We start from the raw sequence: 144,179 nt of genomic DNA on the forward strand, positions 1-144,179 counted from the left end.
TCACTTATGCTAGGTATACAATATGATGTGATTTTCAACCCATATTACAAAACTGTAGTTATAAATGATTGCAATCAATCCTTGATATCCCTAACAAGCATTCATTGTACTTTCCACTGGATTTTAATTTTAATAAAATGGTTCACCAATTGACAAAAAAAGCCCTGTGTAAGCTTATTTTGTAAGCTGACATTTTGCCCTCAGATCTGCCCTAAATACCATCATAATTACAATAAATGTCATTCATTTTTTAAACTGTTTAAAGGTTCTTTACCATAGATTGTCTAATAAACTGAAACTATCACAGTGTATGGCCAGCTTTCTTCTGCACAGTACAAACAAAAGTATCTGTGCTACAGTGTAAAACAGGGGTCGGCAAACCCCGGCCTTTAGGCCAAATACGGCCCAGCTGGTAGTTCGTTCCGGCCTGATGCCCCCTGGCCGATCCGGCCTAATGCCGGCCCGGCAACCCACAGCTCTGGAGCCGTGGGTTGCCGGACAAACCGGAGCTGTCAAACCGGAGTCGGAGCTGTCGGAGCTCTGGTGACGCCTCCTTGCTGTTGCTCCCCTATTTACCACGGCAGGCGTTAATATTCCACCGGCATGGTAAATAGGTAAGGCTCCCTGAGGGGAAATCCCTCTCATCTGCATGGATTTCACTTCATGGGGTGTTTCCTGGTGATGAGACGAGCCATTAGGGCGGGGCTCAGAGTCCGATCTAGTGTACTCTGTCCACCCCTGAAATGGCCTACTGGTCATAAATGTTTGCCGACCACTGGTGTAGAATAACACAGAACTGTGTGTGAAGTTCTCCAACACACAGCCTCAACTGGTAAATCTGACATTAATGCATTACATTATATTAAAAAAATAAGCACAAGTAACATGTTTAAGAAAAATGCTTTCCTTCATAAAGGAAAGTAGACCCACATCTAGCAATCATTGCTATGTCACACTGCCTACTGTCAAGGGTTAAGATCTTTGGAAAAATGCGTTCATGTCTTAACAATATCTCCATTAATTAACTGCAATTGATCCATTGATGGCATGGAAAACTCCCGACATCCCATGCTTAGTGTGTGCCCATTGTGTCTGGACTGATACATTGAGCAGAACCTTATGCAAATATAATCACAGAATCTCAATTACTTATTCTGTCACTGATCCTCATCGGACTTGGGGATCTTAGTCCATGTTAGTACGGATCCCTCCATCCAATACCTCTGTCCCTGAACCTTCTGGTTCTCATGCTGTGTGTTTCTCTATCTGCACCATGGTGTGATCCCTGCACTCCTCCTGTTTGTTAAACATATCAAAAGTCCCACTTTACCCTCCCACACTGACAGTTCTTCTACAAGTGCTAATTCAGTGTTTGCTAACCATGATTCCATGGAACCCTGGGGTATCACCGGAGGTTGTTAGAGGTTCCTTTAGCAATGAGCAGTTTGTGTATCTCAGGTCACTGACACCAATTATCTTGATGGTTATCTGTAAAGATGGCATTTTTCCCAATGGCCAGCCTATTGGCCACCATGATAATGTACTAAAAAATAGAAATAAAATGTGATCTTTTATGCTGCACAATGCAATCAAACCTATAGACTTTTTTGTTTAATCGAATTGTACTCAAAAAAACCCACACCAATGGATTGGATATGGGTTTTTCAAGTGAGATGCACTGAATTAGAATTAGTTCTACATCTGCAACAGAAATGATCTTGAGTACAAGAAACAAAACCTTTCCTTGTTGCGTTGCTCCCTCTGCTGACTGTTCTCAATGAAACAAATGTGAATATTCATTACAGCCAGCATTCTGTACATCGCACCCACAGGGCCATGTTCTGTAACCATTGTTTGCACTGCACCCATGGGCACCCAGCAGCTCTACATAATGGAGTAATATACCAGGCAATGGAGCTGATTTACTAAAGGAATTCAGACTTCTCATTTACCAATGATCACCTTGCAAGGGACATTTCGCTTACTGAATGCTGTGAAAATTTGCTTTTCAGTATATCGTATGCAGGGAAATCTAAAGGGAAACAAGATATTTCCTCGCATTTGATAAATGGCTGTCATCCGAGCTTGAGATCAAATACCAAGCTAAGTGAAATATCCCATGGCAAAAGCTCACCCACACCAACAAGATTTTACTTCCATTTAAATACATGACATGTGTTTTATACCTGCTTAGATTTTCAATATTATATTCATCTATACCCAATCCTTTAAGATTTTGGCCCTGCAGCCTATTGGTTCCACCAGCCGCTTGTCCTGTTGGAGCAGTCTGCAGTCCCCATGTAATTCTATGGTTAGTTGGAACTGCATGCTCCAGCAAAGCAATTCTACAAAACCTAAGACTGTGAAATTCAGGCTGATAATAATGTTTTTCTCGTCACACCTGGATCTCTTATAGCCGCAGGTAGACAATATTTGTAGTCTACTGACATCACAGCCTTCAGGTGGCCAGACATTAAAATAGTCCAGGCTAAGGATTTAATTAAATGCAACATTGTGATATAAAGCCTGCAGGGCCAAGAGAATATTGGCTGATATTTCTGTATTCTGCTTTAACACATCTTCTTGTAATGAGTATATTTATATTTACAGCTTGATTTATGGAAATAAAACATTCTGAGACTCACACACTGTGACCCTTCCTTAATTTCTTCAGAATTCTGTAGGGCGAGTTGGATCTGTGGATTCTTCTGGAAGAATGTTTAAATGATTGTCCTTATTTCACTCCTAATATGTAGAGGTTCACTCATAAAAATAGTTATTTTGTTTTGTGTGATTGAATCTACGATTGTGCATTTGTTTCAGAGTATTTTTTTGTTCCATGCTAACTTTGCTGTTGGGTGGACGTGCAACTTCAAATGTTTGTTCTAATGTGAATTGGTGAACCAAATGTTCTTTGGTAAAATATCTTCAGCAATAAACACTTAGAAAAATGGTGGTTAGTCTATTTGATGTTTGGTGGTAAATTTTTCAAAACAATTTTGACCAGATTTATGTGACAAGTAAGAGACTGTAATTATTCAAACATTGGACTTTCTTATGCTGAGTTCTGTGCTTGCTTGCATGTAGGCATGCATTGGGTGTACATGTGTGTATGGCATCCTGGACACATGAATTCACACACCTTGGCAGTTTTATTACTGACTGTGTACAAGCTCCAAATGTTCACACTACAAGCATGGAAGAATAAAAAAAAATGGGAGTTCCATTATTTTTACAAAGATTTCCTTTCAGTTTCTGTTGCGTCTTCTGAACAGTTAGTTACAAGAAAGCATTTCAAGGTAACAAAGGCAGTAAAAACACAAGAAGTTTACATTTCTAAATGTGTGATGTAGATCAGTGTTTCTCAACGAGGAATTCTTTCTATTGACCACCATACTAATGTACTGTGAGCTATGGATATAGTAATTCTAGAAGGGGTTCCCTGAAAGATATTTTAAGGGGTTCTACCATGTTAAAAAGATTGAGAAACACTGATGTAGACCCTTCCTATTTCCCATCCAACAGTGCAGTCCTCTCAGTCAACGTAAGTGGTCCATGGTGGCATCTAAACCATTGAATCAACGGCCCACCGACCTCGGGACAACACTGCCAAGGGACCTAGACTGCAGATTTATGTGAGTAAATTCTGCCTGGCATGCTAAAAAAAAGGGAAACATACAGGATGGGTTATAGCGAGGTGGGAGGGAAGGTAATATTTACCCAAAGATGGACTTTAAAGACTTTTCCAAACCTTTCCAAATTCCAAACAATCTAAAACTAAAAAAACAACAAACTTCCTGGAATAAAATATAGAACACCAACTGATATGATTATTAGTATTGTTTATTATCATTTACAACAAAGGTGCTTAAAAAATGGGCAGGCCAAACATCCCTAAAACATGAAAAGAGGTTTATATGAAATATAAACAAAATTATCCATGGATATTCATTCTCAGGGGAATCTCTGCACAATATTCGGGTGCATTGCTTGGTTTTGGGGGCCAAAAAGAGAATAAAAAACTTCTGAAGCTTTTTAATAAATGTATTACAATCCAGTATATATTTGGAAGCACCCAGAGGCAATGTTTTTACAATTTTTTAATACACTACATACATGAGTATTTTTATTTATCAGTAATTACACGTATACATTGTCATATTCATTGAGTATACAAAACAATCTCCGGATAAAATTGAGTTGTTACAAGTACACAGGCCTAAGGAGCGTAGACCGGACCTTTGACCCTGGAGGGAGTGAAGAGGTTAAAAGGGACAGTAGTATCACGTGGTAATATGATAATCCGGGATCTCTCACAGAGGAGGGTTGGCAGCTCAGAGAGAACAAGGCACAATGGCTAATAACAGCAAGAAGACCGTTCTCATAACAGGGTGCTCATCGGGCATCGGACTCAAGATTGCTGTCCAGCTGGCCAAGGACCCCCAGCAGCGGTACCATGGTGAGAAGTCCTGTACCACTATGGAGGAATGCTACATGAAGTGGTTGAGGTTAGGTGGAGTATTAAGAGGTGAAATTCTGAGTACAAGTTATAGATGGAGAATCTGGAGGCATTGGGCACATTAAGAACAACAACAAAATCATGTGCACACTGCCACAATGCATAGTGCCAAGAGATTTCCGTTTATTGTTTCCAGATTGGGGGAAGTTACCTGTAATCGGTTGCATAAATAGGTTGCACTTGTCCTAAAATGTAGGAACGGTTATATAGCAGGTGATCAGAGGTTACAGGTGGGAAAAAGGAGTTTAAAAGAGGTAAAAATAGCTCATCGGAGAGGTTGTGTTACGTCATGTATGTTTATGTATGTCCTTGTGTGTGTCTATGTATGTATGCGTGTGTACTGTGCACGTGTGTGTCACTTCTCAAAAGTTTTAACAAAAGTTTGGCATAAGTTCTATATCGGGAAGATCACAAGTGAACGGACAGAAGTAATATTTTGCATTCTATTTATGCAATGTGTGCAGGTTAATGGTTGTTTTTTGTTGATTGCCCTTTGAGCGCTGGCAGATTTTGCTTACATTGCATTTGTCCTGCAGACTACACAATTGTATTGATGATATTTTAGAAATCAATTTCTTACAAGTATTACATTTAATATATAATAACATCCTTGGCTTCTATCAATTGTTGGCCATTGTGTTTACACCTAGAATGTTACAATGGTCAAATCTTTGTTCAAAACTCCTCTTGTTGGGGGAGCGGTGTATACGTCAGATATTCGCTAGCACAACTGTTCACTTTGGACAACCGTTATTCTTTTTTTTTTGAAAGAGAACACAGCAAGGTGCTACTTGCTTGTCCTCCGCTCCCTAAAGAACAGAATAATGCTGTGTGTACATCACTTATCACTGGAAAATGATCATGACAATCATCAGGTCATCATGTTTTTATATTATGGTAATGATGATTGGTTTATTTCTTTTATTCTCAGTCATTCCTGCCTTCCTTAGTTGTTGAACCAATGTACTACAGATACATTCATCAGCGCAATAACATCAGATGAGTGTACCTGAAGGACGAATGTATATATATATATATACGTTGGATGAGGCATCGGAAATACTGCAATTCTTTTTTAATGAATCAGCATTCAATTCTATATAGGGGAACACAAGGGCCCCAGTTTTAGGCAACTTTGTTCTTTCTCTACTGGACACCTAAGAACTTGAGAAAGGACAGGTAAGCCCTAAGCTGTTCTTGTGTTGCTCTGTGCCAGCAATCTGTCCATAGAAGAACCCTTGGATCTACTAACAACTATGGAGTGTAACAGCCAGGTGATGAATAAAAATGACACGGACTAAATACGTGGATGCAAAGGCAAATGTACCAAAACTGTACAAGAAAATATTGACCTGTTTGGTCAGTTTAAAAGTGTACTTGCCTTACAATGAAATATTATATTATTATATAGCACCGATACATTACATAGCATAGGGTCTATAGCAATGGTTCTTAACCAGGGTTTTATGCAACTAGGGGTTCCTTCCCAAAACTGTTCTTATTCTTGTGTTGCTCTGTGCTAGATTGAACATTAATTATTTAAAAAAGCATTTGAAGCATTTCAAATGTCTCATCTATCTATCTGTCTATCTATCCATATATCTTACTTATTGTAAAGATTGTAATACTGCTTGATTGATTAAAGCTCTTCAAGTCTAGACAGGATAGACTTTCATCAGTAAACCTGGGTGAAATGGATCTGGTCCAGGATTCAAAACATTTGCTAGCAAAGAGCAAATGACTTTGAAGAAAATGATTCCAGGTTTGCTGGATCACCCAGGTTCACTAATGAAAGTCTATCCTCTCCAGCCTTGGAGAGCTTTCATAAATCAGGCCCCTAGTGGCAAAGGCAAGTAGAAAAAGAATTAGAAACATTCCCGGCATATGGATGATTTATGTACCAAGTAACCATAGTTTAAATTTCCTTTACAATGATGGTAACTATCTTGTCTTCATACCTCCCAACTTTTGCAGCCAATTTTTAACTCAAAGTATGTAGGCAAATGCACACCCATGCAAACCTTTAATAAAAAATAAAAATGATTGGTTAAACCAGTATTTCTTGACCATTGTGGAAGCCCTTGAAATAACTTTCAAGTCTTCAGGGAAATCCTTCTATAATTACATATCCATAGCTCACAGTACTTTGGTGTGGTGGGCAATCGGAAGAAGGCTTCTTACATTGTCAACCAGTGGAAAGAGTGCCATTCCTACAAATAACCAAAAAGATAATTGGTGTCAGTGGTAAATGATTTGGGAGGCACAATTTTCTCACAGCTCAAGGATTAACATTATTATTATTAATAAACAGGATTTATATAGCGCCAACATATTACGCAGCGCTGTACATTAAATAGGGATCTGTCATTTCTGCATGCATGGAAGGGGCCATTTTTACCGCCAGATCCATGGTGGACTTTTAAGAAGATGATGATCCTCTTCTCTCATTGGGCCTGATTTATGAAAGCTCTCCAATACTGGAGAGGATACACTTTCATCAGTAAAGGTGGGTGATCCAGCAAACCTGGAATGGATTGCTTCAAAGTAATTTGCTAGCAAAAGTTTTGAATCCTGGACCAGATCCATTACAGGTTTCCTGAATCACCCAGTTCACAAATGAAAGTGTATTCTCTCCAGTTTTGGAGAGCTTTAATAAATCTGGCCAATTGGTTGATGTCACTCCTGCATGTGAGCAGGAGTTACAGTATCTCCGGTGGCTGGTTCTGTAATACCTCCTGGTATGTTTTTTTTCAATTGAGGTCCACTTTAGGACCACATACTTCTAGGAGATGTATAAATATATTCAGATGCTCCAACTTTTTAGTGCCCTACATAAACATAAATGGTATTGATAGGCGCTCTGGTACCATGAAACTACACAACGGATACAAATACTTTAGTTCTGCTATAGTAAAAAGGATCCTTTTTTATTTAGTGAAAACTTTTTTGTGTGTACAAAATTGAGAAACAGACATTATTTGAAAATCCTTCAATTTTCATGTGCTCAGACAACTGCGTTACTATCATACTATGCACTTTAAAATCTGTCTATAGAAGAACCCTCAGATTTACTAACAACTAAAAAGTGCAACAGCCAGGAGATCAATAAAAATGAAATGGACTATGAATGAATAGACTATTGGACTTATAACATTGATACATTTAATGGAGGACCCACAAAAACTGTACAAATTTTGACCCGTTACACCAGTTAAAAAGTGGACTTGCCATACAATGAAATAATATATTATATAGCAACATATTACACAACATAGGGTTTCTCAACCAGGATTCTATGGAGACCTAGGGTTCATCCAGAAGTTGCTAGGGGGTTACTTAAACAATGACTAACTCTCAGGTCAGTTTGACCTTTTTGTCTATCTGAGAGGCTGGGATTCTTTCCCATTTCAGCAATGTAAGAGGAATTCTTCCCAGTGATCACCACACTATCATACTGTAAGTTGTGGATAAAGGTTTTATAAAAGGGATTCCCTAAAGGCCTAGAAGTTTTTTCAAAGCTTTTACCATGTTAAAAAGTTTGAGAAACTCTCCTCTATAGTAACTCCACGTTCCCTCAATGGAGCTCACAGTCTAATTTCCTTACTATAGCGGTAGTCTAATATCTACAACACATTCATCATGAATGGAGCAGCTGTAAACATTTCCATCTTAGTGCATAGCACTACATACTGCCTTATAGCACTGCTGCCTAATATAGTATAATAGAGGAAACAACACACACATCTCCAGTGTTTCCCATAACTATGAGCGTTTTCAGATGTTGCTTATAAAATAGCCAGACATTGACCTATTGCTCTGAGTAAATCTCCTTATCCATAAGAAGCTTTCCTTCTTACGATGATGAAGCTTCTTACTGACGCTTTGAGTGGTGCTGAATAGAACAGATTCTGCAAGTGATGCACAGTTCATTGCCGAGCACGTCATTACCTGTGCTGTAACAAGGACTGGGGGGCTTGGGTTCCCATATGTGTGCAATTTAACAGAATCCAAATTACTGACTATGTATATCCATGCAAAGATCACATGCAATTGCAAACACATGTTCATTGTCACATTGGGGTTAATATTTCTAAAAATAGGAAAACTTGGCCAGCTATTTGAAAAATGATAAATTGGCTGTGATAAAGTGATAGATTGGCTGTCCAGAGCTCAGGAAAGCTAAAACACCCATTCACATGACATTAAATGTTTAACAAATGTAAAAAGAATAGGAAGAAAGTCCAGAATCATTGATAAAGTAAATGGTTTGATGCTAGAAAGCAGATTTGGAGTTGGAAAAGGTAACACTTGGTAAATTAATGCATTTCCAGAACTTTAATGCTGGGTCACTGGGAAAGAGGGTCAGGGTGGCTTTGGAGAAGTGAGTATAAAATCTTGTCTCCTGCAAATCTTATTTTCTAGGATTTTTGACAGGAACTCTTTAATAAAAATGTGGCATGGTGTCTAAGTGACTGGCGCACCTTCTTTGCATTTCTCAGCACTGACCTTAAAGCTAAAGTTAAAAATGCCTATATTTTGCCTTCGCTTATTCCTTCTTTCTCCGCCATTAACATGTAAATACATTTTTAAATAAAACATTCCGACCTTTATTACCTACTTTATTTTAGATCAAGTGGCATCACAACTTGGTCTGTGTTGCCTATATATTGAGAGCAGATTTTGGGAGGTAGGAGGGTTTGGAAGGGTGCCATGTATATCTTTATGTGCAAATTGCAAAATGCCTGAGCTTTTTCATGCCGGTAATGCCCAGCCATGATGCTGATCTTCCATGATTGAAGCATCGTATGAAATCCAGATACTGCCAGGCTGGGGAGATAAGGACTAGAATCTTAAGCCAGGAAATTTTGCAGGCTTTGTTTGTCTTGCTATAGCCTTCAATGCACATTGGGCCTGATTTATCAAAGCTCCCCAAGGTTGGAGAGGATACACTTTCATTGGTGAAGCTGGGTGATCCAGCAAACCTGGAATGGATATTGTCTAGAATTGAAAACATTTGCTAAGAAATAGCAAAATACTTTTAAGAAATGTATTCCAGGTTTCCTAGATCACCCAGCTTTACTGATGAAAGTGTATATTCTCAAACCTTGGAGATCTTTAATAAGTCAGACCCATTCAGAGAAGTTTACAGTGACCAGGAAGTAATCTTCTACAAACACATTGCTAGGTTTCAACATATTGTCCCAATGATGTATAAAAATGTGACACATACATTCAATTTCTTTGCTGGAAAGGGAACTATGTAAGGTTCTGGAATCTATATCCTTGGCATTATGTGGATGGTCAGCTATATGGAAAATGCTACAAAAACAGAAATGTAGTAGGGATTTCAGACTGTAAGCTCCTCAGGTGCAGGGTTTGGTATGAATAGTACATAAAGTGTTTTAGTTTCCTCTTTATTTCCTGACATGGATTTGGATTGTTTGTGGTCTTTCTATAGTCTTTGCCACCATGAGGGATTTGCGGAAGAGTGGTAAGCTGGAGGAAGAAGCTGGAGAGCGTCTCAATAAAACACTGGAGATCAGACAGCTGGATGTGACCAAGGAAGACTCGGTCAAGGCATGTCTGGCTGCTTTACCTGGTCAGACAGTCGACATCCTGGGTAAGAAATATGCTGTGTTTCTTATGAGGAAGGCAGTAAATATTCCCAATTATGGGACTACAGGGGAGTTTTACCAAGACCAAAAAAGTTCTGTAAGGATTTCAGGTAGAATCCATTGGAAAACCCATTTGAGATACCTTGCATTAATATTATTTAGATGTGTGGTGTGACAATATTTCTTTGTTTGATCAGGTTGAAGCTTTCCACTACAGTATTGCCCATGTAGGAGAAGTGCTTTGGCAAAGGGTCACCCCACCCCCTATACCCACCCCACCAGTGCTCCATGCCAATCCATGCTCCTCCAAAGCTGGCTACAATGCCGAGAGTTTCCTAGTATGGAGGAGCATTGACCACGGCTACTGGGACATTACTTGGGTCTATAACCAATCCATATACCCAAACACCATCACATAGTCAAAGTAGTCACTGTTCTTCCCAGTCACTCTCACTGGTGGGGTTAGTACTGGAAGTGACTGAAGAAAGAATGGTGAAACAATAAGCAGTAAGTCAAATATAAGAATACTAGAGGAGAAACATGTTTGGACAAGGTAACAACATCTTTTTAAAACGGTATTTGTAATAATTATGACTGTGCCCAGGACTAGTGGGACTGATGACTGGTAAAGATTCAGTGATAGTCCGCTGCTCTCACAATCCCCACCATGTCACTGGGAAGGGTAAACTTGGCATACAGATTATTTTATTAAAAAATGTACAATAGAACGTAATCACTATCTTGACTGCAATACGACTTTAGAAGTCTGAATGTGAAAATCACCAACTTTGCAGCAGCAAATTTGCACTTTTTTGCATTTTGAAATGGATGATGAAATCAATTCATAAATATTCTTACAGGTTCTATAATTAGACTTATTTAGAAAATGTGTGAATCATCACTTATAGATAGACACCCATATGTTTGTTGTAAAATTAGTTATTTTCTTCTTTATCTGATTACAGTGAACAACGCTGGTGTTGGACACATTGGTCCCCTTGAAAGCCAATCCATGGATGATATGAGGAAGATCTTTGAGACAAACTTTTTTGGGGTTGTTCACTTGGTTAGAGAAGTCCTTCCATCCATGAAGAAACGTGGAAGTGGCCATATTGTGGTGATCAGCAGTGTTATGGGGCTACAAGGTGGGACATAGACATAGATATTGTAAGAAACCAAACCAAACAGTAAATCCTTCAAGAGGCAACTCACATTTTATTGGGATCTGTCCTAGTTCAAAACACGACTGTAAAAAAGCTTTGGTGGAAGAACCATTAATATAATACATACTAATTCAAGGACAGTGACTCGGTAGATTGGCACAGCTTTATTGCCATATAACTATTGTAACTATGTAGTATCAGCTGGGAAATGGCTGTTTTCATCTAAGCTTTAAAAGGAATCTATGTTCTTTAGGCTGCCATATTGGATTGTCTCATTTTGTTGTGCTTTGTGCTTACTGATTCTGTTTTGCTGAGAATTTTCAGCAAACCAGGTTTCAGTTTGTTAAAGATAGGTTAATAAAATATTGTTTCATTCTATTTACGGGCCCTTGGATTGGAATGGGTTGAAGACAATAATAATCTCCACACAACTTCTGATTTAAAGGGCCTGATTGATTAAAGCTCTCCAAGACTGAAGAAGATCATGGGAGTACCTGGAATGGATCTGGTCCAAGACTGAAACCATATACCTGTTGATTTTTGAGAAATCTATTCTAGGGTTGTTAGCTCACTTAGGTTCTTCCATGATAGTCTGTCTTCTCCAGAACTTTTATAAATCAGTCCCATTGTGTACAGCCAAATATTTTTTAATAGTTTTGGACCAAAACTATTAGACAGTTTGGACAGTTTATTTTTACTGTTTTTGTTTTTGTTCTGTCTCAGAGGCTCAACAAGAATTAGAATGAAATATTTTCAAAGTAGGAGAAATTCTTTTCTTATTCATATGAACTTTTATTCAGACCAAGAACTGTCAAGCCCTCTTATTCTTACAGAACCAAAAGTGGTTAAAGAGACTTTTCATTGGCCTTTTTCGAACATCTCTGTTTGATTCTTGTCTTCATGTTTAGCATGTCTGATTCTTCTGTCATCTTCTTCCAAAAACTAGAATGGCAACATTTTCCAAATGCCTGCTAGGCATTTGAAGTAATTGCATTGGATACGACAAAGTACAAAGAAATAATGTATTTCAGCTTCCCATACCCCTCCTTTTCCTGTGAAAAGCAATGGTGATGCTAGCTTTTTTAGCAATATTTAGGCATGTCGCATGCCTACATACATCAATCAACCACAATAATAAAACTTTTTATTGCAACTGAAGGCCTAGTGCTGATTTTGGGTGGCTGAAAACCATACAGCAGCTTTACTATTGATGTGAACAAGCCCTAACAAAGTTGTCACCAGATCAAGTAAACCCTTTGGAATATTTTTTGTTTATATCTATTCTGGTGACAATTGGACAGTTTTGGATTTTCCATTACTTCTGGTTTGGTGACAATTATAATGGGTACAAATAAAAGGGTGAATCCACCTAGCATACACACTGAGAGCAAGAAAAACGTTACTAAAGTTCTAATCATACTCCACAAATTCAAAGGTGTGTAGGGATAAGAAAGCTTAGATTCCAAGTACATGATGGTTTTTGACTTTTTTATTTTCTCTATGAACTTTCTTTTTGCAACTAAATCTTTTTTTATTTTATAGGTATCGTATTCAATGATGTCTATGCTGCCTCAAAATTTGCAATTGAGGGATTCTGTGAAAGTCTGGCTGTTCAGCTCTTGAAGTTTAACATCTTGTAAGTTAACAAAACTATATTGTAATTCATAAAAATTAGGAATACTAAAAGGGAGTTGTCACGTTTTCTTGCAAACCCCTTTAAAAAGCCTATGTACGTCCATCTAATACATGCTTTGTGTATGCAGCATTTCTTTAATAGAGCCGGGCCCAGTCAACACAGAGTTTGAGATGAAGCTGATGGAGGAAGTATCCAGGTCTGAATTTCCTGGAGCTGACCCTGAAACCATAAGATACTTTAAAGAGATCTACTTACCCGCTGCTCAGGAGATCTTTGCCACTATGGGGCAGACACCAGATGCTGTAGCAAAGGTTAGTAATAGCTTTCATAGATTCTTGGTACAACAACAAAAACAGGAATTTTAGGATATATGACAAAAATCTATAACTAATACTGGAAAATACCAGCAAAATGTAATAAACATCCATATTAAAACATAAGCAACAATAATGATATGGTCTCAAAACAATTTTTCCTAACTCGACTCATTTCACAGACATAAAAGTTTGCTTTTTCGGGAGTTAGATTTGAGACCTATAGAAAAGTAACAAGAACATATAACAAATAACAATCCAAATTATAGGATTGTTATTTGTTGTATGTTCTTGTTACTTTTATGTTTGTGAAACGCGTTAAGTATATATATATATATATATATATATATATATATATATATATATGACCCTTAACTCACCAACAGAATTGAATGAGGGGTGGTGGGTTTTTATTAATATTAGTAGGTCAAGATACCACATCCCAAATGACTATGTTGGAAGATAAGAACCAAAAGTAGGAGTTCGGGATAGAAAAAGCTGGATTTTTAAGGTACCAGAAAATTAGGGTATATTAAAACATCAAAGTTTATTAATATAGATTTAAATGCATGCATACATGTTTAAAGTAAGGTAAAAAAACACAGCAGATGCCAAGAAGGATTGCCTTCAAACACAAGCAAAAATGGGTCTATAGACAAAATTGGATTATCAAGTCTATCATATAAGTCTTTCAATAGAATATATGAGTTTTCGGTTCACCAGATCTCACACGGAACAGCTACAGATACATTACTCAACGCGTTTTGCAAAACTGGTCTGCTTCTTCAGGAGTGTCCTTTTGGTTCTTAACTACCCATATGTACATTAGCACCTAATATGTTTTACTGTTATGTTTAGTTCTTTTTTTTCATGTATGCTATTTCGAAACCTTGTTATATACATTTGTAAACCTCAATAAAGAGAGGAATATGTGTGAAAAGGAATCAGCATGCCACTAGATCAATTTAAAGAGGAAAATACAATTAATTCTCCAATACCTCCCCCTATCTTCCTTCTACAACAGTGCCCTGTTTCCCATTTCTTTTCCCATAGTAAATTGACTTTTAATTCTAAAATGTCCAGATTTTACCAACAAGGTTCAACCCTTCTAGATCTTAATAGGAATTATCATTAAGGGTCAGCTCCAGCTTTATCAAAAGCTTAGTATACGGAACCTGGCCATATTTGCTTATCACTCTCATAGAGATACAAGCAAGGGTTTCCAAATGAAAGTAAACACAACAGCATGCTTGCTAGATCATGGAGAAAAATGTAGAGTTGATCAGTGACTAATAAGGGTATCTTAGGTTAGATTAAATGTTTACTTGAAAAGGGAAGGTTCCAAGGGTTGCAGAATACTGAACAGCATGTGTAAAGAAATTCCAGAGAAGGGGAGAGGCTCAAGAGAATTGTATATTTATCAGACTGTCATGAGCAGCATGTCTACATAATCAGTAGACACTCCTAGCGTCGGCTTTGGAATATATTAGCTAACATAAAAATAATATTATAACCTAAAAAACAAATCATAAAAAATAATAAAATAAAAAACATCAAAATAATAGCTGACAATAACTGACTCTTTCTTTCCCTTTTAGTCTGCTGAATTGTGAAATCCACTGATATAAAAATTATTGTGTGATCTTTTGAGATTAATGTGTTTGGATAATTCCATCCTTATTTGTGTATAGAATATCGTCAAAGTAAACTTGATAGATTATATAAGAGCCCTTATGTCCTGTGATGGTTCTCTAATGGTCATTTTGTGTTTTATCCAGGCCACAGTGAAGGTGATAGGAATGACACAACCAGTGTTCCGCCATCAGACTAATGCTCTCTATACTCCACTCACTGCAATGAAATATGCCGATAACACCGGGAATCTGTCCGTCAGGACCTACTACAATCTACTCTTCAATTATGGCTCCCTCTTCCATTTTAGCCTGAACTTCCTAAAATGTATCACCTGCAACTGCTTCCGCCGGAGGGTAATGCCAGTCTAATGCCCCGGACCACCAATGGTGGGATAGCTTGGAGTTAAGGGGCTTTGTATTATTTTTATCTTCTTAATATTTGCACAATTGTTTCCAGTGTTGGATTTTTACCAACAAAATTTCTAGTTCTAAAGTTATTGACACCGTAACTGGTATGTTTTTTTTTCTGATAAATATTTGGCACTAAAGCTTATTGCACTTACAGAAGAAAATCTAATGCATTAAATAATTTAAATGAAGAAAAACATAATAGCTGGTTATATCTGATACCTGTTCTTAATTGTTTAGCATTTAAATACTGACTTTCTGTTAGAGTCAGAACTCTGCCACACCCTTCAATTTCTCACTCCCTAATGACTAGGGGTATAGTGGAGCGGGCACACTGATGGGAACGCTGTGGCCTCACTTTTTTCAGGAACACGTGTGCCCACTCTTATTTTGCAAAAAATTCTTTGGTGGTCCGCAGCTCCAAAAGGAAGGACCTCGTTGGGGGGGGGGGGGTGCATCAGCCAGAGCCGCGGACCATGTCTCCCGTATGGAATTGCAGGCTCAGGGCGGTGAGCTGTCTCTCTGAAGGCTCAGACCTGCCATGGGAGATTGGGCCGGTTCTGGTATCATGACGTCACGCTGGGGGTAGTTTCTTCCCCTTTGAGTGACACATAGGCAGGGGTGTAGCAGAGCGGGCCATGGATAGTACCTTTCCCCCTCTTCTTTTTTTACAACTAGACCCCTGCTATTAATTGGCCCATGGTCAGATGACAGAACAGAGAACTGCCCTTTCCTAATAGACTAAGCCAGATATGAAGGAGCCACATAATCAAATTACCAAATCAGAATATTTTTGCACTTTTATAATAATCCTGATAATATAAATGTTTTTTCTCAGAATATCATTTATATTATATGTCAGCCAATATGTGCATGCTTATCTGAAGTCATGCGGAAATAACAATCCCTTAACTGCTATGCATTAAAATTCCTGTAATTCTGTAACATCAAACTGAATTTACTTATAAGCATAGCTGTATTGATATAAATTACAACAGTGACACCTGCAGTCTGTGTGCTGGTATTACAGCTAACAACCAATCACTGGTTTGTAAATGCTTTTAAATAATAAATACCCCAATCAGATAGAAAACCCTTGGTAATATTTTTAAGGCCCTGTTAACACATTTAATGCATGTGTTTAAATGCATGGTGTTTGTCCATACACGTTGATATGCATTGGCCAAACAAGCATTAATACACTTTTGTCAATAGTTGAAATAACTATTTATTTTACAGGGCATAAAAGTCCAAGTCACATGTGTTCCAAGTGCACGTAACAACTGCAACTTTCACAAAATGCAAAAAATTATTGCAGTACATTTGAAAAAACAACACACCAGGGGGTTCTATTTATGAATCAATGAATCTGACGTTCCCCCAAACATTCCCTGGTGGGAATCAGTTAGTGCCCTTGACACACATAGACCTAGAAGATTCCCACCAGGGAATGTTTTAGGGAATGTCCGATATTATAAATAGAACCCAAGGTGCATTAAGGCGTATTGTAATTCAAATCAAGCATAAAAGTATATCGAAACAAAAAGTATAGAAGTGCAGAATTCAAACTTTTAGACATTTTACAAAAACTTTTGGGGAACCCTGCAAAATAATAGGAGGGGGTAACTGATGGGGGAGCAGGTGAGTGCAGGAACAAAAAAATCCCCAAAAGTTGATCTGGATTGGACCGAGCTAGAACAAATTCATATTTCTGGGCCATTTACATCGAACAATCAGTCAATGTCTAAATTAAAGTCTAAATTAAAATGTTTATTTAAATTATGGTAATTTGTTTTAATCAGTCAATGCCATGAAAGTCTAAATTAATTTTGGATTTTTGTGCATTTATAAAGCAGTGAATCTGACATTCCCCAAAACTTACCGTGGTGGAGAATCAATTACTACCATTGAAACACATAGAAGATTCTGCACCAAGGAATTTCAGATTCACTGCATTATAAATAGACCCCAAATAGACATTTGGCTTCACTGTACCTAATGTGTGTGTATTAGAGTATTATGTTCCTCCTGTCCGGGGGGGGGGGGGGCACATTAAGCATTAATATTAAATATTTTTGAATGTCAGTATTTTATGTATGAGCACAGAAGATTCATTTTAAAATGTTTATTTAAATTATGGTAATTTGTTTTAATGCATCCCATTAAACGAATAGTTATTATATCTACAAAATATATTACATCAATTCTAGTCTGCTGGATAACCAAACTGTTGGTTTGAGGATGAATAGAAATGTCCTTTTTAGTGATTTGGGATTCACCACCAGCCCAAAATCCTCAATGCTGTGAGCATGCAGCAAAGACAGTGAAAATGCATAGTTGGAAAGCAGAGGTTTCTCTGCGGTGGACCCCCCCCCCCCCCCCACAATGTGCTGAGTCACCAGAGTTCTACAATCACCAAATCTATCAATGTTTGCTGATTTGAGAATTTTAGCAGAACCTCAGTGATGGGCGTGTTGATCAGCTGCAGAGAGGCTGCTGTTGCCCCCACACAGGTTTTTTTGGCTGGTGGTTGAGCCCAGTTCACTAGACATTTTTTTGTATCCTCAATCCAATATCTTAGTTTTTAGGCTATCTTCAGATTGCTTCCTTGCGCCCCTGTTATGCTTCCTAGGGTGGGATGTTACATGCCAGCACAGCGTCCCACCAACCCATAGAGAAGGAATGGGAGGCAGTGAGTAGTTCAGTACCCCCGCTACTGCCTGATGTATAACAGGAAAATGATGATTCTATAGGAAGCAGCTACCAAGATGCCAGCTGTTGGGTGCCACACGGAACTACCTGCTCCCACCGCACATCTGAGTCTTAGATTACAGATTTTCTTTATCAGTCATTGTAAAAAGTATTAAAGTATTTTTATTTGTTTATATTTTGCTGTTAGATGTTTATTTTTGCCTATTAATGTGTATTTATTAAATAATAATAAAATTTGAATGTTCTCACTGAAGGTCTGGCAAGGTATTTGTGTTGGGTTTGCATTCTAAAAGCAATTTAACTGATAGAAGGGAACATAAAACTCACAGATATATATACTGCTTAGAGAGATGAGACCATGGGGGGTGGGCGGTCTATTACCTATTGTGGGTGAATGGGGGGTCCTTGGGTTCCAATGTTCTGCCATCTTTGTAGCTCAGGTCACGTCGCATGTCAATGGATTATGTTCATCATCATCAAAAAAAAAAAAAAAAGAATTTCAAACGCACTCATTGGTTTTTAATGATAAAAGAAAAGTTTAGAGATTCCTTCACATTCCCTAAGATTTGCGGGTGCTGGCTAAACCACCCTCCCCCCCCCCCCCCCCGCTTCCTATAAAACTGGATGGGAGAGGTTTGGAACTATTTTGTGGGTGGATTCCTGAAAGTGACAAGTCGCTTCTGGCCATGTGGTTGCTTTTCCTCTTCCGAAAAAAGATTTGAATTATTAATATTGTTAATAAACAGGATTTATAAAGCGTCAACATATTATGCAATAGGGATGAGCGAACAAGATCTTTAAGTTCGATTTCGCGGCTTTTTTCCGTTTACCATGTAAGCGAGAATGGCCTTGTGATTCAGCGTGAGGTCATGTTAGCAGGTGTACTGAACTCATATGACCTCTCAATGGAGAATCTACAGTTCAGTAGTTCAGTAGTACGCCTGTGGTCACAGCTGATTGGAGACACGTGCCTCCAATCAGCTGTGACCACAGGCGTACTACTGAACTCACATGACTTCTCAATGGAGAATCTACATTGAGAGGTCATAGGAGTTCAGCTGTGACCGTCCAGGTTCCTATTGTCCTTGGGCTGTTATTTCTATTGATAAGTACAGCCCTGGGACCGTGGGAACCTGGACCGTGGATTTGCGAAACCGGTTCGCCGAAATTTCGCAGACCCATCGGAAGTTCTAGGAAAATTTTGCGAGACTGTCAGAGGCATTCTCGCTCATTCCTATTACGCAGCGCTGTACATTAAATAGGGAAAGATCTGCATTTCAACCATAAAGGAAACACATAGAAATATATTACCCTGCAGTGTTGTTGCCGCTCCCCGCTGCATAGCACCAGTTTATCTTGGAGCGGATGACTCGGTTTTCCACTATGAAAGAGGCCTAACACTCCCTAAGCACCTGTCTAAACAAACTAAGCAAGGAATAAAGACAGGATAAAAAAAAGACACATCGATAAGAAAAACATTAAAATGTATTATAAAAAAGAAAAAAAAATGGCGTACCATAACAACATATTTACTAAATGAATCATCAAAAAAAAAAAAAATAGAAAATTGTAAAAATAAATTGGCATCATGTGAAATCAGATCCCTGTTCACCTCGCCCAATCATGTGATGACGCTTTGATATTTGAATATTGAATTAAAATTCCCAATTCTCTAAGAAATCAGAATCTCTTCGACAAGGAGCTTTCTTCTGCCTGCCGGTAATCTTCTTAGTAGATTAATTTCAGAAGACTTTGACGCTAGGATGAATTAAAGTCCAGCTCTAAAAAAAAGGACATTTTGTCTCAAAATAGGATAGGTATGTATAAATAGTTGTGTCTTGCAGCATTTTGTGTATTCCTTCCAGTGTGATACTTTGCCTCTGTGTAGCTTCCTGTAATAAAGACCAGTCAGTGCTGCCTTCTCTCCGTGTGCAGAGTGACCGGTCTTGTACCTGCCCCCAAGGTAGCTTGTAGTGGGTGGGTCTTACAGGCTCCTCCCACAACCTGCACAGATTATGCCCAGTGTATTGCCATGTCCCTGCTACTTTTACAAGAAGCCATTTATAGCACATAATGTGGATTTTTTTAAATCCCATGTAAAGAATTTTTTTAATGAAGCTTTCTGCATTTATCTGAAACTCTTTTTTGTGCATGTGTTGGATTTTCCTCATTCAGTTGGCCATAACTGCTAAAAGACCAGGTTGGCACTGACGAGGGAGCTTGCACATTGCTGACGCACAGGAAATTTACCAATTTTTGTAGCTGATTTCTTCATGGGTTGCATAATGGAGTTACATGGTGTTTCCGACACTTCAGATCTTGGCATCTTGGTGTTTTCTTTAATGCACCAAATTGGGCATGCAGCATTTCTACTGATGGGATATTAAACCAGTATACAGTACCTGGAGTTTATTATAATCAATCACAGGGAATGATTGTAAAGGATCATCATTAGGATCTTCATATTGATTGGAAACACGGCTGGGGGAAAACTTCCCAATGTACGCCTAGCATGAGCCAATGTGGCTGACAGATACAGATATGGATGTCGGACTTTTCTGATCAGCTCAGTGATTGGTGAACCTGGAAACCAGACAGTGGCACATTCACAAGGCCAGCAATGGCTCCCCACTTCCCATCCATTTACCTTAACACCACCATGTTTTTAAGAGCCACTGTGGAGGACTCAAAAAATGTTCCAGGCTGTCCTCATTGGAGATAAGTGGTTGAATATTCCATGGGTGTGCATTGTACCTTCCCCCACGTACTAGATTGTAAGCTCTTCGGGGCAGGGTCCTCTCCTCCTGTATCACTGTCTGTATTCGTCTGTCATTTGCAATCCCTATTTAATGTAGAGCGCTGCGTAATATGTTGGGGCTATATAAATCCTGTTTAATAATAATAATAATAATTGTAGGAAACAAATATACATTTTTAGGGGTAATAGGCGAACCGTCATCCAAAAATGCCATAGGCAAAACTTTTTGGCTTTGCTACATTTCATGCAGCTCCAAGGGCAACATTAAAGTGGAACTGAAGTTCCACCTTTAAAGAGGAGCTAAACTCAAAAGTGCCTAAAACAAATAAAATCCACTTACCTCCAACCCCGCAGGGCAGTCCGATCCATCCGGAGGTTTCTTCCATAGGGTCCTGCATCGTCCCGGCATCCATGTCCAAGCCAGCGCTCCGGTGGCGCCATCTTCTCCTCTTCTTCCTGGTTCTTCATCCCAAGTCATCCGTCCCAGGCGCGAGATCCAGTGATTTAGGTTGGGAAAATAATGCCGATGTCACTGTGCATGCGTAAGATCGGCAAATTTTCATGAAAGGGCTCCTTCTGCGCATGCCCAAGATTCTCAGGCATGCGTAGAAGGAGCACCCAAGAGCCTCCTGGGATGAGTAGGTATCCCGGAAGGCTTTGCGCTCCTATTCATTCTCTATCGCCTAGATGATCGAGAATAAGGGACAGTGGTGTTTTGCACTTAATAAAAAAAACTAAAGAAACAGAATTTTTACCCTACATAAAAAAGTTCTCTACCCTTTTATGTAAAGTGAAATTTCTGAGTTTAGGTACGCTTTAAGTTTGTATGATCAGGCAGGTTGTTATCGCAAAAAGGGACAGGTGATGTCTCCTCTGCAATAATGCAACGTACCTACCTTATTGTGTGCCAGAATCTACCAAAAAGTTGCAGCATTCCTGCCTTCCTTACGTGTGCTGGCATGACCTACAAATATGTCATCCCACCACGGCCACATGGCCGAAGATCATCCGATAGCCGAAGACTAGAAGGACGATGGTGTCGCCTGGTGCTGGCAGCGACTTGGCCGGGTTTAGTTTCACTTTAAAAATAGCCAATAGAACACACTTGGAGAATACCAGAAAGCCAAAAAAAAAGTGTCATTGCCTAATTGTATCTGGCCCCTAAACAACGGATCCCAGGCACTGCAGCAAATTGGATCATGACCATATTTGGTCATTTAGCGCCGGTTGACATTGTCAGTTGCCGGGTCATGGTGATTGACGCTGGTGCGCGTACACATTATCTTAGTGCATAGCGCTGTGTAACAATGCATGTTCTGATGTATGGAGACACAAAACACAAGAAAAGGTGCTTCAATGGGAGGTAAAAAAGCATACGCATATATTGATCTCATTGGGCTCTTATTGTTGCAGAATGAATGCACCGCTCACACGTGCAATATTTATCGTTGTAAAATAAATGAATAACAACAGATCAGCAATTATTTTGAAGGATCGTATTGTGCACAATTCTGTCCATGCTGTGATGATACGATCGTTCAAATATAATCCACCAATATTGTACACACGCTAGATGTGATGGTTTGAACGATGCAGGAGGTGACATGTACAGGAGAAAGTGTTTTACAGATCAATCCACCATCACTGAACGACCGTACACACAATAGATAGCAAACGATTGTTGCCCAATCAAATTATTATTATTATTATCAAACAGGATTTATATAGCGCCAACATATTACGCAGCGCTGTACAATAAATAAGGGTTGCAAATGACAGACGGGACGGTCGTTCGTTCATCATTCATCGGCGACGTGTTGCACTTTTTTTGTTAGGGATTATCGGACGATCGGTTGTTAGTTGTTTATTGTTTATACGATAATTATTGCACATGTGTACGCAGCCTTAGTCTCTGTTCTTCTTTTTGTTGCTTGCTGATCTAATAAAGGAAAGTTTTGAAGCCAAGGATCAGAATGACAAAAGAAGCAAAAAAGGAAAAGAATATTGGGAATGGCAGCAGTCACAATTCTTGCTGTGTTTCTGTCTTTATTCTTGGAATAATGATGATTTGGGAGGGTGGATGAGTCCCAGCCATGCACGGTGCCAGCAGCCGCCTCCCCTCCTCCCCTCCTCCTCTGGCGGGCGGACCCGGAACAGTCAGGCAGACGGTGATCAGCGGGCCGGGAGATCAGACATGCAGGGGAACCTAACGGAGGAGCTGGAGGTCAGTGTGCGCCCGGGGTGTGCAGCGCTGCGCTATCTCTGTGCGTTCCTCTGCGTTATATCTGCACTCTGCGTTATCTCTTCGTTCTGCGTTATATCTGCGATGTCTCTGCGTCTTATCTGCGCCCACTGAGTTATCCCTGCGTTATCTCTTCACTGTGCGTTATATCTACACTATCTCTGCATTATCTCTCTGCGCCCTGCGTTATCTCTGCGCTTTGTGTTATATCTGCGCGCACTGCGTTATCTCAGCGCTATCTCTGCCCTACCTGTCATCACTCTGTGTTATCTTTGTGCGCTGTGTGTTATCTCTTCGCTCTGCGTTATATCTGCCCTGTCTCTGCATTATCCTCTGCTTTATCTCTGCGCGCTCTGCGTTACCTCTGCACTATGGCTGCGTTATCTCTACGCGCTCTGCGTTATCTCTGCACTATGTCTGCGTTATCTCTACGCGCTCTGCGTTATCTCTGCACTATGTCTGCGTTATCTCTGTGCGCTCCTCTGCGTTATATCTGCACTCTGCGTTATCTCTTCGTTCTGCGTTATATCTGCGATGTCTCTGCGTTTTATCTGCGCCCACTGAGTTATCCCTGCGTTATCTCTGCACTGTGCGTTATATCTGCACTATCTCTGCATTATCTCTCTGCGCTCTGCGTTATCTCTGCGCTTTGTGTTATATCTGCGCGCACTGCATTATCTCAGCGCTATCTCTGCCCTACCTGTCATCACTCTGTGTTATCTTTGTGCGCTGTGTGTTATCTCTTCACTCTGCGTTATATCTGCCCTGTCTCTGCATTATCTTCTGCATTATCCTCTGCTTTATCTCTGCGCGCTCTGCGTTATCTCTGCACTATGTCTGCGTTATCTCTGCGCGCTCTGCGTTATCTCTGCGTTATCTCTGCACTATGTCTCCGTTATCTCTGCGCGCTCTGCATTATCTCTGCGTTATCTCTGCACTATGTCTGCATTATCTCTGTGCGCTCTGCGTTATCTCTGCACTATGTCTGCATTATCTCTGCCCGCTCTGTGTTATCACTCCACTATGTCTGCGTTATCTCTGCACTATGTCTGCATTATCTCTGCCCGCTCTGTGTTATCACTCCACTATGTCTGCGTTATCTCTGCACTATGTCTGCATTATCTCTGCCCGCTCTGTGTTATCACTCCACTATGTCTGCGTTATCTCTGCACTATGTCTGCGTTATCTCTGCGCGCTCTGCGTTATCTCTGCACTATGTCTGCATTATCTCTGCGTGCTCTGCCTTGCGCAGCTATGAGCATTGGTATGTGGGCTGTAGCCCAGCAGGTGTTGGTGAACCATAAGTCACAGCCTTTCTTGGGCATGGTGCTGCCACATCTCGGTTTTGGTAACCAGAACTGACACCAGATGTTGCTTGTGAAAGTTCTGGTAGGTCCTAAAGGTGCCTGTTGGCCGTCCATTTGCAATTGCCACCCATGGTGGTTTTTGTACAAGCCTAGGGGCTCATTCACACTTCCCTGTGCCAGGAAACACTGCCTCTTGGGTAGACGCTACATTTCCTAGATTGTAAGCTCTTTGGGGCAGGGTCCTTTCCTCCTCCTGTGTCACTGTCTGTATCTGTCAGTCATTTGCAACCCCTATTTAATGTACAGCGCTGCGTCATATGTTGGCGCTATATAAATCCTGTTTATTAATAATAATGTACATGTGGCAGCACCATATGGAATGGGGGGGGGGGGGGGCTGAAGTGAGCGGCACTGCCAGGCGAGCTGCTGGAGGAGATCTGTGCAAAAATGCGCTATAAAGAGGCAGGTGCGAACCTACCTTAAGTGCGGGTTAGTATTGGGGGCAAAACAGCCATCGCCCATATTTTTTTCAACAGCTGGCATACAGAGGGGTGGAGATACAATGGCCACTGATCAGTCGGTTAGGAAGACGCAATCTAATTTCTGTATGAGACGTTTGGTGGATGTGTAACATTCAGCGTCCGGTTTCTGCAAAAATCATAAAATGTATTATAGATGTGCTAACCAATCAGAAGTCTCGGATCTGCAGGGGGTTGGAGGGATTGATGACCATATATGATAATAGACAGGTAAGTGCGCCGGGCACCATGGCGGTATGAATTATATCTACTGATAGGTGCGGACGCGAGCACCCAAAGGTGTTCTTACATGTATAGATATATGACCAGTCAGGAGGAGAGAGATTGCAGACGTCATTGATTATGATATTGATGAGTAATACTTCTAATCAGAGATAATTGAACCCCCCCAGCGCTCTAATTCCGTCCAAATTTCCATATAAAAAGCGTTACATGAACCAACGTCACCGGGAAACCCCAGAGATCGTCTCTGCATTGCACGGCTGAAGATCGAAGAAGACGGACATATCCCCAGGACCTGCAAGGACCAGCAGGACAACGGGGGACAGCGACGGAGCAAGGTAAGTAGGTTTTTTTTAGGTTAAAGCTACCCCCAGTGTGATTTTGGATTACCGCTGTTTGCAGGTAAAATCTACCCCAAGTCACACTCGGGATTACCACTAGGGGGGTTAAAGTCAAACTTCTGAAATGGAAAACGGAAACGGAAACGGAAAACTTACCTGAAATGAAAAAACATTTAGAAATAAATTCCCCATTATCTTCTTGCAGTGCAGGGTGAGGATATATCTCCAGAGTCCTATGGAACGCAGAGCAGCTAAAATCTCTGAAAATCCTTTTGATTTTGCCTGCTCTGCGATTCCTTATCTCTGCACGCTCTGCGTTATCTCTGCACTATCTCTGCATTATCCCTGTGCTATCTCTGCATTATCTCTGCACGCTCTGCCTTAACTCTGCACTATCTCTGCATTATCCCTATGCTATCTTTGCATTATTTTTGCATTATCCCTGTCCTATCTTTGCATTATCTCTGCATTATCCCTGTGCTATCTTTGCTTATCTCTGCACACTCTGCGTTATCTCTGAGCTCTGCGTTATCTCTGTGCTATCTGTACATTATCTCTGTGCGCTCTGAATTATCTCTGCGCACTCTACGTTATCTCTGCGCACTCTGCGTTATCTCTGAGATTCCTTAAGAATTGCTCTGGATTAGATTGTAAGCTCTTCGGGGCAGGGTCCTCTCCTCCTCCTGTGTCCGTCATTTGCAACCCCCCATTTAATGTACAGCACTGCATAATATGTTGGCGCTATATAAATCCTATATAATAACATTAAATTGGTTCTGACGTCATCCTCACCTAGGTGCCGCAAGTGAAAGATACTTTTCATGTTTTTTTTTATCTGCTTTTTAGGCTGTCCCAGCTTCTCCCAGTTAAGTGAATGGGTGCAGCTGGGAAATATTTTTTTTCTTGGACACAGCTCAGTATTCTTCACAGAAATTTTTTAAGCCAGGTGGGTAGAAGCTGTAGATGGGTGGCAGCCCCTGTATTGTGACCTAGCTCTTCAGTAATCACCTAAAAATACCGGGCGGTTAATGAAAAGTGCCGGGTGGTGCACCCAGCTGAAAGAGCCTGGGGAGAACTCTACAGCTGCAGTGGGAAAATGTGTTGCCTGCAGTGCGCTTTAACTTTCCTGACCATTCAGCAGCAGAAGGGGCCTTACAATGAGATGCTGCATTACACAATAGTGTCTCTCTCTCTGAAGATCCCATTATGGGCCCAATTTACTAAAGCTCTTCAAGACTGGAGAAGATCGACTATCACAGGAGAACCTTAGGGCTCCAGTAACCCTGTAATGCATCCAGTCTGTGACAACATTTGCCAAATGATTTTTAGAAATCCATTCCAGGTTTGCTGGATCACCCAGATTCCCCCATTTATCTTCTCCAGGCTTGGAGAGCTATAAATCAGTATAGTATGATGCTTTCCTATGAAACCTGGAAATGTGTTCTGTGTAGCGGGCATGATGTGGGCACTCCCTATTGGCAGGGTGAGGGGAATCCCCTTCTTTGTTGTTATCAGAACACTGGTATTCCCAGTGGGAGATTTCCCCTCCTGTACCTGTTCCAGTTGTGGCTACAGACAGCATTACAAATGTGATATTAGGGCCCTGATTTATTAAAGCTCTCCAAGTCTGGAGAGAATACGCTTTCATCATTGAAGCTGGGTGATCCAGATAACAAATAGCAAATGACTTTTATGAAATCCATTCCAGGTTTCCTGGATCACCCAGCTTCACTGATGAACGTGTCATCTCCAGTCTTGGAAAGCTTTAATAAATCAGGTCCTAGGAGAGAGGGGGAAAGTCCAACTCTCCCACCGCCCAAGCCAAAACTTTTCATACACTTACAATACCCCTTACTAACTATCGCCCTCTTTCTTCCAGATCTGGTACTGAGCATGGCAGGATATAGATAGAAATCAGACTAGTACAATATAAACAAATTGTTATATGATCCACATGTGAATATTTAGCTAGAAAATGGCACAGGGGCTCTGCAAATGTTTATAAATTGGTCCCATGTGACATAGTTACTATTGACTTCCCTACACCTTACCATCATTGTTCTTTGCTGCGTCCTATTGCATAGGTTGGTGTACACAAGGATCTGTTTCTGTTTCCTGTAAGCTGAATGTTGTCATAGAATGAGTCATTATTTTTTAATCCATGCATTACACCGCCTTTTATTGCCTTCCAGCCAAATTCATTAGGCAATATTTATAAAGTGAATCCCAATTATTACACAATATTTATATAGCACCGACATATTACGCAGTGCTGTACAAAGTCCATAGTCATGTCAAGGGAAACCAATTAACAAAACTGCATGTTTTTGGGAGGAAACCGGAGTACCCAGAGGAAACCCACACAGACACGGGGAGAACCTGCAAACTCCTTGCAGATTGTGTCCTGGCCGAGATTTGAAACTGGGACCTAGTGCTGCAAACGTCAGAGTGCTAACCACTTAGCCGCCATTCCATCCAATTGATCAATTTGATAATTTGAAGCCATTTTTTTGGGGAGGATAAAGTCTGGTACCTGTGTCATATTTGTGTTGCTTATTATCATTTTAGAATTTCATTAACAAAAAATGTATTTCTTCTCGATCTGAATCCAGTAGGTCCAGTGCCGTCCAAGCTTCCTTGTTCTTGTTTCCTTTTATCTGGACAATGGGCACGGCCATCTTCTTCCTTCTTCTTCTGGCTTCTTCCAATCACACGATAGGAAACCAAAACAAAAAAATGTTATCATGCACCTGATTTTATGGTTGGAGTCAGCAGAGCTTCATCGTATTTATTAAGAGTGAAATGTAGGCAGATAATTACATTGCTATTTGAGCAGCTTACATTCTATTAGTAAATCAATCCTATCTATAGGCAAATCCAAAACTATTCTGTGCTCTCTTGGCCAAGCATGTGTAGAGCTAAGATTGGAGGCACAGGCCCCAGAAAAATTTTTAAGCTGGGCGGATAGATGAGCAAGTAGTGGTCCTGTATTGTGACCCAACTGATAACAGTCGGGATGTTACTGAAAAGTGCCGGGTGGTGCGCCCAGCTGAAAGGGGCTGGGCAGAACCCTTTCTTATGATTCCTTTCTTGCAGGCTGCTTTTTAATATGCATTTATTTTTTTAAGAATTTTAATCTATTTCTTAAGATCACAAGATCACATAAGTGGACGAACTGCATGTGACATCATTTGTCCCAACCTCAATATATTTTTGCACTGACTCTGCAGACAAAGGCTATGTACACACGTGCAATAATTGTCGTTGGAAAAGATCTTTCACGATCCTTTCCAATGACTAATGACTGCATGATGCATGAACGAGTTCTGTACATACAGCACCGTTCTGCTCTATTGAGAGGGGAGGAGAAGAACGACGGAGCGGCACCCTGCTGCGCGCTCTCCCCTTCATTTCCATTACGATCGTTTATCGTCCGTGGATCCGCCAGGACGGTCGTTCGGACGATGGACGACGAGCACTATACACACGCTAGATTCTCGTCCGATATCCTGAGCCGATTGTCATACGTGTACCATTGCACTTGTGTCCCTAGCCTTAGTGCTCTGCAATCCCGGATGATGTCTAACATCATTTACACTATTTTAGATGAGCCCAGGGTGTCATACACCAGCCACTTCACTACTGCAAATCAAACATGGCTATAAGGGGAAAACAATAGTAGAATGTTGCCCTTGTAGGTGACTTTCCAGCAGCCTGTGTCTTTTACCCTCCTTCAATTCCAAAACTGCAGCCGCCATCGCTGTTATCAGACTGTCAGGGAATATTACCATGGCATGTGGTGGGAATGCAAGAATTTGACGCTTTTGGGAATGTTGAATGTTGAGGACACTAATTAATTCTGCTGTACTGAAATGAACATTTGCAATATTTTATTCAAATTGTATTTTTTTACTCTAATTTTAGCATTAGTTCATTTTTAAATACTATGGCTGCAGTCAAAATTATTTTCGGTGGTTGCAGGACTGTACAGTGTATCACATTGACCTTTGTACCATCATTAGATCTATATCTGATGGGCTCTTTAAAGCTACGTACACACGTCAGATTTTTATCGCCCGATAATCGGCATCGGCCAATTATCGGGCGAAAATCTGCCGTGTGTACAGTCGGTGTCGTCCATCGTCCGGACGACCGACCTGCCGGATCCACGGACGATGGACGACAGCCGATCCTAAAGGGAAGGGGTGAGCGCGCAGCAGGGTGCTGCTCCGTCGCTCTCCCCCTCCCCTCTCCATAGAGCATGAACGGTGCTGTATGTACAGCACCGTTCATGCATCGTGCACTCCCTTGTCGTTGGAAAGGATCGTGAAAGATCCTTTCCAACGACAAAAATTGCAAGTGTGTACGCAGCTTTAAGCAAACCTGTGCTTTGCATACACACAACAAAGAAAATGGTTCATTTGACCTGCTCATAGCCCCCACTATATCTCTACCTTTGTTTACACTCACCTGAACAGTGCAAAGTGCAGAATGGAGTATGCCAAGTATTGCCAAATATAGAGTAGAACAGAAGTTCCTCAAACTTTTTACCATCAAAACAACTTTCAGGTCTTCGGGGAATCCCCTGCTGTAATGACTATATCCACAGCTCACTGTACATTGACGTGCCTGTCAGTAGAAAGAATGCCTCTTATATTGCTGGCCAGTGGGAAGAATGTCACCCTGCAGATAGCCAAAAAGATCATTGGTGTTAATTCAACTGAGCTGGGAGGCACAAATTGTTCATTGCTCAAGGACCCCTAGTAACCTCTGGGGGAACCCTAGGGTTACATGGGACCCAGGTTAAGAAACACTGGAGTGGAAGGTGACTCTTGTTGGGCCATTTGGCAATAAGGGATCTCAATTGGCTTTATTTGTGTAAAAACTGGCACTTTATAAATTCCTTTTGTGGTTTCTTGACAAGTTTATTAGTATATAGTATTTATAGTGGAAAATGGAGCACTCATATATACCTGCAGATCAGTAGTTTTGGCACTGTGTGGGCAGGCTGCAGTCATTCCGTTCTGTATATTCTCTGCATTAGGCCACATTGCTTCTGGTTTCTCTAAGCAGCCCACGTGCACATCTGCTGTCGACAATCAACATTTCCTGGCCACAACATTTCTCCTTCCTCAAGTCTACAGACTGAACTTCTTCTGTTTCAGATAGGCAAATTTGTTGGAATGTTCGGTAAGCATAAAAAATTTCACTCACATGACTTCGACATTCACCCTTTATCCCTCATTTTGGAGAAACTTCCTTCTTTCTTAACCAAATGTCCATTTTTCTAAAAAAAAAAAAAAACAGATCTGAAAATACATGTTGCTTAAAGTTTCTGTTGGATATGCTCAATTTTGGAATAGGGGAGGAAGATTTCCCACCAATTCAATGCCATTAGATACAACAGAAAGTTAGAAGTCTCTTCAAAGTCAGGGAAAACTGGAAAATAGTGGCTATAATGTGTTTGCTTGGTCCTCATTTCCCAATTTAAATTTGGGAAATAAGTGAAATTCACCTAATGAACTGATGCCCCAGAACACGTCATCATTAGAAGATCTCCCCTAATTTTTTCAGGGGACATTTGTTAAAATTTGCATTTCTCCTTCCTTTGTGGCCATTTTTATTTTGTATAAAGTAGGGAAGGGACTGCAGTAAGGTTTTCTTTTTGTTATTTAGGTCCTATTTCGAAGATATTAATTCCTGCCCCATATATGCAATAGGAAGTGAGATGAAATCAAAGTGCAAGAAATCCCCTCTGACCCTACACCAATCTATACAATACTGGGAAAAAGAAACAAATTGGTTTCAGATCATTTTAAAGTGTAACCCAGATTTTTCAAACACTAAAAGGACTAAAAAATCAAATTGCGTTGAGTGCTAAATGACTATATTTCTGCCAAAGAAGGTCACAAACACTTGTCTTGGGTGGCAAATCTCAACTTTTTTTAACATGGGGGACCCTTGAAATAACTTCCTGATCTTCAGGGAACCCCTTCTATAATTATTATATCCACAGACCACAGTATATTAGTGTGGTGGTCAGTGGGAAGAATGCCTCTTACATTGTTGGCCATTGGGAAGAATGTCACTCTTACAGATAGCCAAAAAGATCATTGGTGTCAGTTAAACTGATATGAAAGGCACAAATTGCTCATTGCTCAAGGAACCCCCAGCAACCTCTGGAGGAACCCTGGTTGAGAAAAACTGACCCAGCACGTGTACTGTGGGGTGCACAGCTCCGACCCGGAGCTTTATACTTTGCTAAATCCCAAATCAGTGCATGGTGTTCAGACTGTGTTGACTGTGTTTATGGTGATCTTGCAGTGTCCTTGTCTGAATGTAAACAGCTCTTCTCTGGCACAGACAGAGCAAAGTTCTAAAGAAAGCCAGACTGGAGCCAAAGCAAACATTGAATGTTGACTGACTCCTTATAGTACGTTTAATTAACTGTTTCATATCATCTTTCATGCAATATGTCACAATAAATGTAAAATGTTCTTTTATGCAATTCTTCCTAAAGATATTTCCAGCTAATTGAAAGCAGACAAAGATAAGCTGACCATAGGATTGGCAGTAGGTGCATGACCAGGCAAATGATTCATGAAACGATTTCCCATCAAGATAGTCAGTGTTCTCCCCAGCCCCTGCACGCTTAGCTGTACCCGGGCAGAGTTGGGTCACAGTACGGGGCCGCCACCTGCCTAAGATTTCTTCCCACCTGGCTAAAAAAAATTCTTGGTTGAACACTGGTATTTATCATCCATCTATTGCTAGGTCAATAGGTGGTAGGTACCATCACAATAATGATTTCTGTCTGGGGTTGATGCTGGAATTGTGCTGTAAAAAGGAAACTTGGACTCATTTCTATCCATGCAAATCCTCCATGATTTGACACACGGCACTTTCCTTTGCCATATGATCGACATTCCGCTCTACTCCATCGTCTGTATGCCATTTCTCCTCCATCCTTTGGCACTCTCTTCACCACATGGTGGACATACTACTCTTCTCCATCACCTGATTCTTTGCCTAATCAATGCCGACCCCCAGCTCAGACTTCCAATAGCAGACAAACCTTCTTACGCTAACTTCCATCATTTACAAAGCGCAGGGAATGGCAAAGAATAATTCTTACATTGCTTGCAATTGGGAACAGATAGCCAAATAGATCATTGGTGTCATTTAAATTGACCTGAGAAGCACAAAATGTTCATTGCTTAAGGAACCCTAATTGGCAAACAGTAATCTATACTGTTACCTGTCATAATAATCAAACAATATACATTTCTGTCTCTAATTCTACCTGTGATTTCACCCCAGGTCTTGCCACACAATCACCGATGAGTTTATTTGTATCCATGCATGCTTTGTACATTGGGCTTGTTCTGCGCTGTTTGTATATAAACACAAAGCATAACTCCAAAATGGTTTTCTACGAACAAGCCTCTCCTTTAAACCACCAGCTTGGCTGAGTTCCTTGTACTGAACCTGTAGCAATAAAAAATTTAGACTGCTTGAATTTGTTGGCTCGGTTACCCATAAGGATATAGCAGTAGTAATATGCGGAACAGGATTTGTAGCTTCATTTGATGCATGCTTTGCATTGAGTAATAGTGGCTTCTATGGTCACACAATCTCCTGTGGAGGGGAACTTGACCTAATTACTTTGTAGCTATGGGTAGGGTTTGGTCGACTAATTGTCTTCTACTGCTTCATATTGATGGAAATATTTCCCTACAGTTATCTCAATCTTGCATGAATACTGTTTTAAAATATATGTTGACTCTACAATGAAGGGCACATAGTAAATGTCTTGAATGGATCGGCATTGTTTAGGCATTACGTACTTGCTATTAGAACATGTTGGAATATCATGGCTCCTACTTTATTGGTCCAGCTAATGATGGGATAAGTTTTGAGCTTTTTTTTTTTTCTAGATCCCATCATAAGCACCAAGGTGCATTCCTTACCACTTAGCATTCATTTTATTTGTTCTTACAGCTTGAAAAGAGCGTCCGGCGACTGAGAGAGAAGTTTTATGGCAAAATCCCAATAGAGACCGCGGTCCATCTCATGAGAAAATTTGCGAACAATCATGAACAAGTGTGTACATATATCATCCTGTGCAAGGATGAACTTAATGGTAGGTACCATCACATGGTTGATGCTGGTATTGTGCAGTACAAAATAAACTTGGGCTCATTGCTATCTATGGAAATCATCCATGATTCAACACATGGCACTTTCATTCACCATATGATGGACATTCCACTCTCCTTCATCACTTGTTGCATGCTGCTTCTCCTCCATCATTTGACACATGGCACTCTCTTGGCCACACGTTGAACATACCACTCCGCTCCACCACCTGACTTTTGTCAATTCTCCTCCATCACTTAACGGACAACACTTTGCCCATTGTGTGGCCCATTGCTTTCCTTCATCACCTAATGTATGCCATTTCTCCTCTATCACTTGAAATATGGTACTCTCTTCACCACATGGTGGACATACCGCTCTCCCCGTCTCCTGATGTTTGCCACTTCCCCTCCATCACTTGACACACACCACTGTCCTCATTCACGTGTATTCCATCGCTCTCCTCCATTACCTAATACACATGGCTCTCCTCTGTCACCTTGCATACATCTCTCTTCTCCATCTCAAGGCAAACCACCACCATTGTCCTCCATCATATTTCACACACCATTGTCAGCTGCAGCTTCGCACATACTATTGTCCTCCAACATATTCTTCACTTCGTTGACAGCTGTAGCTACACACGTACCGTTCTATCAATCATAGGCTACACACCACTGTCTCTTCATACATACCATTATACTTTATTATAATCTACATAGTGTTGTCTGCTGTAGTTTCAAACATACCATTGTCCTCCATCATATTTTCCATTCCGCCTCTTTTGCTTCACACATATTATTGTCCTCTATCATATACATATCTACACACCATTGTCCATTGTAGCTTCACACATACCATTGTCTTTCACCATTGTCCATTGTATACCATTTTTTTTCTTCTACTGCTACACACTACGTCTTTCAACACCTGTGGTTGTCATCTGTCACCTCACATACTCAATTGTCTTCTGTCATTTTTACATATATAGCTGCCTCCTGTTACCAAAGTACATTGTATACAACCCTGTTCTCCAGCACAGTCTTCTGTTACCAGATTACTATCCTACTCGTTATTAAATCATTTACCACCACACTAGTTTTAGTTTTTTGAGGTTTGTTAGTGCATATTTCTTCCATAATGCTTGTCTGCTGTATCCTTACATTTGTATGCTTGAATTCCAGATATTGATCCAGATGACAAAAACAGTCTGAAAAAAGACAAAGTTGCAATGGTAAGCTAACATTCCTCTTAATCAGCAATGACACTTTGCACAGTGCGGCTCACATAGCCTTATAGGATAACTATGGAACACAAATGTGTATTTTGTCTGGCTTTTTAGTTCTGCTTTAGTGGTATTTCCCCATTTTCATGGGCTTGGAGTATCAAAAGCATAATGAAAGATGAGTTCTGTTTCTGTAGTCACTGCAATACTGCACTGTGTTCTATGTGTGCTTGTGTTGGAAATTCATCATTAAAATGTTTCTCTGACTGCATGTAGCCATTTGTGTGTTTAAGCAGACAGAAAATGAATATAAAGCTCCTATAACATATATATATAAGAATATAATATAATAATAATATATAATATATTTTTCTGAGGTTAGATCAGCTCAAAACAAGATCGGGTTAAAGCAGTGGACATCAAATCACACCCAGCTGGCACTCAAAAAGTAAGGTATAAGCCTTTAGCTTGTATTTATTTCGGGAAGCAAAACAAATTCACAGTATTGGGCGGTGTCTCCAAAATATAATCTGCCAATCTTACATTGCATACATCAGTCTCCAAGAGGCATTGCTCCTTTAATGACCATTTGGTACTATTTTAATTTTATAGTTTAACCACATCCATCTAGATGAAAGAGCCAACACCAGACCAGTTCCCCCATCTTGTGACTTCCCTGATTTCCCAGCACACAACACAGATTTTCTGCCCGACCCATACCTGTCCTCGGGCTACACCTCAGCACACCAACAACACTCTTGTATTATGATCAGCAAGGTGCAGCAGAGCCACATTACATTCCTGGAAGTGATGGAGTGTTTGGCCCTGCCAGTCCCTCTAAGCTGTGTACACACATTATGTCGCTGGAAACAATCTTTTGTAAGTATTTCCAGCGACAAAAGAGTGACAGATGAATGAACAAGCTCTGTTCAGTTCTATGGAGAGGGAGAATGAGTGAGCAAAACCCTTCTGTGTTCTTCTCCATTGACTTGTAGATTGGTTGTTCGCTGTCAGTCATTCATGGATCCGTCTGGACGAATCCATGAACAACTCTTGGCTTCCATTGTAGACGTCACAATCTCACCCAAGATAAGCCCGACTTTTCTGTCCAGTGAGAATCATCTCACATTTGTACATAGCCATGGACACTCCAGACATGCATACCAGATAAAGAGCCGTAAATATCCAGAAATGCAACCTCTTGCAGACATATTCAGGTCCTTTAACCGTCTTCAAGGTGAAATGGAGGGATATGCTGCAGAATACTCTCTAAACTTGGCTTCTCACACCAGATTTCACTCCATAAGATGGCAATTTAGCTTCCCCCCTTACTGGGGGACTGGGATTCACACCCTCTAATTGTCCTTATCACCAACATCCCAACCAAAACATCCCAATCATTAACACCTACCAAAATTTTAAGTTGCCACTGGAGTAGGCATATAGAATAAATCTTCCAGTATGTGACAGCTATCTAGAAAACAATTGGAAAGGTATCTTCTTACATTACCAGAGTCCTCCCCAACCCCTTTTAGCTGGGTGCATCACCCGGCATTTTCAGTAACAACTCGGCCATCTTTTGGTGTATACTGAAATGTTGGGTCACAATACAGAGGCCACCACCTGCCTACAGGTTCATCCCACCCGGCGTAAAAAACAGTTTGGGGCAGAACACCTTTTATTGTAAGTCTACAGAAAATAAAATAAAGAGATACCATGTATGGCAAAGATACCCATTGACAGCGGATTTACCCCTTTTGGTTTTTGATATATTGTAATCCTTAGATCTTATCAGATCCAGACGTTATCCCTGGCTTGGTCACCCTTTTGTGGCTTTTTTCATTTTTTTTTAGTTTGATCCTTTATTTGCTGTAAGCATAGCTTATAATAAGGTGAGTGTCTACACTTCCATCTCTCTAGACAACAGGATAGAAGGTGCTAGGGAGGACTTTTATAAGATTCCAGTAGTAAATGGGGAAGATTGAGTTGTATTGCGTGTCCATTCTTCATCACATGACCATTATTGTTTCTCTGACCCACATGGGTAACCATGTTGTAGACTCGGGGTAAGTGTTCACAGGCATTGTTTTCTTCATTTTGAAAGCACCTCGTCTCCAAACCTCGTCCATGATTGAAAAAATGTACTAAATATGACAAACATGAATACAGCGGTATATACTGTCCACGGTTTTGTAGGCCACTAATCCGCAATAGTTTATTGGTTTAAAGAGAGTTCTCTATATGGACCATTTATATATTTATACAGGGTGATCATATCACCCCTTATACGTCGCTTCTCAAGAGAGAATAGATTCAGTTCAGCTAATCTCTCCCCATAGCTGAGCTCCTCCATTCCTTTTATTAGTTTAGTTACCCTTCTCTGCACTCTCTCCAATTCCACAATGGCCTTTTTGTGTAAATAATAACTAGCATTATATAACAACAGTTCCTCCAGAATTCTCTCTGTAAGGTTTATATTAGAGGTTGTTCCTCTACCATTCCAGGGTCCCCCCCAAAGGCTGAGTGAGAAGAAGCTGCAGGCAGCCCCTGTATTGTGATCTAATGTTTTAATAACTACCCAAAAACCGCCGCGTGATTACTGAACATTTCTGGGTGGTGCGCCAAGCTAAAAGAGACTGGGGAGAACAATGCATTCTAACCTAAGGGCCATTGTTGTTCTTTATTTAATTTTTGGTTGCAGAATATTTTTTGGAAGTTTTTTCTGTATGTTTTGTAATCCTGGTAAAAATACCAATGAAAACCTAAATGAAAAAAAAAAAAGCATCTGATACACAGGTCATCAAAGTCCCATTGACTTTACTTGGGCAATGCTAATGGCAGCAGGTTTTGAACTACTGGCAAAGCACATGAAATGCAGCCTTTTCCTGTCAAATGCTATTTGCTATTCAAATATATTGTGATTAAATAGCAAAATGCAGCATGTGTGAAGAACACCTGGAAAGCCTAAAGCAGGAAGAGAAACACAAGCAGTAGACGTTGGTGTATCGTGTTCAGTATTTGTGTTTTTTACATTGTATTAGTTTAAGTTTGAACATGGGGTTGACTACTGTATATACAAATTATAGTAATTAGTTGCTGTTTGGTTATAGTTCTGTGAAAAGATCATTGGCAATCTGCTGTCCTTCAAACACTTTAAACTGCTTTACAAGTTGCTTTCAGCTGCTTGCTAATGCAATTAGAAAACCTTCCAATCCCGGTTAACAATTCATTGGCAGACAACTCAAAGATACTGCATAACATTTCTACAAAAAAAAATTTAATTAAAATAATTAACGTAACTGCTCTGCTATTATTTGGTAATAGAAGTAAACTGAAGCGGCACTGCTATATAAATCACCCTTCTGATCAGAACCTTGGATATACAAAATACAACTTTTACATAAACCAAGTAGATTCTTCTTTTTTAGGAGATGTACAAGTAGATTATTAGAAGTGGATCCCTATGCTATTGGAGTTTCCCGTCTTATCTGACCCCCTTGCCACAACATAGGAAAGAAATTTAGAAATTCATATCTTAAATAAGGGGTTCTCACAGTGTTTGGTTACATGATTTTAGCGGAAAAGACAAAGCCACCCAATCTGGTTCTCTACTTTGGCTAATGTCCTTTGATTATTGTGTTGCCATGTGCTCACCTGCCTGGCTTTGGAGATGGACCGGTTGCATGAGGATAGCTATTTTGTCCATTTTTACCGCATTGCAATCTCTATTGTTTAATCTAGCGTTATTTAACCACAGCTCCTCCAGAAGATCCTGGGGGTTCCTTGAGCAATGGGCAATTTGGTCTTCATTAAATGACACCAATGACTTTTTTGGCTATCAACAAGGGTGACTTTTCTCCCAGTGATCACCACACTAATGTACTGTGAGCTAGTAATTATAGTAGACGTTCCCGAAGACCTGAAATTGGTCAACCAGGGGTGTCCAAACTTTTTGCAAAGAGGGCCAGATTTGGTGAGATGAAAATGTGTGGGGACCATTTAGCAGTACTTAGGGTTAACGTGGGCGTGGTCTGCGCGGGTCCGGCACAGCACACGCCCACCAGGGTAACGTGAGAAAATTCCCTGCGCATGGGGTCCGGTGTCAGTGTGGGTTCCCTGGAGAGCAATTTCTTGGAATAAGAGTGGGCGTGGTCTGTGCGGGTCCTGCACAGCACACGCCCACTATATTTACGTAGGGGATTCCCTGTGCACACATGGGGTCTCCCGTCCTGCCGATTATGCCTGCCGAGTAGCAGGCCGATAATTGCAAAGCTGTTGATCAGCTCTAATGAAATATAAAATAGCTTTTCTGTACGCATGTATTTTATACTTTGTGGGCTGCATATTATTTATTTTATGACAGAGGCCGCGGGCCGGGGGAAATCTGAGCGCGGGCCGCAATTAGCCCCCAAGCCAGACTTTGAACATGCCTGGTCTAAGCCATAGTCAATTTGTAGTTGGCATTAGGACAGCTTGCGTGAAGGAAATAGTTCAGTGTGGTCATCATTTGTTGGGTGGTTACTGAAAAATGCCAGGTGGTGCGCCCAGCTAAAAGGTGTTAGGGGAAACATTGCAGTTTGACTGTTGGACATTATTGTTATTGAGCAGATTGATCAAACTAAAGTAGATTTGTTTATAACCAGCATTAGGCCAGTCACGATATAGCAAGATCTCTGGTTAAGGTGTGGTTGGCTAGAAGTCCTCAGAAACACATGCTATGAATATTGATTACCCTTTTTATTATATACAGACCCAGAGCTCAGTGGATCACAGGGTTGACTTTATTACCTTTTTAATACAGCACATTACCAGTTTCCATATATAGGTCTTTCAGATTGATATTCATTTCTCTGGTTGTCTCTTGTAATAATAAAACAACACATCTCTTTTGCAGAATGTCATCAATAAACTGAAGAAGGACAAAGACACGCCAAAGGTAATTGTGCAGATGTGTTATATTTATAGAAACGGATTGTTTCTGTGGGCTAACCGCTATGCTGTGTACTGCATGAATCATGTTCAGCTGGGTATAAGTAAGAAATAAATAAAGGGAAATACACATTATGGGCTGTATTTATAAAACATTGAATCAGATATTCATGTGTGTCAATGGCAGTAATTGATTCCCACTAAGGACTGTTTTCCCTTTTTTATATATTGAGCCCCCTATATGTCATGTGTGATTCTTTTTTTGCAAAAACTAGCCATCATGCAGATCCTCCAGATTAAAGTGTATTTGTAAAGTGTATCAACATACTGATGACTCCTGGAAACGAACAGGGCTTCCCTGCTTGTTCGTGTGCAGGATGGAGGCTTGATGGGGGAAGGTGGGTGGTTCGCATTACTTGCAGAAGAAATCTTTTGCTGTTCTGCAATCTCTTGTAACTCTTTAATGACCAAGACAAACTCTTCAATTGCTTCTTTTTGCATATCAAAGCACAGCTTGATGCAGAAGTTAATGAATGCCTAGGCTCCATAAAGTTTTTTTTTTTTAGCTTTGTTTGTGATTAATTCACAGTGAGGATTTTATACAGTAACTGACACCATGATGCCTAATAATATGTTGAGACAAACATCTGTCCTAATTGCATTTTTTAAAATAATGTACCTGGTCCGACTTACATACAAATTCAACCTAAGAACAAACCTACAGTCCCTATCGTATGTACTATCTGTATAGATATACTATCGATATACTATCGTATGGACTATCTGTATAGATAAAACATTTCTTCCTTCAGCTTACTGGTAGTATGCCGTATAAAGCAACACACATGTCCTTTCATGTATTGATAAAGCTAGCAATACAACTAAGCATTGATTTTGACCTATTGACCATTCATTTATTTCCTGTTTTCCTTATTTGGACAGAATGCCAATCCAAATTTGATTAGTCAAGACATTTTTCCCATTGGTAAACAATCATATTGAAATCAAAACTACTTTTTGTGGTGTAATCAATATTTTTATTAGCTATAATGATAAACCCATCATAATTTCTTGTAAAGTGAAACCCGCTCATATCCTGAGAGGCAAGGAGGTGATGTTTGCATGAAGTTGACATCATCAGTGATCATTTGGACATGCAGATGTTATATATATACATATATATATATATATATATATATAATATATTTATTATTATTATTATTATTATTATTACTATTAATAAACAGGATTTATATAGCGCCAACATATTACACAGCGCTGTACATTAAAAAGTGATAGACAGATACAGACAGTGACACAGGAGAGGACCCTGCCCTGAAGGGCTTACAACCTATGAGGTGGGGAAAGTATCACACAATAGGAGGGGAGATGTGGAGTGATCGGTAGTAGTGAGGGTTTTAAGATACAGAAGAAAGAAGATGGGTAGGCAAGTGTGAAAAAATGGGTTCTGAGTGCTCTTTTAAATGAGCAGAAAGTAGGAACAAGCCGAATAGGACGAGGAAGACCATTCCAGAGAGTTGGGGCAGCTCTAGAGAAGTCTTGTATTCGTGCGTGTGATGAGGTTATGAGTGAGGAAATCATTAGTAGGTCATTGGAGCAGCGGGGAGAGTAACTATGGGTTTAGTTTTTTACCAAGTCAGAAATGTAAGTGGGACAAGAACTGTGTAGGGATTTGAAGGCAAAGCACAGGAGTTTGAATTTGATTTTAAGGTGAAATGGAAGCAAATGGAGAGAACTACAAAGAGATACAGCGGAAGAGGAGCGGAGCGAAGGATGGATGAGTCTGGCTGCAGCATTCATAATAGATTGTAGAGGAGAGAGTCGGGTTAGTGGAATACCAGAGAGGAGGAGGTTACAGTAGTCCAGACGAGAGATGATAAGAGCATGTACAAGGAGTTTGGTGGTCTCAGGGGACAGGTAGGGGCGGATTTTGGAAGGTGACAGCAAGACAACGTGCCTGAGGGGAGGGCCGAATAACAGTGTTGTTAACAGTTAGATATATGTCGGGGGGATTTGGAATGTTAGGGGGAGAAGATGATGAATTGCTTAGGTTTATGATGTGTATTTGCACAACCCTGGAAACAAATCATGACAACCTCCCCATATAACTTGGTTGGTCTGGGTCAGATTACATGTTTCCCTTTTTTTTAAATACATCTTGTATATAAAGCCTACAATATTGTCATTGTCATAGCTATTTTTTTGTCTACCATTTATTAAAATATTACTATTTAGCATTTTTTCTTTCACCTTCATATTGACCTTTCTTTAGGCTATACTATAGCTTTATAATAGTTTAAACAGATATCTGGCAGGTTTTGCGCTCTTGAGAGTCAGAAGACACACGACACCTGAAAATCTGTCCTAGCTTATCTTTTTTTTGTGCGGCTGGTGTGTTTCCAAGTAGTATAACGGTCTAGTAATAAGATCTATGTGTCTCTTTTTTTACAGGACCTGAGTACAGATAAGGACATCCAGGTATGATTTATACATTTTCCAAAAAAACAGATATGAATTAAAGGGAATCTCTACCTAATATGAACATTGTCACAGGGAGGAACCCACTGTGTCCATTATTTTGTACATTGTTCAGTCAAGATAAGTATTTAGATAAGTGAACATATATCATTAAAACTGTCACTTTGATTACAATGAAAATAAAAGTGACCCAGAACCAATTTAGTATACATAAAGCCTCCATGATCGCACTCTAATGATTTGTTTTTATTAGGTTTGGATTTTTTGCTGTTTTTATATTCCTTGAAGTGCGTTGTATGCAGACAGACCCAAGACAGCACTCCAATGGAAACCTAGACAGCACTTAAATCCCCCATGCTAATCACAGACTATGTTTTTTATTCTATGAATTTTGTCGCAGTCATGTAAAGGCTGAGCTCACTTTGTAAGGGAAAAGTATAGAATTGCTTACAGTGATAGAAGTTAAAGTGTAATCATGGGCATAATATAATGCAGTCTACCACTAGCATTTACTCAGCAATTTTTGTTTTTCTATTTCACCCACTTGCTTTAACAGAGTGACATTTTTGGATCTACTGTAAAATCATACTTTAGAACCAAAAATGTTGGTTCTCCTGTTTGCAGCATTGTCAACCCGTGGACAGGGTAGTCTTAGATCAGCATTTCTTAACTTTTTTGCCCCTGAGGAACCCTGAAAATAGTGGAAGGGACAACAGGGAAGAATACTTGCAATGGGAGTCAGAATGTCCCCTTATTTCTACAAAGCTTATTGGTCTCATCCTCCTCGCTTTGCCAAGTGGTGATGAACCCCGAGCTACATAGACGCCATTAGATAGGAGATCAATCAGCCAAGAACCCCTAACAATCCGTGGAGGAACCATAGGGTTCTATTGAACCTTAGTTGAGAATGATCGTGTTGGAAGTACATGAAGTTTTCAATAGACCTAATAGTCAAAAACAAACAGTCCAACTCCCACTACCACTTTTTGAACAGGTAAAAGTGAAGACACATGAATTCATTAAGGTTCTCCAAGACTGGAGAAGGTAGACTATTATGAAAGTTGTCCTGTGATAGTCGATCTTCTATCTATAGATAGTCAATCTAGTTGTTGAGAGCTTTGATAAATCAGGCCCATTGCATTAATTATCATAATCTAAATAACAAAAAGTCTGGTTTGTAGAGTCGAAATGGTAAATACACTCCAACATTTACCACCATTTCAAATCCATGAAAATAAATCAAATGCTCAGACCAATAATAAAAACCTTGAGAAGTATGCTGGTGTTTGTCTCTGATATCTGCGTGTGATGTGTGTGCTGTCATCATGACCAAATGAAAAGAGCTCTCTAAGCCCCCCAATAATGAGGTTTGTAATAGATCACCAAATTATTCAATAATTGCACTTTAAGAAAAATCTTCTACAAGTAGATTAAACTGCTAAGAGGTCAAGCACTGACCGGCTCAGCAAATTCAGGGCAAGAGCTAATTGTTTAATGATAAGGGAACTCTAAGCCAAGAACAGCAAATTATTGTTGTGGAATGTGCAGGTAACTTACAATTGATTAAAGTACATACATCTACAATTAGAAATACATTACACCAATAACAGCTGCATGGGAGGTGTGCAAGGAAAACCCATTTGCTGTCAAAAAAGAACATTAAAACAATTCTAAAGTTTCCTTTAAAGAAGTAAAGGCCAAGCCTTGTGGAATAAAAATCTATGGACTGATGGGTCAATGACAGAGCTGTTTGTACACATTACCAATAGACATATTTGGCACAAATTAGACAAAAATAAAAATACTAAAGACAGTCTTTTAAAATAGAACCCCATACTAGCCTTGGAGCATTGTGATAGAATTGTTATGAATTTTTGTTGTTTAGCTTCTTCAGGGTTTGGGCAGCCTGCAATTATGAAGTCAACTATGAATTCTGCATTAGAAAAAAATGTATGCCTAAATCAGACCTATCATCACAGTTTTTATGTTATATAAAAGGGTAAATAAGTAATTAAAACATTTTTTTTACCACTTTAAGGGGAAACCCCTCCCCTTCTGTCTTACTGAATGGGATACCCGCTGCTCCTTCTGCGCATGCCCGATCTCGGGGAGCTTTCTTCTACTGAAAAAAAAAATGCTAATCACGCATGCGCAGTGAGATCTGCATTTTTTTTAACATTTTCTGGAAGCATGTCACCCAATCTCACACTGCACATATGATGTAGGAAGAGGAAACCGGAAGTAGAGGAAGAAGATGGTGGTGCCCACTGTGCAGTCCATGCCAGGAAGACGTAGGAAGACAGGACAGCGTGGGACCAACTGGACTAGGATCATGTGGGGATCACAAAGACTTTCCGATAGTTATGCTTTAATTAGAATGTGATGCCATTTATTTAAAAGTAACTGAAGCTGAAATGTATATTTTAACACAATAATGTTCTCAAGCATGTTAACAAATCCACCTAGGAATAGATAAAGAAATGGAAGGTTATAGAATGGCCTAGCCAAAGCACTGATTTTAATGTTGTAGGGGATATTAAATTGGCAGTTTATTCAGGGCAATCCAAAAACATATTTAAATAACATATATAATTCTAGGAATTTTTGATGAAAAAAATGTGAGCCACGGGGGTAAAGTTATGCAAAATGTCTACTAGATCCTAGTTCTGGTAATTGGGGCAAGGGTATACACCATTACACCTATTCATGTTTTCATATACTAAAGGACTGGAAAGGCAAATTTTCGTAGTGTTGTTAATTTTTATACACTACCTTTACTTGTAGGCACTGTATTTCACATGCACATTCCTTTGGTACAAATATGCAATCATAGATTAACTTTGACCACAAGATGAGGATACAAACTTAGCTGGGTTTTGTTTTTAGCTGGTCACTGTCAAAGTGTGACATAAAATAAGAGTCCATCAGTAGTAGTAACATGGTGCCAGTCCTAAAGTCTAAGCTCGAGAAAAAGTTATTCATGCAGTAGGTCGGTGTTGAAATCACAACAATTCTGTCTATGTGCGCCTTGAATTTTTACCATTATTGGTGATCATTGTAAAGTGTGAGCTTTTGGTTTTATAAGTTGGACAAAAACAATTATTGACAATATTGGTGTTATATAGTTTTAGAGCAGAAGTTTCAAATCTTTGAGAACATTGAAAATAAATACAGATATTCTGAGAAGACACAATAAGAAAGAAAGAAAAAGAAAAGGGTTCTAAAGAGATTGGTATATTTTACTTTCCAGAGATTGTTTAATGGTCACATATGGTTGAGCTAGCTTCTATTGTAAACCAAGAAGGCTGTATTTGCTAACACTTTCTTGCAATCTTGAGGGCACCTTAACTACACATTAAACACCTCAGTTTAATTGATGGTCTGTAAAATGTCAATGTTTATTAAACTCAGTACCCAGAACCCAGAGACAAACAAGTGATGTTCAGTGTAGATACAGACCTTTGGGCCCTGATGCAGAATTTGCATTCCCTTCTCCCCATTCCACCGAAACTTTTGCATCATAGAGCCCCTCTAATTTAGAAACCCCCAACTTCAAATATGAACTCCTTTACAACAGACTCCACATTGACATTAGAGACTCCAACTTGAAAAATTGTCCCATATTTTTTTAAGAGACCCCCTTCCACTCTCTTAAAGCGTAAGTAAACCCCCCAAAAAACAAAAACAAACCTTCAATCATGCAGTCCATTCATTCCATCGGGAGGTTTCTTCTAATGGGTCCTGCGTCATCCCAGTATCGGACTTCGGCTCGACATCTTCTCCTCTCTTCTTCTCCGTTCTCCTCCCATGTCACTCGATCTCGCACTGCGCAGGCGTGAGATTGGGTGACATAGATTGGGAAAAAACTTTCCAATCTCACTGCGCATGCGTGATGAAAAGGGCTCACCTAGGGCATGGGCAGAAGGAGCAGCCAAGAGCCTCCTGGGATGCGTGACATGGTATCCTGGGAGGCTCTGCGCTCCCATTTATTCTTAATCACCTAGGCAATCAAGAATTAAAGTGGCAGTACTGCATCTTTTTCTTTTTTAAAAAAGGTGTTGCATTTAAAAAAAAACACAAATTTTTTACCCTTTTTATGAATTAAAAATTCTGAGTTTAGGTACGCTTTAACATCAGGGTCCCAGTTGTACATCAACAACACCCCTCTTTTTTATTAGGAGCACCCTTTACATCTGAATCCTAAATTTCCTATTAGGAGCCCCCCAGACCTCAGCATCTAACCTAGCGTTTCTTAACCAGGGTTCCTCCTGAGGTTGCTCGGGCTTCCATGAGCAATGAGCAATTTGTGCTACTTGGGTCAGTTTAGGTGAAACCTTTATCTTTTTTTGCTATCTGTAAGGATGATATTATTCCCCCTGACCAGCAATATAGGAGGTATTTTTCCAACTGACCAACACACTAAAGTACTGTGAGTTGTGAATATGTTAATTATAGCAAGGGTTCCCCACAGGCTGAAAATTATTTTGAAAGATTCCTCCATGGTAAAGCTATGTACACACTTCCAATGGTTCTCGCCCGATAATCAGCTTGGGGCCGATATCAGAGGAGAATCTGAAGTGTGTACAGCGCGCCTCTTTCATTGCCCAAACAACCGTCCTGGCGGATCCACGGGTGATGAACGAGGAACAATCGTAATGCAAGTGAAGGGGGGAATTGTGCAGCGGGGTGTCTCCTCTCCATAGAGCATAACGGTGCTGTATGTACAGCATCATTCATGCATTGTTGAGTGCTTAATCGTTGGAAAGGATCATGCAAGACTATAATTGCAAGTGTGTATGCGACTTAAGAAGGTTGAAAAAGTCTGCTCTAACCTGTTTAATGGTAATTCACCAACTGCTCACTGTTGTAAACAAAGCTGCCAAAAGAGATCTTCCGCTACTGCAGTGGTCCTGAAATGGGCCCCTACAAACCTTCTGAAGTAAGGGGCCCAATCTCAATTGTGATCTCTGCAACTGCTATACCATATGTAATGCTGGTCTAGAAAGTAATATCAAAACACTAACACAAGCACTTATTATGATGTATCATTATCTACACTATTACTCTGACTTTTGAAATTAAGTCTTGTGCAGACTTACAGTGGAAAAATCATTCTCATTTTTAGGACCTGGCTGAGAAGTTGAAGCATCTTCCTCTGACGGAGAAAAACCTAAAAATGTTCAACAATGCTACTGAAAACTGCATCCCCTCCAATGATCGCCAATTCTCCTGCAAGGAATGTGACAAGATGTGGTGGCGGAGGGTTCCACAGAGGAAAGAGGTTGGTACTGGGAAGAAAAGTGAAGCAGCGATGGCTTGTTATAGACTTAGTGTCAGTATACTCCCAAAAGATGGTAAGGAATATATGGAGCATATTTAATTTATTGCATATGAATGTGTATTTTGATTCTTATCCCATAGTTATAAAGCAGCTGTAAAGAGGATAAGTTGGTACTTGAATTTATTAAAATGCTCAAAGCCTTGAGGATTTTTCCTCAAGTGCAGTCATTGTTACCACAATATTTACTCCCCACTTACACACATAGGTGCAAGCATGGTGGAGCAATTCCTCCTCAAAAACCACAACAAAACCTTCAAATCCTGCACCTGCTGTTTGTTTACATTTGAGTATTGACATTCTGCCATGTCACTCTAGTGAAGTCACTGTGGACTGGCAGCGAGGTTGCTGTGAGCTTACAACTTCCTCACACCCATGAACTTTGCCTGTGGTTGGGATACATGTAGCATCTCATCCATGTTAACCCATAAATTATGAATGAAGGCATTAATGAGTGATTCAGTACTGCCCAATATTGCCCGATGCAAAATGTTTGGCCAGGGGGGGTTCTGATTTTGGTTAAAACACAGTGGGTCAGTGGGTTTATCAAAACTCTCCAAGACTGGAGAATATAGACTATAGACTATGAACCCAGGTGAACCAGCAAACCTGGAATGGATCTGCCCCAGAATTGAAAACATTTGCCAACTAATAGCAAACAATTGCCAAATAATAGCAAACATTTTAAGAACTGTATTCTAGATTTGATGGATCACCCAGGTTCCCCCATGATAGTCTATCTTCTCCAGTCTCCAGGAGAGCTTTAATAAATTAGTCCCAATGTCTGCAGCCAAAGGCAGGGTTACGGACACCTGGAAAAATACAGCACAGAGGATACTAGGGACCTGGTTTGTCATGGGTTTATGAGTAAATTGGGTGTTCAGATTACATAGAGGGAGGTGTATGTGGGATAGAGGTGGTGGTGGGGGCTAGGGTGAATTACCTCTCTGATCATCAGCTGTAAGGCTATGTAAGATTTTGAACATCCAGTGCATACATTGTATTTCGTTCCAAAAGTTCCACTTTTAAGTTCGCATGAGAAAGGGAAAGGTGATGTCCTATCTGCAGTAATGTATGTTACCTGCTTGACTGCCCCGGGTTTCTGGTGTCAAAGTACACAGCTCATATTCCAGTGGTTGCTCTTAGTTTTGCATAACACTTTGTTTGCATAGAATCTTGCACTTGACAGTTGGAAAAATAGCAATCCAACACTGGATAGAATTTTCCACTGAGATTGGGATGATGTCATTCTTTTTAAATTGTGTTCAGTAGATCAGATTTTGGCAGAATGTAGACAAAGTTCCATCACTTTGCTCTTTTTCCCCCCTCTAGGTGTCAAGGTGTCACAGTTGTCGGAAGAAATATGACCCAGTGCCTTATAATGAGATGTGGGGAATTGCTGAATTCCACTGCCGGGCCTGCAACCGGCAATTCAAGTAAAGCCTGATCTTTAGTCTTCCTTCTGTTTTCACCTTCCATTGTTTAAATATTTGTAATATTTATAAGCTTCCTCTTTTATTATTTATTCTCTGTATTTATCTTGGGATGCAAGAAGTTATTATTCTACAGTAGGGAGGATTATAAAAACATTGAATATAGCAGCCTAGCCAAACTTTTGCTCCAATTGTTAATTAGGATATAGAATGCAATATAAAAACTAGCTGGTTGACATTTTTTTTCTCAAACATTTTATATTCTTGGGAATAACCTCTACGGCAGTGTTTTTTAACATGGGGGAACCCTTGAAATGACTTTCAGGCCTTTAGGGAACTCTTGCTATGATTACCATATCCACAGCTCACACTACATTTATGTGGTAATGGCCAGTAGGAAGAATGCCTTTTACATTGGTGGCCATTGGAAAAAAAAGTCAACCTTACATATGGCCAAAAAGATCATTGGTGTCAGTGGTACCTGTCCTGAGAAGCACAATTTGCTAATTGCTCAAAGAACCTCCAGCAACATAAGGAGGAACCTCAGGGTTCCACAAAACCCTGGTTGAGAAACACTGCTCTAAGTATAAGAAGATGTGTTGCTTAAAAAAATCCCAAATAAAGAGGTTGCTTTAAAGCAAATGATCACATTTGGGTTAACTTCTCTCTTTCTTTGCTAGTAAATAAAACTACTTTAAAGTAGTCACTATAAAGTGACCTATAGGGGCTTATGTACATTGTGGCCAAACACTGCCATGTAGCACTAGTGGCCCGTAGCAGTTACCTACCACTTCCACAGCAAAAGTGGTGACCGATTTAAGGTAATCACAGTACAACTATCAATCCCTTTCACGGATGTGGATTTATAAGCATGATAAAATAAAATGGAGAACAAAAGTAGCATGATTTTATTTGTTCACCAGTTTTGATAAATAGGCTGTCAAGGTTACACTTGGGCCCTTTAGGTGTGTCTGCATCTTATAAGTAGTTTGTGGAAAACATACAGGATTAATTATATTTGTATTTATTTCTACTGTTACCATTGTCCATTTAATGGTCACAGGACAAATAGAAGGAAAATGCAGAAAAGGAGACATAAACCATTGAAAGAGTAAAAAAAAAAAAGTTTTGATTGCACATAAACTTTAATATCTTGTTTTGCTCTTTTAGGGGATTTGCCCAGATGGGCTGCGCATGCCCCTGTTACATGTGTGGTACAACTGTCCTGCCGATTCGCATACTTCCCCCACGCCGGGACAAAGGCCCACGGACTCGCAACCCTCACAGCTGCTTTGCAGAAGACTGTTACAATCGTAGAGGTAAACGATGGTTGGGATTATAGGTTCATAATTTAGGAGTTGCATGCAAAGTAGGCAAAAGAACAGGTTTTCTTTTTAGCAGTCAGTGTAAGCATTGCCACCAATGTGGCCTTGGTATACCTGGTACTGTTGGGAATGGGGTACCCCAAGATACTCCCTAAGACTCCATTTCCACATTAATTATTACATATACAGGCGTTGTGCTTAGTAATGCAGCACATTGGTTGTGTATAATGCTACCCGGTAGTATTAGGCATTTTCTTGTGCATTTAATATTATCTGATGAACTATTGAATATACTGAAAATCTGTAAATGATATAAAAGAATTTGTTCCAAAATTTCCACTTTAAGGTTTCCATGATCAGGCAGGTCATTGTTTTTATTTAATATTTTCCTTTTCTGTTTCCCTGCAGAGCCACACATTCCAGGAATGCATTGTGTCCATCCCAGAAGCAGAGAGAAAAACCACCAACCCAAAGTGCTATTTGCCAGCACCCAACATGTGAGCTCAGGATCGACTGTGGCTACCTGCTTAAGCCAAGGCAGCCTCACCCAATGTGATCTAGAAGACCTTATCCTGGATGATATCAAAGAGACAGATGAAGAGGAGAGCAATGACGAAAGTTAAATACCTACAGTGGTAACCCAGGGTCCATATGGATTGTCCATATGCACTAGGCCATAGTGACTGATTGGCCATTTTGTTGTGTTTATGTGACATTTTTTGACTATCAAAGGTTAGCTACAGCGGGAGCTATCAACTGAGTTTTGCATAGATTAGCAGCCCACCAGATGGTAATAGTGCCTGGAATTAGGTGGGAAAAAATCCCCAAGATCCCCTCCTCTTAGGTCTAAATGCTGGATACTATATTAGATTGCATGGATAATGCAACAGGATGCCATCAAGACCATGGCTTGGCATTAAGCCAAGATCAAAGTCAGATCTGGAGTAGGTTGAGATGGAGGAAGCCAGATCTAGAGCAGGCTGTCACCACCAAGGTCTTTTAGTCCTATAAAGTTCTACTAAAACTTTAGGTTGACCTGGCCCTTAAACCTTAAATTTTTCTTTTTTGTTGGGTGGGAAAAGCCTTGTTAAAGGTCAGTTAAAGATAAGTTAAGACTTAAACATTTCCAAGAGAAATAAGTGCCTTATCGTTGTGTCTCCTATCAGTGTACACACTGTTGTGTTGTATGTGTTACTCCTAGTTAAAGCAAATCACCTCCCTGCCATGTGTCCTTTTATTATGTGTATGTTCTGACATTTTGCAAGCGCCCTTATGGCCTTTTGGCCCTAAGCAGACATATTTGTTTGGTTGTATCATATCATTTGGAATTCTGATACAATTTTGCTTCACTTTCACATTTTGTTTTTTGCAGAAAGACATTTTTTGTTGTCTCTGGAAACCACTTTTTCATACAAAAAAATAAAAAGTTATGTTTTGTTTTGGACCAAATGTTTGTGTATTGAGCTTTATATATCATATATATACATACATACATATATACACATATATAAATATATTTATATATATATATATATATATATATATATACATACACACACACAATTTAATACTGGGTTTACTGATGTCTGAGACAGATCAGACCCTGGTTCAGATTCTCATCTTATGATTTGATTCACAGAAAACTGATACAATTCTTCCTCCCACTTGCAGCAGGTTTATGACATTATCCCAGCCTAGGCAAATTGACCATGGATCCCAATATTGGTAATTCAAATATAGATGTGTGTATTCTTTATATTGATGCTGTATATTTAGAATTGATTCAAGCATACTTATAAACTTACTAAACAATTCCACTTTATTTTTGATAAAAAATCAGTATTTACATACTGGCTGAAGGAGGTGTTTGAGGTCAGTTCAGCCAAATACAAAGTATATACCAGCACAATAACTGCATGGTTATGCTGCATTCATTGGAGTGGGCTGACAGTAACTAAATGCTTTATGACAGTCCTGGAGCTTGCAAATTTAAAAACCAAGCAATGGCAGCACCCATTTTCCTATCTTGAAACTTTCAGGCAACATGATCAATATACATAAATACATTCATCACAAGTAAACAAAATGAATTAACAAACTCTACAGAACAAGATATATTCCTTGTTGATGCAGAGAAGATTTTAACTTTTTACAATGGAAAGGGTTCTTCACAGAAAAAATAGTGAGATTGCAACAAGAAAAAACTAAAATTATCGTATCCCAAACTAATAAATGTGTTTAAATAGTATTGTGTTCACCCAGGGACTACATCAGTGTCAGTAAGGGGATCATTGACTTTACAAGTTAGGCTGATGCCTTTTGTCGGTTGATGAGGATCAAGAAAGGCTCTTAATGGTAAAATATATTTTTCTATATAGAAGACAGTATAAATGTACACAGTAATGATGTCTATTTGTTGGGCCTTATCAGCATAGAAACCTTCTTCAGTGAGTAAGCACCACCGCGGAACTCAGCCCAGTACACTCCATCTTGGTAGCGGCTTCGGTAATGACCTCCACGATACCACATTCCATTGAGGTTAGAGTGGGCACACATGTTGTACCACCAGCCTCCTTTCTGGAAATGGGCACAGTTACCTATGGAATAAAGACAAGGAAAAGGATAAAAGATACAGAAAGGTAATTACTCTATGGACCTGATTTATTAAAGGTGTCCAAAACGAAATGGACTATCATGGGACAAACCTGGGTGATCCATCAAACTTTAAATGAATTAGTCATAGATTGAAAACATTTGCCAAATCAAGGAAATGATTTTAAGAAATACGTTCCAGGATTATTTGATCACCCAAGTTCTCCCATAAGTCTTGAAGAGCTTTCATAAATCAGGTCCAAGTGTCCCAGGTCTAGCCCAAGTCTGGCACCACCTGTTTTCTTTTAGCACTGATTCGTATTGACATTTTGGTACAATAAATGAAAATCAGTGAAATGAAAAAAGTGAAATCAATTTTATATTTTCTTTAAATTTTGCTTTTAATTTTGTAAAATATGATTTTGAAGAATTATGAAAACAGCAAAAGGATCTAAGCACCCAAATCTCTTACCATAGCTTTTACAAAGCTGTCACATTGTCCCTGTTTTTTTATAATGCAGTTACAGCAAAGGCAAAAAGCTCTGGAGGAAGGTGGTCAATAAAGGCTACAAAACCTTATCCGTGGAGAAGTAAAAAGCCAGAATTGTGGTGGATGAACTTGCTTGTTCCACATATATTATAAATTACAATACAATAGAAGCAATTGCCTTTGCAACTTACCCAGATAAGAGTCCCTGTCCTTGTCCAGAGTGCTGAACTGTTTATCATTGTGCCAGGAGAGGGAGTCCCCAGCTGTCCCTTTATACTGGCCCAGTCTCAATCTGTAGAAATCACTCTCTGGTTCCAGCCTGAAGTGGTCATATTCAGCACTGACTTGCCTTCCCTGCCAGTCCTCCATGAGGATTAGAAGTCTGTAGCTGTCTTGGTTGGCCAACCAAAAAATGTTCTCAAGACCCAACCAGTATTCACTGTCCAAGTTACCGAATCCATGCTGGGGAAAATAAGAGCAAAATAGTCATGGAGAAACACAATTTTATATAACAGTACACCATTCTATGTAAATGCAAAATTCAAATTTTGTTACTTGTTTTGTATGAATTGGGGAGAAGTTAAAACTTTATTTTAACATATGCGTACCGTTAGGAAGATTTCTTTTTTACTTTAAAATTATATTTACCGTAACTTTTAAGGGTTCATTTATCAATGTTTTCACCCAATATTCAGTCATTTTTTTATGGGCTCAAAAAGCTTGAGGTAAAACATTGATGAATATTTCCCTAAGATTTCCCATAGAAGTAGAATGCTAGAATGTTTTGTTCTATCCTTTGTACCTAAATTATAATACAGTATAATCCATAAATTAATAATAATGCTGCCAGTAACTTAAACAGATTCTTTCTATGTGATGGGTACATTGGATGCTGCTGTAACAGTGCATATGGCCATAAGCACAAAAGAATATAAGTATATATAATATTATATAATTACGATAGGTGACTACAGAGCTGTAGTCTAATAGGGGTTGCATAGAAATATGAATTGATTGTGAAAATGAAAACTGGTCCCACCTTATAGTTTTGCCAGGTTGTAAAAAAATTGATTGAGCCATCTTGTCGTCTTTGTATGACTGTCCATCCCCCTCCATTGAGTGTCTGTTCGCACCATGCTTGCATTATCTGGTTGCCGTTACGTGGTTTTAGAAGATAGATGCCGCTTGATGTCTGTCCACCCAATAAGGCGTCATAACAATCCAACCACGGTCCTGGACATAGACATGACAAAAAATAACCTGTTTTCATTTTATCATACTTTTGTTTAATAGTTCAGTTTATGGTGAGGCTAAAAGAATGGTATTATGTTAAATACTTATACATTTTAAGGTCTCCCTAGAGATTTCAGATCTTTTCCCACCTACTATGAACCATATGTGAATTTCTATGAACTTGTCAACCAGGCAAGTCCCTTAGCTTCCAACTAGAATGCAACATAGGGTTTTCTGGTGTAGAGAATTCAAAAGGGTACATAACCTATAGTTTACATTAGTGTATGCTTGCCCCTTAAAGAACTAGGACGAAAAGTCTTGCTTCTACCAAAAAGGTCACATTCACACAGATACACAGTGAAGCACAAGACATGGTATGCTAGTAACAGAAAAGATCAACTACAGGGAGACCCCAGGTAATGCTAGTGGCTAGTTCTTTGACCACTTCTTTTTTGACCATGGTTTCCATAGTTCGGGTCCTACAGTGGAGATCTCCATTCTTTTCTATTTCCAGGTCTGCACACTTCATGTGCTCTTTGAAAGATGGTCCGACTATATCTCTTGAAGTTCTGTTTTATTTTATATCATTATGTACCAGCATGCTTGGCAAACTCCAAGGCACTCTGGAACAGATACAGAAACTATTGTTGGAAAATCTTGCAGATGGAGTCAATGAAAGATTTAAGAATCCAGTGGATTATCAGATTTGCTTCCTTTTTACATTCACTGCCCATCCAAGTATTTACATACTCCCTCATCCCCTTCATTCACTCATATCTTGACAGTACAGTCATGTTTTGGTACACTGTTTTTTCTTTTCCTAATAATTTTCTTTATCATATTTTACCCATCGATTTGGTGGCCGCTGGTTCTGTGACAACAGGGGCACTGGGGGTTGTCTTGGGGACTGGATCTGATTGTTTCTGAGGACTTTCCTTTGTAACAGCTATGTGATCCATTTCCTCTCCATGTAATTCAGGATTCTGTTTCTTCTTTACATCAGTAAGGTCAACTTTGGATGGTGAAGCCTGGAATGATATACATGGCATGGTTATCTTTGAGCCAGACTTATCAGGCTGAAACAAAACACAAAGCAAACCTTTAATTAATAGAGTAAATAAAAGAGCTGCCATTACTAACTGCCCCTTTTGAACATGTTATTGGTCCCCAAATCAAGGTCCTTGGTATTCAAATCAAGTATGAAAATCAGTTCTAAAGCTGACTTTGATTGTCAGCGTATGCTTATTTTAGATTAGTGTCTCAAGAATAAAAGTGACTCTGAAATATAAATAACTAATAATAAAGCTACGTCCATACATCAAATGACTATAGCCTGAGATAAATGGTTGTGCTCACCTTGGGCGAGCATCTAGTGCAGTGTTCCTTAACTAGGATTCCTCCAGAGGTTACTAGGGGTTCTTTGATCAGTGAGCAGTTTGTTACTCTCAGGCCAGTTCAACTGACACCAATGATCTTTTCGGTAAAAGATGACATTCTTTCCAATAGCCAGCAATGTAGCAGGCATTCTTTCCCACTGACCACCAGACCAATATACTGTGAGCTGTGGATACAGTAATTATAGCTGGGGTTTCCCTGATCTGCATGTCTACAGTGGCCCCAACATGAGGGGGGATTGATGAATGATGGATTGGGAGCCACCATGGAAGAAAGCCACTTGACCACATGACTTACGTATGAGGCTAAAAGGTCCCCTAGAAAGCAAACGGTAATTACTCATCTCTTCTGTTGCCTGTACTGCTAATCTCCACTGTAATTAAAAGAAATCTAAAAGTCTCTTTAGAATCCTACACCTCTAAGAATGTTGATTTTTATAGTGACTTAGATCCACAAATCAACAGATTATTATTTATTATATTCATTTCATATTAGTTATTAATATTTTTAGTTTACTGAGTTTTTTTTCTTGAGTTGAGTTTTGAGTTAAACTTTGGTATCATTCCTACCTGATCAGCTTGGCGCTGAGAGCCGGTTTTAAGACATTGCTCTTCTAAACGAGCTATAATAATACTCTGGTTGTTAACTAGAGAAGCTAGATTAGAATATTTTTCCTGAAGATCTTTGTATTTGGAGGCCAACTTGAGAACTTCAGCAGTGGCATTGACAATTTTTCTCTCCTCCTGAACAAGTTCAGTTGATTCATTATTCCTCGGATGGACTTCATGTACGTACTGAGTACGGAGGTGGCTGAGGCGAGATCTCACATTCCTACTTTCTTTTTTAAGATGATCCATCTCAGTGGCCACCTCATGGTCAACATCAACCATTTTTTTAAGCATTTCTATGTCAATCTGCTGACGGCTCAGCTCCTGTTTTAGCTCCTCTACTTCACTTCTGTTTACTCCAAAAGCTTCAGGAAATTTGGCAGTGCTGATGCAGATGGCCCCAGTAATTTTTTGCTGTGGCACCACAAATGTGTACGTGCATTTGGATCGACTTGCACCATTGTTTTCTGAGTAATCAAATGCCAGATGAAGGTGGCAAAGGTCTGGAAGAAAAGCTAACCACAGGATGGCATAGAAATTCATCCTAGTATATGATGTTGTGTTTCCCCTGTAATGACAAAACAAGTCAATTACTGCAGTTTGTTAGGAATGCCACCACCATATTGTGACCATAACTCAACATCCAACCATCACTGGCCATCATTTCCATTTCTATGCTACTTGTAATAATAAGAAAGTAGATTTATACCTTTACTGAATTTATTTATTTATTTGCTGTACTGTATCAGTTGCATTGCTTACAGACCGGCTTCATGCTGAACTGGGCCAACAGCATGGCCGCTTGTAGGTAGTAAGAAAAGTTTGAAAAAGGATTTTAAAGGGAGGATAACCAGGTATTATTTTACTGAAAGCAGAATGTTTTAGAAGATTGCAAACAATTTCTGAAACTACAATAAAAGCATTGATTGTATAATTTATTGTATAATCATTTTTGTTTTATTAAAAAATACTGAATGCCAGCTATTCACCCTAGTTGTGTTTTTCACACTTTTATGAGATTGCAATAGCTGTAGATGTCCTCCATCTATTTCATGAACACCATTGCTGGATGACAGGTGTGTGGTCTATAGCCATCAGCCCGATTTATTTAGGCCACCCTTCCCCAGAAGTTTCTTTTCTTCACAACTTTCTCTTTCTTTTTCCCTCTTCTCTCTCCATAACATAAACATATAATGCTAGGGTGACCCAAGGATGCATATGATGCAAAATTAGCATGAGAGCCTCCTTAAGGTCACATTGTTCCTGTATGTTAGACTGCCATATGGAATCGAAATTCTGCTACAGATAATGATAAAGGCTTTTATGTAGCCAGTGGAAAATACCTAATTTGAAAATAGACAAAACCTAAATATATATAAAATAATTTCTGTGCACTAACCACACAGTGGATTGAGTTAACCTTAGTTGGGCAATTACTGCACTCTACAATGGGAAAGGAAATTATGGTATTCTGAATGGTTGCAAGAAACGGGGAATTGAAGTTCACTACTTATTTCTTTACTTATAACGTTTTGGTATATTATAAATGATTTAGCATAAAATAAATAACATAAATAAATGTTATTACGGTCACAGTGCTCCTATTTAATGATCGAATAAAAAAACAAATAAATGGAAACACAAACTTGCGCTATTTGGACTATTTAGAATAAAGGCCCCATTCTGAAAGTTTCTAATGGGCTGTATTTTGAGAATCCCTGTGCATTGCTTGTTTCAATATATAAAAATGGGCTCAATTTATTAAAGCTCTCCAAGACTGCAGAAGATAGATTATCTTCTTTAACTATAGCTAGGTCACACACTTGGCCTGATTTACTAAAGCTCTCCAAAGCTTGAGAGGATACACCTTCATCAGTGAAGCTGGGTGATCCAGCAAACCTGGAATCGATCTGGTCTAGGATTCAAGCAAATAGCAAATGATTTTAAAGAAATCCGTACCACGTTTGCTGGATCACCCAGTTTTACTGATGAAAGCGCCACCATTGGGGGGGGCATGGGGTACTTCTGTAAAATCTAATGAGTTTGACTATTGCAATGCGGGAACTTATATATAAGAAGAGAGTGGACCAGGAATATACTAATTATTGGGTCCAGAAATTTCTAATGGTGGTTCTGAGTTTAGCCCTTTAGTCACTCCATGCATATGGCATATATGACACCTGATGGAGAATCAATTTCTGCTGTTGGATCACATGGACCTGGAAGATTCTCCACCAGGGAATGTTAACAAAGTCCTTATCTATATGTGGATTTAAAGTATACGAAACCCAGAGGGTATATAAAACCAGCCAGACAAATAGCATGCTTAGAAAACATGTATCAACAGCGGCCTCAATCTTTCACTTGGGAAACAGTTCACCTAATACCAATAATACCTCAGCCAATAAAATCATAGATCAATATTACGTAGAAATAACAGATATTACACATCTCAGCAGGAAAATGCTGAAATTTTACTTGTTTCTGCTCATTCAGATTTACGTCTGCTGTACCACACTTGTCATTTCCAAATATTTCATAAAAGCAAAAGCGGAAAGAAAGGAAGTAGGAATACTATTTTCTGCTGACAAACTTAAATAAAGCCAAAAACCTCAAAAATCAGGCCTTGGCAGGTCTTCTGTGTGGTTACCAATTGCAGTCAGAATCCATTTAAATGTCTGGATGCAGAGAGGTGAAACTCTTAAACCTGACAAGATTGGACTAGAAGGAATTTCGTTATAAAGTATTAAATTATGATTACTCTGCAGGCTTGCTGATAAAGATATATCCCAGTATTTTATTTTACTTTATTTTATAGTGCTGTTATTTGAATCTATTATGTACGCAGAGGAGTCAGGCAACAGTAATGTCAGTCTAAGAACAAGAAATTTACAAATGAGAAAATGTCAGACCTTGGTTGTCATTATAAAGAGAATCCGTCAAAAAAATTATTATAAAAACTTTTGGATGTATAACATGAAGGCATCTAGAATTAGCTCCACGTTCCTATTGCTTCTTTTTATTGCTAGACACTAAGTTGTTCTAAAAAGGAAAAGTCTAAAGTTCTAGAATTGTTCTGAAGTTAGAACGAGGGTAACAGGAAGCCCCAAATATTCATGTAAAGCCTCAGAACATCAGAATCTGATCACCTCCTTTTTTTTAGATTGCAGGCTCTCTTACACTCTGATTATAAACATGACATTTATAAACAGAACAAATAGAAATCGAAGTAATCTTTCACAATTATAATAAGTTGAATAATAACATGGATTGTTTAGAAAAGATGGATAGTAAGGAGCTTACTAATATCTTATTTAAAGGACAGACAACAAATTAGATAGAATTGAGGATGCTAGATCTGAAAGAGTCCCAAATAAGAACCTGTATTTACCCAAATAAAACACGGTATTTAGACGACGAAGGAATGATTGTCCCAGCGGATCTGATTGTGTGATGATCGTTCGCTATCTATTGTGTGTACGGTCGTGTAGTGATCGTGGATCGTCCTGCAGTACACTTTCTCCTTTACATGTCACTTCCGGCATCGTTCAAACGATCGTCATTATTGGTGGATTATATTTGAACGATCGTATTGATACAGCATGGACAGAATTGTGCACAATACGATTGTTCAAAATATTCAGGCATAATCGTTAGTCATTTGTTTTCTATCGATAATTATTGCAAGTGTGTACCTATCTTTACATGAAATGTCCTGTTTAAGGATTACAATGTTCTGTGTGTAAAAGAATGTGGCTGCAATGAGACTAAAGAAGGTCACCGGCACTGGGATGCAACCAAGGAAGCGTGCTCTAACTAAGAGAGCCTATTTATAAATCAGTGAATCTGACATTAACGAAACATTCTGTCGTGGATAATCTTCCAGGTCTATATCTTTTCTATGGTTCTTAGATTGTAAGCTCTTTTGGGCAGGGTCCTCACCTCCTCCTGTGTTGTTATTTGTCCCTGTCTGTAATTTGCAACCCCTTTTTAATGTACAGCGCTGTGTAATATGTTGGCATTACAAATACATTTTATTATTATTATTATTATTATTATTATTAATAATAATAATAATATTTATTATATTGGCAGTGATTGGTTCTCCACCAGAGAGTTTGGTGAATGCTAGAGTTTAGTGAAAGTTACATTTACTTTTTTTCTCCTATCTTCCTCCTGTGTCACTGTCTCTGTTGCTTTCACCCCATATTTAATGTACAGCACTGTGCAATATGTTGGTGCTATGTAAATACTTATTATTACTAGGAAATAAAAGTGGTGAATTTGGCAAACAAATAGGTTCGGTTTATTGCCCCCCCTTCCTATATCACATACTGAGGTCTCTGATGGAAGCGATGCCTCCCTGTACCAGCTCTCCATCCCTCAAATCAAACCTTTATTAATCTGTTGCCCATTGTCATTAAGTTCCCTTTCGTGTGAACGACTCATGCTGTAGGATTGTGTAATAACGTTATAGTAATGATGTAAAAAAAAACAACAAATATAATGAGGAAAAGGAAGATGTAGTGAGAATGACAGCAGAGAGATAAGGTGACAGGACGCAGGCCTGGGAATGGAGCCACAATCTGGTGCAAAGGACCACAGGGGTCACCAGTGTTTATATGGTGGGGTGAAGGAACTTGGAGCAGCTATCTTTTCTTAAATGAACCTGAATACAGTAATTAAATTCTGCCACCCAGGGATGCTTTACACTAATTACTCATGGAGAGATCTCCATGGTGTATGCTAACCTAGTCTAATATTTTCAACACCAGATAAAAGTTCCATGTAAAGTATTTTCCATAGCTAAAAATGTTGAATAAGTTTAAAATCAATTTCAGGTTTATTCTCAATCCATAATTTGGAAGAATGAAAACTGATATCAATTAGATCAAGGTTTCTCAACCAGGGTTTCTTCAGAGGTTACTAGGGGTTCCTTGAACAATTTGTACCTCTCAGGTCAGTTTAAGTGACAGCAATGATCTTTATAGCTATCTGTAAGGGTGACATTCTTCTCTATGGACAGCATTAATGGAGGAATTCTTTCTATGGACTCCCAGGTTAATATACTGTGTGTTACGATTAATATTCCAATTAGATACAATCCTAGATTGTAAGCTCCTCAGGGCAGGGTCCTCTCTTCCTCCTGTGTCACATTCTGTATTTGTCTCTCCTTTGCAACCCCTATTTATTACAGCAATGTGTAATATGTTGGCACTATAATAATAATAATAATAATAATAATATTCAAGTGGATGATACTAATAGTTATTCACAGGGCTCTACTTACATTGATTGTTATATTGATTGAAAATCACATACTGTATGCCTAGCAGAAGATCCTTGCTTATGAGAAATAGTAACTTCATGATTACTAAATTACTAAATTATAGAATTCAATCAGCTGATGGCTACTTCACTATACGTACGTATTCAATAAAAGTATGCTTATACATCTCTTTGGGGCAGCGTCCTCTCCTCCTGTGTCACTGTCTGTATCTGTCTGTATTTGTAACCCCTATTTATTATACAGCGCTGTGTAATATGTTGGTGCTATATAAATACAGTTTATTAATAATAATAATGATAATAATATTATTATTAATGATGATGAATGAAGCCCATTCAGGTGCATTGATAGAAAAAACTGGGCAAACATTGAAAGAAATATTTTTCCATTCGAAGTTCCTATTCAAGTGTGTGGAAATCCAAACTTTTTGTTTGTAACAAGAAGACTCAGAATCTTTGTTCATTTAGTTTTTGCTACTTGTTTTCCCTTTGTGGATAATTGCTCTCATTTTCTGCCTCGGTGACACAATAGAAAGAAAAAGCAGATCTGTACAAAGTATCTTAGACTGATAGAAGAGGAAGATTTCTCACTTTCCAATCACATTCTGTATCTGTGACAATGATCCCCAGCAGGGACACAGACAGCAATACAATTATTCTTACTTGTAATTTGATAATTGTAATTTAGCAAAATAAAAGTTTAGTCTGTGCATGCACTTATCTGACAGTAAATTATCAGTTTGTCTTTAATGTTTTATACTATTATATCAAAAAGAAAAACAAAAGAGGAAGAAATATACAAAGTTTTGGATATTTTTTTAAATAAAAGTGTCAGTTTACAGAAGTCGAACACTTACTGGGAGAGAGCCGGCCGATCTGCCTGATGCCCAGCGTGCAGCGATGTGATCTTAAAGTGGGAGTTGTGGATGCTGATTTCTGTGTTTATTTAGGATTGAAGGGGCTGGATGAGGCTGGGACGTTATTATGGATAATCCCTGAGCCGGCCCTTTCTCTGCATACTGAAATATAACTTTCTGAATAGGAAAAATGAACATTTAACAACAAAAGAACTTAAATCCACAATGCAACAGATTAAACAGTTAGGTTAGGTTGAAAAAAGCCCATCAAATTCAACCACTAGGGAAATAAACATACCCCAGATATAAAACCCCATAAGACAAAGTTGGTCCAGAGGAAGGCAAAAAAAACCCCGGTACAATTTGCTTCAACAGGGGAAATCATTTATTCCTGATTCCATGAGGCAATCAGATGTTCCCTGGATCAGCAGTCACAGTTATTTTTACTTTTATTACCCAGTTATATTCTGTGCTTCTAGAAATCATTCAGCTTTTTCCTGGAGCAATCTATAGTAGTTGCTGAAACTACTTCCGGAGGGAGCCGATTCCACATTTTCACACACCTTACAGCAATCAATCGTATCAATTGTATTTAAAATGGAACTAAACCTAAAAATGAAAAACAAATTGGGGGCATTTGGGTTCTTTATGGCAGGGATGGGCTATGTTTTTTCTGAAATCAAACCAACTTACCTGCCTGATCGCAATCTGTAGAATATACAGTGGGCTGATTTATTTAAGTTCTCCATGTCTGGAGAAGATAGACTATCATGGGAGGACCTGGGTGAACCAGCAACCCTAGAATGTATTGCTTTAAAATAATTTGCTATTAGCTGGTAAATGTTTTCTATCTTGTATCAGAACCAATCTAGGTTTTCTGGATCACCCTGGTTCTCCGATGATAGTCCGATGAAAGCTTTAATAGATCAGGTCCAGTGTACAATCTCTGCGCACCTCGGTGTTGGAAATAAATGTATTCTTGTGCACTCGTGTGGAAGTTACATCATTTTGGCTAGATTGCTAAAGATTCAGGACAGGAGTGAAGATGTCGGCACTGGTGAAGGCATGAGGGGAGGTTGAATTGCTCTTTAAAGTGAACCTGTACTTACAGCACGCATGCCTAAATATTTACAAACCCTGAACATGCAGTGAACACACTTACAGTGAAAGTACATTAGTCAATATTATGAAACTGGTGAATGTAACTCTCTTAAACTGAAACCACCTTTTTAGCCATTCCTACAGCTGCCACTGACCTTTCTAGCTGTTTTAATTGTGAAGTTGTTCATCCTTAAAAAAACTTGCACATTTGGCAGCTGGGGGCAGTAGTGAGCAGTACTGTACATTCCTTACTTCCAGGACTTTGACTTCCTCCCGTGTTTGCAACCATGAGGTCATGACTCTGGAGATATGGAAAGTGGCCGAAGGGTGGATGGGGGTGTTGTGTACTTTAACATGGTGGCATCAGTTCACAAAAGTACAGATGTCCTTGAACTTTAAGCAGATATTAAACTTACTCTACAATAATGCAATAATTTATACATTTAAATAGTCTAAAAACATAAATTTTTCTGGGATTGGAAACAGCCCTTACATGTTTAGCTCAGAAAAAGAGTTAACAATGGGCATGCTGAAAGGAGGAGAGAATAAAGTGATTTAGAAATCAACTCATTACTTCCCTAGATACTATCCTTATTTTGTTCAAATGGGAATGTGGAGGAGGCCTGAAAGTGAAAGTGAAACTGCAGCAGAGAAGGAATAAGTCTCCTCCCATGCTGTGCAATTCTCAGGAACAGATTACATGAAGCACAAATCATCTGGGAGATAAATTACGGAGTTTCTCATTAGAAACTACAGCAAGTCAGATAATGCCCACCTCATTTCCTGGCTGGTGAACAGCCTGACTGGCCTTTGCCAGTCCCTTGTAATAATTGGTCAATTCTTTGAATCACGGAGGTTGGACATCACATGTAGGCTTTATGCAAATGTAAGCAAATGAAGCTTGTCTGGGAACAACCACTTTTTCAGACTGACCCCACCCGTCACGGATATGTTTTTATAATTTCCATAACTCCTCCCCAGAGTCAGCCCATTGCTTACATCAGGGCAGAGAAGGAGGAGTACATCGCAGGCATGCTCAGCCCCCTCCCACCAGCCATGATCTATCTGCATTGCATAGAGACGTTCACAGACCTAGTGATGATATCACTGTATCTAAAACAAAATACTAAATAATTATAATAATATTAAAATATCAAATAAAAAAATGTAAAATTGTCTTTAGTATTTTGATGAGGGAATGCAAAAAGGGACCAGGCAAGGCACAATATTAGTATAATAAAATAGAATACAGGGAAAACCTAAAATCAAAATTTCAATAAAAAAAAAACTTCATTCTGAAGGCAGAGGGTTAAAGTTTGAAAAGGAACACCCTCCCCTCCATGTCTGTACTCTGTGGCTTGTACAGGAATTCCTTATTTTTCTTCCAAAAACTCCTAAAGCTTGGCTGTACAAATATGTTTTACCAGAAGACGCCAAGCAATACAAATGGCTGTATTTTTAGCAGTGTGCGTGTGTGCGCGTGTCTGTTCAACAGATCACCAATGGCAGCAATAAAATAAAGTGTTACCTTAAAGTGTACCTGAACTCATAAAAATTTATTCTTATATTTTCAAATTTATTCTCATCAAATGGTACAAATTCTTTTTATTAGTCCCCCTGTCAATCACTGCCCTCTGACAGCTTATCATTCCTAACACTATGAGAAGGGGGCACAGCCAGGAGCACATCACATGCCTAGAATGTGGGCGGCGTTCTGGCTATGATTGACAGTGAGCTCCGCCCTCTCAGCTATAGGAAAAGCAGCAAAGATAGCAGCCCCTGCTGGTTACAGTTGGAAACAACAGTGGACACTCTAGCAAGGTAAGTCCTTTTCTGGTGAATACAAATAATATTAAAGGGGTGGAATTAATTTTAATACTGCATAGGTTAAGTTTGTTTGAATAAATATGTAAACCATAACACTGAGCAGTTCTTACTTGTTCTTATTTGGTTAATTAAATATAAAACTGAAAGTGTTTTGTTATATTGGTATGATATATATATATATATATATATATTTTTTTTTTTTAAATTTATAACGAATATAATATATATAATATAGGAATATGAGATGTGATTGAGTGGAAGATACCTTAACAGTCCAATGAAACGTGTTGTTGGTAATTTGGTATGATTTTTGGAACACCTATTCCTTTGTTAATCATAAGGTCTCTAAAGAACAGCAGACAAGGGGTATATTAGACAGGTCTGCAATGGCAGCTTACATTGAAAGTGAAGGGGAAACCCGCAACCGCCTTGGATACATACATCACATATCCCAATGGGCATGTGTGAAATGGGGCATGCGTCATCAGCGGCCTCCTTGGAACGTAAAAAACAGTAAAGGTTTTTTTTGTTTTTTTTTTTGATGAATGTTTAACTTTCAACTGGTGACTGAGGAATGCAGTCATGAATTCCAGTTACTAGGTAAGAGGCTCAAATATCAAGTTACATCCCGAGCCCGGATAGCTCAGTCGGTAGAGCATCAGACTTTTAATCTGAGGGTCCAGGGTTCAAGTCCCTGTTCGGGCGGAAAATTTTTAAAACTACATATAGTAAATAAATTGAATTAAAGTGGCTTCTTATTCTAATAACAAGTATTTAAAGAGTAACTAAACTGAAAACTGCAAAAAAAAAACCCTCTTACCTTCAATCCCGCAGAGTAGTCCGATCCATTTCCAGGTGTCTTGCATCAGGTCCCAACATCCGTCCCGGAGCTTACATAAAAGGGTTGTCTACCTTTTTCTGAGTTTAGGTACGCTTTAAGCTTTATAGGGAACTTCTAGATATGCCAAGTACCCTGAAATATAGAAGCTTTCGTTTTCTGAATTCCTTAGATAGAGCAGCCCAATTCTTTAAGTCTCAAAGCTGCATTTTTGATGTTTGAGTTCAAAGCTGAACTCTATTTTAGGAAAATACTGTTTGAACACAAAGGCTGTGTGCATTCTTACACATGAGGAGCTTCCTGTGATAAAGACCCATCACTGCTGCTCTCTCTCCTTGTGCAGGGGAATTGGTCTTGTATCCGCCCCCCATGTAGTTTAATGCAGGAAGCTTGCAGTCGGTGGGATTATTGGGTCCTTCTTACAGCTCTGTTCCCTACTCACACAATGTGTAACAAAGTGTTAATGGCGTTGTCACTTTTTCAGAATAATATCTGTGTTTGCACAGACGTTTAGTGCTCACAAAGTGAATTTATACCATTTGTGGTTATAGAAGAACACATTTTAGTGGAAGTTTTGGTGCCTGGAATTTAGCTTTAAATGATAATTATGATTAAATAAAGAAGCAAATCCTGGTCCTATATGAAGCAACCCCCTCCATACTGCGCATGTGTGAGATTGACATTTTTTTCATTACAGGCAAAATGTCCATGTGCATGTGCATGCCCGAGACCAGTCATGTACAGAAGGAGCAGCCAGAAGCCTCTTGGGATGCGTGATGTAGGTTACTCTGCGGCGGTAAAGACATGAGTAGGGGCTTCAAAAAAATAGATAACAAAATGAATTTTTGAATTACATAGAAGGTTGTCTATCTTTTTATGTTAGCTAAAAAGTTTGGTGATAGGACTGCTTTAAATGCTTAAACAAGGGTACAATCTTGGTAGAAGATGATGGATTTGTTGGTGATTATGGGACAACAGAAAATAAAATCTAGTACTACTATAGTAACACATGGGAAAATAGAAATGATTGAGCGATGTTTATACCTTAATTCTGTACAGAATAGACAATATCTAGAACAGCGGTCGCCAAACTTTCCGACCTCACGGTCCACTAAATTCAATTATTTTAAATCCCCAACACCATTAATAAATACATTTGTAAAATAATGATCTTCCTGATGATGCCTGAGAAGGACTGTGGCGGCTCTGATTCATTGATCAGCTCACGGTTAGGTGAAGTATTACTATTAGTGTTTTTATTATCATTAGTTGCATTATCTTTGGTAATACTAAAGAAATGTAAAATATTAATTTCCTTTTTCTCATTCATTATGAGTTTATTTAATTTCAATTTAAGACCAAACAATAAATGATAGTTATCAAAGTCAAACTATTTGATGCCATTAAATATACCAATTATAGAAAATACAAAGTTGAGCTCATACTTACCTAAAAGAGCATCTGAGAAATAAACAAATAGAACAAAACAGATGAGAATGGGGGGTGACTGTTGTAATGGTAGAAATGGTAGAAACAATACTGAATCATACGGCTCGGTAACGGTTGTCTCATACAACTTAATACTACACTGATGTCACGCTGCGCCTCCCTTGTTTTATGGACTCTAGTACAGTTTGTGAATATAGTGCAATATAAAGATGAAAATTGTCATTCAGAATATAAGAATTTATTAATTTTTTTTTGTTTTACTATTAATAAAACATTAAAATTGCAAATAGTATTCATTTTTTTTTGTAGACCACACACGGTTGGCGACCGCTGATTTATAATGAACAGGACAAGAAGTATGAATAAAAATCCTGACAACTGCAGAGCTGGAGTTGGGTCAAGTATACTGACACCTAGTGGGGAGTGCCAATATTGCACAGGGAAATATAGTTGCAAACTGACAGGTATACCAGCATCTGGTGGACAATGTCAATATTGCACAGAAGTGACAGTTTAGGGTTTGTAAGTACAAGTTGTATATAAGTTTAATGTTTGTAACTCAGAGATTTTCTGTAATTACATTTAGCATCATAAAAAATAGTTTTTTTGGTTAGTTTACTTTAGAACCCATCAGTAGCTTGGCGAGCCTAGATGGGAAAGCTTGAGACTCTAAAAGTCCTGTTCAGGCTGGCCATGAGGTTACCACTTGCTAATGTCAATGAACCGATGCCTTGGGGGAACAAGTAGCTTTTCTCCGTGACAGTCCCAGGGACAATAAATGGGGTTGACAGTATAGTACAGGTCCGCTCACTTTCACCAGTCATCAAATGTGCAGATGCTGGTTCTTTTAGACCAGGTGCTTTAAGAACCAGGGCTGTGGTGTCAGTAACAAAGCAGCTGGAAAGGTGATTTAGAACTAACCACCAAAAGTGTAATATTTCAAAGCTAATTATACCAAACTGAAGGCTTTTTAACAAATATTAATAGCAAAGAACCTATGTCTGTACAAAGAAGGGGTGAAGACAACTCTTCATCCCATGTGATTTGCGACATGTGATGACGGTGCGCAGGTGACCAACAAGGCAAGCCTAATACCCCACCAAGTCCTCCACCCATTTCCTTAGGAAATCCAATCCTCAACTGTGGATCGCACACAGCTTGCCACACGCAATTCCTACTAGCACTGGCAGACCAGGAGAAAAGGAAGCTCCCATTCTTTTTACGTAATAATCTTTATCAAAACCAATATGGTGCTGGTCAAGGCAGGCATGACAGCCCAGGTACTCTCCACTTTCTGGAAAAAAACAGGGGAAGACATCTTGTAAAAAAAAGGACTTGCTTAAAGCGCTGAATGTGTTTTTACTTTTTATTAAATTTCACATCTTTCCCATGGTGGGGGAAATAACTGGGCCCACCAGTCTTGAAAGCTGTAACGGACTCCTCGAAAGTTTTGTCATTATTCTTATAGTTGTGATTTCATCTTTCACAAGGGGTACTGTCCTGTGCTTCTTTTGACAGATTTTTACTTTCTAATCACTAGAAGGTACAACTCTTTACCCAAATATACATGCATAATTAAGTGATCTGCAACTTAACCCTAAAACCCCACTTTGTCCTGCATCATTTTCTTTACCAGAAATCTTTTAATCTAGATTTCATCTTGGAGTAAGAAATTTCTACTAGCCCTTGCAGCACAGACAAAAGTAAAGATCAGATTTGTTTCAAGAAGCTTCCTTTATTAATACCAATATAGGACTTTTGAAAGCAAGCATTCCAGCCCTTTTGCTCTGTTTACAAACTACTTTTGAAAATTGTTCTGAATCTTTTTTTTTAGTGCGCTTTTTTTTTTCATAATGTAATGAAATCTGGTTCTTTAATGCAGATTGTCATTTTTTTATCCTTTGGGTAGGGTTTGAGGATGCAACAAAAAACAGCATTTGAGATTTTAGCTGTAACAAGAGCCTGCCGCATGCAGTAAAGGGATGCATGTTTCCCATATTAGGAGTTGAACCCATGTTACCTTGGTGAAAACCAGGAATGCTAAGCGCTAAAGAATATGGGACACATTAGAGAGTAGTGCTGTGAGCGGCCCAAATGAGATGTTAGCATGAAAGGGATTGAGCAGGTTTAGGAATTATCAACCTCAATTGTTGTCAGTCTAATGACTAACTTGTGTTTTGCCAACCCCAATTTTAGGATAGGTATATGAAGGGCACAAGGTTTTTTTGGCAATATAAATTGGTGTATTTTACATAAGTTATATTCAATTCATATAACAAACAGTATAAACATTTGTTATGTTTTGTTATGTCTTTGGTAAAAAAACAGACAATTTTGTCACAAACCTACCGACAAACTGTGGGGACTAATGATCTAAACAATATCGATCCTATAGCATTGGTGCTTGAACAATCATGATATGATATGATGATCCGACATGTTTCACCTATATTGCCTTCTTCAGGGGTCTTAAGAACTCACAGTCATGGACTGCAAATAAAAATGATAATAGTACGTAAAAGGTTATCAGTATTTGCATCTTTCACAGTGGTAATAAAAATATATGAACACATTTATATAAGCAATGTAAAAAAGGTCATTATTGCAATATGTTCATGACCAGAATATATTGATAAGTACATGTATTACTGTAGTAATATATTAATATATAGGTTGATAACTGTTAAAAGTTATGAGTTACCATCCAGTTTTAGAAAAGCATATTTGTGGACATAGGTAGTAGAACTAGGGTCGGAGCAGCAGTGGGGTTTCCTTTTATGTTAAGATAGAGGCTACATATGAGATTAATGTTGAAAATATACATAAAAACATGCGAGTGTATATTGAGTGGATATTGAGTAAAAGATTATAACCAATAACCTGGAGATGGATATATAAATGCATGGTGGAAATGAGTTTACCATGTATCAGTAACAATAAAAATACAGCAATTTATATTGCCAAAAAAAACTTGAAACCCCCCAAAAAAACCCACACAGAGTCACGTCCACTTCATGTTTTAAATGACTTATACTTCTTAATCACTGAAAACTTCAACTTTTCACCTCATCTCGTTTGCAAGATCAGGTGATTGGCAACTCAAACTTAAAACGTTATTCTCCGCTGTTTCCCTTACAAGCTGAAATCTTGAACTGTGGATCTTGCACATCTAGCGCTGAAGATCTGAGGTCTTTTTTATTATTTAATTGTTCTGCAGCAGTATCACATTGTTTATTAAAAGCTTGCACGTTTTCCTGGGTAAACAATGCAGAGATGACAGGCAGAAATAATTATCAAAAATGCAATCGAAGCATAGCAAAACATGTAACAAAAGCCTGTATCTGTTCTTTGGGTGAATAATGCAAGTGTCAAGATCAAAGTCTCAGAAAAACATACTTTTAGTTAATCCATATATTAAGTGAAAAATAACAAGTTTACACGGTAAAATCTGCAGACCAACCAATACATGCAGCCTTTGCAGTCCAACACAGCAGTATTATAGATTTTGCATTACATTTCTCCTGGAAAATACCACGGCACTTGACTGTGTCTAGATAAGTGTTTCTCGACCATGATTTCCTGAAACCCCAGTGTTCCTCTTAGTCCTTGCTAAGAGTTCCCTGAGCAATGAGCAGTTTGTGACTCTCAGGACAGTTTAACAGATTCTATTGATCCGTTTGTTAATCTGTAGGGATGGCAGCAATGTAAGAGCAATGTAAGAGCCATTTTTCCTACTGGCCATCATGCTAATGTGAGCTGTGGATATAGTATTTCTAGCAGGGGTTCCCTGAAGATTATTTCAAAGACTTCCTCATAATAAAAGGTTAAGAAAAACTAGTCTGGTTTTCCCTGTTGAAGAGGAAACTGTACTTCAGGACCAGAGGAAGTGCAAGGAACTCTTAGATTTGATATTTTCGTTCTGTGACCTGTGCTTTCTTCTCCTTTTTATCTGCTTCTTGAATATTAACATGTTAGTAATTTGATGACTTTTTATTGGTGGAGGCTACTCTGAAATCGCACCCAAGATAGTATGCTCTAAAAAGAGCTATGGTACAGAAGAAGACAAGGGAAATTATTATTACACAGTATTTATATAGGACCATCATATTATGCAGTGCTGTACAAAGTCCATAATTGTGTCTCCAACTGTCCCTCACACATCCCTATCATGATCATATCTCATTAATACAGTCTAAGGTCAATTTTTTGGGGAGAAAGCCAATTACCTCATTGCATGTTTTTGGGCCGTGGGAGGAAACTGGAGTACCTGAAGGAAACCCATGCAGAAACGGGGAGAGCCTGCAAGCTCCATGCAGATAGTGTCTTGGTTCAGATTTGAAACTGAGACCTAGCACTGCACAGGCAAGAGTGCTACCTCTGAGCCCCCATCCTGCCCTATCTGGGGAAGGAAGGACGCTGCAAGTGTTCACTTCCTTAGTGTCCTGCTTTTTTATTTACTTATTACTTTTTTATATTTACTTATTACTTATATATTTTTTATATTTACTTATTACTTTTCTTGCTAGGTTTGTAAGCCCATTTGGTTCCCTTGTGTTTTAAAGCAAAATGCAAAACACAAAAATACATTCTTCTAATAGTCTTGACTCTTATTCCAAACAGCAAAGCTGTTCAGCACCCCTACATGAAGACTACAAAATGCTGGAACTCAACTCCACTGTTGAACCTGAGAGACAAACATTTTTTCTTCCCCACGATAGTAAGTACGAAGCTAGCAGTGGTGGTTAGTGGTAGACATAGCCAACAGTGAGCCCCTATGCAGAACTGACTTGGACCAGCCTTTTCTGATGAACTGACTTGGACCAGCCTTTTGTGTTGAACTGACTTGGACCAGTCTTTTCTGATGAACTGACTTGATGTCCCTGTGGGAGCCTCGTTAGCTGAGGAGTGTCTGGCGTCTTCGTGCAGTGGACAGCTGTGATCACTTCTATGTAAAAGCTGGCAGATACAATTGTAAGGAAAAAAAGTAGCCAGGACAAAAGCTACGTACACACTTCCAATTATTATCGTTGGTAAACGAACGACGAACGATCCTGCACGATATCTGCGAACGATCGTATAGCACCGATCCTGTACATACAGATAACGACACTATCGTTCGTAGATATTGTACACACAATAGATGCGATCGTTTGAGCGATACAGGAAGTGACGTGCACGACAGGAAGTGAACGAACGTTCATTCATCACGCATGCTCAGACCATGGACGATCAATGAACAATCGTACACACGAACGATGGTCAACGATCGTCGTCCAATCCGATCCGCCGGTCCGGTCGTTCATTTCCAACGACTTTCCTCGTTCGTCGGCGTCGTTGGTTACTTTTTTTACGAACGATTTTTGCCCAATCGATCGTTCGTCGTTTGTTCGTCGTTCATTTTGAACGATAAAATTTGGAAGTGTGTACGCAGCTTTAGTTGAAAGGCTATGGTTTATCATGTTGATGTTGGGAATATCATAGCAGAAGTAAAATGTTTAAACTGTTATTTTATTACAATTACAATTATTACTGTACAATTTTATTACAATATTATTAGGCATATGGATTTTATTGGAAAATATACACACAGACAAATGTATTGTGTTACCTATTGACCCTTTTTTTTAATAGTATATAGGCCACATACTACATAACAGTGTACATATATAGCTATTAATTTTATATAGCTATAGGCGAAACTCTAATGGACTGTTTTACCATAGACTACCAGGCACGAGCTGAGACAGCATACAAATTAAGTGGCACAGAGAACACAAATTGCACACAGTTAATAAAGAGCATTCCAAGGAACCCCTTGTATTTACGATATTTTTTGTAAAAAATATTGCAATATTTAAAAGGGGGCTGGGTGGTCTCTAAACTGGTGGTGTTTTTTTAGCCAATTTCTAAGTTGCAATGTCTTAAGGAAAGTAATTAGTTAATGGGGGAGATCATTAAGTACATATTTTCAATACTGGTATTTGTCTGGAACAAAACAAAGAATTTATTGTAGTAATTCATAAATCTGTATGTACAAATTCTACTGTGTCCTGTTTAAACTACTTCCTATATGCAAATATCAGCAAACATGTGTCCATAGACAATAGAGCTGTTGTCTATTCTTGGTAAACTCAATAATTTTATACCAAGTGTCCCACTTCTGTCTAAAAGCACTTGTATATATACTTAAAGTATATTGTAGTAAAACAAAACATGTGATACCAAATGTAGAGGGTATTTGGCATCATCTACCTCAATTTCTACCTGGACAAGGCTGTCAGTAAGCGTTACTCTATGGATTTGCAGCTCTTCATTTGGGATCCAGGCTCGGAGTGCCCTGGAAGAAATGGGTGAGCCAGTCACTTATCCATTTTCCAGGCCAGGTACTGGGGATGGCTCTGGAGAACCTGGCCAGTTTTGATAGAAGGAAGCATATCTTTGAGACACGAGGTGGCTCAGGTGGACAAGCTGGGTGTAGCCTGTATGCTGGAAGAGTCCAGGAGGTCTCCAAAAGTTTAGTTCTGTGGGAACAATATCTGAAGAGTGTCACAGGAAAAGTGCCAGTAGTTTAAATCTGTGTGTTTTGTTTTTTGTTTTTTGAGTGGGGGGGGGGGGGGGGTATGACAATAGCAAAACCCTTTGAGTGAGTTGATTTTTTTTTGTGAATATAAGTGGAAGAGCACCCACAAATTTGAACTAAAATCTAAATTAACTCTCTGCAAGTGTGTTTGATAATACCTTACAATTTGAAATCTTTTTGCTAAATCAAAGCCCCCCCAGCTGGACACAGATAAAAAATAAAATGTCAGGAGCTTTAAATATCTATTGGATTGGGTAAAGGAGGGTTGAAATCTCTCTATTTTCTGTTACACTCATCCTTCCACTTTGCAGTGTCAGGTCTCCTCTCCATACACAAAGCCACCCACACTTTCAAGTTTCACGTGGTGTGCTGAAGCCCAAGCAAATCAGGATCTCCTGAATGATCTGGGCATTATTAGGCATAGGGCATGTGGGTCGGCATTCAAACATGTCGCTATGCTAGTGCCAAGCTTCTGCTGCTGTGTCTCTCCATGTATCTCCCATGACCCTGTGTACTTATTGTGTCCTTGTATGTCTTCCATGATTCTGTGAACCTCTAGTGACACCCTATACCTTCTGTAACCCCTTTGAGTGACACCGTTTACCTTCAGTGACAATGTGTCTCTCTATTGACACAATGGGCCTGATTTATTAAAGCTCTCCAAGGCTGGAGAGGATACACTTTCAAAAGTTAAGCTGGGTGATCCAGCAAACCCAGAATGAATTTGTCCAAAGTCATTTGCTAGTAAATGTTTTCAATCCTGGACCAGATCCATTCCTGATTTGCTGGATAACCCAGCTTTACTGACAAAATTGTATTTGCTCCAGCCTTGGAGAGCTTTAATAAATCAGGCCCAATATACTACTTCTACTTCCTCTTGACTGCTTCTACCTTTTTAGCACCCACTTCTCCCTCCTGTGCCTCCTACTGCCCATCCCCACATGGAGCTCATGCAATTGGGTCGCTCTCAACTATCCCAGGAGGAAAGGACCTGTTGACAGTGTGAGGGTCCCTGCAACTACTATATAAAGAAGGGACACTTTTTTTAGGCCATGCCTTCAGAGGCCAGGGAACCCAGATGCCTGGTATGCTTGGAGAATACTGGGCATACGGTACCAAATCTCCAACCCTTCTACTCAACATCTCACAATACCGCTGCAGTTTAATTTAATATCTGTCTCAATGTCTTCCTTGGTTCTGGTACAGCTGACAACTTTATCTCAACATCATTGGTCCAGAAGTCTGCCTGATAGGTAGAGATTCTCTCAAAACCCCTACAGATCTGATTAGTGGATGGTACCAGTCTCTTTTGTAGACCCATTTCACATTATACCCCCTCCCACCCCCACCATCCCCATCTGAATATCAGTGGTTGTACTGCACAACAGAACTGTTTCCTTTCTTGTCTATCTGCAAGCTACCTCAGGTACTAAAAACTGAAACTGTCAGATTTTGCTAATACAAATTATGATACCACGAGTAAGTAACTTCTGAAAATGTGTAAAATTACCCCAAAACCATTTTAGTAAATAGCAAAACTGCTAAAACTGATATTCTCAACCACAAATATGTGGCATATGAATGATATATAAACAGTTCCCTACATGAACCAAACCCAAAAAATAGCAAAAGAAGACAATGACAATGATTTATTTTTGCTGTAGCAAACTCAATTGTTTATTGCTGTAACTGAATACATGTTGAGTTGTTTAACTGTGTACTTGTAATGTTTTTTCTTTTATAGCAGGAGGCTGTTTATTTGCAGATGCTGGCGTTTGCTGCCTGGTAATTGGTTTAACTTTTAACATCCAGAAGTAAACCGACTCAGATCACGACCTTTGCAGTGATTCCTCCAAGCAACCCTGTAAGTCAGAAAAAACACTTAAGTCTAAATATACATTTATATATATATATATATATATATATATATATATATATATATATATCACCATGTGTTTGCTTTTCACGTTTGAACAGCCTATCATTTTTTTTACACAGCATCAATTTATTTTTTATACAAAATTTAATTTATTGTATGTATTATTTTGTATGTATTAATGTATTAATTTATACCTCCTCCACTGATGCTTTTCACTCAAACAAACCTTAGTCATCTCTATAACAATTTTTTTGTGCCAGATAATAAAGTTTTCAAGATTGACGGATTGGATGTAATTGTCACTGATTTCTTATTATTGAACTTGTTGGTTGTTTGGGGCATGATCGAATCCCTTCCAGATCGAGCATCTGATCCAAGTCTATAGGACTGGCACAAAGTATTGGAGCAAATGATAAACTCCTTTTTATTTTTTAAAGTTAAATCAAATGGCATTTTTTCCACTTTACACAACATTTTTGAAAACTAAAAACATAAAAAAATGTACTAAATATGTTTTTGTTAAAAATTCTACATACATAATTTCTAGGGTTTTGTTTAGACCAGCTGTTTGAAAAACTGGTTGTGGCACCTTGGCAGCAACTTGTTAGCCCCAACCATTATGCATGGTCCTAATGAACGTACACTTGAGCATTTGGCAGTGGGCACCAGTGGGTGGTATAAACTGCTTATGATTGCACCCATTCTTTCCCTCTAGATGGCTGCAGGTGAGATGATAATTTCATCCTCCTCAGCACTTTGCAAAGATGAAAAATAAATGTTTTAAGTTCTTCTATCATAGTCATACATACAAAAGGCCCATAAATTTTATGGCAAGTACAATCACCAATGTACCAACACTTACCAAGCTGACATGCCATTAGGATCTCTTACAACTCTCTTGGCACATTCAATGTCATCATAGATGTCATTATTCAGAAGACCTGGGTAGGGAGACAATGATGTAATAAAGAAAATGAAATATCAATTTTTCTTTTTGTAATGGAGTCAGAAGTGTGAATCAAGGTTTAGTGATTATTTTGACGTTTTCCTTCATTGCACCTCTATTTCATCATTTTTTTTATTTTTTGAAAAAAGTCTGTTAAAAGGCTTTAAGGTTGCAAGTAATTGAATAACTGCAGATTTGTGGCTAAATATTTGGGATCCAGGTCATGGGTCCGGCAAACACCAGGCCAGAAATAGTGATTCTGACACACCTGGCTGATCAAAGACTGAGGCTAGGCCTTGGGAGTGACTCAGAGAGCAAGCCTGCAATTTAGGTCAATAGATATGGGAAGGTTGTGTAAGGCCCACATGTTAAAAGTAGCAGTTTAAGAACCTTAGTTTAGGATGACAGGGTGCAGGAGCCAAGGAAGTCTCCAGATTAGGAAAGTTAATAAATTGAGCCTGATGTTGTCCCTGTCACATGGATAATCATGAGTAACTTTAAATTAAAGTCCATATAGAGCTAAACAGGCTTCTTCAGGGTGAAACTGAATCTTAGAATGATGCTTGCATTTCCAACTGATAGATAAATGTTTTTGAAACGTCACAGTTAAGAGTTTTTTATGTCTGCTGCCATGATTCTTCTTTTCCTTTTGTGCTAAATACTTAACAATACTTACTTTGACAGCTAATATGACAAGCATTTACTGCACCAGAAGTCTTCCCATCGTTGCACCACCATTTGCTGTTAATCTGAAATATTCCATAGTCACGGCTCGGCCCATTGTTGTTTACAGCTGCAGTGTTGTAGCCACTTTCATAATAGGCAAGGCAAATCCCTGTTAGTTGATAGAAAAAATATGTGACAACAAAATGAATGATCAAAATTTATTCTGCAAATCATATTAAAACTTCTAATAATATTTCTTCTAAATATATGAGGATATGCAAAGTGTAGATTTAGAATCGGGATCAAATTTGAGGACAAAAAATGTTCCCTGGCAAACTCAAATAGTGTCCATATGCCATCAGTTTTGGGGAAAATACAAGTTGAAACTTCTAGCCAGGATTCTTGTTTCAGCTTTACCAGTGCAGGACTGCAAAGGATGGCAATGTGTGGCCCAAATATACATATTGTTAGGGGTCAGCGTGTAGCATCATAGCGTAGAATAATATTCCATTTTCACAGCTCATTACTACAGCTCAAAAAACAGAATCCAGCATTAGCTGTCCCACTTTAATATAAATACAGTTTTGGGTTCAAGCTGTCAAGTCTTAATGCTTGTAATGTAATTGAGAGTCATTTATTAGTTCTATTAGATTATGATCAGAGCCATATTTCTGCATAGCCCACATGGGCCATGTTTATCGACATTTTGAACATGGGGGAACCCTTAAAATAACTTTTAGGTCTTCTGGGGACCCCCCTGCTATAATTACTATATCCACAATACAATAGTTTGGTGGTCCGTTGGAAGAATGCCTTCTATATTGGTGACCAGTGGAGATTGTCAATAGACAATTTACATAGTACAAATAGTGTACTATGTATAATCAGTATGAATTGGAGTCGTAAGTTCTAGGTGTATAGAGAGGCCCGTAGCCATAAGAATTAGGCGCCAGATGCTAGGCCTAGCCCAGAGCTTTTAAGGGGTTAAGAAAAAGGTAGTGTTGAAGCAGGGGGAGGTTTGGAAGTAGGCGGTAGTTATGACAACGGTGTTTATAAAGGATGGGCTAGAAGGTCCGAGCTACCCTGGTCATGACACAGAGCTCAGTCCCTCTGCCCCAATCCTTGGCCTGCTTTGTATGATATCTGACCATGTTGTCTTACAAAAAATAGCATAGAACTGTAATACCTGTGCAACATACATTCGTGTACACCTCTCTACATATCACTATGTTTTTTTAAGTTCTACATACAGTTGGCAGCACTATATCCATAGTATCCGGCCAGTCCAGTTTCTTTGAAGATCCTTAACAACTCGCAGTGAGTATAAACCTCTGCTTCTGAGGCATAATACAAGCCCAGGCAAACGGCAAGGAACAAAAAGACCTTCATTTTTTTCAACTGATCTAAACAAAAGAAATGATAATAAGCTTGCAGCAATGGGCAACTGAAAGAACTACAGATGTTATTGACAAGTGACCATTATTTAAAATCTAAACATTAAAAATAAGCCCCTACAAGTTATTGGGGTAAAAACAGAATGGAGGCTGTTCACACTGAAAATTTAATCGATTATAAAATTGTTAATTAAGGTAATGTTGTATCTAGTATTAGTTAATCACAATCAACTGAATTGTTCTTTAAACACTGAAGATGTCAGTTCACAACAAAGCAGCTTGGAATGTCTTTAACAAGTCCAATTGAATGTAGATATATTAGTAGATATACCAAGACCTGAATAAAATAATAAAATCCCAGTTTATAATATTTATCTAAAAATTGTTAATCCATTTTCCTGCCATGGTTGCAGTAGTATTCCTTGGCAGTATTTACTCTTATGACTTGCTCATTGTTGCATCAGTATGTAATCATTAATTGATGTGATTGGCTGCTCATAAGCCACTCACCTTTTCATTAAGTTTACTACAGTCCCCCATACTACCACATTGTTTAAACTTAGGGCAACTAAACAAGCTCTCTATATTCTTGATAGTCTCGTTACTAGCTGTTGTTTCTTGGATGGAAAGAGGGAAAATTAGAAATGTTTACAAGGACTCCAGGATTTACCAGTCTATTGCTGAGTGTAGGAAAGAAGGAGAGCAAGGACATACTTGAAGTTCAATTTTAAATATGTTGCCATTGGAAAAGTAAATTATAATTCAGGATTATTATACAATATTTCTTAGATACACAGCCCTTTCCTCCAATTCCCTATCAATGACACCCTTACTTATGACCTCTTCCAACACACAGCCCCAAGACTTTTCTAGGGCTGCCCTTACTCACTTGTCCTCTTAAACCTTAACACATTTAAACAAACCCTCAAAACTCACACCCATAAACTCACCTGGTAGAATTCCTTCTCTCTCCTAACCACCCCTAATTTGCTACAATTTTATCTCCCCTGTCTAATAAGTATGTCTTCCCACCTCTTGAACCAGTCTTCTCATCCTTAATAATCCTTAAAACCCTTTAAAATAGCTTTCATGTCTTCAGTGAATCCCTGCTTTAATTACTATATTTGCAACTCACAGTACGTTAGTGTGGTGATCAGTGGGAAGAATGCCTCTTACATTGCTGGCAAGTGGGAAGAATGTCTCTCTTACAGATAGCCTAAAAAAATCATTGGTGACACTTAAACTGACCACAAACTGCTCATTGCTCAAGGGACCCCTATCATCCTCTCGAGAAACGCTGATTGATAAACGCCGTCTTTGATGTAAGCATACATTTTTCCTTTAAAGACGTGTCAAAAGCTTGACAGGAGCCAAGTGCCAGAAGACTACCAGATCAGAGCTAAAAACTAATTTAGGGCTTAAAATGGTAGTCTAAGCCAATTGAATTGATTGGAATTGGCTTTGTAATTGCTTGCTGTACAAATTGTATTAACTTTTTGATTTCCTATATAAATTAGGTCACAAGGGATAACTTCTATTTGGCTAACTATTTAAATTTAATGGGAAACTTTGAACATCGCACATCTCTAACTCCTGAACTCCTAGAAAGAGCCCTTTTTGTTGTTTGCAGTTTGCTTATAACCATTGGCTTGAATGGGTACACCCTATTTCCTTAAATATATAGTAAATAAACATGTCAGAAAACAATACATTGCTTCACTTTTCTATTTTTAAATGAACAGTAATTAATTTAAAAGGGTCTACAGTCAATAAACACGGCACATTAAGTGAAAAAAAAAATAGAAATATTTTATGCTTACCAAACAATTAAAATATACTGGTAAGTCAAATAATAATGAATTATGGAAAGGAAGAAATGATACTTACTCTCCCAAATTCCTGTGGAGTGTGAATTATTTCCGTAAGTTTTCTTTTATATGCTTCGATTAAACCAGAAGGGGTGATATGAAACATGTTTGGCAAATATAAAATTAGCGTGACAAGTGTTATCATAAGAAGTCAAAATAAAGATTGGTACACATTCAACAATAACTGATTGGCAATCACACTACTAGAATATTACCCCTGTTCTTACAGTTTTTTGTTCTGATGTTTGATCTTGATTTTGGAACTTATCTTTTTTGATAAAACCACACGAAGCTGAGTCATACCAATACTTCTATGTGTTTCTATGATTTATTATGACCTTTGCTACGAAAAATTAGTGCCACAGTATCCTTTTCACCTCTTTGTTTATTCTGCATTGTGTGTTCCTTGGCCACACCAGCACCATTCTTTGTATCATTGTCGCAGATCTCTGTGGTGATATGAGAGAAGAGAAATGCAATTTTTCATAAACATCTGACTGCATTATAATGCAAGCCGCCATTTACAATTTTTACCTCTAAGCAAAATAGCAAAACAAAATACGCAAAAGCAATTGTTGGGACATTTGTTGCACACATTGATCATCAGTGTACAAGTTTCTAGATTGGTTCAGGCATTCACTGTGTGTTCATGTCCAGGTAATCTTATAAGCTTGTAGTTCATGTGCACCAGAGATTTAGGTCTTGTGGTAAATCAGGCCCACAGGGAGCTTTTTCTAATAATATCCTTATATTTACCATTTTTTCCCATTATAAGGCAGGGGTGTCAAACTCTGGCCCGAGGGCCAAATCTGGTATGCAATTCCCCTTTTTATTAATTGCAGCTGGCCCGCTCTTGCATTGAAATAGCTACTACAATTCCCAGCATTGCTCGCGTCTATAGACCAGCGGCCTCTCTGCCTATGCGTGGCTCCGCATTGGACTGTTTTATAGACGCAGGGAATTGTAGTAGCGGTGCTATTTCAGTAAAAAGGGAGTTCCAGTCACTTGTAACATTAAGCCCCCCATTAGAGTGTTTTCTTGACGCAGGGAATTGAGTAGCGGTGCTACCGTATTTTTCGGCATATAAGACGCTCCGGCATATAAGACGCACCCAATTTTAAAGAAGGAAAATCTAGGAAAAAAAGATTCTAAAAGATTATTCCCCTTCTGATCACCCTGTGCCAATTTATCCCCTTCTGATCACTCTGTGCCAATTTATCCCCTTCTGATCACCCTGTGATCTGATAAATTGGCACAGAGTGATCAGAAGCGGTTGAATTGGCACAGGGCGATCAGAAGGGGATACATTGGAACAGAGTGATCAGAAGGGGATAAATTCCCCACTCTGTGCCAATTTATCCCCTGCTGATCGCCCTGTGCCAATTCATCCCCTTCTGATCACTCTGTGCCAATTTATCCCTTTCTGATCACCCTGTGCCAATTCAACCCCTTCTGATAAATTGGCACAGAGTGATCAGAAGGGGTTGAATAGGCACAGGGCGATCAGAAGAGGATCCCCACTCTGTGCCTATTTATCCCCTGCTGATCATCCCTTCCCACTTACCGGTCCGTTTCGCTCCTCCGGCTTGCTTCCGGGATCGCGGGGGCACGCTTGCTCTCCCAGCCTGCTTCCGGGATCGCGTGTGCAGGCTTCTCCTCGCTGGGTCTGCAGGAAGGCGGGGACACGCGCTGCAGCCAGGAGGAGAGGAGAGAAGATCGCAGAAGCACGCAGGATCGCGGGATCGGGTAAGTATTTTACCGGTTTTATTTATTTTTAAAACTTGCATTCGCCGTATAGGACGCACCCACTTTCCCCCCCCCAGTTTTGGGGAAGAAAAAGTGCGTCTTATATGCCGAAAAATACGGTATTTCAGTTTCAAGTTTGGCCCGCGACTTAGTCTAAGTTTTTAATTTTGGCCCACTGTGTATTTGAGTTTGACACCCCTGTTATAAGGGAACATTTACAAGTACAGCACCATGCAAACCATTGCCTGCATTTTGGAGCCATCATAAATTGTGCAACTGTGTTGTATACTGTTCTATCTCAAACAAACTCCAAAGTAAATGCCAGTGAGACTGCTTCTGATTTCAGAAAGCCTGATCCCAGGAAAACAAAAGGTGTAGATAAAAAAGTCTTAGGCAAAAGCCTTGTATATAGTATACTTTATGATTCCTTCTTATATATCTATATATATATATATATATATATATAAATCAAAAAGTCCACATCAAGAGTTTGCATATGAAGGTGTTAGATCATTATTACACAGTATTTATATAGCACCATTATATTACACAGCGCTGTACAAAGTCCATTGTCATGTCACTAACTGTCCCTCAAAGGAGCTCACAATCTAATGTCCCGACTATAGTCATATGGCATTAATGTAGTCTAAGATCAATTTAGGGGGAAGCCAATTAACCTAACTGTATGTTTTTGGATGAAACCAGAGTACCCAGAGGAAACCCACGCAGACATGGGGAGAACCTGCAAACTCCATGCAGATAGTGTTCTGGCTGGGATTCAAACCTAGGACCTAGTGCTAAACCCTGAGCCACCATGCTGCCCATCTAGATCTGTCCCGTCACACTGCCCTTTGTGTTTCTAATGGGAAAAATTCACTTTTCTTTATACAATAAACAATACAAGGTCTCCCAGCACACATACCTGCACTTCATGTTTTTGGCATTATTGCCACTTATGACAAGAGCAAAAACAACATAGACAGAAAGGACAAAATGAGAATGGGGAAAGGATAGAACCACTGTCTGGCATTTTGGTTGTCTGTGACCCAGTGAGATTTTCTGCTCACCTCATCCAAATTTAGTAGTAGTTTTGCCAAGCATAGGAAAAATGTTAACATTTGTCATTAGGGACACATACAGCAAGTACACTTTCAACAAATGTTTGAAACCCTGTACGCTCTAACACATAACACACATGTTTGTGGGTGGTGAGCTTCTGCCATAATAAGCATGTATGCAGAGCATACTTGCCGATTGTGGTACATAGTTACCTGCAATACAGGTCCACAACCTGTTTTCACTGCGTCTTAGGAAGGTGTCATATTTACTGCGGGCTCCATGGCATACTTCCATGAAGATGGTGATCCTCTTGGGTCATTGATTGATATAACACCTGATTGCCACACACAGAGCCAAGCTCTCAACTACACGGGACATGTGATGTACAGTTTAGAACCTAAATCAAAAGCCAGGAGTTCTTTTTTTGACAAAAAAAGCATTGCATATCTCTTTTGTCAGGTGGTACTACCTCCTGGTGTTTTTTTTGGTTTTTGAGTTTAGCTACGCTTTAAGGATAAAAAAAAGTTTGGAGTTGACTTCGGCTTAGTCAAACAACTGTGTACAAATAACAATCACAACATGTAAGTAGAATTAAAGGATCACTATCAGACTCTTTGCAGGGAAAAAAACCCTTCTATGGGTTCAATAGATAAGCTCAGGATGGTGGTTAGATGAGCAAAAGTAGAATTAGAATATTTTCTACCAATTCATGGAGGACATTTTGAAAGGTCTCCAATACCTGTATCAGACTGACTATTTCCAAATGAAAAAGACTGAGACAAAGTCAGGCGCTGTGTATATTGGCTGGGTTAAACATTTTCCTTTATTGGAACAGGGATATCTGTTGGCACAATTCTAAGCCCATGTGAAGATTAAAGCAAATCACAGGCCAATATTTATCTATTTATATTTTTTTTTAGCTTTGGATAGATTGGAATAGAGTTAGAACCCCTGTTACTTTCAATGTTATCTGTAGCCTCAATTGAGACATGTTTTTGTTCCCTAGTGTTCGTAACGACCAAAGATACAGCAAAAAACACTAGCTACTACTACTAAGTGCTTGTATGCTTGTTTCCCCAGTAGGGAGATTTTTGCCCTATACCCATTCTAGTTAGCATGGCAGGAAGTAGGGGGAACCTTTCCCAGCAGAGACACAGATTATAATAATGGAACAAACATAACTTTGTCAAATGACAAAGCATGAAACATCTTGAAACAAAGTATGTATACAAAAACACCCCCAGTTTCTCAGATCATAACGAATTATTATCCCAATACTGATTAGATAAACCTAAGCCTTTAAAGCAAAAATTTTGCTTTGTTTGGGGTTTTCAGAATTATGAGTGATCATTTAATGGATAATGAAATGGTAAATGCAATATAACACTTTAAGTAGTTAAAGTGGACCTATCATCACATGTTTTACTTACTACTTAAGGAGTAGTTAACAAAATGTGCATGAGTTTTATTTTTTTTTAACCTTGTTGTTGTATAGGAGAGGTTAGGGACCGCGAGTCAAAAAACTATGACAGTAGCTAAACCATTGATTGCTTAAACAATGAAAACCAATGCTGTTTAAAACAGTTTAAGCTCACTTTACATGTATATTATGTTTTTCATTTTTCATGGTAAATCAGGGCCATGGCAAATTTTTGATTTGAATTTGAATTAAAGGTAACTACACCTAATCATTGTATGGGCATTTTTAGGGGTAAAGAACCAATCAAATCATTGCTAGCATTATGTAGCTGCCAGTATTTTAGCTTGATTTGATTTATCCCAATCTGTATTTTATATCTCAAACACATACACATAGGTAAATGTCAGAGAAACCGTTTCTGATGTTGGAGTTTACATATGATAAGAAATGGTTAAAAGAAAAAAAGAGTCCTTTTATGTCTAAACACAAATGTAGAAAGGAAAATGTGTATTGTTCTTAGCAGACTGACAGACCATTTCTCTTTATAATGTTATAATATAATATTATGTAGAGATGAATAAATTCAGACACATTCACAAATATTCATCTAAATATAAAAGGTACTGCACATCGATAGATCAACCTACAAATTGCAGTTTATTTAACAAATGAATGATCAGGGTGTATCACCAATCTGATACCTTGCTATAACATGGTTCACCCAAACACAATGCTTAATTACAGAAATGCCGCATCTCTCTATAATTAAGTATTGTATTTACTAAAAAGAAGTGTAAAGTAAAGGCAGGGGTGGGGGGGGGTGGCACGCGTGGGCATGCCGTGCCGTCACTTTTTTTGGGAATGAAGTGTTTACATAACAATGATGGGCTCGCCATGGATAGTACCTTGCCCCCTCTTCTTTTCTTACGACTGGGTAAAGGACTCAGGCAGTGGATGCATGCTAATTATCTCTTTAATAAATAGACTGAATTGCAAACTGAACTAGATGAGTGCAGCAGCTTGTATTTTGTTTAATTGGACTGAAAAATAAAAAATACAGACAGGCTTGCATGGTTTGTCACTATCCAGTGGCTATGTGGGAGGGACTAAAACAAAAATTTGTTATTGTTCTTTATGATCGAAAGCTCTTGCCCAAAGGCTAAGTTTTGTGATGGATTGCTACATATATTTGGAACAAACTTACACAATACATTAAGAATACAAATGTCCATTGTTTTTAGACAATATTTACTTAATATAGAATTCAGTGTTAAGGGCCTGAGCAATGTAATTGCTTTAATTTAGTGTTTTTTCATGTTATTCAGAAAGTATAAAGCACAGTATACAACTGTTTAGGACAGAAATACAAGCACTCTCATTGCTGACATATGTCACCATCATTCTAGTTATATTACCTAAGCATTTTCTTTCCTGGAACAGATGACAGGAAAAATTGACTGAAAATCATTTACTAATTTTACAGATAATGACAATGGATAAGAGTCTTAAAAAGAATTTCAACATGTCAAAAAGGTGTCCACATCCATAAACAGGATACTGATTACAGTTTGGATACTATAGAAATAATACTCTAATTCTCAAGTGTTAAAAGTGGTAAAATCAATAAAATGCAGCAATGCAGGGGGGGGGGGGGCGCATGCACGGGGCTGACGTAGGCTAGTGTGCGCTGAGTTAGCTCTGTGACTCATCGGGAGTGGAACGGATAGCCGAGCTGCCGCTGAGTGGACAGTGTCTGGAGGAGATGATAGGACGAAACGGGTTCTCGCGGGACTGCTGGAAACAGAGGGGGACCCTGATTTATGAAAGCTCTCCAATGCTGGAGAGAATACACTTTCAGAAGTGAACTGGGTGTTCCAGCAAACCTGGAATGGAACTGGTCCAGGATTCAAAACATTTGCTAGCAAATAGAAAAGGATTTTTAAAAATCCATTCCATGTTTTCTGGATCACCCAGTTCACTTCTGAAAGTGTATTCTCTCCAGCCTTGGAGAGCTTTCATAAATCAGGGCCGAGATGTCGTCTCGAGGCAAAGCCAAGAGGGACATGAAGAGCACGGGTAGAGCGGCTGCAATACACGAGGTGGCAAGGATGGAGTTGTTAAACATTCCAGGAAGCCAAGAACACGAAGAGAACGAGGGGGGTAGGTCTGATTTGATAGCAAAGGGTGTTTCCCCAGCAAGAAAAGCAAGTAATGTCTTGTGATCCTGATAGCTTCCTGCAGAAAATCCAAGATATGCTACTTGGACATCATTAGATGCAACAGCAAAGAAAATAACAGATCATTTCACAAAGGAGTTACAGGAACCGTGTTGTACAACTGGAGGGGAGGATGGATGATGTTACAACAGTTTCAAGGGTCATGAAGAGGAAATAGAGCAATATAAGAATGATATACAAATATTATATCACAAGAGGATCTAGAAAATAGACCCAGAAGATCTAATCTGCGTATACGCCGCATACCTGAGTCTATAATTGAGCTAACTCCAGTGGTTACAGCCCTATTTCAGGAAATCAGCCCTGATACTTCTATATAGAGACTTGAGCTTGACCGAGTACATCGTATACAAACTAGATCTAAAATGGAAGGAACACCAAGGAATGTGCTGGTAAAATTACACCAGTTTCAAACAAAAGAGCTAATCCAGCGGGTAGCCCATGCTAAAGAAACAGTTGTTTTTCAAGGAAATAAATGTCAGATATTTGCTGATATTGCACCAGCAACTATTCAGGAAGAAGGAGTTTAAAACTTATTTGCAGATCTTGCAGAAGAAACGTATTAACTATCGCTGGGGACATCCGTTTAAACTCATTTTTACTGAAAATGGGAAAACCCAAATTATTACTTCACCATCTGAAGCACTAATATTCTTTTAAAGCTGTGGGCTTACCACTTCCAGTACAAAGTGAAAGCTCAGATAAAAATGGGAGATCATCAGTGCCTTCAGTAAAAACAATACAGCAACATTTGAAAAGCTATTGCTATAAAGACATCTCCCCTACAAAGTCGAGAACATCTGTGTCATAGCGATGGAACAATGTTATTTAGCATTTTAGCCTTTATGTATATCTTTAGAAGATTTAAGACGAATGTTATTAATAGGTCCACTGTAAAATACGAATGAACCAATATAAAATTAAAGTATATAGTAAAGCAAATAGAGTCCCACTCCCGGTAGAGTTAACTGCACATCTCAATTGTCTCAGGCACAAACCTTAAAACTAAGAGAGAAGAATGCCTGGAGATAAATCAGGTGGACAAATTTTTGTCCTACCAAAAATTGATACCTCAAGTTTAGATTTAAGAAAATGGTATTCATAAGTTAGGGAGGTATTGTTATGTTGTGCCTTCCTTCAAGAGGAATGAAAGATTTTTTGTGTTTTTTTCTATTTTTTTGTTTGTACTCTTTCTCCAAAGTTACAGAGAAATGATAATATAAGAAAGCTAGTGCAGGGTAAGGAAGTTTTTTTTATTTAACTCTAAAAATGACGGTGCTCATTATATTTTTAAATGTACAGGGTCCCAATTCTCCATTGAAACGTACAAGGGCTTTTCGATATTTTAAGGCTCAAAGGAAAGATATAATATGTTTACAGGAGACGCACTTTTTTTTCCTCCTTGTCATGCCCTAAATATCTCCATACATCATTCCCTATGGTAAATATGGCTAACTCCTTGTATAAATGGCGTGGGGTTCTTATAGGCTTCAGAAAAGGAATTCCATTTGTATTGAATTCACAGGTAAAAGATCCTGAGGGTCGATATCTCATGTTGATGGGAAGCCTGGATGATATTAGGGTAACAATAGATAGCTATTATGCACATAACGAGAATCAGGTACGAATTTTTGCTCATATGCTTCAGCTGGTACAAGCGCTTGCACAAGGCCTACTAATCATGTGCAGAGACTCGAATACCCCATTGATACCTAATCTAGATAAAAAGAGTACAGTAAATTTATGAAATCAGTACAAAGATACATCCAATGCACTGGCATTAAGAGATTTATTACGTACAGAAATGTTAGTGGATGTATGGAGAGAGAAACATCTAGATGAGAGAGAATATACACATTATTCCCACGCACATAAAATCCTGACCCGCATAGACCATATATTTGTAACAACTGATAGTCTCCCATTGGTAAAATCTAGTGATCTACTAGCTATATCATAGTCTGATCATGATGCAGTAGAAAATGGTACTTTCATCATTATATCATATGCCTTCTAGTTTTAAATGAATTCTCAATGAATCTTTACTCAGTGATAGACAAGTGAAGCAACAGACAAGAGAGGCATTGCTAGAATACTTTGATATAAATGCAAACTCAGGAGTCTCAGATGCAGTGTTGTGGGCGGACCATAAGACAGTAACTAGAGGATTCTTTATTCAAAGTGCATCACGTCTTGAAAAAAGAAATTTGGAGCAACTTACACAGTTGGAACAGGAATATAAATCCACTCGTGCACAATTCCAAGACTTGCCGAGTCAAGAATTGGGAAGACGTTTAGAAAAAATAAAGACACAATTAAATCTTTATGATACAGTAATAACAGAATAAAAGATGAGATGGACCAAAAACAAATATTATACATATGGAAATAGACCACATACTCTTCTGGCAAATAGACTTTAATATTCAGAAAAACAATTTGCACCATATCGTTTATGAACTGGGCAAATAGGTTTAACTAATAACCCAGAACATATAGTAAAGGAGTTCCATGATAGTTTGTGATCTCTTTATCAGTCATCTCAAGAGATGAATGAAGGAGAGATGAAACAGTTCTTCTCTGAAATACCCTTACCAGAATTACTAACTTTATTGAAAGAAATCCTTGAGGCGATAATTTTGTCCCAGGAGGTAAAACAGGCAATAAAACAGGTGAAGATGAGCAAAAAGCCTGGACCGAAAGGTTTTACAGCAGGGTATTATAAAAAGTATATAGAAGAACTGACATCATATTTGGTTCGGACTTTTAATGGAGTATTGAAGGGGGAAGGTCTGGACCCAAATATGTTGGATGCGGTAGTATGTATGATACCAAAACCGGACACAGATGTAACGTTGTGCTCTAATTACAGACCTATTACCCTGCTTAATATTGACGCCAAATTACTGGCATCAGTGATGGCGGCGAGGTTGAGCCGGGGAATAGAACATTTATTCTCATTGGACCAAACAGGGTTAATCCCAAGGAGACAGGCAGGAGATATTATTCGCAGGATGATGCACCTGACGTAATATGTACAGAAAAATAAGCAACAGGTAATGTTTTTGAGCTTTGATAAAAAAGGGTTTTGACTCTGTACTTTGGCCATACTTAATGTACCTGTTGAAATATTGGGAATTTGGACCACACTTTTGTTCATGGGTGGCTCGGCTTTCACTACTTGGGCTTTCACTCTCTACTTTCTACTTGGGCTTTCACTCTCCATATTTTTCAATTGAGAGGGGCACCAGGCAAGGATGTCCACTCTCACCTCTACTGTTTGCTCTAGCAATAGAGCCATTGACAGGCCATTAGTAGCCATCAAGATATAAGTGGGTTATTAAATTGATGAATACCATCCTAAATTAAATCTCTTTGCAGATGATGTTTTGTTATGTGTAACAAAGCCACAAGTATCTTTACCAAACCTCTTATCCCTTTTGTGGCAATTTCAGAAATTCTCTGGTCTACAAGTGAACAATTCTAAAAGTCAGGCATTAAATATATCATTGAACAAGGAAGAGGTCCTGGAAGAGATATCATATATCGTGGTTAGGGAGAATCGCCTCGATTAAAATGACATGGTTGCCCAAATTTTTGTATCTGACGTGTTTTACCTGTTAGAATCCTTTATGAGATGTTCATTAAATTACAGCAGAGAATTTTAGAATATATTTGGAACTCTAACAGGCCCAGAATTTCTAAGAAGATTTTATATAGTCAGAAATCCAGAGGTGGGTTAGCGGTGACACAATTATTCTTATACTATGCAGCAGCACAGATAACCCCTTTATTAAGGTATTACCAACAAAAAGAAAAACCACTATGGGTCCACTTAGAGAAAGGGGAATCAAAAAAAAAGATTGAAAATATCTTAAGGGTTACACCATCTAAAAGAGGATCTATTCATAATCCTATAATCAAGTTAGAAAGCAATATAGATTGATGACACCATACATGCCTGTAGCATCGATTCTAGGCAATCCTCTGTTTATACCAGGCTTTGAGCGTCCGGGAAGGTTATGTTTATGCAGAGAAAAGGGGGTGTATAGAATCTATCACTTTTTGGATAGGTCTGGTATAATACCTTTTGAGACATTTCAAAATAAGTTTGGAATACCTAACAAAGTATTTAGATATCTACAGATAAAGAACTTTGTGCAATCTAAAATAAAGAGGTAGTGATAATTTTAGAAGTTTAGGTGCATTTGTACAAAAATGCTTACAAGGTAGTATGGCTGGAGGAGTAATATCAATCTTATATGATACGCTTCTAACAGCTTATACAGAAAATAAACCTATATATATGACCCGTTGGGAAGAGGATCTAGGAGGTGTTATGGAGCAGGAAAAGTGGGAACAAATATGGGAGACAGCAGCGCATTGTAGAATAAACACACAGGCACTGGATGCTAACTATAAATTAATGATGTGCTGGTATATGGTGCCAGAGCGAATGGCAAGAATTTCATCGACAACCACAGACAGATGTTTTAGAAGGTGTAATGAGAGAGGTACATTATATCATACCTGGTGGGAGTGTCCTAAGATCAGCAAATACTGGACACAGGTATATCAGATAGCATATACCCTAACAGGTAGAGTGTTTGTGAAAAGCCCAGAAGAAGCGTTATTAAATCTCCAGCCAACAAGTCTTACTAAGAAGCATTTTAATTTGGTAACATATCTGTTTATATCAGCAAAGATGGTGTTGGCAAAGACCTGGGAATCATCTACACCCAGTGTGGAACATGTTAAACAATAAATTAAAATGAGGGCAAAACAAAATCATAATATGTCTTAATTCCAGAAGATTTGGGGACCCTGGAAACAATTTTATATGCCGATGGGATGTGATTATATGTCTATATAGTTTGAAATCAGTATCTGCCCTATGAAACAGCGGAATGGACTTTGGAGAAGAGTTTTTTTTTTTTTTTTGTTTTGTCTTGTGTTGTTAGGTGTAATAACAGGTAAATTCGAGGAGAGGATTAATAATTTGCGATAAGGTAGTGTATAAGGATAATCAGACTTTATCATTGATAGGATGGTCAGAGATTATAATTTAGAATGATCAGGGAACTTAAACCCTAAAGGCTATACTATGCCTAAATGAGGAATAAATTGTTTTTTTTTTTTTTTTCATTTTTTTCTTTCTTCACTTAATTAAGTTTCACTACAAGAAAAGTGGACACATGTTAAGAGTTGGAAGTTATCACAATGAAGTTACAAATTAAAGCTTAATTGGTATATTTGTTTAGCACTTAGGAAGGGAAGGGGATTTACGATTCTCGCAAGTTTTTTTTCTTTTTTCTAGGTACATTTTGTATTAGGAAAGAATAGGACAATAGAAAAGAAAGAAACGTACACAATTATAATATAAAAATATAAAATTATACGAGATGCACTTATTAAAAATAATTTTGCACTAGTTTTTATTAGAAAAAAGGAAAAGTATAAAATCACTTAAGAAGCACTTTTTTTCTCCATGAAGGCAAATATTGTGAAGGATGTGCTATAAATTGCAAAATGATAAAGGAGATGAATTTATCGAGTTTATAAATATGTATAAAAGTAAGATAATGTTGCTGAATCTATATGGTAATGGGGGAACATATCTATAATGTGAATATCACTTACCTTGAATAACCTAATATTGTGTATGTGTTTTATTTGTATGAAATTTAATAAAAAGAATTTGAAAACAAAATGCAACAATGCAATACATAAAAATATAACATTGCCTTATTTATAGTTTATAAAAAGGTTTTGTCCATCTTCTTTTGCAAATAGTAGTGTTCTGTAATCTGTGTATAAGTTAAATATGGTCTATTTTATTTAAGGAATAGGATTGTTGCATTGCATGGATTTTGTTATGTATTTCAAATAGATTATGATCACAATTAGAATTGGTCAGATTTGCCAATATGATGGTTCATCCCCAATTGACTCTAATAGGTTAACTATACTCAAATCCCAATGGAGGCAAATTCAACTAATAATACATAAAGCATAGCTCAGTAAATAAGGCCAGCAGACTGTATCAGCGGTCATAGTCTAAAAGCCATATTCTCTGAGCTCTAAAGCTGTGGAGTGCCCCTAAGTGTAGGGTCCCCCTAATACTGAACCAAACTCTTTCATAAGCTTGGGACTCTGTGTGGATGCTTTCTCCTTGTCCTATCAAATCCTATTCTTATCCTTAAGGAGGAAGGGAGCACAAAAACCATGTAGCCCTTTCCCTTTGGCAAAAAAACAGACCTCTCAAACAGTGGTAACATTGGAGAAGAAGGTGTCATCCCCACTGTTATGTTCCCCCTTACGGCAGGTAACACGGGATCAACTGGAGCACAGACTCTTAGTGGCACCTGGTCATTACCAAAGCACCCCGCAAGGGGAGATGGATCAGTAGTCCAGGTGACTACTCGGCTCGTGCAGCTGGGTGGCACCAGGTCGCGGCCTCCAGGGTCTCCCAGGCATGGTGGCACCGGTAACCAGACAGGAGGGCAGGGCAGGCAGAAGATAAGGCAGCATCAGTAACCAGGCAGGAGGTCAGGTACTTAGTATGTAAGCTACAGAAAAGGTGTGTGCCAGGGAGAGTCCCAAATGCTAAGAAACTGGTGCAAAGTCACTGCACCGAGCACCTGTATAGCACAGGCTATGTCATTTAATGTCTAGGGAAGACACTACCTCTAACACAAGACAGGGAAAATCTAATATTCTTCTGGCTTGTATATTACTATAAAATTTATCAGAATAATTCACCAAATATTATTTGATTTTAGTTTTTCCTGTAAGTTTATTACCTGTGTTAAATAACACAAACAGCTATTTGTTCCATTTTATCCTAAGACAAACTGGCTCTACAGATTCAAGTGCCCAGTGACATAGGACACTGGTCAAGGGTGCACACCACATTTCTCCATAAATAGGTACACCATGGTTATCTAGTGTGGAGAAACAACCACCCCACCCAATATTTGAGTGAGCTTACTGCTGCATAAGGAAGGCCATATTCTCTGAAGTTTACAGTTTATAGTTTTGAAAAATTCTGGGAGATATTAAAAAATATATAATCATTGGGATTGGAAGAGATTACCTTGTATATTGATATTTCCAGAAGCTTTGGGAGTTCCGGAATAAACATCACAGGAGATTGTTTCTGAATAATTTATTCTGATTGTGTTGTACAACTGTGTTTGTACTTGCTTTTATTGATGTTAATAAAAAAGTAATTTTTTTATTAATAAAATTAAAGTCTGATCTGAAGATGATCCGAAGTCTTGGATTGTCTGAAAAATCCCTGTGCTTTCAGGGGGAACCTATAAATATAAAAGAATCATTTAATAGTCATTTATCTAGTTAAAAACACTCTGACAGGGACATTAAATTATAATGCCCAAGGGGGCATTTGGCATTTAGGATCATTACTACTTACAATGCAGCCTTCAGCTATTGTTCATTGTCTCTGCTTATATTAAATATTCTGTTTACAATAGAAACATTTCCAGCTATGGAACAATGCAAGTTATTCAACCTTACTACAACATTAGATAAAACATACCTAGTCTGCAAATAACATGCTTTACCTTATCATGTCAAAAGAAAAGAATAGATTTTCAATGTGGAATGATAACATAGGACATTTCTAACTGTTTTATTTGTTACTTGCCCTACAATATAACCACAGAAACCACTGAGTAAACCACTACAAAAAAGAAGCAATCATAAAAGAAAACTGGGTTGTGGAATAGAGCTGAAGATATTAGTTAATTGCAAAACTCCTGAACAGGAAATCATCAACAAAATTAGTGGGCATGTCATGCATTAAAGAGTTTGTGAGTTTGTTATTATTAATGGCTATAATAAGGGCATTTTGGGACGTGTCTACAGAGCATCATAACCCATGTGGGCACGGCCCCTCGGACTGCCCCCCACCCTGCTACCATTGGGTGGTCCTATTAGTCCTACCTCTGTAGCAAACATTGAAAAAGCCATGTCAGCCCACAAAAGGTAGTTCTCATTTAACATCGTGAAAATGCTAAGAACAAGGGACAGGTTAAGTCGCTGAAGGGATCCCCAGCAACTCGGGCAATCACATGGACTTTACGCAGCAACCTGGACCAAGGCAAACCAACTCCACTATTTCAACTCTCTATTATTTCACCATTTTCCCCTTTTATTTTATGCTGTTGCTTTAGGTTCTGTTATAGTTCAGTTATAAGTTCTGTTATAGTTCTGTTATAAGTTCTGGTATAGTTCTAGTATATTTCTATTATTGTGCTTTGATTAGTCCAAATTTTTCTGTTCTTGTTTATGCATTGTTTACTGATAAAACCCTCTAAAAAGTAAGTTGAATCTCTGAATGCTCTAACTAGAAATAGTGTAACTTGCAAACCCGAAGCTCTACTATAAACATTGAGTTTTCTGTGACATCTCTGTCTGGCCTGGCAGTGGGTGACACTAAAGAAGCAGAAGCACAACTGCAGTTTTTTAAAGGGTAACGGTGCATTACCAAATGAAAAAGATTGAGACAAAGTCAGGCGCTGTGTATATTGGCTGGGTTAAACATTTTCCTTTATTGGAGCAGGGATATCTGTTGGCACAATTCTTAGCCCATGTGAAGATTAAAGTGAATCACAGGCCAATATTTATCTATTTATATTTTTTTTTAGCTTTGGATAGATTGGAAAAGAGTTAGAACCCCTGTTCCTTTCAATGTTATCTGAAGCCTCAATTGAGACATGTTTTTGTTCCCTAGTGTTCGTAACGACCAAAGATACAGCAATAAACACTAGCTACTACTACTAAGTGCTTGGATGCTTGTTTCCCCAGTAGGGAGATTTTTGCCCTATACCCCTTCTAGTCAGCATGGCAGGAAGTAAGGGGAACCTTTCCCAGCAGAGACACAGATTATAATAATGGAACAAACATAACTTTGTCAAATGAGAAAGCATGGAACATCTTGAAACAAGGTATGTATACAAAAACATCCCCAGTTTCTCAGGTCATAAAGAATTATTATCCCAAAACTGATTGGATAAACCTACAAATGCCTTTAAAGCAATAGTTTTACTTTGTTTGGGGTTTTCAAAATGATGAGTGATCATTTAATGGATAATGAAATGTTAAATGCAATATAACATTTTGGTAGGTAAAGTGGACCTATCATCACATGTTTTACTTACTACTTAAAGAGTAGATAACAAAATGTGTGTGTGTTTGTTTTTTTTTTGTTTAACCTTTTTTAACATTTGAAGGGGAGACCCTTACCTTTCTGTCTTTACCGCCGCATTAAAGACTGAATAGGAAGCCAACGGCTATGTTAGGATACATACATCATGTATCCCAGGTGGCTGTGGGATGCTCCTTGTCAGGCTATCTCACTGGATCTCTGGCATGCACAGAAGGGGCTTTCTTCTACTGTAAAAAATAAAAATTCTGGAAGTGTGTCACCCAATGTCTTGCCTGCACAGTGCATGTTTAGGTGCTGTAGAAAGAAGAACCAGGATGAAGGAAGACGGGACAGCATGGGATAAACTTAACTAGGGTTGTAGAGTGATCAGCAGCTTTTCGTATGAAAAGGTAAGTAGTGCTTTTTTTTAGTGATAGTTCCACTATAAAAAGAACATTTTTTGTAGAGGGTAATACATTGGACCTAAAAGAGGGATAAATGAGTGGGATTGTTGGACACAGAATTTGATTCCCAATGAGTGGCCAGTTCTGCAGAAACATGTACAGAACATGAAGACTGACAAGACATTTCTCTTTATAATGGTATAATATAATATTATGTAGAGAAGAATGAATTGAGACACATTCACACTTAATTACCTAAATATAAAAGGTACTGCACATCGATAGATCAACCTAGAAATTGCAGTTTATTTAACAAATGGATGATCAGGGTGTATCACCAATCTGATACCTTGCTATAACATGGTTCACCCAAACACAATGCTTAATAACAGAAATGCCGCATCTCTCTATAATCAAGTATTGTATTTACTAAAAGAAAGTTAAGGCAGGGGTGCAGGGGGGGGGGGGGTACGCTTGGGCATGTTGTGCCCCTACTTTTTTCGGGAATGAGGCGTTTACAATAATGCGCATGTGCGCTCGCCATGGATAGTACCTTGCCCCCTCTTCTTTTGTTATGACTGGGTAAAGGACACAGGCAGTGGATGCATGCTAATTATCTCTTCAATAAATACACTGAATTGCAAACTGAACTTGATGAGTGCAGCGACTTGTATTATGTTTAATTGGACTGAAAAATAAAAAACACGGACAGGCTCGCATGGTTTGTCACTATCCAGTGGCCTTGTGGGGGGGACTATAGAAGGCCTAAAACATACATTTGTTTTATTTACACCTAATTTATTACTGTTAGCATGCTGTTAATACAGACACATTTGCAACAACCATTTTCATACATTGTACTGTGACTATCAGTTCTTCAACAAGGTAGTAGTACTATGTTTTGCTTATGAATATAACGTTCCCCAGTTGAGCTGCCTAATTACAAGGTAATTGTCTGTTTACATTTTACAATTGTTTCCACAGAAAACACGAAGGGCTCAGCCATTTGTCCAACACCATCTGGTTAGAGACATATCCACCTTTCCCAGTTCTCAACATAGCACTGAGTTGTATTTTGGGACACAGCAAGCCCACCCACTAAAAAGGTTTCCCCTGGCTGCCTGCAGAAAAGTTGGGAAAGGGGCAGATACAAGACCAGTCACCCTGCACATGGACGCAGCATCAGTGATTGTTCTTTATGACCGAAAGCTCTTGCCCAAAGGCTAAATTTTGTGGTGGATTGCTACATAGATTTAGAACAAACTTACACAATACATTAAGAATACAAATGTCCATTGCTTTTAGACAATATTTCTTTATCATAGAATTCAGTGTTAAGGGCCTGAGCAATGTAATTTCTTTAATTTAAGGTTTTTTAATATTATTTAGAAAGTATAAAGCACAGTATACAACTGTTTAGGACAGAACTACACTACAAACTACTACCTAAGCATTCGCTTTCCTGGAACAGAAGACTAAAAAGTCTGAACTCCCATCATACATGTAAGTTCCCCTTCAATAACCTAATGGAGCCAAGAATATATAGTAATATCAGATCCTGATCCTTTAAAAACATTACAGAAATAGAATCTCCAATATTTTTTTTACAGATTCCCTCTTAATGCTATGTGAGCCATTGAAGACTGATTCAGATTTACAGTTACTATATCTGTTTAGATGACAGGAAAAATGGTCTGAAAACCTTTTATTAATTGTACAGATAATAACAATGAATAAGTGTCTTAAAAAGAATTTCAACATTTCAAAAAGGTGTCCACATCCAAAAATAGAATATCACTCAACAAAATAGAAAGTGAATTGTTTGGATACTTTAGAAATAATAATTTCTAAGTGTTAAAATCAATAAAATGCAACAATGCAATACATGAAAATATAACATTGCATTATTTATGGTTTATAAAAAGGTTTTGCCCATCTGCTTTATTAATAGTAGTGTTCTGTAATCTGTGTAAATAAAAACATGGAATATTTTATTTAATGGATAGGATTGTTGCATTGCATGGATTTTATTATTACCCCCAATTGACTCCATTAGGTTGATTGTACTCAAATCCGATTGAAGTCAAAAATGGAGGCAAATTCAACTAATAATACATAAAGCACAACTTAGTCAATTAGGCCAGCAGACTGTATCAGCCATCATAATCAAACAGCCAGATTCATTTAGCTCTAAAGCTGTGGGGTGCCTCTAAGTGTAGGGTTTCCCTAATGTTGAAACCAAACCCTTTCATAAGCTTGGGACGTGCATGTGTGCTCCTTCTCCTATCCACTCCTATCCCTATTCTTATCCTTAAGGAGCAAGGAAGCACAAAAAAACATGTAGCCCTTTCCCTTTTGGCAAAAACAGAGCTCCCAAACAGTGGTATCATTGGAGAAGAAGGTGTTATACCCACTGTTATTATCCCCCTTACGGCAGGTAACACAGGATCACCCGGAGCACAGACTCTTAGTGGCACCTGGTCAATACCAAAGCACCCCGCAAGGGGAGATGGATCAGTAGTCCAGGTAACTACTTGGCTCGTGCAGCTGGGTGGCACCAGGTCGCAGCCTCCAGGGTCTCCCAGGCAAAGGTGGCATTGTTAACCAGGCAGGAGGTCAGGCCACAAGCAAGGTGGCACCGGTAACAAGGCAGGAGGTCAGGGCAGGCAGTAGACAAGGCAACTGTCACGGATAATGGGGTAGGGGAGGAAAACAGAAGGATAAATACAAGGGACTAGGCCTTCAAAGGCTAGGGAGAAGGAAACAGTCACACCCTACAGACACCCTAACCTAGCCCTGACTCCTGTCTGTATGAATATACCCTGATGGTGGGAATATTCATAAACTGGAACCTAGGCCCTAGTTTCCCTGAATTGCTCTAGAAATAGTGACTGGGCTTGAGACTACTGGTTCCTTCCCTGATGAAAGAACCAGCATCTCCCTGAGGCCTAGTAACAACAATAAAACACCAAAAGCAGTTAAACTTATCTTAAATAGCAAATAGAGGAGCAGGAACCCTAAAAAGAGGACATCACACCAGATCTTCCACATCCGAGAAGTGAATATCAACCGCATAGCATGAAGTGTGAGGCCAGACTAAATGGAGGAGCAGTAATGACCACCAGCTGCACCTGATACAAGGAGTGTGGTCATTACAAACAACAACACAGAAACAAGTAAAAACAAAGAAACTGTAAAGAACTTACCCGTCCTGCGAGCCTGCGGCATCCCTGGGGATCCCAGCCGCAGAGGGAGACGCCGCTGCACCAGGTAGCATGGCCGAGGCTGCTGCCCTGCTCGCAGCGCGTCTCTCTCTGCAGGCGAAGGGATCCATCCTGGCCAAACTACTGTTCGGCCAGGCGGCAACCCTTGCATCCCTATGGACGTGGTTACAGAAACTCCTGTTCTCAGCACTCCTTTGGATGTACAAAGTAGTGCACGTCCTAGGGGGGCTGTGGGTAGAGGTGCGCGCGCTACCACCCTCGAGGGCGTGGCACTTGGCTGCCTTGCCACGGGGTGGGACATAGTTAGTTTGAATTCCCTGCAACCAATCGGCCGCAGGGGATTCAGTTACTCTCCAATCAAATGGCGCCAGGTGGTGCCAGGTCATTGGTCACTCTGGCCATTTAAGGAGAACCTGTCCTGACCACCATTGCCCGCTATAAGCCTCTGTGAACACAGTGTGCTTGGGTGCATACTTGTGTTGGTTTATGCTAATCCTGTTTGTCCGTTCCATAGCGACCTGGTCTGAAACATGACTCTTGCCTGAACTCTGCCTGCCCTGACCTCCGATTTTTAGTGACCATTCTTGTCTGCTGCCTGCCCTGACCTCGGATTGTTCCTGACCTGCCTTTGCCTTACCCTCCTGTACTATGCTTATCGGACTTAACCCTTGTCTTGTTTTATGACAATAATAAAACGTGATAAAAGGATATCTGGAGTTGGTTGTGGTTTGTGTGCCCAGGCGCATTACAGAGACAGTCAGATACCCTCACGTGCAGCTTGTTTCACAGATCTTCTAACCGTGACAGCAGCATAAGTAACCAGGCAGGAGGTCAGGTTCTTAGTATGCAAGGTACAGAAAAGGTGTGTGCCAGGGAGAGTCCCAAACGCTAAGAAGCTGGTGCAAAGTCACTGCACCAAGCACCTGTATAGCACAGGCTAATAGAACGATGAACATTTTTGAATGTCATTCAAAGTCTAGGGAAGACACTACCTCTAACACAAGACAGTGAAAGTCTAATATTCATCTGGCTTGTATATTACTACAATATTTATCAGAATAATACACAAAATAATATTTGAGTTTAGTTTTGCCTGTAAGTTTATTAACTGTGCAACTGTATTAAATAACACAAAACTGCTATTTGTTTCATTTTACCCTAAGACAAACTGGCTCTACAGATTCAAGTGCCCAGTGACTTAAGACACCCGTCAAGGGTGCACACCACATTTCTCCATAAACAGGTACACTATGGTTATCTAGTGTGAAGAAACAACCACCCCACTTACTTCCATTTCTAATTAGGATGGTTAATTGTGGGTGTCTTCGTGTACCATCGACATGAACTGCCATCAATATAGCCTATGCCCAGGTATTTCTTAGAGCAACAATCATGTTGTCCTATCCCTCTACTGGAGTATACAATTCTTTTTTATTTATAGTTTCCACCTGAAACCATGGGGATTTTTCGGACAATCCAAAAAGTCAGCTCACTCCAATATCTGAGTGAGCTTACTGCTGCAAGGGGAATGCCATATTCTCTGAAGTTTACAGTTTATAGTTTTGAAAATTCTGGGAGATAAAAAAAATATATATAAACATTGGGATTAGAAGAGATTACCTTGTATATTGATATTTCCAGAAGTTTTGGGAGTTCCGGAATAAACATCACATGAGATTGTTTCTGATTGATTTATTCTGACTGTCCTATACAACTGTGTGTGTAATTGCTTTTATTGATGTTAATAAAAAAGTAATTTTTTTTTATTAATAAAATAGTGATCTGAAGTCTTGGATTGTCTGAAAAATCCCTGTGCTTTCAGGGGGAACCTATAAATGTAAAAGAATCATCTAAGAGTCATTTATCGAATTAAAAACACCCTGACATAGATATTAAATTATAATGCCCAAGGGGGCATTTGGCATTTTGGATCATTAATACTTACAATGCAGCCTTCAGCTATTGTTCATTGTCTCGTGCTTTTTTCAGTTTATATTAAATATTCTGTTTACAATAGAAACATTTCCAGCTATGGAACAATGCAAGTTATTCAACCTTACTACAACATTAGATAAAACATACCTAGTCTGCAAATAACATGCTTTACCTTATCATGTCAAAAGGAAAGAATAAATTTTCAATGTGGAATGATAACATAGGACATTTCTAACTGTTTTATTTGTTACTTGCCCTACAATATAAACACAGAAACCACTGAGTAAACCACTACAAAAAAGAAGCAATTATAAAACAAAGCACCTGATAGACAGGTGCTAGTGTAGAGATTGCCAATTTTTCAATGCATGTGATATTACAGCAGTAGGCCATGGAGGATTTCTTATGCTTGTGGTCTGAAGTTTAACAGGAAGAATATGATTCCCAACTAAGTGCAGCACAAATTAACAAATTTAGCACAATTAACAAATTCATGAAAACAATTCACAAGTGTTATTTGGCCTGAGCACCGTGGGAAGAATAAACACATGTATATCATGTGAGCTTCAACTCTGTTTTAAGCTTTGCTAGTACCTTCAAAACTAAATTGTAAAAGTTTTGATAGGGGATCCATGATTCTTGTATGGTGAAGAGAGGTAAAACTTTAGTTATTTTGGGACTAAAAAAAAACAGCTGCAGAAATTTTAGTTTTATTTTTAATATAAAAAGCATGACAAGTAGGGATGAGTATCAAAATTTGGACTAAGTAAAGCTTTTTTCAGAAACTAGACTTTTGAGGTTGGAATGAAAAAGGTAAATTCAACAATATCTTAAACATTTTCAGGGTTTTGGAATAGAGCTGATGATATTAGTTAATTGCAAAACTCCTGAACAGGAAATCATCAACAAAATTGGTGGGAATGTCATGCTTTTAAGAAAACCTAGTTTTTCTGTAAAGGAATCAGTTACTTTACAAATGCAAAGTTATTTTATGAATTAAATCAATAACACACCTAATGCACTTGAATAGAATGTCTTAACATTGTAGATTTTATTTTTTATTTTAATATAAAAATTAACATAATTGTGTTGTATACGTATTTACTCCTATTAAAAAAAAACTACATTAAAAAGAATGTGGGCTCCAATTTCATGTCAATAGCATGTACAGGGGTAAAGTAGTTTTCAATTACCTGAAATAAGGAAAAGGCAGGCAGCTTTAAAGAGCAGACTTTTTAACTATATTTTACGGTAACTATATTTGCAATTTTACTATTACTTACAGGGAAACTAACAAATCTATTTTTAAAGCAATTCATCTGACACCCAGCCTGCATTTCTTGGGGGAGTTCAATCACTGCTATTGAATACACATGCACATGGAAGATTCCCCGCCAGAGAATGTATACTGAATGTTAAACTCACTGGTTTAAAAATAGATCCCAACAATGTTTTTTTACATTTTTTTTGGATACATGATCCCACAGATCCCCAGAAATCTCCAACAATTTTTGTGGCAATACTGTGTTTTTCACTTTGCGATTTATAAAGTCTGTGGCCATAGCCTTTAATACAATACGTTAAAATAATTGAAGTCAAAATACCTACCATGAACCATGAATTGCAATCTTAACCATTCAAAATGACAAGCTGTGAATAGGTTGGACATATGTGCTGGCTCTCACATCAACTGTCCTCCCTTTAAACTTCACAGTGGATTCTTAAGTGTTCCAACTATGCAGACAGCTGGCTGTAACTGAAAATAGATCTTTGCACTCTACAATTTATTATCTTGTCATATTGCAAAGCTTTGTATAGTGAAAGACCTTATATGTTCATCTATATGTTTTACATTAAACAAAATATCCAAATGTAAAAAAAAAAATAAGAATGACAACAAGAAAAAAAAAAGGAAAAAAAAGAATAGAAAATTAATGTATCACATATTTATTTATTACATATAAAAGAAAAACAAAAAATAGCTCTGTCCTACAATAAATTGTGTTTATAAATATATTTGCAATATAAAAAATAATCACTTTTGCCAAAAAAAAGCAATTGATTGACAATATTCTTGGAGATTAGCAGACCTTTTCTGCATTAGCAAAACACTGTGTAAGAAAATACGCAGCTCTTTTAATGCCTGCAAATTTTGAATTGTCATCAGTACAATAAATCCTACACTTGTAGAAAACACTTGTTCCGATGAAAATGCCAAAGGGGAGAGCAACTTCATTTTTCAATTTTTTTCTTTCTGCTGTCTACAGAACCGTAAGTAAAAACTCCACATAAAAAACAAACAAACAAAAACACAAATTAGTTAAAGTTAAACCACTTTACATTGTACATGTTGATGTCAGCTGGGAGGTGGCCACATGACTCAAAATATTGTGTCCATCCTACAATTATCACGAAGACTAAAGGTAAGTATTTCTCTTTTTTCTCTTTCTCTATATTTTGATACCAAACATCACAATGATAGTAAACACTTTGCTCCATTTAAATTAGAAATATTACTTAGGTATGGAATCTGCCTGTGCTAATATGCTTCTTATAATGTAATGATTGTTTGATTGGTGTTCTGTTCCTCTACCTTTCATACTTTCTGATTAATTGACCCATTAGGAGTATGCTGCTCCTGCAAATTGTGGAACAATGGTGCCACAGTTAACATGTCTCTTTCAGATGTGTGACTGAAATGACCTAAAACAAACAATCCACTTTATATTCATGGAGTTAGCATTCTGTAGATTGAGTTTAGCAACAGCAATTTCTATAATCTGTCAGTGATGGGTTCACTTTAAGACACTAATACCATGCTCATAATAAAGCAATGAGAGCCTTTTTCCAGAGTTCTTTAAGATCCATGCTGCTTACCCTAAAAAAGGGAATCTCCCAACAAGGTGCTCAAACCTACGATCCTGAGATTAAAAGTCTCACACTCTATTAACTGTGCCAATAAGAAATTTCTTCCCCAATATTAGCAAATGCATTTTCCAAATAAATATTTTGTAAATATTCGGTCCACATGAAAAGCACACTCATGTTAAAGCATTATTCCAAATTTCTTCCAGATTCATGTTGCTTGCCTTAAAATGAAAAAGCAGCCTCCCAACATGGGGCTCAAACCCACGACCCTGAGATTAAGAGTCTCATGCTCTACCGACTGAGCTAGCCGGGCAGATGTGCCATGCACTTGGGCGCCTAATCCCCCCTAATGTTAGGGAATGAGCAAAACACACCTCAAATGAACATACATAAACATAGATTTGGCACACAACTGCATAAGCAAACCGGTTCTTAATGCATGTTTTTCTATGTACATATATATATGTACCCACCAGTTCAAAAGCCTCATAAGCATGAATTAGTATTATGTATGGTTGTTTCAATCAACATAAGCACAACAGAGAACATGACACAATGTAGTTGGAAAAGGCTTTATAACAATATGTAAATAATAATCAATAGCTTGATCATAATACTAAATTGGATATCATAAAAAAGCAACAACAACTATTTGAAAATGTGGAAGATTTAAAGTACTTTAAATTGTGTCTACGCAAGGTCATCATGGCACTACTGTATGTGTGATGTAGCCACCCAACTCAATGCGTTCCTATCTTTACTACATTCCTACATGCTGATTCATCCAACAATTGCACATACAAACTGCTCTTCAGCTGGAGTTAGCCCATTCCTAAAATCCCTGCCCATACACTACTAGATTGACAAACAGACTAGAGAAAGGGTAAATATATAGCGGTGGTCAAATTTGATTAGCAAACAGATTCAAACCACCCTGTGGAACATACAGCAAAGCACCTCAAAATATATTTAAGCTTTCTTCCGGTTTCAAAGTAAGCATGGTGTTCTTTCCTAGGAAAACCTGTATTTTATATCCATATCCTCTGACAGTCAACTGCCATTGACAGGCTCACTTTCTAAATTTCTCTCTTTATTTTCTCTTGCCATGTTCAGTGTGTAGAAACATTACTAAAGAGTTATGGAAGTTCCCATTTCTGACCCATTTCTGAAAACATAACAATTGTTTGATGTTCTGCTTCTCTGGCTTTCAAATTTACAGAATAATTTTTCCAGGGGGAGTATGTAGCTCAGGTGTCCAGCAAATTGACTGAAACAACTAAAAATAAAAAATTAAATTTACATTCATGGAATGTATGGTTTTGCCATAACATCTTCCATAATCTGTGAGCAATAGATCCACTTTAATAGCATGCTCATGTTAAAGCATTGGGTGCCTTATTCCAAAAATATATGCTGGTAAGACCACGTGTTTAGCCGCCCAACGTGGGGCTCGAACCCACGACCCTGAGATTAAGAGTCTCACGCTCTACCGACTGAGCTAGCTGGGCTGACATTAAAGTCCATACTGCCCAAGTCAAGGCTAAAACCCGTTAGGCTGGGAGGCGGGACCAGGTGGGAAATTGGAAATTTTGAAGTATTTTTAAATGTACAGCTTTTAGGTTTAAAAATACTTTGTATTCATACCACCAGGGGAGTAATGAAAAGCAAAAAATGACAATAGTAATTAGGAGTTAGCAGTAATTAGTTAAAAATAAAGTTTTCCCTGACCGGGAATCGAACCCGGGCCGCGGCGGTGAGAGCGCCGAATCCTAACCACTAGACCACCAGGGAAACTGCACATAATGCTTACATGGCTCGATCCTGAGGTTAAGAGTCTCAAGCTCATCTGAGTTAGCCGGGCAGATATTTAAATTAAGAAAAACCCAAATAAAAAATAAAGTATTATCTACCCTTCTTCTTGGTCATCTCAATAACTCGATCATCGATACTAAATTGGTAATGGAAAAAACAACAAAACAACTAATTGAAAACCTAGAAGATTTGAAGTTCTTTTTGAGCGTGGCTGTGCTAGGTCCCCATGGCACTACGATATTTATGATGTAGCTACTAACCCATTCATGTGCTTAGCAAAAGGACCAGAGAAAAGAATAAATGTACAGCTATAGATATATTTGACAGTAAACTTCAACCCCATGAAAGATGGAGCAAAGCAGCCTCAAAGCCAATCTGAGCTTCATTCCTGTTTCAAAGAAGGTATGGTATTCTTTTCTAGGAAAACCTGAATTTTGTATCCATTTCCTCTGATGGTCTTAAAGCAATTTCTGTTTATTTGCTCATCTTAAACTTTGTTTGCTAACTTTTCAGACAGCAATCTGCTTTATTTCCACTTGTCCATGTGTAGTGTGTAAAGATATCACTAAGGAGACAGGAAATGACATCACAATTGCTTACAACCATCAGCATGACTTGGAGGGTCACAAGTCCTCAGTTAGCAGACCTCTACATCTGGGCAGCCTACGTACCTCCAATTGGTGGGCAAACAGGTAATTGTATATTTGAGGCCAAGTGAAGTTACTTTTTAGAGTTCAGCTCTGCTTTGACAGGCAGAAAGAAACCACTGGCTATGACTGGCTTTGGTAAAGTGAACAAATAGGTGCCATAGAAGCTTGTGAATAACACACCCGCTACCACAGCACACATACTTTCCCTCACCCAGGGTTGACACCTAAATGGAAATTTACTTGTTGGGAAGCATTGGACTTGTTGCCAATGTTAATATGCAGAAAAGATAATAAGGCTGGAATTTTCTCTTGGCAGCCCTAGTGTTACCATGCTGTAGTACATGTTATTTTAAATGACACACCAATAGATCAAAGCAATGCAGTTTCAACACACATGCACTGCCACACAGAGTAACATGTATGGGATGTGTTGCACTATGGTGGAATCAGTGCCGTGTTTGCTATTTTTTTTGTTTTGCATTAGCAGCTCATTACAAATGAAAGTATAAAATACGATTAAGAGGTGGCACAACACAGGTGTGTTAAAACTCTTATTAGGCAAAGGCACTTCAACTACTACTAAAAAGCAAAAAAAGAGGAACAGACAACAGTAAAAGTTAAAAATGAAGTTTTCCCTGACCGGGAAATGAACCCGGGCCGCGGCAGTGAGAGTGCCGAATCCTAACCACTAGACCTCCAGGGAAACTGTTTATCTGTTTACATGACACGAACTCGAGATGAAGAGTCTCATGCTCTACCAACTGAGTTAGCTGGGCAGATATGCCAAAGATTGTTGAACCCAATCCAGCCAAAATATACTCCAAAAACACTAACAATATTTAAAATCTCTCTAATATTCCTATTTAAAATGTCACTAAAACCAAACAAGAAATAAAATACATTATTACCTGCCCTTCTGATTGGTCATCCCAATAACTCAATTATCAATACTAAACTAGTTATGGTAAAAAGAGAAAAAAAACAAATTGAAAACCTGGACGATTTAGAGTTCTTTACGAGGGTGGCTGTGCTGGGTCAACATGGCACTACCGTATGTATGATGTAACCACCCTACTCAATGTGTTCTGATCTGCACTACATTCCAACATGCTGATTTATCCAAAACTGTCACATAAAATTCCTCTTTGGCTTGAATTAGCCCATTTCTAAAATCCCCATCCATGTGTTATTTGATTAACAAAAGGATCAGAGAAAATATTAAATCTACAACTATGGATGTATTTGGTGGTAAATCTCGACCCCATGGAAGAAGGAGTAAAGCAGCCCCAAAGCATAAATGAGTTACCTTCCTGTTTCAACGCAAGTATGATGTACTTTATCTAGGAAAACCTGCATCTTGTATAACTTTCCTCATCTTGCTCATCTTAAATTTGCCTTTCTTTATGCTCTTTATTTCCTCTTGTCCATGTTTGCTGTGTAGAAGTATCACTAAGGAGCTATGGAACTTCCCATTGCTGACCTGTTTCTGAAAACTGTTTGGTGTTGTGGTTTTCTGCCGTTCAAACCTACAGAATGATTTTCCCAGGGTGAATTTGCAGCTCAGGTGACTCGCACATTGACTGAAACAACTTAAAATAAAAAATCAAATTTACATTCATAGAATTAGCATTCTACAGAATGTGTTTAGCTATAAACATCTTCCATAATCTGTAAGTAATCGATCCTCTTTAGTAGCATTGTCAAGGCATTGAGTGCCTTATTCAAGATTCATTTGGCCTGCACAGAGAATAAAAGTCTCCTGCTCTATCGACTGAGCTAGCCGGGCAGATATGAAATGAATCCAAGGCAGGTACATCATCATGGTACATGCAATCAAGATGGCCAAAGATCATTTGGAAGAGACAGAAAATAGCAGTGCCCGGTGCTGAAATGCAGACAGGTGAGTCGGCCGGGTTTAGTTCCACTTTAAATGTGGAACCAAACCCGCTACCACAGCACATATTCTTTGCCTCACACAGGGTTGACATCTAAATAGAATTTTACTGATTGGGAAGCATTAAACTTGTTGCTAATGTTATTATAAAGAAATTAAACTAAGGCTGGATTTTTTTCTCAGAAAAAGTGTCAGCAATAGTGTTACAATGCTGCAGCTTTTATTTTCAATACTGCTATTTATTTTAACTGATACCCCAATGCATTAAAGCCATGCAGTTTCAACACATACACACCATCCCAGAGAGTAACGTGTATGAGATGTGTTGCACTGCGGTGGAATCAGTGCCACATTTTCATTTTGCATTGGCAGCTCATTACAAAAGAAAGGGATGGCTTATGGAAACATACAATTAAGAGGTGGCACAACACAAGTGTGTTAAAACTCCTATTAAGCAAATGCACAAGGCATTTCAACCAGTAATACAATTTAAAAAGAAGTATAAAAACAACTTTTCCCTGACCGGGAATCGAACCCGGGCCGCGGCGGTGAGAGCGCCGAATCCTAACCACTAGACCACCAGGGAAGCTATGTGTATGTGGCCCACATGGCACTGTGCTGAGATTAGGAGTGCCATGCTCTACCACCTAAGCTAGCCAGGCAAATATTTATAATGTCACAGGTTTATAATTCTTAGGCATAACTCACCGAAATATGTCCAATATTTAATAAACTTTAATAATAAACTTTAAATAAAAAATCAGTTAAAAAAAAAATACAGAAACCTGTATTATAACTGTACAGTAGCATGTATAATATATAGATAATATATTTATATAAAGATTTTTTTGTATTGGACTCAATACAGCTATTTTGTATTGAATCCAATACAAAATTATTTGAATTTCCCGCCGCTCCTCCCGCCCTCACTGACGTCACTGGGAAACCCCAGAGAACGTCTCTACAGTTGCTGGCTGAAGATCGAAGAATGAAGGCGTGTCCTGAGGACCTGCAGGGACCAGCAGGACGCCAGGGGAACAAGGTGTTTTTTTTGTTTGTTTTTAGCGACCTTGAGTGTGACTCGGGATTACCGCTTATAGCATGTAAAATCACACTCGGGATAACCGCTAGGAGGGTGAATTGCATGCTCATGTTTAAAGCATTGAGTGCCTTATTCTTTCTTCAAGATTTTTTTGGGCTGCCCTAAAAATAGGCTACCGCCCAACGTGGGGCTCGAACCCACGACCCTGAGATTAAGAGTCTCATGCTCTACCGACTGACCTAGCCGGGCAGATATGGAAAGATTTGATGTACCAATGACTCTTGAGCCCACATGAAGGCAAATATTTCTCCCTAGGCTTAGTCTACATGGACTGTTTCCCCAGCGTTTAACCTGAGGCTTTTAAAGCCCATGTTTGAAGTCCCCATGCATTCCAATGGGCTAATCTACACCAGGACGTTTCCTTCAGGCACATTTTTCAGCCATATCTTAAACGTTGCTTGCAACGTTTAAAAAATAAAAACGCTGGTAAATCGCGGGAAAACGCGTCCATTGATTTTAATGGGAGCACTTTCCTGCGTTAATGCATGCTAGAAATTGTCAATAAAAAAGCTTCTATTGATTTCAATTGGAGGCTTTTACAAACTTTTTAACAATGGCCTGTGTCCTGTGTCACTATTCTGTGTGTCATGCATGATTAATTACATGTACTATGCTGTTAAAAATTAACACCTATGCCTGGCACGTGTGAAATTGTCTGCCATTGTGTTTGCTTTTGGTGCTATTCACACCTGCAAATGATGTCATTCATTATCACTTGTGTGTAGTCATTGTCTTTAATTGTGCTTCACTTTGCACTCTTTTCACTCTATTTTGTGTATACTGTTACGTTTGTCACTGTACTCTTGCATGATCACATTATCACATGTATGCAGGGATGTATGTACTTCCTGTACTTGCAGAAATCACTTCCCAGGGTTACAATTTCCATTTCTACCAAGTGCTAAAACGCTTGTATAATCGCGGTAAAACGCAGCATAGACGTTTTCCAGCATTTAAAAAAAGTTTTAAAAAGTTAAAAAAGTGCATAAAAACGCTTATAAACGCAGTAGGAACGTTTACATGCCTTTTTACAAAAGGTCCATGTAGACCCAGCCTAATATAAACAAATGGCAAAACACACCTCAAATAACATACACAAAAACAACACACAACCTCAGAAAGAAACAAAAAATGCTCATTAGTCCAAAAATCCTCACAAGCATTAAGTAGGATTTTGTATGTTTGTTTCAATCAACCTAACCACAACAGAGGGATTCAGGGATACAGCTAAATTTAAACTGCCAAACTGAAGTAAATAAATTCAGTGAAAATAACAATCAAATGCAGATATTTCCAATGGCATACAAATAATAGCAGCAAGAGTCGGATGTTACCAATGGGGGCAAATCGTTTGCAAAAAAAGAAACAGATTCCAATAATAAGCAGCTACTCCAGTGATACTCCTGATACCCAGTAACAGGCCCCTTAGGGACATGGGAAGGAGATTCCCTGGTCCACAACGGGGCGAGGGTTAGCCTTCTTCGCACATCCCACTCTTTTTGCCGTTTTTGCCCAAACTTTTGGCAAAGAAGGGTCACTGTTGCAAGTGCTTGTGGAGGGGCAATGGTGGCGCAATAGAAAGTCAAAGATTTGCTAAGTCAGTCCAGGTCTGCTCTCCCATCTCATCTCTGTCATTTACATTAATTTAGAAGCCCCCACTGTGGGTGTATCATCAGGCAAGTTGGGCTTACAGAGCCCAGCTCTTAGGTTTGTCTCAATTTTAGGTTTATATCATGGAGGAAGTCATTGTTGTAGAAATAGACAGGCAATGTACCTTTTGTAATAATGTGTCTTATCTGCTTGATTGCCGCAAGTTTCTGACCACAAAGCTGAGCTGAGCATACACAGCCTCAGCTTTGGTTGCCTTTACTTCTCAGCTTCCCCTGCGTATGCTGAACGCGTGCGAGTTATGCCATCATGGCACAGCCAACCAAGATGGCCAAAGATCATTTATTAGAGAAGCAAAATAGCAGCACCCAGTGCTGAAAGGCAGACAGGTGATTCCGCCAAGTTTAGTTCCAGTTTAAATATGACACTCTGTCATGGAGGAGTGTACAAGTTGCCACTGGGGTAATAATTTAAACTGAATACCCCTACTTTGAAAAGTCCTTCAACTGAGATGTGACCACTGTGGCCTAGTTACCCTACAATCCACACTGGAAGTAGTAAACAATGGTGACGCCATCTTTTATCTACCAAGAGAACTTAGGAGACAGGCCGAAGGCGGGGCTCTAAGGACAGGAGGTGGGGCATATGCAGTCTAATCCTTGCCTCTAACCACATGAAGCTCCACCTCCCATCTATTAGCTTAGGGAAAACAGGAAATGAAATCACAACTACCAACGTGGCTTGGAGAGTCACTAGGCCTCAGTTGGCAGACCTCTACATCTGGGCAGCCTACATACCTCCAATTGGTGGGCAAACATGTCATTGTATATTTGAGCCCAAGTGGAGTTTTTTTTAGGGTTCAGCTTTGCTTTGACAGCCAGAAAGAAACACTTGCCATGACTGGCTTTGGTGAAGCACTTTGGGGCAGAGTCCTCTCCTCCTGTGTCATTGTCTGTATCTGTCATTTGCATCCCTTATTTAATGTACAGCGCTGCGTATTATGTTGGTGCTATATAAATCCTGTTTAATATTAACAACAATAAAAGTGAACAAATCGGTGCAGTTTCAACACATACACACTGTCACACAGAGTAACGTGTATGAGATGTGTTGCAGTGACACGTGCACTTTTTTTTCATTTTGCATTGACAACTGAAAGGGAAACATACAGTTTAGGGCTGGCACAACACAGGTGTGTTAAAACTCCTATTAGGCGAATGCACAAGTCATTTCAATCATCAATATAAATTGAAAAAAAGGACAAAAAACAGTAATTATGAGTAAGTTAAAAATAAAACAAGCTTTCCCTGACCGGGAATCGAACCCGGGCCGCGGCGGTGAGAGCGCCGAATCCTAACCACTAGACCACCAGGGAAGCTGAAGCCATAACTAAAATGGATTCATAACATGTAACATCATGTGATCAGAAAATCGCGCGCATTTAACCATCCAACACGCACTTCTAACCACACCCCCTTTACTCCTTCCTCCGCCCCCATGAAGTCCGGTTGGACTCCCTCTCTCCCGCTCGATTCTTCTATCGTCTCATCCAAGACGTCGGCTAAGTGTTATTTACCACACGCTATGTCGTCATTACGCACGTGATGGCTACGTCCGGCCAGTGACAGACGTCGAGCTGACAGTGACGCCATTTGAGGAGGAGCTTAGACTGACGCAGGATTGAAGATGGCGGATCAGGAGAAGCTTCCACCCGGGTGGGAGAAACGGATGAGCCGCAGCTCCGGTAAACGAGGACCGGGGGAGGGGGGTGATCCTGCGCCTCTCTGTTCGCAGTTGTCGCCATACTTACGCACAGAACGAAGTTACTGCAAATCTCGCAGATGTGGAGTGTGACCGAACTGTGAGGGGGCGGGTGAACGCGTGATGCTGTAACGATCGTTATAATGAATACCGATTAATGAATATTTCGTCTCAGGGAGACTTCAGTGTGGGGGTTTGAGTAAATGCGCCGTGGAGTTTGAAGCAATAAAAACACACACAAGACCTAGGTATCAGCCATAGGATATATGTATATCAGGCCTGAGACAGCGTTGGTTTAAAAGTTATTAAAAAAAAACATGTTTTTCTTTCCACCAGGAAGTTTGCATGCTTCCCACACTTCCTGGTGGGTCGGATACTGTATCTCCACCTCCCCCCATAGATATACTTGGTTCATTCTGCTGCCAGCTCCATCAATGCAGGTGGGAGGAACCACTTCATAAAATTGTGTGGGGGGGGGGTCCAATACTGACTGGGGATGAAGTGTCCTCAACAGTGCCTAAATCTTAACGAGGAACTAAACTGAAAACTGCCAAAAAAACACCTCCAATCCCGCAGGGCAGTCCAATCTATCCGCGGGTGTCTTGCATCGGGTCCTTCATCGTCCTGGAGCTGGCGCTCTGGGCGCCGCCATCTTCCTCCGGGTTCTTCCTTTTTGCGCAAAGATAAAAATTTGCCAATTTCACGCATGCCTAGTGAGATCGGTAAGTTTTGTTTCCATCCTATGTCACCTGATCTCGCACCTGGGTTGGGGATCCCAGGGGACTCTGCACTACCATTCAGGGGGTGGTGCTGCTTCTTTTTTTTTTTTTTTTTTTTTTTTTTTGAAAGGGTGTTGTACCAAAAAAAAAAAATTGGATTTTTACCTTACCTTTAAGGGTTGTGTACCCTTTTATGCAGAAGTGACATTTCTGAGTTTAGGTACGCTTTAAGCGGGTCATCCATAAGGTAACCATTGGCAGGAGCCTAGGATTCAGTTAATGGTCAGGGGCCCCAGGTACAAGCCTCATTCTCCTGCAGTAATCCAGGGCACAGTGGATGGCCTGGTCCCCTCCCCCCCATAATCTTCTTGCTCTTGCAGTAACGCAGGGGCCCTATACAATCGTTCTGCTCCTGCAGTAATCCAGGGGCCCTCAGCTACAGCCCTCATGCTTCTGCACTGAATCAGGAATATGGCACTGTTGAATCTAGGCACTTCTGTTACTTCACAAGGGAGATTCTGTCATCTGATGGGAGTATCCATCCCAATGTGGGTAATGCAAATAGAAAGGCTCCTTCTGTACCTTTTGCAGGCCATGTCAGCCAAAAACATGGCGGGTCAAAGCTGTTACTCTGCCCAGGGCCCTGGTCATCCATGAGCACGACAACAATTTTGCTTTCCTATTGATTAAGGCGTAAGTATTTAGACTTCTTCTCCAAGGTGAAGCTGCATGGATGTGTTTCAGACAGGGTCTCTTTATTTTCAATTGTTGCATGTAAATAATGTCAGATTTTATTTATTCGTGAGAGGAGCCTCTGAAACTTGTGTTATCTATGATGAAATTGTATGCTATACAAAAAAACAAGTTTCCTTACAGCAACCCCGGCTGAACATTCCTTTCCTTCTCTTCACCGTATTCAGCCATTTTCATTCTCATATATTTAGGCATGGGAAGGTCACTGCCACGTCTGTCTGATCGCTACAGCACCTTCTTTGTTACATACCTGGGTTGGAAAAAAAAAAGGCATAAGTTCATTGAGTTCAACCACTAGGGAAATAAATATTTCCCAGATAAAAACCTATGGACATAGTTGATCCAGAGGAAGGCAAAAACTGCTGCATTGGGGGAGATGCAATATGTAGCACCCACCCGCAGCAGACCAAGAGATCAGCATTTCTCCATCAGGCTTCCTCTAGAGGTTGCTAGGGATTCCTTCACCAATTTGAAAATAGCAGGTCTGTTTAATTTGTTTAATTGATACCAATGTTTTTTTTTGTTTGTTTTTCTTTTTGCTACCTGTAATAGTGACATTCTTCCTTCTGACCACCAGAATAATTTCCTGTGAGCTGTGGATATAGTAATTAAAGAACAGGCTTCCTGAAGACCTGACAGTAACTTCAAGGGTTCCACCATGTTAAAAAAAAAAAAAAAAACCTTCAGAAAAGCTGCATTAGAGAATGTATGGGGGTGGTGATACGCATTTGGCCACCACTGCCTACTGTTAATCTGCAGACATTAGTTCTTTAAGGCACTGGGCTGTGGTGCCAGTGACTGGGAAGGTGCCAGCCATTGGGAGCCATGAGGGAATGTTTGTTCCCTCCTTGGGGCTGATCCTGCCTTTACTGTTTGTGTGTTAGCTTGCATTTATATGTTTACCAGAAACTTCAGCTTGAAAAATGCAGGCTGTTCTTAAAGTTGTGAGGACATAGTGCACTTCGGTATGTTCCTGGACTGGAGCTCATATTTTCTTTCAGAAAAAAAAAGTTGCATATGCAAAATACAAAAAAAGATATTTAAAAGTTCCATACCACATGAAAGCAACACATCACCTCCATCTGCCGTGACAGCTCTCCATTTTTATCCCGAATAAAAACACTAAATAGTTGTAGAGGAAGAGGGGAGACCCAACTTGAACTATAGTAATATGTGTCTAAAATTAGACTTAGTATTTTTTTTTTTTTTTTTGCAAGCCCCTCTTACATATAATTCCAAGTAATTTTTTCTTATTGTACCCAGATTGGGATTCTTTCTTATCATAGACAAGTCACCTATTCATTTCGGGTTTATCACTGCCCTCTTCTATACTTTTCAAGGATCACCAAGCAACCAGAGTTTCAGTTGGTTTCTAACAGCTCAGAAGCACCTCTGCGTTTACAGTAAAGGTTTGGTAGGCTGCTTTGATTTGCTCAGACAATACATTTGTTTCATCTGGTTTACTTTAAAATGTCTATGAAACCTAGGGTCTGTATTAGAGGGTGTTGGTACCCTGTTTCCCCGATTATAAGGCACTCTCTTATATTTTTTGAAATGCCAAAATATGCCCTGGGTCTTATTTTCAGGGGATGTCTTATTTTTCCATGAAGAAGACTACAGTACACATTTATTGTTGAAAGTCACTCATGATCACTCTACACACGCAGGATCAGATATCTGGAGCTGTCTTATAAACGGGTGAGTGTCCTATTTTAATTATTTTTTTAAAAATCGGGGGTGGCTTACTTAATGGGGCTGTCCTAAAATCGGGGAAACACGGTAGCATCAATTTTAAACACAGCTACCTCTCAAGGATGTGGGATGTTACATTCTACTCTTGTTTCTTGTTTTCTAGCATTATTACTGGTGGTCACTGCTGTCAACATGACAGCTGGGAAATGCTATATATATTTTGTTGCATAGGCAGTTGTCAAAATGTAGCTCATGCTGGTCAAAAAAAAAAAAATTGCAAATATTTAATTTTGGTGTTATATAAAGTAACCATATATTGTCATTTTATTTATTTTCCAAATCTATGGTACAAAAAGAGTTTGTTGTATACAGTTTTTACGAACCCCCCCTTTTTTTTTTCTTGTACAGGACGTGTTTACTATTTCAACCACATGACTAATGCAAGCCAGTGGGAGCGACCCACCGCAGGTGGCAAGAATGGGCAAGGAGAGCCTACAAAAGTTCGATGTTCTCACTTGTTGGTGAAGCATAACCAGTCCAGGCGTCCTTCATCGTGGCGGCAAGATCGAATCACACGCAGCAAAGATGAGGCCTTAGAACTTATTAATGGTAGGTAACCAATAAAAGGATATTGATGACTGCTCATTATGAGAACATCATCAGGAATCCTTTAGCAGTATCTTCACTAAAATGATGCTGTGTGATAGTGTGTGTGCCCTGTCTGGCATCATGCCTTTGATGGCCTAATTTCCCATAAATCTTTAACCTCTTGTGTTTTTTTGCTGCTGTACATCTTCCCAGGAGGCAGCTAGTGATGGTCATTATTCCCTGCTGTTGTATGGCCTTCTTATTGTTGAGCATTATGGACATGTAACGCTATACACTAAAGCAGTGTCTTTCAACCTTTTTTTTTAGCCATGGCACATTTTTTACATTGAAAAAATCCTGCGGCACATCACAAACCAAGAATATAACAAAATGACACTCAAGCTAATTCTCCTGTCTCTAAGAATAAACAAGGCAATTAAGCTACTTGCTGCATCCCACTTACATGGGAAAGTATTACATTACTCTGCCAGTTACTACTGCACAGACACTCGACAATGGTAATTTGATAATTTACCTACAATGTCATAGCTGTATATCTATGTAATTGAGGCTCTGACCTGAGAAAGCAAACCCTCGCCACCTTCACACAGAGTGCAGTATGACATAGATATCTTCTGTAACTACTTGCAGTAGAGTTTTGGTCCCTGCAGCCTATTACCTTACCTCCAGTCTTGCTGCTCCTATTATAAAGGATTCTGGTGCGGCCCTCTAATTACTTGGTTATCTTGACAGACCTTCAATCCCCTCACGTTGTCTCTCCAGTGTTAAGCTAGGTACACATGTCCAATGGTTCTCGCCCGATAATCGATTCAGGGCCGATATCGAACAAGAATCTGGCGTGTACAGCACCCGTCATCCATCGTCCAAACAACCGTCCTGGCGGATCCACGGACAAAAAACAATCCTAATGCTAGGGAAGATTTTTATGAATCTTCTGTAACCCAGCCCTTATCAGAGTTGTTTCTGCTCAGCCACTTTGCATCTCTTCAGCTTGGTCCACTAAATTAAAGAAAATTCTTTCTGTTTGCCCGATACAATTGGTTCTGGGAATGCTGGGGCAACAAATGTCTGATGTCGTCTTTTTGATATAAACTACCACTGTGCATTATTTTTGGTCTTCCTAATCTTGGAATTTTAAGTAGAACCCAGTATTGATTAGTTACTATTCATGTGGAGTTCCAGAAGAGTAATGCAATGTTTGTGTAGCGGTACTGGAACTGTATGGAACTGTTTAGCTGTAATTGTTCCTAATATATTCATTTATTCATTCTATGGATCCTTTATTATAGGTGTGAGCCACAAAGTAAATGCATGCTTCCCCTTACCATGTCCTAATGATTTCTGAATAGCGAAGGATCGGCCTTCGTTTTAAACCTTTGCTGTCTTTTTTTTTTTTTTAAGAGCATCTCAAAATTGATAAATGAAAGCCTTTGACACAGGTCCTCAGGATCTTGCCCCCCAAAAAATATTTTGTAGTTTTGTGCTGACTTCTAGAAAAGCAGTTAGCCAGTTACACAAGCAGACTTTGCATTTTTTGAGGGATTCTTTGAGTTGACTTCTCATTTAGAAATGTTTGTAAATATAAATCTTTTATTCTATTTTCTGTACATTTTGAAGCTGACTGGAGGCCTATAACACAATTGTAGGTAACAAAAAGAAAGAACAGTGGGATATAAATCCACTTTCTTAAAAACAGAGTGAGCACAGCATGATAATTTATACCGTGGGCTGCTGCAAAAATAAAACAGAAATTTTATTAGCTGCATTTAAAATCGGATGTATAAAAAACGAAGCCCTACAGCAAAGCTTTTGTTTTGCTGTGTAGGGTTTTTTCATTGCAAAAAGTAACAGCGTTTTGACTGATTTTGTTTTTTTGTGATAGTATAAAATTTGTCTGAGGTTTAGAGTTCACGTTGATGTAAACCCACAGTACCACTTACAAATGTAGGTACAATACCTGAACATCCCATTCCAAAGTCCCCATATTGACCTGCTCTCCCAGGAAGGTTTGTCCCAAGGATTTGTAATGACTGTGGAATTCTTGTTCATTCAGCAGAAATAAATAGTCATGTTTGTGAGGTCAGGTACTGATGTTTGACGAGTCTCGTTTAATTTCATCCCGAGGGTATTCAGTAAAGTTGGGGTGGATCTCTGTGCAGGACACTTGAGTTCCCTCACTCCAAAGCTATCATCACATGTCTTTTGGATGCACAAGGGGTGCAGTCATACTGGAACACAAAACTGCCTTCTCTAGTCAGCTACCACCAATGCATTGTAACAGTACATTCATGTAAGGTAGGACGTTGTAGTCCCGCTGGATCTCCAAGAAAGAAATGTCCTTGGAAAAGTTCACTGAAGTCATGTGAAATGAATGCTGGGACTTTGTGACCTGTCTGTTTCATATTGTTAGTTCGCCTTGACATTAAAGTCCCTTTGTACACCAATTGCCACAATACTCAGTAAAACATGTTACACAGCTGTAAGAAGGAGCACATGTGTTTGCATCTTTTTAAGTGGCAAGAAAATCAGTACAAGTACAAAATTTAAATGTTTGGTTGCTGCCCAATTAGTTTAAATGAGTGTACCATGCAATAATAAATATACTCGTACAACACAACATAAATTATACAGGTATTTCATTGTATTAAGCTATTGATATTTTCTTTGTTCTCTTTTAGGTTATATACAGAAAATCAAATCTGGTGATGAGGATTTTGAAGCTTTAGCCTCACAGTTCAGCGATTGCAGTTCTGCTAAAGCTGGAGGAGATTTAGGATCATTTGCGAGGGGTAAGTGTTAATTTCTGCTATGCCTCTAAATGAATTCTTTGACCCCTTAAACCTTTTCTATATTACAATTTTTTTATAGGGCTCAGAGTTACCACCAAACCCACTGTGTTTTTGTTTAGATTTAGATGTTCCAATATTCCTTTTGCATTTACCTGCTTCCTGAAATGCCTTTCTTTATATCCAGTGACACCACCAGGCTAACCAAATTCTTTCAGAAGCAGCTGCTGAGATTTCAATTCCTAATAATGTAGGGATACCTCCAGAACTACATTTCCAAAATTTACTTTTATACATGGTGTGAGCAGCATTGTTTTGTTAGTTCTGTAGTCCAGTAGGCAGGGCTGACAACACAATTTCAATGCAGCAGTGGCCCTGTATTGACAAACAAGTTAGATTTACAGGTATTGTTCTGTCTGGAGAGTTTGTAAATGTGGAAATGTGTTTGGATTGCAGAGATGTGCTGACCCAGAGTGACTAGAGCCCATCCATACCCTTTTTAGGACATAAGACAGCTGAAGTTATGGCTTGAAAAGTGCTCATTATAAACACGTCGACATGTTATCCGTAGATGAGGAGTATTGCTAGTACATATTGATCATGTCTACAAGCAATGATGTAAGATTCTGGTGGCTCTATTATTACATAGAAAGTTTGGCCTTTTATAGGTGGCACTGATAATCATGTACATCACTAAACTGGCAAGACTGGTAAGAGATTCAGGTTTCTATCATGAATTACTGGCTTCAAATGAAATTTTCGTTTACTCCCAAGGCTCCCATGGTCGATGCCATAATAATAGGCACCCAAAAGTACCATCACGTGCTTGCAGATCTATAATCTAATTCTAGAATGAGCCATAGTCCAGCCTCTTTCTGCTTCCTGCACACTACTTGTCCCATATTGATTTCCCTAAAGCTTTATAGTGTATATGCCTTTAGTTTGCATTAAAGACTAGTATTTCTTTAAGACTGTCTCAATGTTGCAACTTTATTTTCAGTTTTTATGATTTTTAAACCCATATGCACATCCTGAAAACATAATGCTGCCTTCCTACCTAATTGCCTGTAACTGTTTTGTGTTCTGCAGGGGCCATGCAAAAACCATTCGAAGACGCTTCCTTCGCTCTGCGGCCGGGAGAAATGAGCGGACCTGTGTTTACAGATTCTGGCATCCACATCATACTCCGCACAGAGTGAATCCTCTGTCACAGGGAATCCTTACCCTTATTGGAAATGAGGAACCATGTGTGGGGAAGGAGCAGTAGGGCAGCTGGGAAGGGATAGATTAGGCTTTAAAATACCTGGGGATTCTTTTTCAGCGTTACAGGTATGAGAGAGTCTATATACTGATGTAATGTGTAGCAGGTTACATCAGCCTTGTATTAATATTGAACATTTTTATGGTAAAGCATCCGCTTGAAAGAATGGGGGTATTCCGTAATATAGGGATTACATGTATATTCCCCCATATGTAAAAGCTGACTAAGGGCTCGTACTCATAAACGTTCCTCAACGTGAACACCCCCCCCCCCCCCCCCCCCCCCCATCCCAGTGCATTAATATTAATGAAAATTTAATGCAAGTGTCCATAATAAAGACTTTTGCTCTCTGGAGTGAATATGGTTTCCAGTTGGTATTGGCTCGCCAGCTGGGTATTTGTTCCTGACTTGGATTAGCAGTCATCTCTTCTCTGACTCTAGGGAGAGTTTATTAGGACAGATGCACTTGGGATCAGGTGCTAACCTGGTGTCTGTAATAAATGCTTCCTATAGATGCCCATACTTGCAATATTTAGGCATGCATTAGAATCTTACTTGTTTGTCAGGGGCTTGTTATAAACTAGCTCGGCTTTTTAGCAGTTTTCACAAACATTGTAACATTCAGAACATTTAGTACAAGACTAAATTGCCTGCCACATGTGTTTTGTAGCAGCACTTATAAACCTCTCCCCGGTAAGAGTCAGAGCATGGGGCCATGGCAGTGAGGAACCTTATTGAATATAAGCCCTAATAGCAAAGTAGGAATGTGTTGATACCATTATGTTGTTGTTTATGCCTCTTCCAGTAGAAAATTGCTTAGCTTCTTATTCTGAATGCCAGTTGTGGCTTTTGCTTCTACCATATTGTATTAGGCACCAGTTCCATGATCTCCTCGATTCAGACTATTTGTGGCTAGTTGCAGTATTTTGGCATCAAGCTGCATAGAACTGTGCATGTTATTAGGTTCCTGTCATCATTCTATCATCCTGCGCACACTCCTAGGAATGATCCTGTTTTAGTTATTGCTGTACAGTTTCAAATTTCTCCACTGAGCTTGTTTCTGATTAGGATTCCATTATGAAGCAGCTGGCACCTCCTCTAATATTTATGAGATACCAGATTTTAATGAATCGATCAGTTACATTCGCACTCAGTAACTTCAGCTGGCCAAATAAGAGTTTCCATTTTACATAAGAATGACAGATGGACTTCTATGTCTTTCTTACGCTTATTTTTAAAATAGTGCTGTTTGTCAGCATGAGCTCTGCCATAGCGTGGGCTAAAGCACTCTATATAAAAAAACATTGGCAGTTGGCTTCAGACAGAGCTGGATGGTGGTTGGCTGTTTGATCAGGCCATACTTGTGCCTAATAATACAGCCACCAAAATAGAAAAACCTGTGTTAGGAGTACCAGACACACTGTTGGTTTCTCTGGGCAGCTGCTCTATTCTTGCATTTTCTGGTCTTTATACATTAGGCTTAGTGCGCTATGCTCGCCCTTTCGAAAAATATTTCGACTTTTTCAAAAATGAATACTGCTTCAGCTCCATTGCTGTAATTATATGGAGAGGTCTCACTGCATGCAACTTCACTTCACCTATACAGAAGGGCTTTCATTTATTGAATCAGGTGTTATAATCAAAAAAGGTCATTCATCTCAAACAGAAACCATTGAGGCTGTGTGTATTGGAGATCAAATTGAGCTAAATATATTATTTGCAATTTTTTGCAAATCTCGTATGCAACTGTTGTCCTAACTGCCTCTTCTCTGCTTCATATTTGGTTGCTGAGAATTGCCTGTAATCATGATGGGCTAATTGTGACTTATAGAGGAAGGAGGACCCAAGCTCTTGAGCATGCACCATAAAATTTGGGGAGCCCAGGGTCATATACAGAAGGACCTGTAGGACGTGTCCATTACAATAAATGTTTTTTTTTTGTTTTGTTTTTTTAACATGTCTGAAGGTTTAGTTTAAGGAACAATATTTCAATGTTAACTTGATGGCAGAAGTGTTGTTTTTTTTTTTTTTTTTTCAAATTGTCATCTTAGGTTACAGAAAATCGAAAAAAACTTTCATGTCTTTAACTGCTTTTGGAGTGTACCTTACTATTTATATTGGTATTCAGAACTGTAAACTGAGGACGGCAGAATCAATCCATTAAAACTATGACCTCTAAATTGTGCTTCAGATTCTTTAGGGTCCCAATAACCAGCAAGGTGGCCAAAGTCACTTTTACATTATCTCTAAATTGGTAAGGGAGATGGAGACTAGGCCTTTTGTCACCATTAGAGATTAAGACGCAACAAACTCTTCTGAGGCAGCTTATCTGGAATTAGAAGCCTTTTTTTTTTTACTACACAGAGGAGCCAGTGAAATATCTATGGACACAATGCTTGATTTGCTGACCTTCTTAATCTTCCTTTGAAGGTGTCATCTTGTTGGGGGACGTCTAAAAAGAATGTTGATTGTCTAGCTTTTTCTGTTACATCATCTACCGTCTACATCTGCGAGGTATCCAAGAAACGTATACCAAAGTGTGCATGTATTTGGCTATTACAACTACAAGATGATGTTGTCTACAAGATGTGCAACTACAAGTATATTGTCAACTACAAGATGATCGAAACTCAACTGGGGCCAATACTTTATAGTTCTGGATAGACTGGGGAAGGGTTACAACCTGATTTTCAGCACTTCTTGTCCTGATGACTGGGCAGTGTTTTCCCCAGCAGGGAGCACCACTTGGCAGTTTTTGGGTCCTTAATGCAAAGTTGGGTCTCAATACGGGGGCCATCACCCACTTACAGCTTTTTCCCACCCAGCTTAAGAAACATTTCTTGGGAGAATACTGCTGGGTGTCATAGACAGAAGCAAATGGGCAATGTCTCCAGTGAGGGCAGAGATGGCAACATAAATTTTTTTTTTTTTTTTTTTTTTTAGCTGTCTGTGTGTGATTCAATCTAATTTTTATTTCCACCTATTGTCCTGTCCTGGTGATGCCCTCTGCACTGGTATGTTGTCTGATGTTTGATATTAGAAAGTGAAGTGCGATTGCTATTATTAGGTCACTAAGGGCGATTCTAATACCTTCCCCAGTCTATAAAACCTTAAAAAAGTGCTCTGGAGAGTTGTGTGAAAATGGATCAGGTAAGGCTGCTATGGCAGGCAAGGTCTTTGTTGCAATAAAAGTTTGGCCCCATCTAAGTCTTTGGTGACAGAGTATTTAGGCTTTGGTTGTTCAGTTTGCTATTGAGGTCAAATAAATGACACTATTCTGGATTTAGCAAGGGTTAGGAAATAGTACAACCATAAAAACTTGGTGTAGTATACCATTCAGCCAGCCCTGTGACTTAAATCATCTTAAGGACTTATATTTTCCTGATTCAGCTTTGCAGTGACCTCCGACTTCTGCTTGCTTGATGGGTAGTGAATTGATGGTGTAATGATGTGGATTCATGGCCTAAGAAGCTATAGAAGGAAAGAGTTTGTGTCACTAGGCTGGGTGTAGACAGCAGAAATGTGTGCCTCACAAGTGGCTTAAACAAAGCTGCCAATCTTTAGGCTGATATAACTAATATAATTGTATTTTAAGTCACATCCTGGAATTCCATTTCAAAGAACCTTATCTGTTGGATTGATAATAATATTTTCCCTTCCTTTTATGGTTGCACTATTTGGTTTAAAAAAAATGCCGCCAGGACTGCCCAAATGATTTCTTAGAAGAGTGAAAAGTCTAAAGCAACGTGAGGAGAATAATGGAGGAACCTTGCTATGCTGTTTCTTCTGCAAAGTTAAAGAAAAGAAGACTTTAGAAGAAGATGACAGTAAAAGTAAATCAAAATAGCACGCAAGTAGTTAGGGGTAAATGCCCCCAACAGGGATACAAAACCTGTACACCTGAGCGAGTTTCCAACCTTAGATTATATCTGGATCTAAAGCTTCAACGTATTCAGCAAGGAAATTGTAAAATATGGAGGCTGGTCTATTACAGATCTTAAAGTTGTTGAATGTCTTTTGTGATCCTAAATTAAGTTCCTGGGGGTAATCCTAACTATATGTTAATCATCACCAAAGGTTTACCCCCTTAAAATTATTTGCAGTTGTTTGAATCAGCCATCTCAACTGATGAAGCTCACCTAGGTGAAATTGGTTATTGTGGTTTATGTTTTCTGTTCTTTATTGAAGAAGCTCAAATGTATCGCTACTCACTTCACACAAAACAAACTTCCCAGAAAATCTGACCATAACTGCCTGACAGCTCACAATTATTCTTCATTAGGTGCTTAAAAAATCTCTAAACGGAGCCAAGGATGAAGATTTTAGGCCTGTTACCTCCTGCTTGCATGTCTTCTTCCCCCAACTCGTTGACGGCCTCTTCCATTGGCTGTGTCCATGGCTATGCTCCGTAGATGTACATGCCGGGGTAATGCAGACGTTTGTAAAGTTCTTCCACGAATATCGAATTTAGCATATTTATTAAAGCCATTTTGGCGATTTGGCTCTTGTTCATCTGTGGTGTAAACCATTTTTTTTTACTGGTTTTGTTGAGATAACCTGAATCACAATAAAAGTGTGGTGTATACAAGTAATTATTGTATGTGTTTATTGTATATGTATCTTATGACCAGATAAAATATTCTCTACAAATGTCATAGCTGTTAGAGCTGAACCTCCATACCTTTGGCACAAGAATGCCTGCAGCAGGTTTTCCAAGTCCACCTAATTTCCTACAATCATTATCAGGCTTTCTGATTGATGATGTCCATGGCCCTCACTACTTATTTGCGTTGTTTTCAGTTCTCGAGTCTCAGCATTATGTGTAGGCCTTAGCTAGGGTAGGCTGAATGCAAAAACATCCATCTTTCACCCTGAACCTAATTTAATGGCTGGTGGTGGGTTCAAGAATAGGCAGTGCTGTTTTATCTCAGGTAAATTTAGCTTTTTGCAATCATTTGCTGACATTTAAATTTTAATATCTTATTTTTATTAGTCAATATATCTCCTGTTCTGCACATGCTGGGCCTTAGCTTACCTACAGCTAACCTCTCCATGGCTGGGACCAGTAAATGCAGGACAGGGGAAATGCTGATTATTACTTAGGGCTCTAATTTTACTACCTTCAAAATATAGGACTTCCTCAAACACTGGACCTTATATAAATATTATTATTTTACTGTGCACCACCTCTAACCTAAAGCTTCTCTGCCTGAACTCTTGGATATTTGCATACAAACACACACCAACATTCATTAAGGTGTAACTTAAATCTTCAGAATACCAAATTGCAACCAGTCTTTTATTGTTAAAAGGAGGTCTGCCTTGGGTGCTGTCATCTTTATCTGGTCTAGGTATTGGATCTGGGGCCATGTTGACTGTCAAGGCCAGAATGATGAACATGCTTGAAGTTCATTCAGTCCTTATATACCCAACTATTGCCAACATGGTATGAAAATGTGCACTCGGTGTTGTCTAAGCACATAGTTGTCTCTTTTTTGAAAAGACATTGCCTGTCCTACCTGATCACAATTTTAACAAAAAAAAAAACAAAACGTGTTTTACATTTTATATTGACAAAGCCTGGTATGAATGCAGCCCTAAAGTACAAGTTCAACTTCCTGTACTCACCAATACATTTAGCTGTTCCACTGCACCCCTTTGGCTAGTTCTTTCCTTCTCCAAAAACAAATCCTCCAAGCTGTTCCTCTCTAGCCTCTTCAACACAAGTTCCATATTTACCTCCTGTGACAGCTGCAGCTTTCCATCTTTGCTATAGCCTGGCCATTAACTAGCATGCTTCCTCATGCCATATACCAGCCATTCTCAACTACGGTTCTTCCAAAGCTTGCTACGGGTTCTTCAAACTTTGGTTAATGGATGACCTCTTTGATGATGCTTGCATAGTTCTGGAGCCAACACCACTTGATACAGATTTTTGTAGTTTATAGGTGGTATTGTCGCCACCCCTATAAGGAAGCATTCTTTCCAATAGCCATCAATTTAAAAGGCCTTTACCCTCTCCTCCCCCTAGGGAGTGAAAAGTTTGAGAAAGGCTGACCTATAGACTTAAATGGGACAGTCCTATTTAGAGTCGCAGACAGTAGGAGTAGGTAAGAACTTTTAGAGGAGACTTGATTTTTTTTTTTTTAAACATAAAATTATTTAAATTCTATACCTACCACACCAATGGGAACACATAGGCGTTCCTTGTTTGAGTTTACATGAAATTTAGGCATATCTTACAATATTGTAGCTTTTTAGTAAGACTGCCACTAGAGGGCATTATAGGCCAAATTTCGATTTTTGTGATTTTACTTTTTGCAAAAACTAACTGAACAAACTTTAATGTTTATGGCAACAAATTACACCTAGTCTGTCCAAGACAATCCAAACACTAACTGGCTGCTATGAGCAATAAATATATATATGATAAGCAATTGGAAAAATTAGATTTTGAAAAATTAGGTTTTTGAGGTTTCACTGGGTAGGTGCGTTTGGCATTAGGCAGTCAGCAACAGAACATTATAAACTATGTGCCTGCATCCTGACCTGACCTTATATATATGCACAGAAACAATGAACGTATACAGTCATCTGGTAAGCAAGCCCACATGTAAAAATAGATTATTTGTCAAGTTTGGTAGTTGATGGTATTTGAAGTAAATATAATATTTACAATAATATTTGCATAGGCATGATCTACTTTCTTTATTTAAATATAATGTATGATGGTTTATCAAATCTCACTTATCAAAGCTGCTGGTGGTTTTCTATTTCTGGGTGAGCACTAGGTGGCAGCAGAGCAGCTACAATGTCAGCTTGCTGCCTACATGAAACCTACTTCCTGCAATTCCATGCATTTTGTGTCATGGATGTGGGTGTTTTATAGTGGAATACAAAGGATAATGCATTAGGGATATGCAGTGTATAGGGACCAATTAAACATATAATTTTAGAACAACAGAAGGAAGGTATGTTTCAGCATGACTTGAATAATATGATTTTTTATTTTTTTTTCACTGACACTGAGATGGAAAAAAAGAAATTAACATTAAAGTGCATGCATTCATGAACAGAATGCTATAACATATGTAAACTGCAGATTTATTATTATTATTATTATTATTAATAATAATAATAAACAGTATTTATATAGCGCCAACATATCAAGCATAGAGGACAAACATACTGCAAAACAAAAAAAAGTATACTTGCAAACTCAATCTCGAATTGCCACATTATCCAGAATCTTGGTTGGCCTAGAGGGTCGGGGTGGCTAATAAAATGTGCAGAACATCTCAGTATTCTCACTTTCCAGGAAGCACGCGGTGTGCAAAAATAGATTCACATTCAGGACAAAGGCTTGTCAATTTTTTTACTTTTACATAATTTGTGACATTTAATAATGCCAAAGATTACAGATTTTTCTTCTTTTATTTTTTATTTGTACTTTACTCGTCTGCTGCCACAACAATCTGCCCTACTTTCCCTAAACTTGACATTTCAGCCTACACATTATATTCCCAAATTTTATAAAATTGCAGGGTACTTTAATTAACATCTAAACTAAGTTTAGTTCCACCTAATGTGGAAGCAAACTCATGTCTTCTCAGTCCAATTCTGGATCTGACATCTTTACCTAGCCTTTTTCTGGGTTTAGGTCGTCTGCCATCTTGATTGGCCACACTAGATTAGTGTAACTCCAGCCCATGCACACAAGAGCTTGTTCATTCTGGGCACCTAGGTATGCCAAGATTGTACACTGAACTGTGCATTGCAGGAAAACCTGGAGATATAGAGATTACTTTTCCTATTCCTCCTGATAAAGACCCCTAAGATAGCTCATAGAGGGTATTGAGTACAAATGCCAGACAGAATGCTGGATATAGAAGCTAGTAAGGAAGACTACAGTGTTTATGTACCAGTTGTAGAATTGTCATATGCAGACTTCGGGATCAGCAGGCAGACACTGGAGGGTCTGAGCACAGGAGAGGCAGACCGTCAAGATGCAAGCCAAAGATAAGACAGGATGCCAAGTCAATAATGGGCACCCCTTTTACGTACCAATGTGGCAGGTGGCTGCACAGTCATGGTTCAGGCAGGAGTCAGCACAAATTAGGCAGGCCAGGTACCATAAAGCAGACAGGAGTAAAGTTGAATATTATGCCCAGATCAATAACTGGTAGATGAACAGGAAAACAATCATAAGAACACAGGATCTGAGCCAAGGGTCACATGTACAGCTGAAGACATGTAAGCATTGATCTTTTGCAAGCTCATCTTTCAAACAGCCCATTTGGCAGCAGGATTAAGAGTGTCACCCTGATGAATGGGCATGCACAACCAAGTTGCCAAGTTGTGGGCAAAGACATGGTTCTTGTTAAGAGAGTGCTGAGACAAGGTACTATTATGCTTTTAGGAAGCTGGACCCTCTCACCAGCCATGATCTGCCTGCATTGCATAGAAAAGCACAAGACATCACTAAGTCCATAACAAGGTATGTAATGGAAACAAAAATTTAATTAGAATGAACCAGGTAGGGTGAAATTTTAGCTGAAAAAAACAAGAATAAGCTTGTCATAATATTTTTTAAGATGTAATATATAAAGCTATTCTACATTTCTATTTTATTTGGACCTGTACCAAAGAATATGTGCCAAGAAAGGCAATTCTAGAGGGGGCATTCTTGGTAGAGTCAGAATTTTGTTTTCTCGTGTTAGAGCTTCCCATATGATGATTTGATGCCTGGTGGGAAATATACAAAAAGCAGTAACAGAGGTGCAGAAGCATAGAACCAGAAAATGGAATGGAGTAGAAACAGTGCAATCTTTGCACTGCAGGTCTTTTGGTACAGCTTCCCCTCCAGCAATGAAAACAATTAGCAGCAGTAGCATCACCAAACCTTACTCCACATCTTCTATGAGTACCAGCAGCAGTGCTTAGATGGGGTCTTACAGCAAATAACGTGGAAGACACAGGATAAAGGAAGAAAACTGCTATTAATATAAGGAATTCAGGACAAAGGTGAATTTTTAATGTTACTGCTTAGAAATAATTAACTTTTCTGGATGTTCTTTATAACATATTTTAATGCAAATCTTCACTTTTTGTGTTGAGGTCCACTTTAACAGCACAAGCCAAATCCATTCCAAAAGAAATACTGTCCTTTTCCCTTTCCCTTTAACAAGCCATTGCCATTAACTCAGTTTGCTTCCACACATAGCTAACCTTTCCACTTTTTAATCCAGACTTGCCCTTCACCGGTCAGACAGGAGTTAGATAATGAAGAACCCAGGAATAAGTGCAGCAGAATGATATAATTTATCTCTATTAGTGATGCTGGGAGCACAGACAGATTACCCGCAGCGGATCAATCAAAATAAACTCTGCCCTCTAATATTCATTCTAACAGGCGAAATTGCTTTTAGATCTGATAAGGCCATCTTCACTTGTGGTATTTGTAGGACAATTAGAACGAGGATGGGAGGCGAGTTGCCTGTGCCGGAAATGTATTTTAGTTTAATTGCGTCGCTGTTGTGAGACATAACTTGTTTAAAGTCTGTAGATATTTATTTTCCCCTGAATAATATTCCGCTGCGATCAATAAAGCAAGCTAAGTTGTTTAAAGAGAAAGACACCAATTATCTTATTTACAAAAGTGTTTCCTACCATGTAAAAGGAATTAGATTTGGTTCCAAACACAGAATTAGGTGATCTTTTAATTTGATTGTAAAATGTAATATACTGAGATTACAGTTTCCTTTCTGCTCCACGCTTCTCAGCATAGTCTTCCTAGCTCACATATGTGCGGCTTTATACAGTGCATACAACCGCTCAGATCACAGCGTAAGTAAATGGTGTTTAGATTCTGGAACAAGGTCAAAACAGTCTACATTTGAGTTGCAACTAGGATGTAATCTCAGCATTTTTCTTTCCTGAAGAAGCACATCTTGCAAAACGCGTTGAGAGATAATGAGACCCCAATTTGAGTTATGTATGTCCAATAATGTTTATATGTTTGTGAACACTTATTGATAAAAGGTGTCCTAAAAGTCTATAATGGTGATTATGTATATGTTTTGTATTTCTGATGATGCTGAATGTGGCACTATATCTTTACTAGTTCCTTTTTGTCTATTAGGTCTTTCCATGTAATAATGAGACTGTATTTCCATCCCTAAACAAAGCTGTGAGAACTGAATATGAGCACCTGCCATGGATGTTTAAACTTATCCAAACATTCACGACAAATGATGGCACTCTCTTCCATTTAGTTTGTTATCATTCACCGTTTGATGCAGTTGAGTTTCCTATCATGTGCTGAAATCACATCACAATAAAAGTTGAGCAATGCGTCATAGTAAAATTTCACACGAGTGAAGAGTGCCACAAAGAAATTCTGAAGCATCTTGAGGTGGACTCAAATCTTTTTCAAAAAGTTATCACTTGTGGGTAAATATGTATCCTCTAGTATGATCCTGAAACAAAATATCAACCAATGCAATAGAAACACCTTCATCACCAAGAACCAAAAAAGCGTGTCAAAGCAAGTCCAAATTCAAAGCCATGTTCATCGTGTTTTGTGACATGAAGGGGTAATTTTGGCAGAATGTGTTCCAGAAGGCAGAAAACTGAACCAACATTATTATAAGGAAGTTCTGACAAAGCTCAGAGAAAGAGTCAAAAAAAGACGGGCAGAAATGTGGGGAAACGATTCCATTCTTTATCAGGACAATGATCCATCTCATCACATTACTACGCTGAGACATCCTCCATATTTGCCAGATTGGCAGCTTGTGACTTTTTTCTTTTTCCTTTATTGAAATCGGTACTGAAAGGAACACGCTTTGAGTCAGTGGATGCAGTAAAGAAAAAACATCTGATATCTTGGAACAACTGACAAACTGATCTGCTCCACACCTTCCACTAGCTAAAAACAAGACGGCATTGGTGCTTAATTGCAAATGAAAAGTATATTGAAGGGAACAAGCGTTAAAACTGTCATATAAATAAATAAAAGTAAGTTATTATATCAGTCTTGGTAATTAATAGACAGACCTTGTATTTACATTTACACAATTACACACGGGTCACTGCTCCACCACTATAGTAGGCAGCTTTAAAACCTGCAATCAACACAGACTTGACTACAGGTCTCCCAGCTCCCTATACCCAGGCACAAAGGAAACACAATGGGGTACCAAAAGTTGACACAGATTCACAGGGTGTGGTCTGTCATTTCCTTTGTACCTATATTTATCCCAGTTTCTCTGCTGCTCAGGATAGGAAAAGAGAATCTTTCCTCCTGTGAATGTAGGCGTAGGCAGGTATAATAAATTATACAATATACTACTTTTTAATCCCCTATCCACATCACATCTGCCTCCTTTGAAGTAGCGGACGGAATGTGGATAAGGGAATATTAAATAGTTTATTGCATTTAATTAGAACTTCAATTACACTTTAAAGTAAAGTATTGGGATCTATTGTCTGGCACTCTCTGAAGACTCACTGGTCCCTTCTCTTACTCCTAATGATCCTGAAATGATTCCCAAGATCTTTCAACCCAATATTATGGACCCATTACCTAAGGGTGTGTCATCGCTAACAACTGGAACCCCAGTATGGCTGTGCATAATGGGAAAGGGTTACCCTTCAATACTTGAGTGCAGTTCTGTACCGGAGCAAGGAATGCTCACTACTGCAGGTACAAGGAGCAGCAATACTTGCCTTTATGGTGGCCCATTTCTAAAAAAGTAATGGACATGGCAATCTCTATGTTAGGAGATGCTCATCTGTCCGGTGACTCGGTGCTGGGCCCCATCACAGTATATAACACTGTTTATTCTGTCCAGCGATGTAATTTGCAACAGCAGGAAAACTAGGATAGCAGCAGCCCCTGCTTCCCTTTAGTCAAGCAGCCTGATGTATTTTATGGCATCCCCAGCATCCATTGTTGGGCTAGAAACCGCTGGAAAGGATTGTAGAGGCTGATCAGGTCCTGACTCAGTCCTGTGCCGCTATTGGCTGCTGGGACTTTATAGCCTCTCTGCTCCCAGTCGCCAGTGCCCGTTGTAGCGTATAGCTGGCCTAATCTGTACTGGAGTGTGTTTTGTCTGATTTACTGTTGCTGACCTGCTGAGTTTATGCTGCCTGGACTGACCTTTGTCTGTGACCCTGACTCTGCTTGTGTTTTGCCCTTGTGTACTTTGTTTGGTGGACGGATATTCTGTGTATGACCTCTGCTCTGTATTCTGGACTCGGCTCTGTTAGAATCTTGGTACTGCTTTATCTGTGGGCTCCTGGCTTGCTGCCAGCCTATTCCCAGACATCATCGCTTGCGCAGTTCTGGGGGCAACTGAGTGCTGGGAGACTCAACCAGCTTCCCGAGGCTGAGCAAGGGCTTGCTATAGATGAAGACTGCGGTGTTAGATTGGGAGACTGGTTTCTGGTGAGGACTGGTGCTGACCAGAGCCTTACACTTTATCTCTCCAATGTAGTTATTCTCAACCAGGTTTCCTCCAGAGTTTGCTAGGAGTTCCGTGAGCAATGAGCTTTTCATTTTGACTTTGGTTTGTGGCTCTTAGGTCAGTTTAACAGATTCCAATGATCATTTTGGCTATTCATAAGGGTGGCAGCCTTCCCACTGGCCAGCAATATAAGAGGTATTTTTCCTATTGGACACCACACTAATCTACTATGATCTGTGGATATAATAAATATAGAAAGGGTTCCCTAAGATCTGAAAATTATTTCAAGGGTTCTCCTTTGGTAAAAAGCCAGGAAATACTTCTCAATTGTAATTCTGGTTAGCAGTAAAAATACAAAAGGCATTTTAATTCTTCCTCATTCTTTCCAAAACTGTAAAAAAAAGTTTATGATTGCATATACACCTGTAATTGGTTGGATATGAAATGAAAATCTAAGGAAAAATTAAAAATGAAATCTAAGTGACGAAAACAAAAATGTGTTGTTATTGTAGCTCAGTCATGTTATTGAATTTCTTCAGTTTCTGTAAATGGAAGTCCAGTGTATTTTTAGCAAGTAGAAGGTAATTACTGTAACCTTCACCTGAAAGTCATTTTTGATTTGTCTGTGGAGGTTCTCGTATATCCAGGTCATGGTATAGCTAGTGGCAGTTGGTCACATTTAACTGGACTTGTTCTGTAATATTGAAAATGTTTCACGACACATCCAAGTGTCTTCCTCAGAACACTTGCATTTGAAATTGCCCGATAACTATTATTGCTATATACTGCTATTTTTGACAGATTTTGATAGATTTACCAAGGTTTAAAAATATGCGATCAGGAATTGTTTACAATGCCTGTTCCTTCTGCAATAACTATTCTGACCTGCCTGATTACCAAGCTGTCAAACTTTGCGGAGTTGTGCAGCATTTGTTGTCGGGGTTATCTTGAAATCCTGGCTTCCTTTGGGGTGCCAGAACTGAATGAGCTCCTGTGGGATTTACATTATCTTGGCAGAAAGCCAAAAATCAGGCTACAGAAGGAATTATTATGGTTGTGCCCTAGAATAGGGTCAGTTGAGTATCGACTGGGTTTAGTAACTGGGATCCATTTAGACCCTAATTAAATTTTACAATCATGAGATTTATCCAGAAGATACTAAATTAGTATATAGCTTGTAAATTATATAGCAAAAAAAAAAAATATTAAAAACATCTAGAACCTTACCGAGTGTATAGGATATCTTGGATAATCCAAAAATGTCCATAAATGAGATACAGTAATTGCACACATATTCTGTACAGAGTATTTGGATCCCTCTAGATCAATGCTTATGATCTCATTTATAAAGAAGAGTGGTTAGGTTGTTTAATTCTGTTCTTTTTTACTATATGACCAAAATATATAAAGACCTGATCATCACACCTGTGTGATCGTGTTGGGCATCCCATTCCATCCCATTCCATGGACATTTGAAGGAAGTTGCCCCTTTCACCGTGATACATACATACCCCCAGGGCCATTCCAGCCTCTATTGTTTTGAAATAGCTTTGCAGGTTTTGGAGTGTGTCTGTGGAATTTTGTATTCATTAGCCCATGGAACATTTGTAAGATTAGTTGTTGTTTTTGAATGGGAAGGCCTGGCTCAATGTTTGTGGCACATTGGACTATTTTATGAACTATGACCTATTTGGACTGATAATATATTAGCTTTAACAGTGTTCTTCCCAGACCCTTTTAGCTGGGTACACCACCCGGCATTTTTCAGTAATCACCTGGGTGTTTTTAGGTGGCTTTCAAAAAGTTGGGTCACAATACAGGGCCACTACCTGTCTGCAGATTCTTCCCACCCAGCTTTAAAAAATTCTGGGGAGAATACCATGCAATCTACTAAATACACCAGAACAGGCCTAGTTGCCTCTACAATTAAGTTGGTTTCTATGTTCAGTGCACATTTTATGCAATTGTCATTAAAGAAATTAAGATGTGTTTTTCAAAATACCTCTTGATAACATTGGAAAAGCTCAATGTGATACATGTATCACAATAATATGCAGTATATATATATATATATATATATATATATATATATATATATATATATATATATATGAATATCATTGTCTTCTTCTTGAAAAATGAATACTAAAAACTAGTTTGAGGAGCTATGCAAGATTCATAAAAAAAAGTCTACAGCAGTTGGAAATTCGAGCTGCTTGGATCTATTCAAATGCTGATGTTGTCAAGTCCTGTTTTTTTTGTTCTGTATCATCTATAGGTGAGGATCCATACATATTTATAGCCCCCCATAGTGTAGATGTAATGTATTCACAGAATAAGGAAAATGTACCCCAAAGATATTTATCCAGTTGTCCAGTTAAAATATACTTTATATGTGAAGTTGTGAATGCGAAAAAAAAAATGCAATGTAGTGAAGTACCGGAATCTAAAATGTCTCTTCTCTGTTATGTGATGATGCATACATCAGGGTCATTGCCAGGCTGGTTGTTTACCCATCTGCCTATTAAAAAATTGGATTTGTTGTCAGCGTTGATAATGTAGGATATTTTTGAAAAAGTAGATGATAGCGAAAAGAAAGTTTTTTTATTGTTGTTGGTTAACCATCCCATTAAAATCAAAACCACTCCTTGTGTCACGATCAACAATGGTGAAAATGATTGTAATAAGATCTGAATGTTGAACAAGTGTGTGGAACATCAAATTCATAGTTGATTGTGGTAACAGTTCCATGGTGTGACCTTCTCAAGTCATTTAAAGTGTACCTATCGGCAATTACATCATTTAAAAATTACACAGAAGATTGCATATTGTAGGATTTATCCAAAAAATAAGACGCATAACAAAATAAAAACAATGCAAAAAGCTATGGTCAGCAAGAAATTTTCATTGGAGTCAGAACAGTAAATGTTTATGCTGAGTGGCCTCAGCATTTTGCGCACAGCGACAGCTATTATCATTAACTCTATTTTGATTGAGTTCCAGCAGAGGGCAGCATAATACAGTGGCACGGGCTCCCTATGCCCAATTCATAAATGTTTTTAGAATCTCAGATCACGTCTTTTGCCTTAGAAACAAATCTCCCTATAAATCCAACAGATTTGCTCTTGCTGCCGAGATTTTATTTTGAAAGAAAACCAAGCACTTTGGAAAAAACCCAAGATTTAACAGTCCAGACTCTGCGGGTTTCATCTGCGCCATCCAGGGAGTCTGTCACAGAGGCTAACGACATATAAGAAACATTTGGCCCGTCTGATCTTCTCATTCTTCCGACTAACCTTAAAACCGTAGCCGGAGAAATACTATAACTCAGAAATCCATGTAGCCGGGTTTATATCGCAGCCACCTGTTCATTGCATTTCTTTACTGCATGTCAGGCTGCAGCAAGTTATAATATCTGGCTTTACCTTTAGATGTACACTTATATCGTTTTGTTTCAGGGATTTTGTGGGTTTTATAGACTTTGAATGGTATTTTATAGATATGTACGTGAGTGCGATCAGTTAAAGCTGAGTTAAAGTTCATATGACTTATCTGCCCTTCAGCAATGATAGGGTCTTCACTGGTGCTTCTTACTTTGGCCAGCAATGTTAGGGTCTTCACTGATGCTTCTTACCAGCATTGCTAGGGTCTTCACTGGTGCTTCTTACTTTGGCCAGCAATGATAGGGTCTTCACTGGTGCTTCTTGCTTTGGCCGGCAATGGTAGGGTCTTCACTGGTGCTTTTTGCTTTGGCCGGCAATGCTGGGGTCTTCACTGGTGCTTCTTGCTTTGGCCGGCAATGCTAGGGTCTTCACTGGTGCTTCTTACTTTGGCCGGCAATTCTAGGGTCTTCATTGGTGCTTCTTACTTTGGCCGGCAATGCTAGGGTCTTCACTGGTGCTTCTAACTTTGGCTGGCAATGCTAGGGTCTTCACTGGTGCTTCCTACTTTGGCCAGCAATGCTAGGTTCCTCAATTGTGTTTCCTACTTTGTTCGGCAATTCAAGGGTCTTTGCTGGTGCGTCCTACTTTGGCCTTCTTCCAGGTTCACTATACCATCTTGAATGACAAAGTTAAAGGTATAGAAGGGAGTACCTAATGTTTTTGTGAGTTCACAATTTATTCCTAAATATACGCAAAAAGATCCAACGTGTTTCAGGGGCTTAAAGACCCCTCATCCTTCGTCGAGGCTTGGTTGGTCAGACATGGATGGTGTAACTTTCTAACTTTCGTGCATGTAAATAGGTATTCTACATGTGCAGCTCAGTGTACAATTCAAAACAGGTTGCTAGCAAATGGCAGGTCTCTTCTGCTATAACAAACCTTATAAAGGTCCGCAAATGTAAGAACATTTTTTTAGGTTTTGGGTAGAGTGAGGAAGGGTTAGCACAGTTTTTCTCAACCATGGTTCCTCCAGAGGTTACCTGAGCAATGAACAATTTGTATCTCTCAGGTCCGTGTTTGTGACCCAATGACATTTTGGCTATCTGTAATAGTAACATTCCTCCCACTGGCTAGCAATGTAAAAGGCATTTTTCCCACTGACCATCAAGGTAATGTTCTGTGGGCTGTGGATATAGTATTTATAGTAGGGGTTCCCTGAAGACCTGAAAGTGTTTTCAAGTTTTCCCACATGTTATAAAGGTCAAAGACACTGGAATAGAGGCTTTCTCAAGTTTTTTTATCATTGTCTGTGTCCCCTTTTGGGCAAATTCACCCCCCTGTATTTACTGTCTCAAGAAAGAAATTGAGTAAAAATCCAAAATATAAAAGGTTTCCCCAGAACAAGAGGTAAGGAGAGATCTTTTGATTAGGACACCTGTTTTAGGGAATTCTTTTCATGTTAGGAGATTTTTTCTAACTTTCTCTTGTGCCTCTTGGACACAAAAATGTCCTCAATTGTACACAGATGGCAAAAACTAACTTAGCATGGGTTAGATGCTTTGAAGTCTATGCAGCTCGTATGGACCTGGTATCGACAGCTCTGGGCAGTTCTTGGCTGTCATAGGGATTGTGACAATAGGATTTCAAAGGTCATAAAGCATTGGGTCTGATTTTTCCAAGCTCTCTAAGACTGAAAAAGATAGACTGTCGTGAGTGAACCTGGGTGATCCAGCAAACATGGAATGGATCTAGTTCAGCTCATGATCTAGTCCATGCAGTCAGTCCAGCTTCCAGAGGAACATGATTCTTTCCTGCACAGCTCTCCACATGAAACTCAAACCTTTGAGTATAAAATTCAATGAGAGCGAAGTAGGGATTCTTGTTGTCACTGGCCTTAGTTTGTTTCATTTACTTTTACAGAGCATTCACTACCCTGCCTCATCCTGACATCTCCAGCCCTATTATCTGGGTTCCTTTTATTTTACAATTTCTTTTGCACAGCACAGGCATCAAGCCCTTGTATTCTCAGCATGGCTTACAACTGAAATTGTAAATATTGACAGTTTCTAGGTTTGTGAAAAAGGTTGAGGATGGGCAAAATGTTAATCAATTTATGTTTTAGCAAACCTTTTATCTAGGAGAAGCAAAATGAAACCGTGAGGTAACTGAGAAGTTATCTTCACATCCTTACAAAATAAATATCATCCTAATACAAGCAGGTGTCTATGATTATGACTTGAGGCCTGTGATTCTGGGCGCTAATTCACCACTGTTTAAATTAGAAGATCTATAATTATGTCTTCAGGTGTGTACAGTGAAAAAATGTTTAAATATATTTTTGTCACGTGTTGACCATCTGTCACACCAGAGAGTTTCGACTTCCTTGGTGCGTAGTAGTCTATTACTCACAATGATCACAAGGTGGTATCAGTTCCAGGGTGTGACGTTCTCAAGTCAATTAAAGTGGACCTATCACCACATTTATTACTACATAAAAAATGTGGCTAACATTTAATGAAGAAAAAATGTGTTTTTCTGTTTTTTACAACACTATTTTATAAATTGAAGGATAGACCCTTTCCCTCCCGTCTTTACTGCCGGAGGCTTCAGACATGCCCAAGATCAGGCAAGGCAAGGCAAATGTCCCAATCTCGTGCATGCACAGTGCAAGATCAGTTGATGTAGGAAGAAGATGCAGCGCTCAGTGTCCAGTCTGCCCTAGAACAAAGAAAGATGACAATGGTGTGCAGGACTGACTAGGGGAAAAGCTGTCAATCATTCCACAATCCTAGTCCAGTTGATCCCTCACCATCCCATCATTCTTCTTTGTTCCATCGGGTACTGGCATCACAAAGGGACCGATGGCTTTTCGCCTAGTCATTCCTGTGAGGATAGCAACACCGAGTGTCCAGCCTGTGCTAGAACAAAGAAAAAGGACAAGATAGCGCAAAACCGACTAGATGAAAAGCCACCGATCCCTCTGAGATCCTAGTCCAGTCGGACCCTCAGTGTTCTTCCTTCTTTGTTCAGACAGAGGACTTACTAGACTAGGATTGCAGAGGGATTGATGGCTTTCCACCTAGTTGGTCCCGCAACCAATGTCCAGTCTGTGCTGAAACAAAGGAGGACAGGATAGTGCAGATCTGGTTAGATGAAAAGCCACCGACCCCTCTGAGATCCTAGTCCAATCTGTCCCATGTTAGATTGATGGCTTTCCATCTATAAAGTTAGGTGTTATTATTATTTTTTTTTCATAGTTTCATAGTTCCATTTTAACATGACAAACAAATGGCAGAAGACAGCTTGTGGTTATAGTTAGAATACCAGGAATGGCAGCACAAATGCTAAAGTACCTAATTTAAGGGTAATCCCTTTGGTTTTGGCATAAAGGTAGGTATGTCTACCTTGTAGCTTACCATCCACCTGCTGAATTTCACCAATGTTTACCAGTAATAATTTATATCTCTACATTTTATTTCAATGTCATTTTGTCTTTTTTTATACTCCTAAAGAAATTAGAAATTTGAACTTGCTGCCTCTTATACAGCCCACACCTTTTTCTTTCTTGGATTCTAAAACCAAAGTTTTCTATTTCAAATATACCAATGTAAAGGATTTACTACTCATCCTTCATTCCTAGCTCCTAGTGTGACAGGAAATTGAGTTGTCCAGTCTATGTCTGGCTAATAAATTCAGACCCTTTCCAGGTGCATCAGATAAAAGTGGTGTCTCATAACAGTGAAGCAATATTACAACTAGCCTGGCTTACAAAAAAAATCTATATCGCATTCCACTACTTCTGAATTGATACATTTAGAACTTTTTTTGCAATTAGAACTATCTCTTGAAAGTAGGGATTCTGCTTATCAGGGGAATTGCAAAAACATTAAAGGATGACTGCCAGAAAATAAGAAACATTTTATAAAGCAGTGCACTACCTTTGTCCTGAAGCCAAAATCTGTAAGGATGACATTCTTTTTAATGGCAAGCAATGTAAAAGGCATTCTTCCTACTAACCATCAAGCTAATATACTATGAGCTGTGGATATCATAATTATAAACGGGTTTCCTAAAAAATATGAAAGTTTTTTCAATGTTCCTCCATAATAAAAATGTCTAATCTGTGCCCTTCTGTGATCATCCTGTGTCCTCCTTCCCGCACTTGTTTGGATGGGATCGACCTGAATTAAAAGTTGTGGTTATTGATTCCCTGACAAGTCATGAGAAATAAAACAGCAGGTAATATACAAAATATAATCTCATGCTGCATTACTGCATGTTTTTACAGTATAATGTAACAAGAATGTTTGTTCAAAGTGAGTCAGCAATAGTCACGTAACAATTTGATTGGTCAAGATCAGTTTAACAATGTTAACTCCAGATATCATAGCATTGATTGCTGAAGCTGACATTTTCTGCATACATGTAAATAAATGCCAGCTTCTCCCTGCCTGACTCTTCCCAGTTAGTTTATTTGAAAATGGGCAATCCCTGGGGTAATCCAAGTTGTGTGATCTTGCTGCTGGAACTGTTGCTGTTTTGGACCATTGTACACATCCAATAAAGATAAGTACTAACTTTTCATTAAGCAGTGCCTGAGTGTTTTGTGCCATTCTTTAACCCTTCCTGACACTTGTAGCCCACAAATTCTTCCACCTTGTTACACTGGTACACAAGATACTTTACTGTTCAGACAATAATTAGAGTGGGACCTCTAGTCAATACCACATGGGGGGGGGGGGGGGTATATAAATCTGCTCCCCATTTAGACCTGTGATCACTGGGTATGGCAGAGAGAAGTCTTCCAGCCGCAACTTTTTTTGCCGCTCTAAGATACCATGTGACCAAAGGCCAGAAACTGAAAAAATGGTGAAGGTTGGAAAAAGATGTAAAAAAAATCCTTTAGAATGACCCATTTTCATTATGCTCACATTTTCAAGTCTTTTTAAATCTTTACCCATCATGAACGGGTTTAATGGTTCTATTTGCCTTGTAGCCCAAAGGTTAAGTCTTCCCATGCCCTAGAAATAGGCTTTATAAAGTTTGGCTTTGAAACAAAGTGACAATCCAGTTTCCTTATCTGGGACTGATGACATTCTATGCTAAATAAATCCTCAACAGCTAGCCCATTTACACCAGAATTGAGATATATATGACAAGGGTGCTGGTATGGGAATCGAAAACTCCTAGGTTTGACAATGGCAGGGATGTCATCTATAAGAACAGAGACACCTGGGAAATAATCTAAAATAACTATCTGTACTGAACGTTTCATTGTCAAGTTGCTTTGGAACTGCTCCTCTCTCCAGGGGAGGTGCTAGTTTTAGGAAAATAGCACTTTGCAGACAATGTGTCATCAATAAAAGTCCTGTTTTCATGGCCAATGCTCTTGGCAATAAACATTCCACTTTCCTTTTTATCAATTGTGCAGATAACAAGTAATAAACTACTCTAGTTGTCTTTAAAGGGAACCTGACATTAGAGAAATAGGTAGGATTCTTCCTAGCTTTCATGTTAACCGTTACCTGGAGCCAGAATTTAGATCAGGCGTTTGCCACAATTGCTATGGGTGTACTAAGTAGGCATGAGTGATACAGAGTATTTCATGACCCCAAATTTTTGGTGAAATGTATTGAAGTCAATAGGTAAGGGGGATTTAAAGGTTATTCACTACATTTTTCGAGATGTTGTGGCCATTAGCTATTTCTGGCAGCAACATATACTGTATAATACTTATAGTACAGGTTTGTAAGAAAACTTCCAAAAGGTATAAAAGCAATTGTTTAAATACTGCTGGATGGGGGCTTTACCATAAAGCAACTTACTTCCAAATAGACCCACCAATCAGACCAGAAAAAAGCCATTTTAGGATGGGTGGTGGTATGCATGGAGAGGGGAGATCAGGTATGTGATCTCTCCAACTATGATCATCTCAAACTGATATTCACAAATAAAAGTAAATGAGTCAATGGAGTGACCTCTACTTTTCTTTTTCCTTACCTTTGCATTGTGGTATCCAACACAATGCTCTCGAAGACTGGAGAAGATAGACTATCATGGGAGAGCCTGGGTGATTCAGTATTCCTATATTCATATTTCAACAGATTGAAAACATTTGCCAACTAACAGAAAATGATTTTAAGAAATCTATTCTAGGTTTGTTTGATCACACAGGTTCTCCCACAATAGTGTTTCTTCTCCAGTTGGAGAGTTTTAATAACTTAGGCCCATTGGCTGTAGAAGGACATCTCCTGCTGTGCTTTGTGTTAGGAATGTCTGAGGAAAGAGTACACACTGTAATAAT

The 144,179-nt window shown here is 38.9% G+C and overlaps 5 protein-coding genes and 8 non-coding genes across 16 annotated transcripts; 4 read left to right on the top strand and 9 right to left on the bottom strand.

The window, feature by feature from the left end:
• Nucleotides 1–4,302: 4,302 nt before the first annotated feature.
• On the top strand, nucleotides 4,303–18,254 carry RDH8 (retinol dehydrogenase 8). Its single transcript, XM_072399639.1, has 6 exons — nucleotides 4,303–4,459; nucleotides 9,978–10,139; nucleotides 11,100–11,279; nucleotides 12,840–12,933; nucleotides 13,061–13,244; nucleotides 15,026–18,254. Exons 1-6 carry the CDS (start codon nucleotides 4,354–4,356, stop codon nucleotides 15,248–15,250), a joined length of 951 nt encoding a protein of 316 aa, XP_072255740.1. The 5' UTR covers nucleotides 4,303–4,353; the 3' UTR covers nucleotides 15,251–18,254.
• Nucleotides 18,255–22,829: 4,575 nt separating this feature from the next.
• Nucleotides 22,830–51,747, top strand: SHFL (shiftless antiviral inhibitor of ribosomal frameshifting). Of its 4 annotated transcripts, none has more exons than XM_072399640.1 (11): nucleotides 22,830–22,983; nucleotides 33,412–33,553; nucleotides 34,734–34,783; nucleotides 35,157–35,222; nucleotides 35,387–35,653; nucleotides 39,669–39,710; nucleotides 42,176–42,202; nucleotides 47,328–47,483; nucleotides 48,873–48,976; nucleotides 50,144–50,292; nucleotides 50,707–51,747. In XM_072399640.1, the coding sequence occupies exons 1-11, from the start codon at nucleotides 22,840–22,842 to the stop codon at nucleotides 50,919–50,921; spliced, it is 1,362 nt and encodes a 453-aa protein (XP_072255741.1). In that variant the 5' UTR covers nucleotides 22,830–22,839; the 3' UTR covers nucleotides 50,922–51,747. The 4 variants fall into 4 exon arrangements, with proteins under 4 accessions (XP_072255741.1, XP_072255743.1, XP_072255744.1 ...); XM_072399641.1 differs by lacking the exon at nucleotides 22,830–22,983 and adding an exon at nucleotides 29,861–30,600; XM_072399642.1 differs by lacking the exon at nucleotides 35,387–35,653.
• A 344-nt stretch (nucleotides 51,748–52,091) lies between these two features.
• Nucleotides 52,092–62,891, bottom strand: ANGPTL6 (angiopoietin like 6). Its single transcript, XM_072399644.1, has 6 exons — nucleotides 62,763–62,891; nucleotides 56,578–57,184; nucleotides 55,461–55,641; nucleotides 54,420–54,613; nucleotides 53,572–53,842; nucleotides 52,092–52,895 (listed from the first exon to the last, which is right to left on the bottom strand). The coding sequence occupies exons 2-6, from the start codon at nucleotides 57,157–57,159 to the stop codon at nucleotides 52,708–52,710; spliced, it is 1,416 nt and encodes a 471-aa protein (XP_072255745.1). The 5' UTR covers nucleotides 57,160–57,184; nucleotides 62,763–62,891; the 3' UTR covers nucleotides 52,092–52,707.
• A 3,431-nt stretch (nucleotides 62,892–66,322) lies between these two features.
• Nucleotides 66,323–66,395, top strand: TRNAK-UUU (transfer RNA lysine (anticodon UUU)). Its single transcript has one exon. It is a non-coding gene; the product is annotated as a tRNA-Lys (tRNA).
• Nucleotides 66,396–76,211: 9,816 nt separating this feature from the next.
• Nucleotides 76,212–81,470, bottom strand: LOC140322968 (lysozyme C-1-like). Its single transcript, XM_072399645.1, has 5 exons — nucleotides 81,330–81,470; nucleotides 79,299–79,451; nucleotides 78,059–78,217; nucleotides 77,299–77,377; nucleotides 76,212–76,419 (listed from the first exon to the last, which is right to left on the bottom strand). The coding sequence occupies exons 2-5, from the start codon at nucleotides 79,435–79,437 to the stop codon at nucleotides 76,359–76,361; spliced, it is 438 nt and encodes a 145-aa protein (XP_072255746.1). The 5' UTR covers nucleotides 79,438–79,451; nucleotides 81,330–81,470; the 3' UTR covers nucleotides 76,212–76,358.
• Nucleotides 81,471–105,615: 24,145 nt separating this feature from the next.
• TRNAK-CUU (transfer RNA lysine (anticodon CUU)) lies at nucleotides 105,616–105,688 on the bottom strand. Its single transcript has one exon. It is a non-coding gene; the product is annotated as a tRNA-Lys (tRNA).
• A 1,122-nt stretch (nucleotides 105,689–106,810) lies between these two features.
• Nucleotides 106,811–106,883, bottom strand: TRNAK-CUU (transfer RNA lysine (anticodon CUU)). Its single transcript has one exon. It is a non-coding gene; the product is annotated as a tRNA-Lys (tRNA).
• A 211-nt stretch (nucleotides 106,884–107,094) lies between these two features.
• On the bottom strand, nucleotides 107,095–107,166 carry TRNAE-CUC (transfer RNA glutamic acid (anticodon CUC)). Its single transcript has one exon. It is a non-coding gene; the product is annotated as a tRNA-Glu (tRNA).
• A 1,302-nt stretch (nucleotides 107,167–108,468) lies between these two features.
• TRNAE-CUC (transfer RNA glutamic acid (anticodon CUC)) lies at nucleotides 108,469–108,540 on the bottom strand. The gene has a single exon. It is a non-coding gene; the product is annotated as a tRNA-Glu (tRNA).
• A 1,705-nt stretch (nucleotides 108,541–110,245) lies between these two features.
• TRNAE-CUC (transfer RNA glutamic acid (anticodon CUC)) lies at nucleotides 110,246–110,317 on the bottom strand. Its single transcript has one exon. It is a non-coding gene; the product is annotated as a tRNA-Glu (tRNA).
• A 632-nt stretch (nucleotides 110,318–110,949) lies between these two features.
• On the bottom strand, nucleotides 110,950–111,022 carry TRNAK-CUU (transfer RNA lysine (anticodon CUU)). The gene has a single exon. It is a non-coding gene; the product is annotated as a tRNA-Lys (tRNA).
• A 2,722-nt stretch (nucleotides 111,023–113,744) lies between these two features.
• Nucleotides 113,745–113,816, bottom strand: TRNAE-CUC (transfer RNA glutamic acid (anticodon CUC)). Its single transcript has one exon. It is a non-coding gene; the product is annotated as a tRNA-Glu (tRNA).
• A 223-nt stretch (nucleotides 113,817–114,039) lies between these two features.
• On the top strand, nucleotides 114,040–122,300 carry PIN1 (peptidylprolyl cis/trans isomerase, NIMA-interacting 1). Its single transcript, XM_072399647.1, has 4 exons — nucleotides 114,040–114,185; nucleotides 117,775–117,975; nucleotides 120,654–120,764; nucleotides 121,851–122,300. Exons 1-4 carry the CDS (start codon nucleotides 114,128–114,130, stop codon nucleotides 121,958–121,960), a joined length of 480 nt encoding a protein of 159 aa, XP_072255748.1. The 5' UTR covers nucleotides 114,040–114,127; the 3' UTR covers nucleotides 121,961–122,300.
• Nucleotides 122,301–144,179: the final 21,879 nt, after the last annotated feature.

This window comes from Pyxicephalus adspersus, chromosome 2 (assembly GCF_032062135.1).
Source record: "Pyxicephalus adspersus chromosome 2, UCB_Pads_2.0, whole genome shotgun sequence".
NCBI lineage: Eukaryota > Metazoa > Chordata > Amphibia > Anura > Pyxicephalidae > Pyxicephalus > Pyxicephalus adspersus.

Excerpts from the sequence above, each read along its gene's own strand:
- RDH8 (XM_072399639.1), top strand. The coding sequence starts at position 4,354 with ATGGCTAATAACAGCAAGAAGACCGTTCTCATAACAGGGTGCTCATCG. Across the intron at positions 10,140-11,099 it reads TCAGACAGTCGACATCCTGG|TGAACAACGCTGGTGTTGGA; the intron begins GTAAGAAATATG and ends ATCTGATTACAG. Across the intron at positions 12,934-13,060 it reads CTCTTGAAGTTTAACATCTT|CATTTCTTTAATAGAGCCGG; the intron begins GTAAGTTAACAA and ends TTGTGTATGCAG.
- SHFL (XM_072399640.1), top strand. The coding sequence starts at position 22,840 with ATGAGTCCCAGCCATGCACGGTGCCAGCAGCCGCCTCCCCTCCTCCCC. Across the intron at positions 48,977-50,143 it reads GCCTGCAACCGGCAATTCAA|GGGATTTGCCCAGATGGGCT; the intron begins GTAAAGCCTGAT and ends TTGCTCTTTTAG. Across the intron at positions 50,293-50,706 it reads AGACTGTTACAATCGTAGAG|AGCCACACATTCCAGGAATG; the intron begins GTAAACGATGGT and ends GTTTCCCTGCAG.
- ANGPTL6 (XM_072399644.1), bottom strand. The coding sequence starts at position 57,159 with ATGAATTTCTATGCCATCCTGTGGTTAGCTTTTCTTCCAGACCTTTGC. Across the intron at positions 55,642-56,577 it reads CTCAGCGCCAAGCTGATCAG|GCTTCACCATCCAAAGTTGA; the intron begins GTAGGAATGATA and ends ATATCATTCCAG. Across the intron at positions 54,614-55,460 it reads AGCGGCCACCAAATCGATGG|GACCGTGGTTGGATTGTTAT; the intron begins GTAAAATATGAT and ends GTCTATGTCCAG.
- LOC140322968 (XM_072399645.1), bottom strand. The coding sequence starts at position 79,437 with ATGAAGGTCTTTTTGTTCCTTGCCGTTTGCCTGGGCTTGTATTATGCC. Across the intron at positions 77,378-78,058 it reads TTGTCATATTAGCTGTCAAA|GTCTTCTGAATAATGACATC; the intron begins GTAAGTATTGTT and ends CTCCCTACCCAG. Across the intron at positions 76,420-77,298 it reads CCTAATGGCATGTCAGCTTG|GGTTGCTTGGAGGAATCACT; the intron begins GTAAGTGTTGGT and ends TCTGACTTACAG.
- PIN1 (XM_072399647.1), top strand. The coding sequence starts at position 114,128 with ATGGCGGATCAGGAGAAGCTTCCACCCGGGTGGGAGAAACGGATGAGC. Across the intron at positions 114,186-117,774 it reads ACGGATGAGCCGCAGCTCCG|GACGTGTTTACTATTTCAAC; the intron begins GTAAACGAGGAC and ends TTTCTTGTACAG. Across the intron at positions 120,765-121,850 it reads TTTAGGATCATTTGCGAGGG|GGGCCATGCAAAAACCATTC; the intron begins GTAAGTGTTAAT and ends TGTGTTCTGCAG.